The sequence below is a fragment of the Symphalangus syndactylus genome, chromosome 4 (genome assembly GCF_028878055.3).
Source record: "Symphalangus syndactylus isolate Jambi chromosome 4, NHGRI_mSymSyn1-v2.1_pri, whole genome shotgun sequence".
Lineage (NCBI taxonomy): Eukaryota > Metazoa > Chordata > Mammalia > Primates > Hylobatidae > Symphalangus > Symphalangus syndactylus.
In genome coordinates, this window is record NC_072426.2 from 48,578,390 (window position 1) to 48,722,568 (window position 144,179).

Below are 144,179 nucleotides of genomic sequence, written 5' to 3' on the forward strand. Positions count from 1 at the left end.
GCTCACAAAGCTGTGGGCAGTAACACATTCCCGTTCATTGGCCTGTGGGAGTGTAGAGTGGCAACCTTCGAGGGGTCCAGACCTTGGGATTTCCTAAGCCAGAGCTGTAACCCTATAGCCCTCTCATCCTCTGCTGGCATGGCATGGCTACCCCACATGATGGGATGTAGCAGCGAGCTGGATCAGCCTGGGAGACACAGGCCGGAACAAGGCAGTGGGACTGCACAAGCTGAGACTATGTCCCGCTCTGTCAGCCAAGCTGTGGGGGGTAGAAACAAGAAAGCTGTAGCACACGTCCCCCAGTTCCTTGAGGCTCCACGGTTGCTGGTGTCTTTAAGTTTTCGAGTGAGTGCCACGATATTCCCCTCGTCCAGATGCTGGTACCCGCAGCAGAAACTGCTTGTGGTGTGGTCTAGCCGCGGCCTCCTACAGAGCCAGTTCCTGAGCCAGCACCTGGAGTTGCCCTCCCCACCTGCAGCACCTGGTGCGCCTGGCTGATGCAATCTGACCTGATGCTGAAGGAGAAGAGGTGTAACAATAAATGCTATTTTGAGGGGTGAGTGGGAGTTAACTAAGGACAAACAGGGGAAAAAAGAAGGCTCAAACAGTGGACTCAACATGCCAGAGACCTTCTAGTGGTATGAGCCAAATGTGTAGGAAGAGAGGAAAGACCTGAGTGATAGTGAGCACAGAAAACCAGAAAGCTGAGAGATGGCTAGGGGCCAGAGCATGCAGAGCTCTGTAGGTCTTTATAAGAGGAGTGGTAGAAAGTCAGTGTGTTCTAAACAGTGGATATGAACATCAAATATGATTTTTGAAAAGGTCCACCATATAGTGTGTGAATGAATGATCTAAGAGGGACAGAATAGATTTGGAGAGATTCGTTAGGAGATTATTTCAATGTATCAAAGAAGAAATAGTGGTAGCTTCAACTAAGGACAGGGTAAGACAGATAGAGATAAAATTAAGTACATATAATAGATTTGTGTATAATTTTAGTATATTACCATTTGAATGAAACGTAATCATCAGTATTTCTGTATGAAGAATTATTAACTTAGCCGATAGCAAGTATATTGTTTTTAATTGTTAAAAGAGCTACTATAAAATGAAAACAGTTTTCCAGTTAGGCCTTTCTCTAGTGTGTTTATAATTACTTTCCTTCAAATATCACTAAGCCTGCTTGGCATAAGACCACCATAAGAACCCTGAGAGTTCCTGTCAAATTATTAATATTTCCTGTGTTTCCCCAGCAGGAGATTTAACAACCTAAAGAAGACTATGGCAGTCATGATCTCAGCTCATTTTGTTTTCCCTAAACTCGTTGTGCAGGTGATAATACATTCCATTCAAGACCCTAAAATAAAATGTAATTCTGCCAGGGTGTCTTAACAAATTGTTATTTACAGGTTGGATTTTTTAAAAGCACCATAGCAACATTTTCTCTTTAGAATGGAAATACAAGAAGACATCTGATTCATTGTGAAGACAAAAGCATACTCCATTCTAGCATATCTGGCAGATGTTCTCTTCATAGGCAGAGAAAATACATGGCAAGTTAATGTATCCAGCTGGTTCCTAAATCATTCTGAAATTATCTGTGTCTACTCCCAAAAGGTGTAAATTGGCCCATAAAGGGAACAGCAAATAACCTATTAAAAAAAGGATAGACAATAATTCATATTACAGGAAGAAGCTAATGACGATAGGAAAAAAAATATTATTATTTGAATAAATTAGGTAAATTAAGACCTCTCTATGAATTTACTATTATATTCAGAAGGTTTAAAATTCAGTCAGCCAGGAAGTAGTTATCTTTTGCTTCTTTTATTCTTGATCCTACACTGCATTATTTTCCATTTAGCCAGAGCCTAGTTTTGATTTGCCAAAGGTCCTGCAACAATGGAGTACAGTGAATAATTGCTGTGAGCAGTTACTTTTAAGTAACACCTGAAGTTATTTCTGGTCCAATATGTAAAAAACTTAAAAGTAGTCACTTCCATCTTCTGAACATGAAAAGATTGTACAAACTACAAAGTAAAAAACTCTTTTTAGATTCATTATAGAATTGCAAATGACTACCACTAAAACTGGAGAGACAGATGGTTGAATGTACAGAATTACAGCTTATTAGCAGAAAAAGCAGAGGAACAAAAGCCCACAGCTGAAATCAGGATTGATAGGATCATATTAAACTGTCATTGACAAGTTGCTAAAGGCTTAGTTAGTGTGCACTAGATTAAAGGGAAGCCAGACTTGGGAAGATCCTCAACACTTTAGTTTTATTTCCAGGAGGCCTACCAGGTTCTAACTATGAAGATCTGAGAAAAATCCCCTTTGCTTCCAGCAGGAAAGAGAAAAACTAACCATTTGAAATAAGACAAGAACACTCTGTTCTTCTTAATAAGGCATGCACTCAAGGAAACCTATATTATCAAAGCCTTACCAACTGGGGTTTTGCCAAAGCCTAATCAATCTGGGTAAGAGAGAACTGTAGCTTCCTCTAATCTTTAATATGAGGAAAGGGAAATGTCCAACTCAGGCTCAATAAAAGACCAAGAACTAATCATAAGTCTATAAGTGCTTCCCCTCTCCCCACAACTACTACTACATGCTAGGGCTTCTGTGTAATAACACAGGATTATAGATAAAATATTGTAATCCTCAGATGCTATTGCAGCAGTCTCTAGTAAAACTCAAAGACAGTAAAGGGGACAAAGATGGACACCAGAGAAAAATTTAGCCATTGACACCACAATTACAACAAACAGTAAACACAGCCTAACTTCTAGCCAGATAAACCTAAGACCTCACACTAAAGACCCATCAAACTCAGTTCCTTTTACCCTCAACAGAGTAGACATCAAAGGAAAATGCCTCAAAACAATACAAGCCATCTATGACGAACCCACAGCCAACATCATAATGAATGGGCAAAATGTTGAAAAATTCTCCTTGAGAACTGGAACAAGAAAAGGATGCCCATTCTCACCATCCCTATTTGGTATAGTTCTGGAAGTCCAAGACAGAGCAATCAGGCCAAAGAGAGAAATAAAAGCAATCCAAGTAGAATAAAAAGAAGTCAAACTATCTATCTTTGCTAATGATATGATTCTATACTTCAAAAACCCTAAAGATTCTGCAAAAAAACTACAAGAACTGATAAATGATTGTAGCAAGGTTACAGGATACAAAATCAGTGTACAAAAATATGTAACATTTCTATTTCAAGAGCATGCAGGCTGAGAGTAAAATCAAGAACACAATCCCATTTACAATAGCCACAAAGAAAATAAAATACTTAAGAATATATCTAACCATGGAGGTAAAAGATGTCTACAAAAAACACAAACCACTGCTGAAAGAAATCAGAGATGACACAAATAAATAAATAATTCATTCTCATGAATAGGAAGAATTAAAATCATTAAAATGGCCATACTGCCTAAAGCAGTTTACTGAGACAATGCTATTTCTATCAAATTACCAATGACAATTTTCATAGAATTAGAAAAAATAATTCTAAAATTCATATGGAACCAAATAAGAGCTTGAATAGCCAAAGGAATTCTAAGCAAAAAGACCAAAGCCAGACATATCACAATACCCAACTTCAAATTATACCATAAGGCTATAGTAACCAAAACAGCATGGTACTGGGCGGAAAAAAAAAGATCAATGGAACAGAATAGAAAACTCAGAAATAAAGCCACATACCTACAACCATCTGATCTTCAACAAGTCACACAAAAACAAACAATGGGGAAGGGACTTTGTATTCAATAAACAGTCATGAAATAACTAGCTAGCCATATGCAGAAGACTGAAACTGAACTCCTACTTTTCACCATATACAAAAATCAAATCAAGATAGATTAAAGGTTTAAATGTAAGACTTCAAGTTAAAAAATCCCAAAAGAAAATCTAGGAAAAACTCTTCTCAATATCAGCCCTGGAAAAGAATTTTTTGCTAGTTCCTCAAAAGCAATTGCAACAATAACAAAAATTGAAAAGTGGGACCTAGATAAACTAAAGAGCTTGGACATATATGAAGATCATGAATTGATGAATGACTTCAAATTAATTATTCACATTTACTATAAGGACAATAGAAATAGGGGGATATATAAAATTTTTAGGATTTATAGGATAAATTGTCACAAGTTACACATTACAAATAAGAGAAAGATGTGTAATAAATGTCAATGTTGACAACAGTCAACTCTACTATTTTATCAATTTTTTAAAAGCTCTTTCAGAAAAATCTAGAGAAAGTGGATCGCTTCAGTCAGTTTTGTTGAAATAGAAAAATCATCTGGACTTAATATCTAAATACATAAGTTTTATTTCCAGGGCTATTGTTTGCTCTTTATTTGTGATATGGTTTGGTTCTGTGTCCCCACCCAAAACTCATGCTGAATTGTAATCCTCAGTGTTGGGGAATGGGCCTGGTGGGAGGTGACTGGAACATGGGAGCAGATTATCTCTCTTGCTATTCTCGTGATAGTGAGTTCTCATGAGATCTGGTTGTTTAAAAATGGGTAGAACTTTCCCCTTCACTTTCTGTCTGTTGCTGCCATGGAAGACGTGCTTGCTTCCACATCACCTTCTGCCATGATTATATGTTTCCTGAGGCCTCCAACCATGCCTCCTGTAAAGCCTGTGGAACTGTGAGCCAATTAAACTTCTTTTCTCTATAAGTTATCCAGTCTCAGGTACATGGAGACTTGGAGAAGTTCAACAATTAGGACTGGCAACATAGATACAATGTGTCTGCATGACCAGTTCACCATAAATATTCTAACCAAAAGTTGTCTTAGGTGTCGGCACCAAGGTCTTTTGCTGATGGTTCAAGAGCAGATGGCAATATGCTTCCTGTTTTATCTGGCCCAGTGTGGGAGGACCAGCTGCACCTGAGATGTCAGGAAATATTTCAATGTATAACTTTCCTTTGTTTTGCTATTTTCTGCCCTTTGCCTGTAATAAAAAAGATCTAGGAGTAAAAACTGTTTGAGACTTGTGTGTTCTTTCAGCACTCCAACACTTATAATGATTAGTATGTCATTAATACAGACATGATAGATACCATGCTTAAAAGAAAAATTTGGTAACACAGTGTAATTTCCCCTATCTTCTTAAGTGCACATGGAGATTAAATATTAAGGAAGAAAACAAAACCAAAATATTTCTGCTAATCAGCAAGGGAAAATACAAATAACTAAATGAAAACAATGTATTTTGCAACAATTTTAAACAATATTCTGTAATCTATAATCTTGGTTGCAGTGTTTCCTGAAGTGATTAAGTAAATTTATAGCCTTTAGACATACAAAAAACACATAAAATTAGCTCATTATTCTTCAAACGATTATGGCTCTCTTTTAAAGTTCAAGACATTGGGCAAAGTTCTGAGATACCAACAGAACAGAACAACAGAAGAGTTCCTATTATTATGGATCCTACAGTTAAGCAAAAGTGACTGACATTAAATAAATAACTACACAATAAACATATAAAAAGAATTGCTATGAAGTAAAACAAATGAGTGTTCTGAGGGGAAATAATGGTAGAGGGTGGCATTAACTTTCTATGATCTGTTTCCAAAAGCTGTCTGAGAGGAAACAGGGTTTTAATGGTAACTTAAAGAATATGGAAAAATTAGCAAAGAAGCAAACTATTGCAAGGACAAAAAACCAAACACTACATGTTCTCACTCATAGGTGGGAATTGAACAATGAGAATACATGGACACAGGAAGGGGAACATCATACACTGGGGCCTGTTGTGGGGTGGAGGGAGTGGGGAGGGATAGCATTAGGAGATATACCTAATGCTAAATGATGAGTTAATGGGTGCAGCACACCAATATGGCACATGTATATATATGTAACAAACCTGCACGTTGTGCACATGTACCCTAGAACTTAAAGTATAATTTTTTTAAAAAAAAGGCCATACGCTTTGACACAGCGATTGGACTTGTGAGAATTCATTCTATGAAAAATAAATCCAAATGTTAACTGCAGTAAAATTACTGCAATGGTAAGAAATAAGGAACAACAATGTACATCAACATTAGAATGGTTAAATAAATTATGTCATGTCCAAACAGCAAAAGCAATATATCCATTAAAATGTTTTATATGTAAATGATGTTTACAGTATATCACGGAAAAATAAAGAAGTTTTTGGAATTCTGTATTCCAAACAAACAAACAAAAAGAGTAGGAAGAGCACATTCTAGGCAAGAAAAATAACATGTGCAAAAAGCATTTACAAAATTTATAAGCTGAAAAGAGTGTGGAGTGTCCTATGAGCTGATATAAGCCCATTGTGGTGGGTACTCGATGACCAAGTAGAATGAACTGGGGGTACTCGATTCAAAATAATTTTAAATGTAAAGAGATATAAAGAAACTAAAGAATTAGAATAGTGACAACATATGATTTATCATTTTCAATTTTTGTTTTTACTGTTATAAGGAAAATAAAGAGATGTGGATGTAGTCGTGTAAAAGGGAAAGGTGATGGTTAATATTGAGTGTCAACTTGATTGGATTGAAGGGTTCAAAGTGTTGTTCCTGGGTGTGTCTGTGAGAGTGTTGCCAAAGGAGACTAACATTTGAGTCAGGGAAAGGCAGACCTACCCTCAATCTTGGTGGGCACCATCTAATCAACTGCCAGCGCAGCTAGAAAAAAGCAGACAGAAGGTAGAAAGAGCAAACTTGCTGAGTCTTCCAAGCCTTCATCTTTCTCTTGTGCTGGATGCTTCCTGCCTTTGAACATTGAACTCCAAGTCCTTCAGCTTTTGCACTCTTGGACTTAAATATCAGTGGTTTGCCATGGGCTCTTGGGCTTTTGGCCATAGACTGAGGACTGTACTGTCAGCTTCCCTACTTTTGAGGTTTTGAGACTTGGACTGGTTTCCTTGCTCCTCAGCTTGCAGATGTCCTATTGTGGGACTTCGCCTTGTGATCCCGTGGGTCAATACTCCTTAGTAAACTCCCCTAATCTATACATCTATCCTATTAGTTCTGTCCCTCTAGAGAACCCTGACTAATACCAATTTTGGTACTAGGAGTGATTCTAGTGGTTACTTAAGGATGGATTTCTTTAGTTGGTTTTGGGGTTTATGGAGTTGGCTGCTTAATTTGATGAGGAGATTAACCATGTACTGCCTGAGACAACAGGGTTGACCTCCCCAGAGGCAGTTGCCAGGCCAATGCTGATCCTTCTCAAAACCCACACCCAATACCTCTGTTTTCATCTAGACCTATAACTAGACTCAAGTCATGACAGGCCCCTAAAGGTGAGATTCAGAGTGTGACGCATGAGGAAGTGCGCTACACTCCAAAAGAAATGCCAGGGTTTTCTCATTTATGTAAGTAGAAATCTGGAGAACAGGCATGGGAATGGATATAATGGGTGAGGGATAATGGTGGAAGGAGCATAAAGTTGGAGAAGGCTGAATTTATTAATATCGGCCCACTAAGCAGGGATTCTACATTTAATGTTGCAGTTTAGGGAGTAAAAAAAATATTTTGGCCAGATGCGGTGGCTCACACCTGTAATCCCAGCACGTGGGAGGCCAAGGCAGGTGGATCACCTGAGGTCAGGAGTTCGAGACCAGCCTGACCAACATGGAGAAACCCCATCTCTACTAAAAATACAAAAATTAGCCGGGCGTAGTAGCACATGCCTGTAATCCCAGCTACTCAGGAGGCTGAGGCAGGAGAATTGCTTGAACCTGGAAGGTGGAGGTTGTGGTGAGCTGAGATGGCGCCATTGCACTCCAGTTGGGCAACGAGAGTGAAACTCCATATCAAAAAACAAGGTTCTAATAATTTCTTTGCTTAGTTAGCTGAAACATGGATCAAAAGATGGCCCACTGTGAGTGAGGTGAAAATGCCTGATCTTCCTTGGTTTAATGTAGAGGAAGGGATCCAAAGCCTTAGGGAAACCGGAATGCTAGAATGGATGAGTCACTTTAGACCTACTCATCTCAGCTGGGAGGGCCCAGAAGACATATCCATCACCAATACCTTGCAAAACATATTTGTGAGGGGAACACCTACATCCTTGAAAAGCTCTGTAATTGCTCTTCTCTATAAGCCAGATCTTACAGTGGGAACTGCAGTCACACAATTGAAGAACTTAAATGCAATGGGACTAATTGGATCCCGAGGTGGTGGGGAACAAGTGGCAGCACTCAACCATCAAAGGGCCAGGTGGGTATAGTTATCCTAATGTACAGCAGAGGCAAAGCAGCAATCAGAATAGTTTGACTAATGTAGAGCTCTGTCATTGGCTAATTAATCACAGTATTCCTAGAAGTAAAATCAATAGGAAGACTACTGCATTCTCACTTAATCTGTATAAGTAGAAAATTTCCTGGGTAAAGTGGACAAAAAAACTAATTTGAATTATAGAGAATCACGGCCACTCAGTTTCTAGACTTGGACAAGTTCACAGACCCAGAACCCCTTAAATCAAGGGGACACTGGGTCCCCTTGAGGAAGGACCCCACTACAGTACCAGCAATTTATACTGTTACCTTTTCTCCCATCCTTCCCCAAGGAGACCTCCTGCCTTTTACCAGGATAACTGTGCACTGGGGAAAAAGGAATGATCAGAACTTTTGGGGACTACTGGACACTGTCCCTGAGCTGATGTTGATTCCAGGGGACCCAAAACATCATTGTGGTCCTCCAGTTAAAGAAGGGACTTATGGAAGTCAGGTTATTAATGGAGTTTTGGCTCAGGACTTACAGTGGGTCCGCTGGGTCTCCAGACGCATCCTGTAGTCATTTCCCCAGTACCAGAATGAATAATTGGCATAGACATACTTAGCAGCTGGCAGAACCCCCACATTGGCTCCCTGACTGGCGGGATAAGGGCTATTATGGTGGGAAAGGCCAAATAGAAGCCATTAGAACTGTCTCTACCTAGAAAAATAGTAAGTCAGAAACAATATTGCATCCCTGGAGGGATTGCAGAGATTAGTGCCACCATCAAGGACTTGAAAGATGCAGGGGTCATGATTCCCAGCACATTCCTGTTCAATTCTCCTATTTGGCCTGTGCAAAAGACAGATGGAATTTAGAGAATGATGGTGAATTATTGTAAGCTTAACCAAGTTGTGATTCCAATTGCAGCTGCTGTATCAGATGTGATTTCATTGCTTGAGCAAATTAACACATCTGCTGGTACCTGGCATGCAGCCATTGATTTGGCAAGTGCCTTTTTCTCCATTCATGTCCATATGGCCCACCAGAAGCAATTTGCCTTCACCTGGCAAGGCCAGCAATATCCCTTCACTGTCCTACCTCAGGGGTACATCAACTCTCTGGTTTTGTGTCATAATCTTGTTCACAGAGATCTTGCTCACTTTTCCCTTCCACAAGACATAACACTGGTTCATTACATTGATGACATTATGCTGATTGGATCCAGTGAGTGAGAAGTAACAAACACATTGGACTTATTGGTGAGATGTTTACATGCCAGGGATTCAAGGAACTTCTACCTCAGTAACATTTTTAGGGGTCCAGTGGTGTGGGTACTATTGAAATATTCCTTCTAAGGTGAAGGATAAGTTGCTGCATTTGGCCCCTCCTACAACCAAGAAAAAGGCACAACACTTAGCGGGCTATTTGGATTTTGGAGGCAACACAGTCCTTATTTGGATGTGTTACTCTGGCCCATTTATCAAGTGACTCAAAGGGCTGCCAATTTTGAGTGGGGTCCAGAACAAGGGAAGGCTCTGCAACAGGTCCAGGCTGCTGTGCAAGCTGCTCTGCCACTTGGGCCATATGACCCAGCAAATCCAATGGTGCTTGAGGTGTCAGTGGCAGATGAAGATGCTGGTTGAGGCCTTTGGCAGGCCCCCATAGGTGAATCACAGTGGAGGCCTCTAGGATTTTGGAGCAAGGCACTGATATCTTCTGCAGATAACTACTCTCCTTTTGAGAGAAAGCTCTTGGCCTTTTACTGGGCTTTGGTAGAAACAGAACGTTTGACTATGGATCATCAAGTCACCATGTGACCTGAACTGACTATCATGAACTGGGTGTTTTCTGGCCCATCTAGCCATAAATTGCGGTGTGCACAGCAGCATTCCATCACCAAATGGAAGTAATATATTCATGATTGTGCTCGAGCAGCTTCTAAACGCACAAGTAAGTTACAAAAAGAAGTCGCTCAAATGCTTATGGTCTCCACTCCTGCCACCCTGCCTTCTCTCACCCGGCCTGCACCGATCGCCTCATGGGGAGTTCCCTGTGGTCAACTGACAGAGGAAGAGAAGACTAGTGCCTGGTTTACAGATGGTTCTGCATGATATGCAGGCACCTTCCAAAAGTGGACAGCTACAGCACTAAAGCCCCTTTCTAGGACATCTCTGAAGGACAATGGCCAAGGGAAATCCTTCCAGTGGACAGAACTTTGAGCAGCACAATTGGTTGTACACTTTGCTTGGAAGACGAGAAGGCCAGATGTACAATTATATACTGATTTATGGGCTGTAGCCAATGATTTGGCTGTATGGTCAGGGACTTGGAAGAAGCATAACTGGAAAATTATTGACAAAGAAATTTGGGGAAGAGGTATGTGGATGGGCCTCTCTGAGTTGTCAAAAACTGTGAAGATATTTGTATCCTATGTGAGTGCTCACCAATGGGTGACCTCAGCAGAGGAGGGTTTTAATAATTAAGTGGATAGTATGACCTGTTCTGTGGATACCACGCGGGCTCATTCCCCAGCCACCCCTGTCATCGCCCAACGGGCCCATGAACAAACTGGCTATGATGGAAGAGATGGAAGTTGTGCATGGGCTCAGCAACATGGACTTCCACTCAAGAAGGCTGGCATGACTACAGCCACTGCTGAGTGCCCAATTTGCCAGCAGCAGGGACCAACAGTGAGCCCTAGATATGGCACCATTCTTCAGGGTGATCAGCCAGCTACTTGGTGGCAGGTGATTATATTGGACTTCTTACATCATGGAATGGGCAGCAGTTTGTCCTCACCAGAATTAGACATTTACTCCAGATATGGGTTTGCTTATCCTGCATGCAGTGCTTCTCCCAAGACCACCATCTGTGGACTCACAGAATGCCTTACCCATTGTCATGGTATTCTACACTGCATTGCCTCTGACCAACGCATTCACTTTACAGCTAAAGAAGCAGAGCATTGGACTCATGCTCATGGAATTCACTGACCTTACCATGTTCTCCATCATCCTGAAGCAGCTGGATTAATAGAATGCTGGAATGGCCTTTTGAATTCACAATTACAACACCAACTAGTTGACAATGCTTCTCAGGGCTGGGGCAAAGTTCTCCAGAAGGCCATGTATGCTCTGAATCACTGTCCAATATATAGTACTGTTTCTCCCATAGCCAAGATTTGCAGGTCCAGGAATTAAGGGGTGGAAGTGGAAGCGGAAGTGGTACCACTCACCATCACCCCTAGTGATCCAATAACAAAATTTTTGCCTCCTGTTCTCACAACATTACATTCAGCTGGCCTAGAAGTCTTTGTTCCAGAGGGAGGAACGCTGCCACCAGGAGACAATGATTTCATTACACTGGAGGTTAAGATTGCCACCTAGACACTTTGCACTCCTCCTCTTAAGTCAACAGGCTGAGAAGGGAGTCACAGTGTTGGCTGGGGTGGTTGACTCAGAGTATCATGATGAAATCTGCATAATACTTTACAATGGAGGTAAGTAAGACTATGCATGGAATACAGGAGATCCATTAAGGCATCTCTTCATATTATCATGCCCCTGTGATTAAAGTCAATGGGAAACTACAATAGCCCAATCCAGGCAGGACTTCAAATGGACCAGACCCTTCAGGAATGAAGGTTTGGGTCACTCCACCAGGGGAAAAAAAAAAAACAAAAAACAAAAAACAAACAAAAAAAAACACAACCTGCTGAGGTGCTTGCTGAAGGCAAAGGGAATACAAAATGGGTAGTAGAAGAAAGTAATCATCAATACCAGATACAACCATGTGACCAGTTGCAGAAACCAGGACTGTAACTGTTATGAGTATTTCTTCCTTATTTTATTAAGACATGTTTGTGCGTATATACACTTGTAATAAGAAAATATCCTCATTTTATTTCCTTTCTTTTTTCTATATCATGTGACATAAGATTTACTGACTTCATATGAGCATTTAAGTGTTGTTAACTTTACATAATATCATTTAGATTAAGGATTAGTTCACTTTTGGTTGTACAAAGGATAGCTGTATCACGTTAGGCATAATTGACCTCATTATTGTCTTTATTTGAAGGTTATATATGATTTCAGGAGATGTGTATGGGTTCAGGTTGACAAGAGGTAGACTTGTGATGGTTAATATTGAGTGTCAACTTGACTGGATTGAAGAATGCAAAGTACTGAACTTGGGTGTGTCTGTGAGGGTGTTGCTAAAGGAGATTCACATTTGAGTCAGTGGACTGAGAAAGGCAGACCCACCTTCAATCTTGGTGAGCACCACCTAATCAGCAGCCAGTGTGGCTAGAAAAAAGCAGTCTTCCAGCCTTCATCTTTTTCCCATGCTGGATGCTTCCTGCTTTTGAACATCTGTTTCCAAGTTTTTCACCTTTGGACTCTTGGGCTTACACCAGTGGTTTGTCAGGGCCTCTCAGGCCTTTGACGACAGACTGAAGGCTGCACTGTAGGCTTCCCTACTTTTGAGGTTTTGGGACTTGGACTGGCTTCCTTGCTCCTCAGCTTGCAGATGGCCTATTGTGGGACTTCACCTAGTTGTTGTGTGAGTCAACACACCTTAATAAACTCCCCTTCATATATACATCTATCCTAGAGAAACCTGACTAATACAGGAAAGCTAGAGGAAATTTGGAGGCTCTCTCAAATAGTCCAGGTGAGAAATGGTGACAGTTTGAATTTGAGTGGTATCAATGCAGATACAAATGTATGTAAGGATACAAGATGTATATTGGACTATTAAAAATTTACAATTAGTTTAAATGGGGAAGATAAAAAAATTTTAGTTGTGCCTGGATGTGCAAGGAAAACATTTAAAAATCAAGTTACACAAAACTTAAATCTGACATTCTTGTTCAATTTTCAAGTTAAGAGGTCAAGTGTTTAGTTCATATTACACAAATTTAAATCTCAAAGATGGATATTGGTAGGATGGAGATGGGTAAAATTCTATAGCCAAATACTGTAGGATGAGGAAAGGGTCTAAGATATTGCAAAGGCAAATTTTACAAATTTTCGACAATAAGAGAAGAATCTTTTAGGAAAAAGAGAGGGCTTAGTTGTGTTAGGTGCTGTTTTATGGAAAGCTCTTCATTGCCAGGTTAAAATTATTTGCAAAAGTTTAAATCACTCCCAGATCACACAACAGAAACCTATCATTTCACTTCTTACTAAAATAAAGAACAAGTAAGTTGTTCCCAAGTGAGCATCACCAGCCAGGTGAGAGTAGGGAGATGAAGTGGTAGAAGATTCAGTCTACATTTTTCATGGTACATTTAACTCTCCAAGATATCTCCACCACCATCTCCTGCCTGCCAGTAAAAGAAAGAATCAACAGTAAACTGAAGACAATTGGTCATTCTCCAGCTCCAAAGCCATTTCATACTTGTTTTCTTGTTCAACTCTTCTGCACTCGACTTTCTCATAGTTTCAACGTGATACTTTTTAGAAAAAAAATTCTGTGTTTATCAACCACTCTAACAATTGGAGCAATGAATGCTTATACTATAGGTTATGGCAAGAGCTGCACCATTCCTGTCTCCTCTACTTTGGTACAGGTTGCTGCCTGCTTCACACATTGCCTGCCTTCCGTTCCTCCAATCACTCCAACCTAGAGAGCAATATTGGACACCCACAGTGCTATGATACAGGTCAACCAAATGAAGGAGGATAAGAGGTTACTGCACAGTGAAACATATAATGCTTTCACTTATGTTTCCCACATGTGAAATATTCCCTTTAAAGACCTGACTTAATGCTCATGCTTGTATTATTTAAGTCATAACATTCTCTACTTTTTATTTTTTATTTTCTCAGTTTTTGAAACTAGCATAAGGATGTTATAATGCACCATATGCATATTATTACCCTCACTGTAGGTGTCTATTGATACTGTGCATTCTTCTATGATTCTAGAATGGAGCAGAAAATATTATGGTTCACATATATTCTACTTGTAACTGAAGAAAATATTGTAAAAATACTTTATACCATTCATCTGCAGATTAATGCTTCCTGTGTTTTAAAAGACATGGTACACAGCAGCAGATGGATGGTATAAAATATTTAATTAAAGTCAGTCATAGCCTGCTGGCAAGAAATGACCTTACCTTCAACTGAACTGTGGGACCAAAAGCATCTATTGTTTTCATTTTAAAGGAATTCGATGAAGAATATTATTTCTTGGTTCAATTCAGAAAACAGTTATTGAGTGCTTATTATATGTAAGGTTTGTTTTTTTGCTAGGCATTGTAGAGTCTCAAACATGAATTTTTAAGTATTATGTCTATAAGAAGCTCACAATCCGGTTGTCCAAACAAGCATATGATACAAGCTGGGATGCATGTCATATCAGGGTAAATGCTATGATAAAGACAAGGGAGTCGTGCTGAGAATGTGGTGGGAATATTTCAGGCATGCTTTCAATAATGTGCTATACTTCAGTTGGGATTTGAAGAAAGAATTGTATTTCAAATACTAGAAAATAGAGTACTGGCAGTCAAGCAAGTAATCTGCCCACTACATCATTTTAGTGCTGAGTGCATGACTGATTTTGATTACTTACCAAACCTCTTGTATATCCTGATGTCATGAATAACAGCACCATTGAGGAATGTTCTCATCACAAAATCGACAAGCCTCTTTGATTCTCATTTTTGAATTGTTTCCCCACAAAATTTTCTGTCACTTTCTTGTTGATTTTATCTTTAAATATTTCTCAAATTGTCCCTTCTTGTTTAATTTCACTGTCTGCCATTGCCTGGCTTCAGACAGTTCTAATTCCTTATCCATGTTACTTACGACAGCCTCTTCGACGGTCTTCTGTAATCTATCTGAAGCCACAAATCATCTTCTACATTATGCCACAATGAGCCCTAAATTGCAAACATAACTATGTCATAAGCTTGTCCCCAAATCCTGGAATTTGCCTTTATGACTCTATTTCAAACTCTACACTGCTAAGAAAGGTTCTTTGTGATTTGACCCCACTTCCTTTGTGTCTTTCACTCACTACTTTTTCCTATTTAGAGTCCAGTGCTCTTCAGTCTTCCAGTCAGGTTCTTTCAGTTTCTCTCTTTCTCTTGTGAAACACATACATAAACGCACACACCCTTGTATTAGTGATTCTTTACCAAGAGCACCATTCTTCTTGCCATTTTACTTAACAGACTCTTCTAACATTTTAAGACTTGCTTATTCTTCATGACAGTAATTTTCTGGCTGGTGTAAGCTATATTTGACCTCCAAAACTCATGTCTAAATTATACGTTCCTCCCAATGTCTCCACAGCACACTTTGTATGTCTCTGCCATAGCACATATCACAATGTATGATAATTATCCATTTGTTTTTCACTTGGCTGCCATTTTTGTGCCATGATTTCAAGATTATTGTTTTTAAAAGTTGTTCATGAATCATAATTAAAAGGAATTTAATTCTAGAAGTTAATCCTGGAAAATTTCCCAGAAATTCCAATTTGGAGGCCTGATACATAGCAAACACTTAATGAATATTACTAAATGGATAGAATTGAATATGCTAGAATAAACAAAAGAATAAAAGAATGAACACAATGAAATAATGTCTACCTATGTATATATGCTCCTAATGGATGGTAGTTTCAATAAAATATATATATATATACACAAAGTTTACTTTTCACATTTATTTTTTTTTTTTTTTTTTGAGACAGAGTCTTGCTCTGTCACCCAGGCTGGAGTGCAGTGGCGTGACCTTGGCTCACTGCAAGCTCTGCCTCCCAGGTTCACACCATTCTCCTGTCTCAGCCTCCCGAGTAGCTGGGACTACAGGCAGTCGCCACCATGCCCGGCTAATTTTTTTGTATTTTTGGTAGAGACGAGGTTTCACCGTGTTAGCCAGGATGGTCTCGATCTCCTGACCTTGTGATCCGCCCATCTCGGCCTCCCAAAGTGCTGGGATTACAGGCGTGAGCCACCGCGCCCGGCACTTTTCACATTTATTTTAGCTTTTAATTCAATAAGTAAGAAATGAAAGTTGTTTTTCCTTCTTTGATGTCTATTATTAGTTGAACCAGAGAGTCATCCAATATCACCAAGTGTTGAAATCACTAACCTTGTTTACATCCAGAGATATCATTGCAGCTTGTAGCCTGGAAGTATCAGCTGTGCAATGGGAAAAATTTTGTGAGGCAAGATCCAGCTCTATTAATTTTTTTCAGTAGCCATAATTGAGTTCATACATAAATTCTCCTTTATTTTTTCTTCTGAAATTATCTTGTGAACCATAAAAGCAAGAGAAAATATGAAAGCGTAAAGCCTTTTTTTAAGTTATAAAGATTCTGAACTGATTTGTATACCCTTTTGGTAAACTCTTTGTTCAGTATTCTTTTTAGTAGCACATCTGACACTGGATGTCTGACCTCTGCTACTCTAATAGTTGTTAATGGAAACTTCACCTCATGCAAAGATAAAATGGATTTTTGGCAGCTGTGAGAGATTATGAAGAGTAAAACCAATCTTAGTTGGAATAAGAAGAAAAGAAGTCATCTGTACCTTAAACTACTCAGCTGGTTTTCATTATACGTCAAGCCTACATTTATTACAAAAAGGGTAGCCAAGAGACAGACATTGATAGGTCTCTGTACTTAGAATCAGAAGGCCAGTACTTGATAAATTCTACTTTTCATCTTGACTTGAGTTCAAATGACTCTTAAATCTGTTTGAATTAAATGGTATATATCTGGAGACAAACTCAGGAAGACCTCTACTTTTGCCCTTATCAGATTGGTTGGCCCTTATTTCTATCTTGAGTCTAGTGAAATCTTAGTCCTTCCAACTCATCAAAAGAAACAAGTGGTTCTATAAATCCCTAAAGTTATATAAATAAAACTCATTTAAATTGGTTTTATGATATGCTTTATATATTTATATTTAATATGGCTTTTTGTGATGTCCTGAGAATTTACAATATGTCCAAACAAAGAAAGAGGCTATACACACAGTCCTAACGTAGAAGCAGCTTGGTAGGAGTCTGGTTTCCACAAGTGGGAAACAATCGCATCAGAATTTCTAGAATCATTTATTATGTTTTGTTTTGTATTGTTTATACATTTAAATGCTAGTGAGAGAAACAAAAGTTTGGCTCTTCTAATACAAGCACTTTTAAAAGTCGTTAATTTTAACTGCAGATCTAAAATAAATAATATTTTAGAGAATTGGAGGAGGACAGAATGCCTGTACTCATATATGTAAATCAAGGCAATTAAAATAATGACAGATAATAGCCCTAATACATATCTATACTTTAATAACTATCATAACTATCATACTGCTAAAATTATGTATCCATATACACTTTGCTTCAGAAATTTTACATAAAAATTTATTATATAACTATGTCAGCAAGTGTGGTATATTTAAGTTTAGAGCATAAAACAATAAAGGCAGATATATTCATATTGAATATTCAGGTTTGGAGAAAGAATGATAGTATCAGACCTGACATATTTGGAGACATTTTTGGTTTACTCTGAGAGAGTGCTAAGAGAAAATGAAGACACACAGCATTAAGAGAAGCCTGTTTTCGAAGACAACCAATTAGTTCAACTTAATTGAATAAAATGTAAATATATTTTTCTTCTGTCATCTTTTATTTTAGATTCATGGGGTACATGTGCAGGTTTGTTACGTGGGTAAATTGCGTGTCACTTGAGTTTGGTGATTTCATCACCCAGGTAGTGAGTATAGTACCTGATAGGTAGTTTTTAGACCCTCATGTTCCTCCCAGCCTCCCCTCTAAAGTAGGTCACAGTGTCTTACATATGCATTTCAAATATGCAAGACGTTTGTGCCAGGCATTTAAATGTATAAGATGTTTGTGCCATGCAATGCGTTAATAAGTATTCATATGGATAATAGCACATTATTCTTATCTTAAAGGAGATCATAAATTAATGAAAACATAGAAATGTACAAATGATTTTGCTCCACTGAGAATGAGGAAGATGAGAGTGGCCAAGCTTTTAGAATAAACAGTATATTTTTTCAAACTTATTGGCAGATATTAACATGACCCAAATATAAAAGATATAAGGAGGTGTATAGTTAAAAGTTTTATCTTTGTTACCCATAATTGGTAAAAACTATTACTAGTTTTTTGAGAATTGTATTTACATATGAAAGTCAATGCAGATACATACGGTTTTCCTCATTTTTATAAAAATTATAGCATACTATACACACTTTCTGCATTTTGGTTGTTTCATTTTATAAAAGATGCTGAATATATTTTCATACAAAATGATAAGAAGCTTCTGTGTTTTGTTTGTTTGGTGTTCTTTTCTGGCTACAAATCATTCCACTATGTGAATATTTCAGAGTGTATTTAATCACTACTGAGGTACATTAAAAAACAACGCTGCAATCCACATTCTTTTAAATATATGCTATTCTTACACTCTTGGTATATTTGTATGATGAATTTTTACATGAAATTGCTGAAACAAAGAATATATATTTATATAATTTTCTTTATTTTGGGGAATATTCTTAATGTTGACAATAATGGACTAATTTGTATGGCATTCTGTGAACCATTTTCAGGTATAAACTTACTCTTTTATTTTGAGAATGTTTTTCATAATTAAATAATGAGATATTTGTTGTTTAGCATTATTTTAATTTTCTTTTCGAATTTTTCAATTATGCATATGATGGAATATTTTTGTCTGCTTTTAATATGTATCTTTTCTCTCTGATTTGTAAACTTTACAAAAATTGTTTAATTGTATTTAGTTTTTTATTGTGTTTTCTATGTCCTTTGCTTTAATTTTTGCAGTATGTCTTTATCTTTGTGTTCCTTCTAATTTTATATTATCTCTGTGATTTTATTTATTTTATTGTATTGTTTAATTTATTTTGTTTCATGACCGAGTCTTGCACTCTGTCACCCAGGTTGGAGTGCAGTGGCACCATCTTTGGCTCACGGCAACCTCCACATCCTGGGTTCAAGGGAGTAGCTGGGATTACAGACGTGAGCCATCACACCCTCCTAATTTTTGTGTTTTTAGTAGAGACAGGGTTTCACCATGTTGGCCAGACTGGTCTCAAACTTCTGACCTCTAGTGATCCACCTGTCTCAGCCTTCCAAAGTTCTGGGATTACACGCATGAACCACTGCGCGCAGACTATTTCTGTGATTTTTAAAAACCTTTGTTAATTTTTCTAGGCTGTGTTTCATCACCTTTTCATATTTCCTTATGTCTTCCTTAATTTTTTCTATTTTGTTTTTGAGCTTTTCTTCCTTATACAGTTTTACTTAATTATTTTAATGCATTAATTTTTTCAGTGTTTATCTGTTTATTGGTCATATTTTTCTTAATATTAATTTTATAACAATTTTTGTAATCTTTTTTATAAATTGCATGCATTTCTAGACATTGTCTTCTTGTTAGATTTCCTATTAAAGCATATTTTGGTAACTTTGGACCAATTATTTTAAGATTTTTGTATTGTGAGGTATGGTCAGGATAATATTACAATATAATTGCTTTTCTTAGCTTAAAATAATTTTTTCTCTTAGCTGTCACAAAGCCAGGCTTCTTCCTGCAAACATTTCTGTGTAAATATTTTAAATATTTGTTTTCTTATTTTTTATATATTACTTTTCTTTCTTCCTTTTTTTTTATGTCTCTGGCCCTTTTTTTTTCTCTGAAATCAAAACAAAGGGTTTTCAAGCATTACCCAAATGTCTGTTTTCACCCGTTTGCATCTCAGAGTGTGACCCACAACTTCATAATCGTGTTTGAAGTTGGCAATGACTCCCATTAAACTCTTGCTTTACTCCACTCATGTTTCTTCAAGGATGGCGTTTGCGTGAACATACTGAGTTTCAACAGCCCTTAAAAATATTATAGACATAGCTTCTTGTTTTGTTAAAATTGAAGTTTGAATTTCTGTCTTCCATTCTTCTTCTATTTGAATTATATCTAGAAAGAGGAATGACTAATGCCTTCATTTACACAGCTCTGTTTATAGTAGGTGTCTCAAGTTGGCATTTAGTTAATAACCAATGCTTATATGGAAATGGAGAAATGACATTCCAGTTTTTATATTTTTTCTTTCCTTGCATAAACAAATATTGGATTTATTTTTTCGGAAACAATAGTAGAGAACTAATAAAATTGCCAGCATTTAAGAGCCAGAGACTTACAAGCCTTCTTTTTTGAGACGGAGTTTCGCCCTTTCACCCATGCTGGAGTGAAGTGGCGCAATCTCAGCTCACTGCAACCTCCGCCTCCTAGGTTCAAGCGATTCTCCTGCCTCAGCCTCGGATTAGCTGGCATTACAGGCACATGCTACCACGCCCGGCTAATTTTGTATTTTTAGTGGAGACGGGGTTTCGCCATGTCGGCCAGGCTGCCATCCACCTCTTGACCTCAGGTGACCCACCCACCTTGGCCTCCCAAAGTGCTGGGATTGCAGGTGTGAGACACCGCTCCCGGCCATGGCATACGGTTTTAGATTGTATTATGCAAATCAGCCTAAAAACACGAACCTAAATTACTAAACATGGGTGCTTCAGCATAAGTTAACAGTGAATTTGAAATTGTAATTTGATTAAGATATTAATGCGTTTATTTTAAAAATTATCTCTAAATATGTAAAATCAGACTAAATGGAGAGCTGGGCTGGACGCAGTGGCTCATGCCTGTAATGGGAGGCCGAGGCGGGTGGATCACGAGGTCAGGAGATTGAGACCATCCTTGCTAACACGGTGAAACCCCGTCTCTACTAAAAATACAAAAAAATTAGCCAAGCGTGGTGGTGGGCACCTGTAGTCCCAGTTACTCAGGAGGCTGAGGCAGGCGAATGGCGTGAACCTGAGAGGTGGAGGTTGCAGTGAGCCGAGATCACTGCCACTGCACTCCAGCCTGGGCAACAGAGCAAGACTCCGTCTCAAAAAAAAAAAAAAAAAATGGAGATTTGACAAATTGATTTGAACCTACTTTATGGCCACCTCATAGTCCCCTTTGGATAACCACATCCTGCAATTGGCAATTAAATTTATCAAATAGATATAAGCTACCAAATGAGCAAATAAATATCATGCACTTGTTAATTCATTTATTCACTCATTAGTCATTCAATAAATATTTATTCAACACACAATTATATATTGTGTAACTGCTGCATATTGCTGGTTAAGATACTTGTGACCTTGCCCTTGAATAGTTTAAAATCTATTGGAAAGAAAAATACTTAGAAAATAATTAAAAGTGTAAAGTTTTTAAAAAAGGAAAAATAAAGAGCTTTTTAAGAGTGTATAAAATTAAACCTTTCTTATGTTAAACTTTGTTCTTACATTTTGTAATGCAAAGGATAAAATAGTTTTTGTTAATGTCCTATCCAGTCGTCATACTGAAAAATTAACAATAAAATTAAAACCATATAATATTCAAATATAAATTAACCCAAACAAGCTGTAAACTGTATCAACAGAATTTGAACCAAGATTTTATATGAGATATTTTTCTACTATTTTTACATTTTTTTAATTATTCAATATTTTCTATTCTAAATATTTGTAAGTTCAATAACATGAATCATTTTTCTTCACATAATTTTAGAAAGCTATTTTATATGGAAGGGTAAAATTTATAGGCAAAATATTTAAACTCCTGCCAATTTAATATTATATTTAATAGTGTCTTATTTAGTTTTATTTTATTCTGCAAAATCCATTTTTTCCAATAGACAAATACTCATCAAAATATTAGAAGAGTGCTATTTAAAGTTAGGTTTCTTCAGCTGTTGCAAAATTATTTGTAGATTAACCTAATTAAATTAGTGGTATAATTTACAACAATAATAGTAATTACAATTTATTGGATATATACCCTGTGACAAACATTATGCTAAGCACTCAGCATGCATTTTTTTCATTTAAATTCCCTCTGAAGTGGAAAATGCTATTTTACGCATTTTTAAAAGAAAAAACTGGGAATTATTAAGGATGCTTCAGTTGTCTCACATAACATATTTTCGAAACCAGGTTTCAACCCCCGGTTGTCTGACTCCAGACCCTACACACTTATAATCAATCTCCTTAGCTGCCCACAAGAATTAGACAAATTGTGTACCCTAATAAAAAAATTAAACCTATTTATTGAACATTGTGAACAGAGGATAGGTTGTCATCAATTATCAATCCTCAGTTTTCCCACCTAGTTTTCCGTATCAGGATATATTCATGGCCGAAATATCCTCTTCCTTTGGTGTGACAGATGATAATATTAATGACTTCTTTACTAATGGCTTTTTTTTTTTTTTGAGCCATGGCTTGGCTGTGTGGTGGTTAGATTTTTTTTCTCCACAATGAGTTGCGAGTCTCAGAGTACAATTTAAACAGTATCTGAGTAGCTCAAGTTCAACCTGAGTAGCTCAAGTTCAAGTAAGATTCTGATTTCTTTCTAGTGCATAGTTATTTCAAGGTAAAATCAGTTAGAATAGGTTCAAATTCTCTTTGAAGATGGTTGTCTTCCAATATTATAACCTTAGAAACCAGACATAATTTTTCATTAGTGTATTAATTACCAATATTAAATAAGAGAGTTATGAGCTTAAAACATAAAATAAGTTCTTACTTTCCTTATGTGGAAAAAGACATAACCATTGCTAATCTTTTTTGTAAGATCCAGGCCACAAATGTCTTATTTATTTTTCAGTTTGAAACAAAGTATATTTAATATATAAATTATATTTAAAATGAGATTTATTTTCCATATACCAAAGATAGTAAATCTTAATAATATTCTGTAGGACTTCTGCTATAATGTATGACTACTTGTTTTGCTTTTTACTTACTTCACACCACTCCACACTCCAGCTCCAGAAAAAGATGAAGAAATTACAACAATAACTGCAAATAATCACCCAAATATGTACTGTACTTTATAAATTTGTGACCATTATCTTCTTTAATATTTACTCACCACCTACAAAATGCTAGATCTGTATTTCATAGCAGTGAAACAAAACAAAACAACAAAAACCTAACAGAGCCCTGCTTTCATGGAAATTGCATTCTGTCTGAAGACATCAACCAGCATATTAAAAATAATTTTTAAAATAAATGCTGATATATTCTGTAAAAGAGTAGTTACAATATGAAGAATTGAATATTGAAGAAAGGTCAGGGAAGATTTTCTGAGCAAGTGTTGATTGAACTGCGATTTGAAGGAGTAGGATGGGTGACAAGGAAAGTGGCTTTTAAGTACACAGGTCAACATGTGAAAGAGCCTACAGTATGAGTGTTATGGGGTAAAGGGACTGGAGGACATTTTGGAAGGCACGGGTATCAAGATCCAAGGAAAGAGTGCATAATAACAATGTTGCTGAATGCAGATATCAATATTCAGCAACATTAATGTTTGGTGCAAAATGTAGTTGGAGTGTGAGAGATTGGTCAAACCCTCCGGGATACTATAGACCACAGTGTTGGATTTTATTCTCAGAGAAATGAGAAGCCATGGAAAGAGTTGAAACAATGAATGTGTTGGAAGGTGGTCCTGTGGTCATAATTTGATTGATATTTTATAATTATCTCCCTTTCAGAAAAAGGAATTTGAGCAGAACAAGAGTAGACACACGTAGATCCCTTGCAGTAGTCCTGGTGAAAGATAAGACATTTTGATGCAGGATAGTTGACCGAGAAAATGAGAGAAGTAGATAGATTCAAGAAGATTTAGCAGTCACCTGACAGGACATGGTGCTGTATTATTGGTGAACGAAGAAGGGTTAAAGAATAAAAGAATAAAACCTGACCTGTAATCCTAGCACTTTGGGAGGCCGAGGCGGGCGGATCATGGAGTCAGGAGATCGAGACCATCCTGGCTAACACGGTGAAACCCGTCTCTACTAAAAAAAAAAAAAAAAAAAAAAAAAAAAATTAGCCGGGCGTGGTAGCTGGTGCCTGTAGTCCCAGCTGCTCGGCAGGCTGAGGCAGGAGAATAGCGTGAACCCGGGAGGCGGAGCTTGCGATGAGCCAAGGCCACTGCACTCCAGCCTGGGCGACAGCTCACCTTCTCAATAAATAAATAAATAGATAAATAAAAAATAAATAATAAAAAAAAAAGTAAAACCTGAGCTACTCTACTCAGAGGATATATTTTTTAATAGTGCAACAGGATAATATCCAAGAATACTTGTCTTTCGCCTTCAGTTGTGTAGGATCGAAAGAGAGCACGTTGCCTTAAGTTCAGCCCAGCTTTCCATGTTTGGACTTTGTTTTCTAAGGGATTATTAGCAAGCGGCTGTTTTTTTCAAAAGCTAGCCTCACGAAAGCAGGTAGTTTGTCCAAAAATGAAAAAAGTGTCTGAAAGAAAAGGGAAGAACTAGACAGTTATGTTTCCTGAGACCTAAGGGACAAAGAGAGAGTGAGGGGTGGATATTTGTGCTCTGCTCCAGGAATGGTCATAGGAACATGTTTGCTCCCCAAGATGGAGCGGTGCCTCAAAGTGGGAGACTATACTATGTAAAAAAATATTTGAGAGCTTTCAGGAAGATACTGGCAGAGAGGGAATATATAATATAGACAGCAAAATCTGCTTCTAATCAAAGATGTGTTTTGGAAAGTAAGCAATTCCAAGTCTACAATGGACTGGAGTCTTGAGGACTTTCCCCAAGATCCTTAGATTTCTTTGTATGAAAGAGAGGAAAAGGGGTTCTCTTCCCCACAATGACTCAGCATTGATTTTCTACAATCCTGGTATATGTAGGCTTCACCAGATTTAATGCGATATAGAGAAACAACTCCTGCAACTCAAGTGTCAGACAACAAATATTTATTCGTCACGGTAGAGTGACGTGAAACTTATCTGTTTCTACTTAGTAACAGATTCTTTTGTAACTGATCTTCTAAGAAATCAGTTCTTCTATTAACACGTTGCATATATATCCCCCAATCCTTTACACCATGAGCAGGGGTCTGAAGAAACTGACATATGGCAAAATGCGTAGCTTCAATTGGCATTTTCTGATAAACCAAAATAACAAACAAAAAAGTCTCTTTGAGCAGAATGTAAATCTCAACTTTTGGAGAGGCAAAGCATTTAACAAGCAGAAAGAGTTGCTGTTAACATGTAATGAATTCCTGAGACAAGATACACTGTAAAGCACATTGGAGAAAAATTCATTAGAAACAGTGTTATGTTAATGGGTGCAAAAATATAGTTAGAATGAATAAGATCTAGTATTTGATAGCACAATAGGGTAACTAAAGTCAACAGTAATTTATTGTACATTTAAAATTAATTAAAAGATGTGTAACTGGATTGTTTGCAACGCAAAGAAGGGATAAATATTGGAGGTGATGGATACCTCATTTACCCTGATGTGGTTATTACACATTGTATGCCTGTATCAAAATATCTCACGTACCCCATAAATATATATACCTCCTATGTACCCACAAGAATATAAAATAAAAAATATATACAAAAAATAAAAATAACAGCAAAAAATATGTTTAGGAAAACACTGTCATTTAAATTAAGGTTTGAGCAAATGCAGATTAAGAGCCTGTGAAATCACTCTTGGTAAAATGAAATGCCCATCACTTGGGTTTATCTGTTGTCAGTAATTTAAAGAAACTTGGCTTGAGGCCCTCACTTCACAGACTCAACTATTCTAACACTCATCCCCTCAATATCTGTAACATCTACCTTATTTTTCTGTGTCTCCCCTGTAGCTATGTGTGTTATTTAGAGATCAACTACATTCCCAACTGGAAGCCAAATTTCAGCTCCCCCTTAAGTCTACTTTCACCACATATGTCATGTATTTATAATTTCTATGAAAGCTAGCAGAGCAAGTCTCACTTAGAACTCATGCCTGTCAATCATTTTCAATGATTACACTTGAATTTCAAAATCCCACCTTGTGAGTTTTCCCGGTAAGATCAGCCAGGTAAGTGGAGTGCATTCTCTCCTGACTGTCATCATTGACAAAGGAAATGGAATCTGTTGGGCTGGATTAGTTTTTCATCTCCCACTGGAATTCCAATAAATAAAAATATCTTCATCTTGTATCAGTAATAACTGTATTGATGCAAGCAAGTATTAGGGTCAATAGACAAGTATGGGACGGCCAGCAGTTAGGCAATTAAAACATAAAGAAACAAGAAAAGAAAAGTTAAGGTCAATTCAGAAGAGACTTTTAGCTCTACTAGGCCATTAGTTTCAGTACCTAGTAGAGAAGAAGAACTAGAATTTCATATATCAAAATATGCTATATAAAATGGTTAAAGTTTATTGCTTCAATTACAGCTATCTCCTTAGCCTTTTAAATTTCTGTATGTTCTATATACTTCATAACATTATATAACAATATTTAGTGAAATAGAAGACATGCAAATTATTTTAATTTAAAAGAGCATTTTCTTGCCTATAAAAGTAAGCAACTTTTTGCAGAAAATTATTTGAAAGAAAAATAAATCACATAGAATCTTATAAAAATGAAGAAACATGGTTGTAAATTTCACATTATTTTATTATCTATTGACTTTTGTAAATATTTTTCTTCTTCCATATGTTAATTTGATAAAATATAATTTTCTAAAATTAAATTGTTATACTCCTGGGATGCATGATTCTCGTTTGTAGTGTTGAGTTAATACCCTTTTAGGTTTTAAGTAAAAAATTTAACATATTTCAATTTTCATTAATAAGTAAACAAAAACTTTATCTTCTTATACTACTGTTTCAAAGTTTTGTATCAGAAGTATAGTAACAGTAAAAGAATTAACAAGATTAAAACTGTGTTATAGAACTTTCCAGTGGCAAAATAATTGTGTTTTAATCCTTTGAAAGAACTTCCTTAGCATACTGTTTAGAAAGAAAAAATTTTAATAAAATTATTTTATATCACTTGTTCTTTTAAAATTTTGTCTAAATTGATACATCCATTTATTCAAGAAATGTCTGAGTGCAGTTTGGTAAGTCTTAACTTTTAAATAGTAAAGCTTCCATCTGGTGTTTTTCCATTTATTATCACATCACCTTTTTAATTTATTTACCTTAAAAATTCTTATACTAATTATCTCTTGAAAATAGTACATCCTGTTACGGTGCAACACATCTCTTAAACATAACACACATGATTTTTAGCAGTGTTCTAAGTCACCCTGTGCCATATTCTTGTGCTTCTTCCCATGGTTAAGAAGTGAGTAAGTAAGGATAATTTATCTTCTATTTATCAGCACCATACTTTTCTATTCATCCTTACCCCATTTTTTCTTTAATTCTTAAAATAATTTAATGACATTAGATAGCATCATTGCTAACTATTTGGGATGGAAAACAATGTGTGTGTGTGTGTTGGAGGGCATACTCCTTAACTCAGAGTTACATAGGTTTTTTTTTTTTTTTTAAATTTTGGAAAGATACAGGGAGTTAAATAAAATGTGAATGTCATCATATAAGTATAAAATTTCATGAAATAAAATTTGTTTTTTGCTGTTAAGTCTTCCCATGAATTTTTCAAAGCGGTTATAAAAGTAAGTCCAATTAGGTAAAAACAATAAAGCGTACTATACTGGGGAAAAAGGACTAGAGTTCTGGCTAAGGTGATGGTAAGTGTCTTACTTTTACTCCTACACCACTCTCTTCTCAAATTTTTTTCCTAAAATTTCTTTCTCTTTACATTCAGAGAAACTTACATAAATAATGGGTATACTAAGTATATACTATCAAGAATATCCTTATTTTCTTCTATGGTAGTTCAAAATTTCTGAAAAATTAATAGTGGAGATTGCTTTCTTTGAATTTAAAATTAACCACCTGCAAGCCCCTTGAGTTTCTTCACTTAGCTCTTGTAATCATTTTAATTTTAAATATGTCAGGGTGTTAATTAATATCAAAGCATATCATTTATTATCAGCCTCCTACTTATAAGCCTAAAAATAAATATAATTTTGAAAATGACATTTTAAATGCGGGAAATTCCTTCAAGAAGAAAAACTAAAAGTTCTAAACATTATTATTTGTTCCTTGAAATATGAATCCCTGATTTTCCCCTAAAATATTTTTCCTTGGATTGTAGTATTTGGCATCATGAAATAAGCTTTAAAAATTAATAGATTCTTCCAGATTTCACCTTAAATGGAGATAAGTTACTGAGAGAGGATGCGTGTAGGTTCTGGTGGTTAGTCAGATAGAGAGAGAGGGTCTTGGAAGACGGCAATGCCTGTGGGACTGCATCTGCACCACCCGAGTAGCCAGCAGGAGGAGATGTAGTTAAGAACTTCCTCTTATCCCAGGATTTTTGCTCAGAAGGGATTTTCCAGCCACTCATACAGGCACAGATAAATACTGGGGGCATCCCCAAATGACCCTGAACTCATTATAATGCCATTAGCATTGCAGTTTTAGTCCCACATGGGTTTTGCTTTAGGCACTCATGGTTAATAACCAACATGGAGTCACTGTGGCCAACCCCAGGCATGTGCAGATGCAACACCCACAGGGGGAACTTTACCCCACCCATTAAGGCAGAACCACAGAAGACTTCCTTTTTTCTGCCACATAAAAGATCCAGAACACAGCCCCATTTCTGGCTACCCTCTTTGGATCCCCTCTCACTGATGAGAGCTTTTCTGTTGCTTAATAAATTCTGTTCTGTCTTACTCACTCTCCAGTGTCCACGTGCCTTATTCTTCTTGGTTGTAAGACAAGAACTCAGACCTCGCTAAACTAAGGGAGTAAGGAGACTGCAACATTACCATCTTCTTATATCTCTGGGAATATTTAAAATTCAAGTAAAACATAAAAATAAATCAATAAGAACTTTTCTCCATACTAAAATTAATTTGCCTCAGAAGCAAAATAGGACTCTGTCATAATTACTTGGGATTGAGGGGTCAATGTTCTTATTTGTCAGGACATAAAACTTTTGCCTTTTTATACGGCTATTTTTCATACATATTTTTATTTTTTAACTTCATGTTGTGAACTTTTGGTAAAACTTAATTCTGTAAACTTATAAAACCACAATATGCAACCTGGTTTGTAGGCTTTTAAATAAACATTTCTTAAAAATTATTTAAAGAATTTCATGGCCAGGGGCAGTCATTCATGCCTGTAATCCCAGTACGTTGGGAGGCTGGGGTGTGTGGATCACTTGAGGTCAGGAGTTTGAGAACAGCCTGTCCAACATGGTGAAAACCCATCTCTGCTAAAGATACAAAAATTAGTCAGGCGTGGTGGTGCACACCTATAGTCCCCAGCTATTTGGGAGGCTGAGGCAGGAGGATTACCTGAGCCCAAAAGGCAGAAGTTGCAGTGAGCTGAGATTGCACCACTGCACTCCAGCCTGGGCAACAGAGAGAACAGTGAGACTCTGTCTCAAAAAAAAAAAAAAAAGATATTTTCAAGAATTTGCATTACATTACATTTAGATAAGTATAGAATTCAATAGCATTATCTTTTCTATATTACATTAACACTTATGTTGAGTTCACCTCTCAGGGATCTTTCTTAGATTTTTTTTTGATAGGGTAAAGAAAATAAACACGACAAATAACTGAACTCTATGTGTCTGATTGCAGATCCCCAGATCAAAAATGAGGATAAACATTTCAAATGCATTACTGTTCTTATGCCTTACCTCTCAAATGTTTTCTTACAGGGAGATGCAATTAATTTCATGCATACATACTATAATAATATCATAAGATAGCAGCTTATTGTGAGAAAATTGGTATAATTTGATGTAAACATTTGTAAAGGCATTTTAGTTGTGAAAACTACACTGACCTTGCTTACTTTAGATCAATTCTAGGGTGGTAGGAACATGTGGCTGTAAAGAGTTTTCCAGAAAAACACCAAGAACATGTTTTGCCATCAGGTGTCCTTGAGCAGTCAAGGCATTATTAATGGAGTGGAAGGATAAATTTCAACATGTACTTTAATGCTGAGGCATCTACGTTAGGAAAAATGAACATGATATATTTAAGCAACTAAGAAAATTTCATAAATGCAGTTTGTAAAATCTCTTTTTACTGCCATAACACCATGCCTAAAACAGTGTCTGGTATAACATAATTTTTAAAATATTTGCTGAATATTAAATTACCAAATGGAAAAATCAAAGAAGGCATGACAAATTGGGATCCTACTATATTGATTTGATGTTAAGATGTCATAGGTTCCAAGATGCACCTTTATTTTATGAAGAAAAAGTAAATTTAAAAACTGTGTCTATTTAATTAAGACATCATAGTCTCATCATACAGAACTTTGATGTTATACATGTACAAAAAGTTATTTTAGATTTACTTAAACATATGTTTCCAACTATCACTCGTGTTTACATACAAAGGAAATTATAGACACAATGTCTTGCTGAAAGTATAAAAGACTTCACACTCAGAAGTGCCTGTGGTGAATGACTTGCTCTGAATCACTGACATCTCTGTTTATCCACACATTTTCATCCTCCAGACAAGTAGTTCTCTAAAGAGTGCTCCAGGATTTGGCTATTTTCTTCAGGATCTCTGACAACCATTCTGCACTTTAAAAATAATTCGATCCTGCAACTGATTCCAACTGGTAGGTGTCAACTGAAATTTGAAGCAAATACTTGAATTTGTGTTTTTTTTTCTAATCAAGCGTTTCTTAAATTACTTTTTTAATTTAATTTTTATGGACTTAGGTGCACAAGTGCAGTTGTGTTACCTTGATATATTGCATAGTGGTGACATCTGGGATTCTAGTCTACCGACCATCTGAACAGTATATATTGTACCCAATAAGTAGTATTTTATTCCTCACTACCCCTCCAGCCCTCCTGCAATTTGGAGTTTCTAAAATCTATTATTTCATTCTGTTGTCTATATATACCCATTGTTTAGCTCCCACTCATCAGTGAGAACATGCAGTTTTTTACTTTCTGTTTCTGAGTGATTTCACTGAGAATAATGGTCTCCTCTTTCATCCATCTCCTCTTTTATATATATACAAATGTTTTACATATATATATAAATGATAAATGTTTTAGAGCTATACATACTATTTTAATCCAATCATACATTTATAGACACTTATGTTGATTTCATAACTTTGTTACTGAGAATAGTGCTGAGATAAACTTACAAATGTCAGGGTCTTTTGGATAAAACGATTTCTTTTCTGTTGCACAGATACCCAGTAGAGGGATTGCTAGATTGAAGGGTAGTTTTATTTTTAGTTATTTGAGAAATCTCCATACTGTTTTCCAAAGTGATTATATTAATTTACATTCCTACCAACAGCATATAAGCATTCCCTTTTCTCTGTATCCTCACCAACTGTTGTTTTTTGACTTAATAATAGGCATAATAAATGGTGTGAGATGGTTTCTTGTTGTGGTTTCAATTTACATTTCTCAGATGATGAATGATGATGAGCATTTTTTTCACATATTTGTTGGCTTCTTGTATATGTTCTTTTGAAAAATGTGTGTTCATGTCCTTTGCCCACTTTTTGAAGGTGTTAGTTGTTATTTTCTGGATGAATTGTTTGAGTTCCTTATAAATTATGGATATTAGCCCTTCATCAGATGCATTGTTTCCAAATATTTTCTCACATTATGTAGATTGCCTGTTTACTCTGTTATTATTTACTTTTCTGTTCAGAAGCTTTTTAGTTTAAGTCTCACTTGTTTATTTTTGGTTTTGTTGTGTTCCCTTTTGAGGACTTAGTCATAAATTCTTTGCATAGGTCAATGTCCAGAATAGTTTTTCCAAGTTTTTTGTTCAGGGTTATTAAAGTTTCAAGTCTTACATTTAAGTTTTTAATCTATCTTGAGTTAATTTTTGTATATCATGAGAAATAGGAATCCAATTTCAATCTTCCGCATATGGCCAGCCAATTTTTCCAGCACTATTTATGTTTCAGTGTACATTTTTGTTGACTTTGTCAAAAATCCGTTGGCTGTAGCTATGTGGCTTTATTTCTGGGCTCTATTCTTTTCCCTTGACTTATGTGTCTATTTTTATGGCAGTGCCATGTGGTTCTGGTTACTATATGCTCATAGTATAATTTGAAATCAGATAATGTGATATCTCAACCTTTATTCCTTTTGCTTATTATTGCTTTGGCTATTCAGGCTCTTTTAGGTTCCATTTGAATTTTATGATTTTTTTTACCTAAATCTGTAAAGAATGGCATTGGTAATTTGATAGGAATTGCATTGAATCTGTAGATTGCTTTGGACAGTATGATCATTTTAATAATATTGATTCTTCCAGTCCATGTTTTTCATTTGTTTGTGTCATCTATGATTTCTTTCATCATTGTTTTGCAGCTCTCTGTGTAGAGGTCTTTCAATTCTGTGGTTAAATGTATTCCTTTCTTTTTTTCTGGAGCTATTGTAAATGAGATTGAGTTCTTGAATTAGTTGTCAGCTTGATTATTATTAGTGTATAAAAATGTTACTTATTTTTCTACATTGATTTTGTATCCTGAAACTTTACCATCGTATCTAAGAGTCTTTTGGGTAAGTTAGGCTATTCTAGGTATAAGATCATATTATCAGTGAACAGAGCTAATTTGACTTCCTCTTTTCTAATTTGGATGTCTCTTATTTCTTTCTCTTGACCGATTACCAGGGCTAGGACTTCTAGTACTATGTGGAGTAGGAGTGATGAAAGTGGGCATTCTTGTCTTGCTTCAGATCTTAGGGGGAGTGCTTTCAACTTTTCTCCATTCAGCATGATGTTGGCTGAGTTTTTCATATATGGCTTTTATTATTTTGACATGTTTCTTCTATGCCTAGTTTTTTGAGGGCTTTTAACATAAAGGGATGTTTAATTTTATGAAAGACTTTTCTGTGTCTATTGAAATTATCACGTGGTTTTGTTTTTAGGTCTGTTTATGTGATGAATTGCATTTATTCGTTTGCATATGCTGAGCCAACATTGCATCCCTGGAATAAAGCCAATTTGATTGTTGTGTATTATCTTTTTGATAGCCTGCTATATTTGGTTTGCTAGTGTCTTATTGAGGATTTTTGCATTGACATTTATCAGGAATATTGGTTTGTAGTTTTCTTTTTTAGTTGTGCCTTTCCCTGACTTTGGTATCAGGGTGATACTGGCTTTATAGAATGAGTTAGGGAGAACTTCCTCCTCCTCAATTTTTTTAAACAGTTTCAGTATGATTGGTTTCAATTTTTCCATGTACATCTCATAGAATTTGGCTGTGAATCCATCAGGTCCTGGTCTCTTTTCTATTGGGAGATTTTTTATTACTGATTGAATTTCACTACTCGTTAAAGGTCTGTTCAGGATTTCTATTTCTTCCTGGTTCAATCTTGGGAGGTTGTATGTTTCCAGGATTTTATTATTTTCTCTAGGTTTTCCAGTTTGTGCACATAGAGGTTCTCACTGTAGTCTGATAATCTTTTATATTTCTGTTGTATAAGTTATAATGTCATCTTTATCATTCCTGATTGTGCATATTTGAGTTTTTTCTCTATTTTTCTTGGTTAATCTAGTTAGCAGTCTATTTATTTTGTTTATTTTTTCCAAGAACTGACTTTCATTTTATTGATCCTTTGTATTATTTTATTCTCAATTTCATTTAGTTCTGCTCTGATCTTTGCTATTTATTTTTTTCTGCTAGCTTTGGGTGTGGTTTGTTCTTGTTTTTCTAGTCCCTTCAGATACAAGTCAGGTTGTTAGTTTGTGATCTTTCCATCTTTTTCATGTAGGAATTTAACACTATAACTTCCATCTTAGCACTACTTTTGCTGTATCTCAGAGGTCTAAACATAGTTTGTTCTATCTAGTAATGCCTACATGGAAATGTCCAAGTCACTCTGTAAGGCTATTTTTTAACTGATAAAGTTCGTGAATCCCAAGGTAATGCCAATTACTAATGATTCTGCCTAGTTAACAGCAATTTTCAGATTCAGGCCAATTTTGGATAAAATATTAAACTGTGCATGTCTGAGATGCAGTGATAAATAGAAGTAATTTTTCAGCAATAGCACTTTCGTGTAGGAAGCAGTTGTAATCGTGGTAACCAGTAGCCAGTGACATTACCAGATATACAACCCATTGTTTGTAGCAGCAGTAGAAGAGAACTGCCCTTTATTAGCAGTTTTGAGACACTTCAGGGACCCACATGGAAAAAAGGAGTGTTCTGAAATGAACTGGGAGTCTGTGATTTGGTTGATGGATATAAATCAGAGATTTTTATGCTTATTTCTAATTGCAGCTACACTGTTGAGTCATTTGGGGTAGGGTAATGTGGAGGAACATTCTAACATTTTATTAAAGCTCAGCTAAATTTTATTACAGTTTCACATTTGTATATCATAGGAAGTGGGACATTTTAGTTGTGCTAAATTATACAACTTTTTAGAATAATTTGCAGTAAGATTTTCTACTACACTTAAATCCTTTGTCTCTTAGTTTACTGGGCCAGACAAAGCCCTGGATGTGTATTTTTAAATCATGTTATTTAACTATTTCACCTAGTCTTCTAAAAAATGTATTTGGGGACATGATTATCTCAATAGATGCAGAAAAGGCCTTTGACAAAATTCAATAGCCTTCATGCTAAAAACTCTTAATAAATTCGATATTGATGGGACATATCTCAAAATAATAAGAGCTATTTATGACAAACCCACAGCCAATATCATACTGAATGGGCAAAAACTGGAAGCATTCCCTTTGAAAACTGGCACAAGACAGGGATGCCCTCTTGCACATCTCCTATTCAACATAGTATTGGAAGTTCTGGCCAGGGCAATCAGGCAGGAGAAAGACATAAAGGGTATTCAATTAGGAAAAGAGGAAGTCAAATTGTCGCTGTCTGCAGATGACATGATTATATATTTAGAAAACCCCATTGTCTCAGCCCAAAATCTCCTTAAGCTGATAAGCAACTTCAGCAAAGTCTCAGGGTACAAAATCAATGTGCAAAAATTACAAGCATTCTTATACACCAATAATAGACAAACAGAGAGCCAAATCATGAGTGAACTGCCATTCACAGTTGCTTCAAAGAGAATAAAATACCTAGGAATATAACTTACAAGGGATGTGAAGGACCTCTTCATGGAGAACTATAAACCACTGCTCAATGAAATAAAAGAGGATACAAACAAATGGAAGAACATTTCATGCTCATGGGTAGGAAGAATCAATATCATGAAAATGGCCATACTGCCTAAGGTAATTTATAGATTCAATGCCATCCCCATCAAGCTACCAATGACTTTCTTCACAGAATTGGAAAAAACTACTTTAAAATTCATATGGAACCAAAAAAGAGCCCGCATCACCAAGACAATCCTAGCCAAAGGAACTAAGCTGGGGGCATCATGATACATGACTTCAAACTATACTACAAGGCTACAGTAACCAAAACAGCATGGTACTGGTAGCAAAACAGAAATATAGACCAATAGAACAGAACAGAGCCCCCAGAAATAATATCACACATCTACAACCATCTGATCTTTGACAAACCTGACAAAAACAAGAAATGGGGAAAGGATTCCCTATTTAATAAATGGTGCTGGGAAAATTGGCTAGCCATACGTAGAAAACTGAAACTGGATCCCTTCTTTACACCTTATACAAAAATTAATTCAAGATGGATTAAAGACTTACATGTTAGACCTAAAACCATAAAAACCCTAGAAGAAAACCTAGGCAATACCATTCAGGACACAGGCATGGGCAAGGACTTCATGTCGAAAACACCTAAAGCAAGGGCAACAAAAGTCAAAATTGACAAATGGGATCTAATTAAACTAAAGAGCTTCTGCACAGCAAAAGAAACTACCATCAGAGTGAACAGGCAACCTACAGAATGGGAGAAAATTGTTGCAATCTACTCATCTGACAAAGGTCTAATATCCAGAATCTACAAAGAACTCAAACAAATTTACAAGAAAAAAAAACAACACCATCAAAAAGTGGGCGAAGGATATGAAGAGACACTTTTCAAAAGAAGGCATTTATGCAGCCAACAGACACATGAAAAAATGCTCATCATCACTGGCCATCAGAGAAATGCAAATCAAAACCACAATGAGATACCATCTCACACCGGTTAGAATGGCGATCTTTAAAAAGTCAGTAAACAACAGGTGCTGGAGAGGATGTGGAGAAATAGGAACACTTTTATACTGTTGGTGGGACTGTAAACTAGTTCAACCATTGTGGAAGACAGTATGGCAATTCCTCAGGGATCCAGAACTAGAAATACCATTTGACCCAGCAATCCCATTACTGGGTATATACCCAAAGGATTATAAATCATGCTGCTATAAAGACACATGCACACATATGTTTATTGCGGCACTATTCACAATAGCAAAGACCTGGAACCAACCCAAATGTCCATCAATGATAGACTGGATTAAGAAAATGTGGCACATATACACCATGGAATACTATGCCTCCATAAAAAAGGATGAGTTCGTGTCCTTTGTAGGGACATGCATGAAGCTGGAAACCATCATTCTCAGCAAACTATCACAAGGACAGAAAACCAAACACCACATGTTCTCACTCATAGGTTGGAATTGAACAATGAGAACACATGGACACAGGAAGGGGAACATCACACACCGGGGCCTATCATGGGGTGGGGGGAGGGGGGAGGGATAGCATTAGGAGAGATACCTAATGTAAATGATGAGTTAATGGGTGCAGCACACCAACATGGCACATGTATACATATGTAACAAACCTGCACGTTGTGCACATGTACCCTAGAACTTAAAGTATAATAAAAAAAATGTATTTGGGAAATTTGTTTTGTTGAATCTTGAAACAATATAGCTCTTACTAGATTACACAGTACATTATTTAAAAAGTATGAGAAGGTAGAAATAGTCCTGTAAAGAAACATTTTATCATGCAATTATTTTCAAGGCAGGTGATAGGTGCCTAGTGAGTGCTGAGTATGAGACAGAAAATAAAAGTTGCTTAATGTGCTTTATAAAATACCTCCTTCCCATCACAAAAGATTAAGAATCAGTTTATCTAGAGGGCAAGCTTTCATATTTTTTTAAATCTAATTAAGAGGATCTGATTTATATTCTACCTCTTTTCCTGTGGTAAGATCTATGTTACTTTTTTCTTTTCTTCTCTCTTTTTGCTTTGTTTTGTCTAATGGTGGCACAAGAATCTTCTTAACCAATTGCCAGAGCCTACACATGAAACTAAACCACTAACTTTCTAAGTTGGGTGCATTGTAGTCATTCAGGGTGTTTTGGTCAAGTGATATCAACCCCAATTAAGTGAGTTTTAGCGTAAGAAGATAATATGTTGTGAGACTACTGATGGTTTCCCAGGCAGAGAAAAAAACTACTGGCTCTGGGACTTATAAGGAGAGAGAAAATGTGTTGCCAGACTCTTTCTTAGTCTCTCTCTGTCTTTCTTTCCTTCCCCCCTTCTCCTCCTTCTCTTATTCCTCCTTTTTCTTCTTTTTCTTCTCTCCCTCTTCTTCTTTCTTCAATCTCTTCTTTCTGTCTCCTCATCTGTTTGACTGTTTAGATTAATTCTTCCCTTATGTACTCAGGTTCTTTGCACATAGTAGAGGCTATCACTGAAGGGGTAGCTTCATATTCATATCCTAGCTCTACAACTTAAAAAGCAAGAATATTTTCTCTACTACAGTGTAGAAGAACAATTCTGGAAAACAATAGCAACCAGCCAAGATTATTTTACATAGCCTTCCTATGTAAAACTCTGGGCAGGGATACTATTCGGCCAGAACTGAATCATACATCCTCCTATGTATTCAGGAGTGTGTTATCTGTTCCTGGGGAGATGAATAAAAAAAGCATGCTAAGCAGCCCAAAACAGTAGACATCCCAGGACTTTAGGAAGGCATTTAAAAGATTTGTTAAGAATAAAGGTGTCCACAACCAAGAATATAATATGTATCATTTTGTTAGAGTTAACATAGTTATATAGCACTTATATATCTAAAACATAGTGAGATTCTGATAGCATGCTTCCGCTTCTTCCCCCTCTCTTTTCTGACCTTAACTGTATTCTTTCACTTCTTTTTCTGTTTTTTATTAATTGCTTTTCATTTTTAAATATTATGGGTACATAATAGTTGTATATATTTATGGGGTACAGATAATGTTTTGATACAGGCATACAAAGTGTGATGATCAAATCAGGGTCTTGGGGTATCCATCACCTCAAGCATTTATCGTTTTTTTGTGTTAGAAACTTCCCAATTCCACTCTTTTAGTTATTTTAAAGTATACAATGAGTTATTGTTAACTAGAGTCACCCTATCATGCTACCAAACACTAACTTTATTCATTCTATATACCTGTATGTTTGTACCTACTAACCATTCCCACTTGATCTCCTGCCTTCCTGCTACCCTTTCAACCTCTGGTAATCATCATTCTACTCTCTATCTCCATGAGTTTATTTTTATTTTTTAATTATTATCCTTTTAGCTCCCATGTGTGAATGAGAACATGTGGTAATTGTCTTTCTGTGACTGGCTTACATGAGGGTACAGATATTTTCTCAACATGTTAATTTCCTCTTTTTTTGGATATATACCAGTTTTTTTTAGGACTCCATACTATTGTCCACAGTGGCTCTACTAATTTACCAAGTACAAGGGTATACAAGGGTTTTCTCAAAAATCCAGTTAAAATGGGTTAAAGACTTGAATCTAAGACTTCAAACTATAAAACCACTAAAACAAAACATTAGAGAAGCACTTCCAAACACTGGTCTGGGCAAAGATTTATTGTGGACACCTTCATGCTTAACAAAAGCATAGGCAACAAAAGCAAAAATGAACAAATGGAAAGACATCAAGGTAAAAAGCTTCTCATGGCAAAAGAAACAAAGTGAAGAGACAACCCACAGAATGAAAGAATCTACAAACTATCCATTTGAAAAAGGATTAATAAACAGAATATGTAAGCAGCTCAAAAACCTTAATAGGAAAACATTAAATAATCCAATCTAAAAAATAGGCAAAAGATCTGAATAGACATTTCTCAGAAGGACACGTATAAAAGGCTAACAGTTATATTAAAAAATGCTCAGAGAATACAAATCAAAACTGCAATGAAATATCACGTCATCCGAGTTAAATGGTTTTTATCCAAAAGACAAGCAATTATGAACGCTGGCAAGGATGTTAATTCAGTAGCTTCTTTTTATAGCGCTCATGAGGATTCATTTCCTCTCCCTTGCTGATGAATTATTGTATTATTTTATTTGGCCCCATCAGCTCTGCTTTCTCTACATTGAGCACTATGTACCACCAAGACTCTATTGATTTTTCTTCCCTATACCCTTTACCATATTCCTATGAATGAAAAGTTTTATCCAATTCTCTCTCTCTCTTTTTTTTTTTTTTTTTTGTGAGACTCTAGTCTTGCTCTGTTGCCCAGGCTGGAGTGCAGTGCCATCTCGGCTCACTGCAACCTCCGCCTCCTGGGTTCACACCATTCTCCTGCCTCAGCTTCCCAAGTAGCTGGGACTACAGGCGCCCGTCACCACGCCAGGCTAATTTATATATATATATATATATTTTTTTTTTTTTCAGTAGAGACAGGGTTTCACCGTGTTAGCCAGGATGGTCTCGATCTCCTGACCTCGTGATCCGCCCGCCTCGGCCTCCCAAAGTGCTGGGATTAGAGGCCTGAGCCACCACGCCCGGTCCCAATTCTCTCTTTAGTGAGATACCTCACCTGGCATTCTAGCTTAAAGTCAAAGCTTATCACCATGAAAAATGTACATAGATATGGGTACAGTGAGACTGCTTGCATGTTGATATGAACAGGACCATTTTTCTTGCTTAGCATGATCTATACTTTCAGCAACACAAGTTAAATGCAAAATGTGCTTATTTATATAACTTAAAGCATCAGCTAGACATAGATTCAGTTTGAACACATCCTCTGTATTGAATAAATCATTACTCCATTTTATCTTTTAATATTATTTGTTTCCTAATTAATAAAACAAATTCAATCTTTCCTATATCTCCTTACCTCAAACTCCTTTCACCTACTTAAAATTATAATTTATTGTATTATATATTTATTTGTGTAATTTTTTAAGTCAGAGCTCAGGTCACATAGTTGCAGACATTTTTAGTGATTTGTTCATATTCTGTCTTTTCTAAATGCCTTGTTACTGTCATGCACAATTTTATATAATACAAAATGTATGCAAATATATTATATTAATGCAGAAGTGTATACATACACCCAAATTATAGAAATATTATTTAATAATATCTTATCAAATTAAGTAAATGCAACGTGTTAATCATGGTAGAAAAAAACAGAATATAAATAAGAAAAAAACAAATGCACAAAATTAAGGAAAAATATGATTTGTTTTCCAGAAAAAGAGAGATGATTGGCCTGATAGTGGTAAGAAGCTGCTTGTGCAGAGGTAAGAAACAGCGTTAAATACATGCAGCAGAGTAATACTAGAAATCATGGAGAAAATCTGAAGTATTTTGATAAAAGGAAATAGTTACCTGGAAGTCTTAAATACTAAATTTAAGTTCATTCAATGATTCTTGTGAGTCATTTAATTTTATTTAGAGAGCAGGATTTTTGTTTGTGTGTGTGTGTGTGTGTAGATATTGTCATTGTTTTGAGACAGAATCTCACTGTATCAGGAGTAGCTGGGATTACAGGCACACACCACCACACCCAGCTAATTTTGGAGAGCAGGTATTAATAGTTTCTTCTATTCAACACATTTTTTCAACACATTTGCCATAAGCCAGGAACAGTGTTGCCAGCTTAGAATATACAGATAAACAAGAAATATAACATCTACCCTAACAATGAATGTCTTCAATTATCAGAGAAGATATCTATTAATCAGACCAATAAAGATAAGCTTTCAATCGTGAGAATGGGCTTGGAGTTGCAGGAGGAGCAGATATGAGTTGAAAAATTAAAAAGTTATTGATGTCATTCAAGATACGAGGAATTATACAGCAAATGGTTTTTTCCATAATATACCTTATTCGAACATATTAATTTTTGAGATTGTGCCTTCTATTTCTGTCACTAATCAAGAATTGCTTTTCACTTATTTTTGTTAGATTTTTTGAACACCCTCATATATAGCAATATATAAGTATAGAATATTGTGACATTCAATATCTTAGCCTTCCTCTGTTACACTTATTTTATTTTATTCTTGTTATTTTGTATTTGCATCCTACTTTTGGTTTATTAAGTATTATATATCCCTGAAAGCCTCTTTCAATCACTTTACATCTTTTAAAACAAAGCAGGGTATGCAGAAACTTTTTTTTTTTTAAATTTTAAATCAAAAAGTGTGTGGTTACCTTACACAAACTTATATGTCTCTTTGCAGTTTTTCAGCACATTTCTACATGTTGTTTTTAGTAAAGCCTTAGAATAAATCAAGAGCAAATGAGCCAGAAAAACTGTTACAAAGACAGTCTGCTAGATAGATATCTTAGATTTCTTGCACATATTTCAATCTTAATTGCTGTACACTTCTGACTGGTGTTCCCTTGGTCACCTTTAAGGAATATATCTTGTTGCCTAACATTTGAAATGTCTCGTGCAATACTGATGGAGCTTCTCAAGATGCCAGATGTGCTATCTGTGTTAGTTCAGGTTGTGAAAATCAATTTATTTAATTTTTGATGTGATCACTGATTTGAAGATTTTTATGTGGGTTTTAATTTAGTGCCAGTTTGACATGAGTCTCTGTCTGCCAGTTTCTGAAAAAACATAATCACTTTTCTGTGTTTGTGTAGTTTATCACTTAGAATGGAATGCTTTTTACAAATCAAAATATTTTAGAACTTTTATCTCTGTACTACATCTTCTCATATATAGACTTATTTTAAATCCCCATACTTCTAGTAATTGACCAAAGTGTTTCATCTGCAATTTTTTAAATCTATGCTTCAAGATGTTAGTAACAATTAAATGAAAATTCACAGGTGAAACTCTTCTAGGGTCATTTGTTTCATAAGAATATGCTCAGACAAAAATACTGCCTCCATCTCTTTCTCTGTTTCTCTCTCTCTTTTTCTTTTCTTCCATAAACAGAAATTAGACCTTCCCCCTTTGAATTAGGCACAGAGAAAATTTAGTGGCATGGCTTAAAATTGCTCTCAATTTTCATGTGGAAAAAAAGATGAACAGATGTATTTCTATTCCATTACTTTTTAAAACTAAGCAAAAATGAAAAAAATAACATTTTCTACAAATCAAGCTAAAAAGTACAAAGGAGAGTTGTCTGATACATGAAAAGTACATCCAATGAAGGGATAACTCACAGAGAACAGATGTATCTCAGTACAACTTGGGTAGCACAAGGTGTTTTCCAAAAGTATGTCTCATGGCCCCAATGTTCTCAAATGAATGTGTTACTTGACACCATAACCTAAACATAAGTATCAGCTATAGCAGTGTCCCTGGTATAAAACCACAATGCACAGTAGCAGACGTGAAGAGAACACAAATGTAGAGGAAGCAAAATCAATGGAAACCAGAGATGTGTTTGGGTAATTGTAGACAGTAAGTAGCTTTTGAGCTACTGATCACACTAACAGAAGGGGAACAAAAATATAATTGCTAAGTCATTACACACACACACACACACACACACACACAGAGAGAGAGAAACCTGTGACTTGCTGACTTCGGTTCTGAGTTAATTCTCTGTTCACTTGAAAAGGATGGCAATTGTAGGGACTTAGTTCATTGGAAAGACAGTGTAGAAGAGATGATTAAAAGATGTGGTGGGATTCCACACAGGATTTTGAGATTCCTGTATTCCCCCTCATATGGTTTAGCTATGTCCCCACCCAAATCTCACCTTGAATTGTAGTAATCCTCACGTGTCAAGAGCAGGGCCAGGTGGAGATAATTGAATAATGAGGGTAGTTTTCCTTATACTGTTCTTGTGGTAGGGAATAAGTCTCACGAGAGCTGATAGTTTTACAAATGCGAGTTCTGTGCACATGCTCTCTTACCTGTCACCATGGAAGGCACAACTGCTTCTCCTTTGCCTCCCATCATGATTGTGAGGCCTCCCCAGCCATGTGGAACTGTGGGTCTATTAAGCCTCTTTCCTTTATAAATTACCCAGTCTTTGGTGTGTTTTTATTAGCAGCATGAGAATGGACTAATATGGTAAATTAGTACCAGGTAGTGGTGCTGCTTTAAAGATACCTGAAAACATAGAAACGACTTTGGAACTGGGTAACAGGCAGAGGTTGGAACTGTTTGAGAGGGCTCAGAAGAAGATAGGAGAATGTGGGAAAGTCTGGAACTTCTTAGAGACTTAGAGGGCTCAAAAGACAGGAAGATGCAGGAAAGTTTGGAACTTCCTAGATATTTATTGAATGGCTTTTATCAAAATGCTGATAGTGATATGAACTGTAAAGTCCAGGCTAAGGTGGTCTCAGATAAAGGTGAGGAACTTGTTGGGAAAGGGATTAAAGATCACTCTTGTTATGCAAAGAGAGTGGTGGCACTTAGGTCCTGTTATGCAAAGAGACTGGTGGCACTCAGCTCCTGCCCTAGAGATCTGTGGAACTTTGAACTCAGTGAGATTAGTTAGGGTATTTGGTGGAAGAAATTTCTTACCAGCAAAGCGTTCAATAGGAAGCAGAGCATAAAAGTTTAGAAAAAGTACAGCCTGACGATGCCGTAGAAAAGAAAAGCCCATTTCCTGAGGAGAAATTCAAGCTGCCTGCAGAAATTTACATAAATATTGAGGAGCCAAATGTTAATCACCAAGACAATGGGGAAAATGTCTCCAAGGCATGTTAGAGACATTCATGGAAGCCCCTCCCATCACAGGCCTGGAGGCCTAGGAGGAAAAAAATGGTAAGACAATGGGGAAAACGTCCCCAGGACATGTCGGAGACATTCCTGGCAGTCCCTCCCATCACAGGCCTGGAGGCCTAGGATGAAAAAAACGGTTTTGTGGGCTGAGTCCAGGGCCCTCCTGGTGCAGCCTAGGGACTTGGTGCCCTGCATCCCAGCCACTCCAGCCATGGCTAAAAGGGTCCAAGGTACAGCTCAGGCTGGGGCTTCAGAGGGTTCAAGTCCCAAGCCTTGGCAGCTTCCACATGGTGTTAAGCCTGTGGATGCATAGAAGTCAAGAACTGAGGTTTGGGAACCTGGGAACCTCCACCTAAATTTCCGAGGATGTATGGAAATGCCTGGATGTCCAGGCAGAGATGTGCTGCAGGGGTGGAACCCTCATGGAGAACCTCTGCTACAACAGTGTGGAAGGGAAATGTGGGATGCAGTCCGACATGTAGAGTCCCCACTGGGGCACTGCCTAGTGGAGCTGTGAGAAGAGGACCACCATCCTCCAGACCCCAGAATGATAGATCCACTTATAGTTTGCACTGTGCAAGAAAGTTGACTGGAGGACAGATTGTCATTTAAAAAAATAAGTGATAAATAATTATAACTACTGAATGGGGCTTTCATGAGTTCTTCATTAAATATTAGGTCAATAAAGGATTCACATTAAAGGGAGGTTAAAGATTTTCTGTACAAGCATTACGATCTAAAAAACAAAGATGACAAATTTGATCCAACTGATGTATTAAAACACTTTGTCCAGAAATGACAGAATTCACATGATTTTCAAATACACATGAAAACTTTGACAGGATTGATTATATGCTTTGGCTTGAGGTAACTCAATAAATTTCAAAGCATTGAAACTATTAAAGTATTTTTTTTCTGACTACTTTGTAACTAAGGTGGAAATTTAGAAATATTTATGTAAACAAAAGCAAAAGTGTAACTGCATTTTGCTTCAGTATTTAGACATTTGTAAATTTTAAATAAATGGTAGGAAGAGAGGTAAATTCAAAGGAAACAAGAAGGTATTGTAAAGTGGATGATGACAAATACAAGACATATAAAATTTTTGGTCTGAATTAAAGTTTTGCTTACAAGCATATATAGATCCTAAACTGCATATAAACTGTGATCTATTGTGTAAAATAAAGGAAAGAATAACAAATTAAAAACCTAAAGAAGTCATATGATAATAAAGATAAGTTTATAAAGCAAAAGCAATGATAAAGACAAAGGATAAGAAGAAAATTAGCTAAATCAAAAGTTGACAGTTTATGAAGACAAAATTGATAGACATCTTGCAAGATTGATTGACATATTGAGAGTGAGAAATACTAAAAATGCTATATTACTACAGATCTTATGAAGGGATTTTATGAATATTAACAACATTGAGCCATAAAATATTAAACGCTTTGATTAAAATGACAAATTCTTATGAATTCTCACCTTTAAAATCCAAATGTAACAGAAATAGAAAATGTGAATATTCTTATAATTTATTCAGAAATTGAATTAGTTGGCCTAAGGTTTTAATGGGAAGCATATGCTGAAACAAAGTTAAGTTTTTAAATGTTTATTGGAGACTAATAACTGGAAAACATAAGGAAGGAAGCATAAGTAAACTTATATTGTTTTACCAGTGAATTCGACCAAGTATTTAAGGGAAAGTGACAAGAACCTTACACAACACTTTCAGAAAATAGGAGAGAAGAAAATATTTCCTGAATCTTTTATAAGCAAATCTGTGATATAAAAATCTGACAAAACATTAAAAAAAAGACAACTACAGACCAGTATTCTTCATAGACACATGCGTGAAATTTCTTAATTAAATATTAATAGAGATAATGTGAAGAATAGCCAACACATCATGGCCAAGTAGGCTTAATTTCAGGATTATTAGGTTAGTTTACTATTCAGAAAACAATCTATGTAATTTTTCATATTAATTTAATAAAGAGAAAAGTAAAATAATTATTTCAATTGATAAGTCACTTTTCAAAATTAATTACCTATTTATGTTAACAATTCTCACAAGTAACAAAATGAAAGTTTCTCAGTATTATAAAAGACATTTATAAAAATTCTTAGACCTTCTACAAAAAAAAAAGGAAACCTTAATTCCTATTTTACACCATACTCCTCCAAAATAATTTGATTTGGATCATAGACCTAAATGTGTATGTGTGTGTGTGTGTGTGTGTGTCTGTGTGCATGTGTGTGTGTGTATACACACAGATACACACAGGTGTATTTTAGAGTCATTGCATGTTTGGTTCTGCACTACTGCAATAAAATAAATATTGCAATAATGCAAGTCTCACTGTTGTTTTTTCCTTTCCCAGTGTATACATAAGTTATGTCTACACCATACTCTGTCAATTCAGTGTGCAATAACATTACATTCTCCACTGAAGTCTTGAATCCTTCAAAGCCATCCATGAGAGTTGGAATCAATTTCTCCTACACTCTGGTTAGTGTTGCTATTTTAATCTCCTTCCATGAAACACAAATGTCCTTAATGACATCTAGATTAGTGATTCCTCTCCTAAAGGTTTTCAATTTACTTTGCCCAGATTCATCAGAAAAATTACTAGCTATAGCAGCTACAGTCTTACAAAATGAATTTCTTAAACAATAAGACTTCAATATTTAAATCACTCCTTGATCCATGAGCTGCAGAATACATGGGTTAGTAGGTAGGAAAACAAGATTAATCTCTTCAGTGCTCTAGAGTGACAAGGTGCATTGTTAGTGAGCAGTAATCTGTTGAAAGGAATCTTTTTATCCGAGCAGCAGGTCTCAATAGTGGGCATAAAATATTCAGTAAACCTTAAGGTAAACAAATGTGCTCTAGACCGGGCTTTGTTGTTTCATTAATAGACCACAGGGAGAGTATATTTAGCATAATTCTTAAGGGTCCTAAGAGGTTTGAAATGCCAAATGATCATTGGCTTTAACTTAAAGTCACCTGCATTAGCCCCTAAAAAGAAATTTAGCCTGTTGTTTGAAGCTTTGAAGCCAGGCATTGACTTTTCCTCTCTAGCTTTAAAAGTCCTAGATGGTATCTTCTTTCTAAACAAAGCTATTTTGTCTACACTAAAAGTCTGTTGTTCAGTATGGCCACCTTCATCTATTATCTTAGCTAGATCTTCTGGATAACCATGTTAGGACTTGCTGCTTCACATAGACTTTCATGTAATGGAGATGGCTTCTTTTTTAAACCTCATGAATCAACTTCTGTTAGGTTTCAATTTTTCTTTTGCAGTTACCTGACCTCTCTCAGGTTTCTAAGAATTGAAGAGAATTAGAGTCTTATCTGGACTGGACTTTGGTTTAAGCAAATGTTGTGACTGATTTGATCTTCTATCTAGGCTATTAAACATACTCCATATCAGCAGTTTTGCTTTCTAATCATTTGTGTGTTTACTGGGGTAGAATTTTTAATGTCTTTCAAAAAATTTTCCTTTGTATCCTCAACTTGGGTAACTATTTAGCTTATGTGACCTAACTTTCAATCTATCTTGGCTTTCAACATGCCTTTCTTACAAGCTTAATTATTTTTAGTGTTTGTTCTAAAGTGAGAGACATATGGCTCTTCATTTGAACACTTAGAGGCCATTTAGGGTTATGAATTGGCCTAATCCCAATATTATTGTGTCACAGGGAATAGGGAGGCACAAAGAGACAGAGAGAAAGAGAGAAAGAGAGTTAGGGGAATTGCCAGTCTGGGAGCAATCAGAATATATGCAACATTTATGGATTAAGTTTGCCATCGAATGTGGATGTGACTTGTGGTGCCCCAAAACAATTACAATAATAACATCAAAGATCACTGATCACACATCACCATAACAGATATAATAATAATGAAAAAGTTTGAAACATTGCACCACTTAATAAAATGTGACACAGACACAAAGTAAGCACATGCAATTGGGAAAATGGTCCTGATAGACTCATTTGACCAAGAATTGCCACAAACCTTCAATATATAAAAGGTGCAATATCTGCAAAGTACAATTAAGTGAAACACAATACAGTGATGTATGCCTATATGTATAATGAGATTTATTATAAGGAATTGGCTTACATGATTATGGAGACCATAAAGTCCAGCGATCTACCTTCTGCAAGTAGGAAACCCAGAAAACCTGGTGTAAATTCCAGCACAAGTCCAAAGGCCTGAGAAGCAGGAACACAGATGGTATAAATCCCAGTTCTAGACAGGAGAAGACTGATATCTTATCTCAAGCATTTACATAGAGAGATAGATTTACACTTTCCTTGTCTTTTAGTTCTATTCAGACCTTTGAAAAGTTGGATGATGCTCACTCACATTGAGGAAGGCATTCTGCTTTACTTAGCCCAGCAATTCAAATGCTAATCTCTTCTAGAAACACTGCCATAGAAGCATGCAAAAATAATGTTTAACCAAGTATCTGGGAACATTGTGACCTAGTCAAGTTGACATAAAATTAAGTATCACACTTGGCAGTAGGTCAAGGTTTCTAATACAATATATGTTAAGCAATTACCATAAAAAATGATAAGGTAGGTATCATCAAAAACAAGCAAATAAAATTAACCTCCTCATCAAAAACATTTTTCAAAATGAAATGAACAGGCAACACACTGGTGAAAATTCCCCAAATAATATGTGTTATCTAATAAGGAACTGTTATCTATGATATATAAGGAACTCTGATAATTTAACAATAAAAACACATACTGCCCAATAATAAAATGAGTAAAGATTTAAAAGGACATTTTACATAGACTAATACATACATGGAAATGTGTTTAATTTCTCATTAGTCATTAGAGAAATACAACTTGAAATCACAATGAAATATCACTGCACATTCCTCAGAATGACTCTAATTAGGACTGACAGTACCACATTTTGTCAACAATGTGGAGCAATGGAAATAAACATTTTTCATGGCAGTGTAAATTTATACAATTATTTTATAAAAAATTCTGTATACACCAACATATATCTATCCAATAATCCAATAATTCCAATCCTACTTATTTACCAAAGAAAAAATTGTGCTCATGAAATTAATTGTATAAGTATACATACAGAAAAGGTTTACTCATAATTAGCAAACTTAGAATCAGACCAGGTGTCTAGCAACAGCAAAATCCATAAATTTGGGTGTATTCATCCAATGAAATACTATTCATCAATGAAAAGTGAAATGCTCAATATTCCACCACACATGTTAATATCAAATAATATGGTAAGTGAAAGAAGACACACAAAAGAGTATACATTATTGATTTTATTTATATAAATATGTAGGAAAGGCAAAACTAACATATGGCGAGAAAAAGCAGAAGAGTGGTTTCTGGAGGGATGAGGGTGAAGGTGTTAATTGACAAAAAGGGGTGTGAGAAAGCTTTCTGGGATGTTGAGAATGGTTTATAAGTTAATAAGAATTTGTTTTATACAGGTACATGAAATTGCCAACATATATTTAATGGTGAACTTAGATGTACATGGAAATGCACAAGTAAATTTTACCTCAAATAAGTAAAATATTTAATTCTACTTTAATGATAGCACTGATGATATGTTTCGGGGAGAAATTTACTGATGCCTGCAACTTACTTTGAAATACAATAAAATAAGATGAATTGATGGGTGAATAAAGAGATTCAGATTTGGTTAATTGGTTACAAGCAAATATAATAAAACTTTAATGGTATAATTATAAATTTGAATGCTTGGCAGAAATGAATTATTTTCTAGAAAACACAAAATACAGTATTCTCTTATAATAAGATAAAAATTTAGATTTTTAAACAATCTCAGAACATTCTCAAATAGATTTTCACTTTATAAATTGGGAAAATTAATGGCAGGAACCATAGATTTTTTATTGTACCTTCTTGAACCCCTAACTATGTCCTTCATAGGTAGTTATCTTATTTAAAAATGTTTCTTCAGCAGTTATTATAAAGAAGACACTCTATGAAAACTAGGAACAAAGTAATGAACCAATTTTATATCATCCTTTGTTTTGTGAAGTTTATAGGATAACTGGTAAAGGGATAATAATTAAATTATCACCAAAATATCCACATGTAGGTACTTAGGAGGGAAGCATCAGAGTACTAGCTCTAGCTTTAGTGTGAAGAAACAGGGAAGACCCTTTATTGAAGATATGTGTCAGCATTAACAACGTGAGAAGGGAGGAGATAGATTTCCAAGGATGAAGCAATATATACAATTTCCTTCAGTTAAGAGGGTGGCAGGCAACATGGAAAGTGAAAAGGCCTTAGTGGCTAGAAGGTAGAGAGTGGGAGCAGGTGCAAGAATTCTATGAGATGAGATGGAACTGAGAGTCATGAAACGAAGTGCTTTATGGGCCACGTGAAGGGGGTCAGCCTTTCACCTAGGAGCTAAGGAAATTTTCTATTAGATGATTACACAGAAATAACATCAATAAGTAGTTTCACATTCTGAAATGATGACTGTGGCTGCAACAGGAATGCAATCGGAGAGAAACATGAAAGAATGCTAATAAACAAAATAAGAGGACATGGCAATTGTCTCTGTGATGGCTTTATCTTGTGTAGAGATATTTGGATAAGAAATAATTGTAGGAGAAAAGATGAATTGTACCTGATGATAGATTGGCTGTGAAACAGTGATTGAGAGAGTAGGTTAAAGATGTTTCCTAGGCTTCTAATTTCCCATTTGGACATTGACTAAGTAGTGAAAATGTTTCACATGGTACAGAAATTTGAAAAGAAACAGGTTTTAAGGGACAGTCAGTAGGGTGGTAAATGGTTACAATAACCTGCCTTTGAAATATCCAATTTAGAGATTTTTAATGAGCAGCAGGACAATATTAATTTAAATTTGGCATATCTGTAATATTTTAATTATTTCAATTAATATGAAGAATAGTTTGAAATGTGCAAGAATTTGTTATGGGGATATTATTGGTAATTGCTTAATAATTCTAAGTCAAATTAATATGCACATCTAATCAAAATTAAATAGTACGGATGAGACTGCAATGAAAAATACTGTCTCTGGCCTTCATCTGTCCTCATCTCCAGTAACATTCCCAGTGGGAATCACTTTTAGCTCTTAATGGTCTTTGTTCGTGTATATATAAAGAAGCAAGGAAATAAATACCATGTCTCCTCAAATGTCCATGAAGGTATCAATTTCATTATTTTAAAGATGTTTTTAAATATATTTCTCTTTTCTGAATTCTGTTTCCTTTGAAGTAATATTTTGGTCGCTGCTGCTTCACATGGTCTTTAAACTTTTCTCAAAATCTAGTAATCATTCTTTGGCCTTCATGTTTGTTAATAATACAACATAAAAACTTACTTTGAACTATTTCTGTTGGTTAGGTTTCTTGACTGGTAGGTTGTCTTCATTTTAGAGTAAGTGAAAAGGGAGCTGCAACTTGAATCTTTGGCTCAAAAATAGCCAATTTTTTAGCTAATTTGTAAATAAATATAGAGGTTTTGGTATAGCACATCAAGTACACTGTAGTGAAACCCTTAGTTATTTTCAGTAAATCTGTGACTTTTTTTTTTTTTTTTTATGTCTGAGAGTTGATAGGTGCTGCTGGTTAAGATTGAGGGTTAAGTTTGGGGTAAATAGTGGGCAGGGTCAACTGTTAATTGCAACCCTTCAACTAATTCCTAAGCTTTCAGACCCATTAGCTCACTTCAGCAATCCATCACATTTACCCTTTCAGTCAAAATTTATTCAGGGGGAAAAAACATTTAGAGCTTTTTCTAGACAGATTCTTTCCTTCCAAGTCATGGTCCCTTCTTCCCCTTCGTAATTGTGGTTTCTTCCACACTTTCCTTCAGTTACCACGCCTCCTCCTCTTTCTATACACCTCCAATCTTTTTCTGTATTAATGAAAAAGAAAAAAAATCTCACAGCAGATGACTCCTATTCAGTTCTCTTCCTAGTTGTGTATTTAATTTCTATAATTACCATTTTTATTCATTTTTGTCATTTTTTGTGTGTTTCATATGAGAGAAGGGATAGTGTGCTTGCTGTTTGAGATCAGAAACCTTAATACTATATTTACTGACATTGCTTTTTTAATTTTTTATTATTTAGAAATGACTTAATTATAATACAAGTACTACAGCTCAGAAGACAATGTAATTTCTTCATATACAACTTTTCAAAGTATGTAACACAGAATAGTCCATGCCGATGCAATCTTAGGTATCTGATATTCAAAATGTGTATAAAAATGGTATACAAAATGTGTAATCCCAATTTCTGGTTCTTTGCCTAACAGACAACAGGCATTCAGTAAATACCTACTGAATAAATAAAAATATGTGGTAGTATCATTTCAGAACATATATTTTTAAATTCTTTTATATCATAATGCTCTTTCTTCTTTTAATTAATTCTTATACAGTCTGAGAAGGTCTGGAGCTGTTTAGAGGCAATTCCAGTAATGTACCTAAATAATGTGCAAGCCTTAAGGTCGAAGTGTGCATTTTCATTTATTTTTAATTCCTCAATCAAATCCAAGTACAGAGAAACTCGAATAACTAGGTTTTACAGAAGATATTTCCAATAAAGAATAGCTGTGGGATTATGCAAACGAGATTTTTCCACTAAATGGAATCAGGAGAAGCTTAAAATTAAACTTTCCATTTAATAAGACCAATGTAACTGAAGACATGGTTTTAAAATCCATTAAGCCACTTTGGAAAACGTAGTAAACACAGCTTCTGGGGACTAGAGAACTCCATTTGGCAATCTATACCATTAATGATACCATTTCCATTAAATTGCATGCATTCATTCGCTGTTTTACATCCTTACTTATAAAACACAATTTACACAAGGTTGTTTTGCTTTACTGCTTGAAAGAATCTGTTATAATAAAAAAGAATACTCTTACCTATACCATTTTACACTGAAAGAAGTAGCCATCTATATCACCATCACTTCGAATGCAATTTCTTTTTCTATTCTTTCATTAAAGTTAGATTCATTACAACAATATTTGCATGTTTGAATCTTCAAATAATTAGAAATACACTGGTGAGGGAGAGGTTTCTCAACAAACACTGGAGTATTCTTAAATAGAAATGGTAATATTTGCTATTAATATAATATTCTTTCTTTTTATGGTGAGAAGAATTGTGATTCACATGTTCATATGTTAGCATGCTTTATGTGACATTTTAAATCGGGTCACCTGGATCATGGGCATTCTTTAACAGAACTGGAAGGCCTAGCAATAAATTCTTCCTATGAATTTTGTATAAATAATTTGTTAATTAAAATGACTATGTAATAACACTACCCATATTTGAAATCATCTTAATTTGATCATAATATATTGTAAGGTGGTAGGGAAATGTTTTAAAATTCTTGCCAACAATACTTGCCTGTCGTCTGAATGCAAGATCTTCCAACATGCCGTTTTATGTGTGTTGCTTAGTGTAACACTTACTTTACCATGCAGGAGTCCTAAAGCTTTATTTAAAGATTTTCTACAAGTGAAAATTTATTTTCTACAATTCCATTTGGCATTAAAATTCCAATGGCAGTCAGGTGTCATTTCTGTGTGATCGAAAAATTTGGCCACTATTGTTTACTTGGCAAAAGATTAGCATGCTCATGATTGAGACTTCATAATAGAGCTTTGCAATTTTATTAGGGCCAGCCTATGATGAATATTTTTATTCATGACCTTAGCAATGTACAGATATTAAATGTAAAAAGATTTAGTTACTTCATTTAGTTCCAGGTCATCCTTTTCCACCTCACCTCAAGAGGCCCATAGTGGCACATGTATACATATGTAACAAACCTGCACATTGTGCGCATGTACCCTAAAACTTAAAGTATAATAATAATAAAATTAAAAAAAGAAAACATAGTGTATTGTAGATGGTAAATGTTAGATCCTGCTTACAAATAAGAACTCAATGTAATATGAAACTATGTTTGATTGTGGTAAAACAAATGTATTTTAAAAATAATTGCCAGGGCATCCAACAGCTTAAAAAGAGCCTCTTACTTCTTCCAATTTTCATTACACATGTATTCCATAGTATTACTAAATGATGTACATTTAATTTAAAAAGAAAAAATGTCAATGTCTGGATTTCTGGTGCCTTTTGAAATAATGTAAACAAGTCATTTTGGTAATGTAACAATACTTAATTTTGTAAAGTAATGTTCCAATGAGTGAGAACTTCTGTGTTACAGGATATTAAACCCACATGGAAAATAAGTGTTTGTACATATTACAAAGTTAGTTTTTATTTGATGAAATGTAATGTTATCTATGCTCTTACATAATTTTTCTTAGTTGTCACTAAATCTACATTTTTTATTATTTTATTTGTAGCTCCTTTTATATTTTGCATTCACCCAAATTAAATATTAAGTACAAAGAATTGGCTCACTGATTAATAATGATTGATACTTTATTTCTCATTCTGTATTAATTAATTTAAATCAGACTATACGTATAAATTTAATAAATTAAAAAATAGAAATATTTAAAGTTTTAGCTTTCCATAAATGTCACTACACTAAGCAGGCAAAATATAGAAAAACTCATCATTATTTTATTTTATAGTCTAACTTTCTTGTGGGGAGTCAGTGATTTTATCATTTTAAATTTAGCCTTCATGGAGTTTAAGTTATTTGATTTTATCCAAGAAAAGCAACTAAATGCCAAAACCTTTTACATACTGGGCTAAAGATAAGAAGTGCACATATGTATGGTGTGTGTTCTATACATTATTAGATATCTGCCTTCATTTCTAATGCTAATACAATCACGTGAAGAGTTAAGCAAAAATGTCAGGTACTATATATTTAATATAAATACAAATTATTGTTAATAGAAGGGAAATCAGTGTGTGCAGAAGTAATCTAGGAATGTTTCTCAGAATAGACAAACCATGAAAAAGAATAAAAAGAACTAATATTTAGAAATACTAATCTTATTTTCTTAACAACTGTATGAATTGACACTATTGTCCCTACTGTTAAAACGAGCAAAATGAGACATAAAGTGGTTAAATAAGTTCTCCAAAAATCACAAATCTAGTAAGTGTTGGACTAAAATATTAAACCTAGATACTATAGTTCTAACCTACGTTGCCGCTCAAACAGGTAGGGTTTGAGTCGGAAAGGCTCCTAGCTCACCATTATCTCAATCCTGTACGGCATACTCCATGAGTATGGGAGGTATTCGTGGTTCTTATCAAAACTATTTTTCCTGATGAATGTCTAGGCCATCTCTGTGTGTGTGTGTGTGTCTACACTTAGTTAAAACTTATTATCCAGACTTCTGGATTGTTATTTTATATTTAAATTTTAATACAATATTTTGTTGATTTTTGCATTAGTTTATATAAAGTAGTTACATAGAATGTCTGTCATTATAGAAATAAATTATATGACTGCATTTATGATATTGTGAGTTTATTTATTATATTTTACTCAGTGAATGAATCTTTTTTGAAAATAATATATCTATGACAATAAAATTTGCAACAAAAATTATTTTGATACCGAAACATAGCTTTAATACAAACTGTACTTCTGATTCCTTCTAATACATAATTGTTTTTTAAAATTGCTCTTAAAAAAGCAGTACTCGGCCGGGCATGGTGGCTCATGCCTGTAATCCCAGCACTTTGGGATGCCGAGGCTGGTGGAACACGAGGTCAGGAGATCGAGACCATCCTCAATAACACGGTGAAAACCTGTCTCTACTAAAAATACAAAACATTAGCCAGGCGTGGTGGTGGGTGCCTGTAGTCCCAGCTACTCGGGAGGCTGAGGCAAGAGAATGGCGTGAACCCAGGAGGCAGAGCTTGCAGTGAGCAGAGATCGCGCCACTGCACTCCAGCCTGGGTGAAAGAGTGAGACTCCGTCTCAAAAAAACAAAAAAAAAGCAGTACTGTTGTTAGTACAAAACTTCAAACATATCTGTATCAACGACTATAATTTTTAATATATAATATCAAACTCTGTATTGGCAATATGGAAACATTTATTTACTGTTCAGGTAATAAATGTTTGTAGGCAAAATGAAATTTATTTCTCATTTATATTTATTATTCTTATTAATCCATTTATCAAAGTATCTTTATGGTTAACAAAAAAAACCCCAGAGAAAAGTAGAATAAATAAATGCATCTATATATAATTTAAATGTAAAAATGATGTATGTGATGGAATTGCATTTACTGCTCCTGATCATCTCTGGTTCTCTGCTTCGGTCTATGCTTAATTATTTTGGTCGTTAAAAGTCTTATTTTTTGCTAATTATTGTTCTTCTTCTGAATCCACCACCATAAGAAAACAAATAAATATCCTAATCTTTTATTTCACCCCTAAACCATTATACTCACCAGGCAATTGGTATTGTAGAATAAAGTAATGAATAATCAGATCTGGCAAGAAGTTACCTTTTGCTGAGTTACCCCACCTCTTCTCTCACAAGTAAGACAAATCACTTAAATTCTCAGAAGCACCTGTTTTCTCATATGTAAAATAGGGTAATAAAATCTGTGTTGCAATATTTTTGAGGCATTAGACATACTATTTGCAAAGTTAATATCAATAATTATCTTTTAACAGAATAATTTGTGAGAGCAATTAAAATGATTATGATTACAGTATAAGATTTATAGACAAATGTATGGATTAAAAATGAAAGAAGAGGGCTGGGACATTTCTCAGAGAAAAGAAGAAGACTAAATCTTATGTCTAAAATATAATCTAATTTATGGCACTATTTTCATTTAAAATTTATTGTGGCCACTGGTAACAATAGAAATAAATCAGCCTCCTCAACGTAACAGTCAGTATTCTCATTCAATCAACCTCACCTTACCACTACTGAATCATATTAGCATACATTTGTCCAGTAGTGTGAGGCCTGTCCTTCAATGAAAATATTTTCATAATCACATACAGGGCCTTAGAACACCATAATTTTGAGTTTATAACATCTTAGCTTCAGAGAAGCTAATGCAGAAATAGACACTAGTGTCTGAAAGAAGGCAGCAGCATTGTTTAAAACTTACTATGTGTCTGTAATGGTTAATTAACTTTAGAAAATTACCATTGCCACTGGAAAGCATGAATTTATAAACAAACAGTCCAAAAAGGACTTTCTAGAAGAAGTGTAAAATAGTTTATGGTCCTCACTTTTTTTTTTTTCAGTCTCAGGCCCTGTATAAAATTTCTCAAGGCTAGGCACTCTAGATGCTCAAAACTGGCTGACTAATGAGTGTGGTTGTTGTTAATCCAATAATTCTTGGATTATTCAGTGACATCATATCTTTTACTAGACTATAACTATTTAAGTGGCAGGGCCTACATATTTTTCTTTCTTCATATTTTATAGTATTTCTGTAGAACTAATTAACTTATTTTGACTGGAATGCCTACAGGCATAAACTATGAATATTTTCTGAGTACTTTTTAACCAGAATAGAAATTCAAAAACACGATATGAATTAATTGAGAAATTATCAACTAAATAAAAGGGCTAAAATTATTTAAAAATTTATCACTTCATAATTTAAGAGGAATGATTAAAAAGGAAGGATGATTTCATATACTATCTATTGTACTAATCATGAAATTTATTTCACCTTAAATTAAGAAAGACATCATGATAGAGAGCAGAGGGACTGAGTTCGTAAGTAAGGAAACTCACTAGTGATTCATCCCTGTCAATTAGCCTCTGTTCTGAAAATCATGGCTTATTATTCTTGGTCTACTTTACTATTTGGTATGGTGGCTTTAGAAACTTTTCTTTTTCCATTCTGTACAATCAGGAAATAAGACTTAACTCTAAATTATATTCTATACTTTGATTCCTAACTGACTTATAAAAAAAAATCCTTGGCTCAATATTTCATTAGTTTTCCTTACGCCAATGTAACTTGGTCTTAACCATCATATCTCATCTTCATTTATTTTCTTAGCAAAGAGCTTTGCGTATAATGATACTACCATAAAACATATTCTTATGTCACTCAGGCCACCTAAAATATCTTTAATAAAAATGGATAATGAACAAAACTTAAAATTGTTCCCAAAATAAAACTTGCTTTCGTGGTCACACATGCTTATGTGCAATAAATCACTGCTGAATCACAAGCCAGATGTATAGGGTTTAAAGGAAAATGGAAAACTAAATCATTGGATATAAATATCTATTTATAGTGTCATTTCCTTAATAAGGGAGAGAATGAATTTTTAAAGGACATTTTTGTTGTTAAAGGCGGGATGTGATGATTGGCCATGCATACTTTCTGATGACGTAGCAGACAGTGCCAGATGCCAGCCCATATCCATTTTTCCTCTTTTTAGAGATTTTTAAGTAGGATTGTTAGCTGAATATTATGTTTGCCAGAATAAAGATGTGATTTTTTGCAGCCTAGTTTGAACATATATGTGGCAATGGAATCATTTGCAGGCAAGCGCTTGTGAAGAAAAACGTGTGCAACTTGTGGGCTATACCTTTGGAGACAGAGAATTGCCATCTACTTCTCCTTTCTCTACAGTGTCATATATTCAAGGTTACCCTGGATATGACTCGTTTACATAATTTTCTATAGTAATTATTAACAGACCCATTTTCCATTCTCAGTTTGAACAAAAATTCTGTAATATCTCTACCTTTGTCCTTCTCATTTTGTAGAATGTTGAAAAGGAGGCAGATAATCTGAGGCCATATGGCGAGGGCAATCTCTTAGGCGTGCTGACACTACAGTATAGAAGAACCTCAGGCCTATGATGATTTTGTGAAGCAGAAGCCCCTTCCCACTTGGACGTTTATGTTAAAGAACAATAAACTTAAATCCTGCTTCATCCACTATTTATTTTTGGTCTCTGGTCCACACATCTGAACTTACAGCCTAGCTAATGCAAAAGTCAACATATTATTTGTAAACTCTTTATTGTTTTCTAATACATCTTAGCTACATTGAATTAAAGTCAGTATTAAGACTAAAATAAGAACTTAGATTTTATTTTTTTTTTTGAGATGGAGTCTTGCTCTGTCGCCCAGGCTGGAGTGCAGTGGCGCGATCGTGGCTCACTGCAAGCTCCACCTCCCACGTTCACGCCATTCTCCTGCCTCAGCCTCCCGAGTAGCTGGGACAACAGGCATCCGCCAACATGCCCGGCCAATTTTTTGTATTTTTAGTAGAGACAGGGTTTCACTGTGTTAGCCAGGATAGTCTCGATCTCCTGACCTCGTGATCTGCCCACCTCGGCCTCCCAAAGTTCTGGGACTACAAGCACGAACCACCACGCCTGGCCAGAACTTAGATTTTCAAATGAATTTCATAAGCCAAATTCTAACATCAAATATTCTTAAACTTCTGTCAAGCTAACTTTTAAAATACATGCTAATGATTTTTCTTTATTGAGGGAAAACAATATTAATCCACTAAAATGTTTATTTTTCTATTGTACGCAAATAAAAAAGGAATGCTAATCAAGTGATCACACTAAGTTTTTCTAGCAATTATTTTTGCTATGAATTTCAGATTTAGCTTTCTCTCTAAAAACATTTCAGCCAATACTAAGAAACCACTGTTGGTGATTGTATTAGACCGTTTTCACACTGCTATAAAGAACTGCTCGAGACTCAGTAATTTATAAAGAAAGAGGTTTAATTGACTCACAGTTCAGCATGGCTGGGAGGTCTCAGAAAATACAGTTACAATGGAAGGCAAAGGGGAAGCAATGCACCTTCTTCACAAGGTGGAAGGAAGCATTGCAGAGTGAAGGGGGAAGAGCCCTTTATAAAACCATCATATCTCATGAAAACTCACTCACTAACAGGAGAACAGCAGGGGGGTAAATGCCCCCCTAATCCAATTACCTCCACCTGGTCACTCCTTTGACACATGGGGATTCTGAGGATTATAATTCAAGATGAGATTTGGGTGGGGGCACAAAGCCTAACCATATCAGTGATCTTATAACAGAGAACCAGTGTGTGATTCAGCACTAATTGTTTTGTTATTTACTTGGAATTGGTACCCTAAGACCAAAAATGATTTCATAATTATTTTTACTGTCTATGAATAAGAGACTATCTGTGAATAATTGCTGAGAGCAGCTCAGTCAGGGAGACCCTAACCCAGCAGCGCTAGAGGAATTAAAGACACACACACAGAAATATAGAGGTGTGGAGTGGGAAATCAGGGGTCTCATAGCCTTCAGAGCTGAGAGCCTCGAACAGAGATTTACCCATATATTTACTGACAGCAAGCCAGTGCTAAGCATTGTTTCTATAGATCATAGATCAACTAAAAGTATTCCTTATGGGAAGTAAAGGGATGGGTTTTGCTAGTTATCTGCAGCAGGAGCATGTCCTTAAGGCACAGATCACTCATGCTATTGTTTGTGGTTTAAGAACGCCTTTATGTGGTTTTCCGCCTTGGGTGGGCCAGGTGTTCCTTGCCCTCATTCCGGTAAACCCACAACCTTCCAGCGTGGGCATCATGGCCATCATGAACATGTCACAGTGCTGCAGAGATTTTGTTTATGGCCAGTTTTGGGGCCAGTTTGTGGCTAGATTTTGGGGGGCCTGTTCCCAACAAATAATAATTATAGTTTTTGATATACATACTTGGATATAGTATTAGATATTATAGAAAACTGTTTCTAGTAACACAAGGGAAGTCTGTGGTCCCAGGTAAACACCCCTTTGTTCAGATTTTATCAATTATATAGAACTGTCTAGTTAAAGTCTCTGTCGTGTTTGAATTTTATTTCCATTGAATGCTTCCTTTTTGCTTAATCTCCAAGACTGACTTATTGTCAAAGTTCATGTGATGAAGTTCCTTCCCTGAACTACCCAAAAATGTGTGCATTACAACCAACAGGAAGTCAGTCACAGGCGCTGAGCCTCTGAACACTCTGACATATTCTGATTCCCCCGGATATTTTCATTTTTGCAGGATATTGACTCACTGTAATGAAACTAATCTTAAGTATCAAGGAATAGTAACAAAGGTTTTTCAAACAGAAATGATCAACTTAATCTATAAGACAGCAAAATGCATCATAGGCATTTGCGGGATAAACGGCCATGCTAGATGTCTACTGGTTGCAACAATTTACATATAAAGACCTGAACTCCCTCCCTTATCATTTTATAAACTCCCTGAAAATCACTCCAGAGTGCATAGAGTTTTACCCAATATTCTTTGGTGTGTTAATTCTTTCCCAGCCACTGAATATTTAATCGTACTTTGTAATCTCTCTGCCCACCTATTTGGCAGGATGTTTGAAACCTTCACACCCATTACTTATTTTCTACCCTCATAATGTGTTCTCCATAAAATAATTCAAACAAGTATTTCACCTATTACAAAATCATTGGGTGGGAAAACTAAATCACTTCCCATTTTTGTGGCATACTATCCTTATTCTGATTTCAATAATATCATTTAAGCTTTCCTCTATGTCAAAAAATAGTGTTCTTTTTTCCAGTTATCTAGGTCTTATTCATACTTTATAGTCTTGCTTCATTATACTATTTTTTATTTTATTCAACAAATGTAGAAGCCATTATTTGTGACATTCATTTATTTATTGTAGGTCTGAGCACTCTTTTGGTTCCCAGGGAGCAAAAATACAGGTTGTTTTTCCTTCATAGAACTTATCTTCTAGTAGGCAGACAAAAGTGCTTACTTAAAAGAGTTCATAATTATATTATATAAATTACCCACAAATATATAGATGTGTTCACAACTATGATAATAGAAGGCGGTAACTTTTATGTGACATACAGTTGCTTCAAATAAAGTTAAGGAATTCTAGTTAGACAAAGAAGATAACTCTTCTAGTTTCGAGGATCAGGGGACACTTCATATAGATAATAGAAAGGAAAACTAGGGCTAAGTAGACAACTGAGAAGATTCTCTTTTGAGAAGGCAGGATCTGGACAATAGCTCTAAATATGAATAACCAATGGCACTCTAGACAGGTAGTCAGGGGAAACAGTGCTTACCAAAGAGAAGTAGCTAAGATGCCGAGAGTGTTTGAAGAGCATGACAATAAAGACTGTCAGTTAGCAGGTTGATCTAAGAAAACAGATTGCCAACATATATGAGGTTAGGAGTTAGCAGAGCATGCACAGCAGCTCTGAAATTGCTTCAGTAAAATTGTGTTATAACCAAAGATCAAATCTTTAAGACCAGGAGTTGAAAATAAGACAACCAGAGCAATCTTACATGGTAATGCAGCTTATGTACTTTCTTGAATCTAAAGGGTATTATTTGTATCAGGACTATGTGACGGGACCTCCAAGCACGTCCCTAGACTGAGAAGAGTACAATATTAATATCTATAAACAGGAGACTTACCTCACAAAGGACTTCTAAAAATGACTTATTTCTATAAAGTCACTTATTCCGTATTTCAGACAACAGCTTTTATTTTGATATATTTTTTTGCTATAAAACACACTATCTCACTGTATGAAATGTGATAGTCCAGTAATATAATTTGAGGAAAAAAATCAAACTTATCAATTCATTCAACAAAATAGTTTCTAGTCAGAGAATTTCATAAATAATAGATTTGTCATGCCGTGTTTTAATAATCCCATAACAGTTAATATGGATGTTGTGACATTTGATGAGATATTCCGCTGCTTGATTTATAGCCAGGAGAAACTAGAGACAGAATAATCAGTTGGGCATGTACTAACTCTAAATTTGCTTTCAAAGATTAACCCAAATACCTCTGTTTTGACACAAAAGTAGGAAATTCATGAGAATAGAGAGTTTGATGTTGTAAAAACAGATGCAAAAAGTTATTCCTGAGAAGTGCAAGTTAATTCTGTAGGATGAGGGAGTAAAGATGCCTGAAGATGAGAATTTCTGGAAAAGGAAACTATATATTGGGAAGGAGTGAAATCCAGAGGAATAAAGAACTAGAGCCAAGAGACACAGTTTAGCAAACTGAGAATTGCATAAAGAAGGATACAGGGTCATTTGACTGAAAAAGAAATAATAACTGACAAAATGAATAAAATTATAAAGAAGCCAAAGTTATTTAACATATGTTAATGACACAAACTTACAGCTGTTTCTATATTGTGATTGTAAAGGAAGTTATTTTACAGACAATTGTGGAGCAGGAGAAAATGAAGAACATAATCAGAGGAGTTGCAAGTAAAACAAAGAAATGAATCTAAAACATCAGATTATCTAAATTCTTTAACATTTTCTTAGCTAATTCAAACTCTTCCCCTTTACTCTACCATTGCAACTTATTTCCATAGTCTAATCCTAGTCTTTGACATTGCCAAAGCCAAGAACCCCTGCGTTATGTTGATTTCATGCATACTACTCTGTTGTCATCTTTTTCTATTTTGCTAGCTTGCTCTTTAATAATTCACCTTGGAATTCTCTGACTCCTGAAGGCTCTACATCCTATTGAACCAATATTAACACTGAAAAGAACACTGAATAAAACTCCAGGAATATACAAACTCCGAGTGGACTGTACACTTGAATTTTAAAGTGAATTATAAACATTCTAGATATTAATGTAATAGAATATATTCATGATTTTATGATAAGAAAAAATTCTTAAAGAGGACACAGAAAAAAAAACAAGCTTAAGGAAAATGGTTGATAAAATTACTACATCAAAACATTGTTAAGAATAAGAAAAGAGAACCTTAATATGGGAGAAGATATTTGAAGAACTTGTTGTACAACATTTCACTGAAAGCATATCTAATCACTAAACATGAAAATTTACACAATACCATTACTAATCATGAAAAGGCTCATTGAAACACAATAACATGTTTACACTCCCACAGAAATAAAATAATTATGAAGACTAACAATACCAGTGGTGGTAGGAATATAGAGCAACAGGCATTTTTATACACTACTTGTGAGTGAATAAATTAGCATAATTACCTCCTGAAAAATGTTTGACATTTTCTATTAAGCTGAACATAGTCATTGCATAAAACAAGAAATTCCACCAAAAAAAAATGTGTTAAGAGAAATGCATATACATGTAAAAGCAAACACAGGCAGAAAAATATTCACAGTAGTATTATTTTAATAGCTGAAAACTGCCCAGATAATCACATTAGCTGAATGGGATATTAAATAAAGAAAAAATCATAAAATATTAATACCATACAGCAATGAAAATGAATTTATTATAGCTATATGTAACAGCATAGGGGAATACCATACTCATAATAAAGAGAAAAAAGCCAGACATAAGAGAATACATACTGAATGATTCCAATTATATTAATTCCAAAAAGTAGCAAATTGTCATGCTAGAAGTCAAGATCGCAATTAACTTTGAGGACTAATGAGGGTATTGACTGGGAGGTGGCACAGATGAAACTAATAGAATGTGGTCAGTATTCTTCTTCTTGACCTGGTTTTGGTTGTAGAGTTATTTGCTTTGTGATAATTTATTGAGCTGTACTTTTATAATGTGTGTAATTTTATCTATATGATTAACACTACACAAAAACGGTAAAAGAAAAAACAACATGCAAATAGAATCATATTGGCTGACTTCACTCTGAAATCATTAATTTGATCTTTGAGTAGGACATAAATTCTGCCAGGCAGTTGTATTTGTTTCCCTTCTGATTAAGAGGTTTCTCTTTTTTTTTTCGAGATGGAGTTTTGCTCTGTTGTCCAGGCTGGAGTGCAGTGGCATGATCTCGGCTCACAGCAAACTCTGCCTCCCGGGTTCACGCCATTCTCCTGCCTCAGCCTCTTGAGTAGCTCGGACTATAGGCACCCGCCACCACGGCCGGCTAATTTTTTGTATTTTTAGTAGAGATGGGGTTTCACTGTGTTAGCCAGGATGGTCTCGATCTCCTGACCTCATGATGCACCCACCTCGGTCTCCCAAAGTGCTGGGATTACAGGCGTGAGCAACTGGAGGTTTCCCCTTTGATTAAGTGGCTTTCTTTCTTGGTTTTGCATCTTGAATTATCTTAATTCAGTAGAAAACAATATGTTCTGTTGGAAATATAGAATTTGTTGTGAAACATAGACTTGGAAGAAAAGATTAAGTATCCATGATGTGGGGTTTGCAATAGGATTTTACTTATAGACAAATTGAATTAATGTGAACTCATATTATAATGCCATTGCTTTAGTTTAACACAGCTCCCAGCTTCATCTCTAAGTGTTCTGGGGTATAATTCTGACAACATAGCCAAACTAATCTTCTTAACAGAAAAAGTATATTTCCCTATTATTTTTTTCCTCGTCATTCTGTTCATCTCAGGGTAAGTACAAGATTGTTCTTTCATCTTCAGGTAAATTTCCAGGAACCCAATAGTGTATTACATTTCTGGAGCTCTCCAAGCAATCCCTTGGGGCTGACCAATTTGTATGTGTCGTCTTTGATTTGACTGAAGCATATTCGTTTTTTAATGTTAAACGTAGTTTTTTCATTTAACGGAGGTCAGCTTTTTTGCTATAATTTTTTTAAAGGTCTGTGACTGGAGTTGTCGCACTAAGAAGACTTTCTTGGCTGTATAACAAGCACCCTACCCTCTGAGAGGACATCTGTAGCTTTACTTTTAGAGGCCACAAACAAAAGAAAACACAATATAATGTCAGCTTTTCTAAAAAAGAGAAATATGGGCTAAATTTAATGCAGTATCTTCTGTTGGATCCCGAACAGAAAGAGGACATTAGTGGAAGAAAATACGGATGTTGACTAAACAGGTAGTTCAGTTAATTGTACGGCACCAGTGTTAATGGTGCCGTACAATTAGACACATGTAGCATGGTTTGGTAAGAGGCTAATATTACAGAAAGTTAGAAAAAAGGATGTATGGGATAGATACTCCATATTATCTTTGGAACTGTTATATAAATCTAAATTAATTCTAAAATAGTGAATTTTAAAATGCTAGAAATGAACCTTATAATGACAGTTTTTGCGAAGGATTTTTAAAAATAAAAATAAGATTGGAAAGAAATATATATTACCAGATGAAGTAGAATAATTTTTGTGTGTTTACTTTTTTTCCATATTTTCCTCATGTTCTTCAATGTCTATGCAACATTTGTTAAATGAAAACACAAACATTAACATGTGCAAACATACAGACATCCAAAAATCCACACAGATTTCTAGATTTTTCTCTGAATTAATATTTCTGAGTTGAGGTATTTTTAAAGAGAGATAGTTGGCAAAATGTTCTTCAACTTAATCCTGGCACATGTCACTAAATCAGTTTACTTCCTGAAGACTCTTACTCAATCTTTCCCTATTGTTTTTATGAATGCTAAATATTCAGTTTTAACGATTTTCAAACACCTGAAATGTTAATAACAGTGGCACACACATAGGAAGGATAGGATCATTTTTATTAGAACCAGCCTTGATTCTTCAGTTTAAAATATAGCCATAAACTTTATGTAGTGAATCTCTTATTAACGTGTTAACACCAGCTGTCCTCTAGATTCTTTCTTGAAATTAGAATGTTAGTTACATGTTACATTCGTTATCAGAAATTTAAGTGCCCCAAAGTACCCACAGCATCAGGAATGAAAACCTTGTCTTGCTCATCAGTGTAGTCAAGGGAGGAAACATATTATTATTTAAATTTAAATCATTAAATATTTAGTTGTTGATGACGATGATGGTGATTATAGATACTCTAGAAAAATATTTAGCTATTGGTGATTAGTTATTACTAAGGCTGTGCAAAAATTTGTCCACAGTTACAAATAAGTATGTATCTTTGATGAATAGATTTTTTAAGCTAACTTTTCAATGATAAGTCAGAAATTCTACTGAGGAAAGTGTGCATTTATCATTCTTCAGGAAAATATTATTATAAAAAAGCTAAGAAAACTGTTCTTATGTCTCTGACTCTGAAGTCTGATAACAAGAACTGTGGCAAAGTTTTTTTTAATATCTTTTTTAGTGGAAAATAATCTAAGGAAATCAAATACTTTTCTGTTAAAAGAAATCATTTTTTTTCCTGAAGAAAATGTTCTCTGGCCCAGGCCACTTACTTGGACAAAGCAGCTTAAACGTTAATTCACTTTACACTTTCTAAATAGTTTGTTTTTCTTTCTAAAGGATGACATTGAGGATTCAGTTATATTTACTTTCTGTTTCCAGACATATTAGCAGTATGTTCATCACTCAAAGACATTTTACAGAAAACAGTCATCAGAGTGGCACTCATTTTTTTTTCACTTTATTTTGTTTCATATCCACCAGATCTACAGGATTTTGTTTCAGACATTTCTAGCTCTAGTTCTCTAAAGGTAAGTTTATGTTAAGCCATGGAAATGAAGAAATTCAAACTTTGTTTTGGAAATTAGATAAAGAAGAAACAACTAGAACTGAATTTACTATCTGTTATAATAACTAGCATATAACATGAGTATATATTCCTTCGAAGTAGATTGTATAGAGTGACATTAAATATTTTATCATGAAAACAGTGTAACCACATATTGACCTCATTCTTTGGCTGTGCTTATAGCTATGTCTACATAACTCCAAAATGCTTCATTTGATTTGTTTCACTGATTAATTGTCTTAAACAACTCCATTGTTTCAGAGCAGTGTACTTAACCTATGCTGCAGTAACTATAAACATTCTTTGTCAAAGACTAAATTGTTGCATATGGTTGTAGGTGGTAATGTCTGATGAAAGAATTGATCTTTCTAGCAAAACTTTTGATCAAATCTTTTATTCGGAATGATCTATTACATTCTACTAAAAGAAAGGTTTTGTTCAAATACCCTTTTTTCCAATGTATATAGAGGGCTAAGAAGGTCAATCTAGTACCTGGCATTTAAATCTAGAGTTTTCTATATAGGGTTCATCAAATTCTTCATATATATGTATGCATGTCCCTAATTTTAACACAAAATATTCATGGATTACATAAAATAATAAGTGTAAGAACACATTGTTAAACAGAAGATTTCTATTGATAGTAATATGCCATTATTTTAAATCATTGTTTTTTAATCAAGTATGAGCAAATTAAACCAGAAACCTACTGGCATGATCAAGTTGGCCTTAGAGGAGATTGGTGTAAATCCCAAGTATATGGCTTGCAAACACACATGTAACACTGAAAATTTGTAAAGTATCTGTTGGTATCAGAAAGTCATGGCAGTTAAGTTTCCCTAAATCCATGTAATTGTTTCCTTTACTGTTTTTAAATTCCAAAATATTGAAGGCTCTACAAGCCAGGTTAATTTCCTAATATAAGAAGCTATTGTACTGATAAAATCCCTTCTATATTCAACTAAACAGAATACTAACCCACTCACCCAAATAGGATATCTTGAAATACTTTTCTGAAAATGTCACCGAGATTTCTAAAATATTTCTGAGATTTTTGTATTACTACTAAGATATTATTAGTTAGAATTCTGCTTCTTCACAATAGAAAGTGAAAATGTCTTTAAATCATTCCTCTTGAGCAGAAGATGACTAAAATATGTCAATTAAAGTTACCAACTATGATTCTACTTCTAAAGACAGTTCCCAATACTACAAATTTTCATTCCACGAAACTCATATATATGTAAGAATAAGAAAAAGATTTCTAGCAGACCATTTTCATATACTCAGACATTTCTTGATAGGGTTGCTACATATAAATGAGTGAGTATTATCCTGGGAAGACTTAACTACTATAGCATTACCAAATACCAAATGGGGCATTTATTTAAACCTTTTGAAATAGATAATTTAAGGAATAAATTGAAGGTTAGTATGTACTTTCACAATTAGTAAAGCATCGAACTACGTCGAGATGCAGAAGACAGGTACACCTATACAAGAAGTTGTAGTTCTTATCAAATGTCATACTTGGTTTAATGTTAATCATAAAGAATATAAAATATAGGGCCAATTTATGTGATAAAGAATTGTTTTGTAAAGAGTCTAGTAGTCAATATAGTCCATAAACTTATTTCTTCTTAATTATTGAGCTGCGTCAAAGATAGTTAAAAGGATCTAATCGAAAGCACAGGCTCTTACTTTAGCTGCTAGTGGAACAATCAGATACTACTATGTACAAAACGTAATCAACTGGAGCCAATATTTTTGCATGCCTCCAAATTTTTCAAATTTTATATTTGTAATGGCCTATATTATTAAAAATGTATTGGGTGCATTTTGTTATGATATTTTCTTAAAGAATTTTATGTTCTCACACTCATAAAACCGCTGAATTTCTTACAAATAGAAAATTATTTCTATGTCTAGTTTCAAGTCTGGTCATAATAATCTGGAGTGCCTATGGGAGAATTTAAAAATAATAAAAATGCAATTATTTAGCACAAAAAGTCATAGACTCACAAAAGTATTTCTTTTTTTTTTTGAGACGGAGTCTCGCTGTCGCCCAGGCTGGAGTGCAGTGGCGTGATCTCGGCTCACTGCAGGCTCCGCCCCCCGGGGTTCACACCATTCTCCTGCCTCAGCCTCCCGAGTAGCTGGGACTACAGGCACCCACCACCTCACGCGGCTAATTTTTTGTATTTTTAGTAGAGACGGGGTTTCACCGTGTTAGCCAGGATGGTCTCGATCTCCTCACCTCGTGATCCGCCCGCCTTGGCCTCCCAAAGTGCTGGGATTACAGGCGTGAGCCACCATGCCCGGCCTATTTCATTTTTTAGAATGGAGTGAAAATAAAACATTTGACTACAAAAAAATGCCAGATTTCAAATTGAACAGTAGCTAAAATGAAAAGAATAGCAAGCAAAAACCTTCGTAATCTATTAACTGACTAAGTAATTGGTGGTATTTTAATTTGTTTCCAAAAACTTCCAAATAATGTCCACTTATAGTCAAAGAGGAGAGCTGTAATAATATTTGCTAAAATTCCAAAATGTACAGCATATTTACATAAAACATCATAAACAGATCCTAAACAGAAAAATTAAAAGTCCTAAACAGTTAACGAATGTATTTTAAGAGGGCATATAACATGTGTCGGGCATGGTGGCTCATGCTTGAAATCCCAGCAATTTGGGAGGCCGAGGTAGGCGGATCACCTGAGGTCCTGATTTGGAGACTAGCCTGATCCACATGGTGAAACTCCGCCTCTACTAAAAATACAAAATTAGCCAGGTGTAGTGGCGGGCGCCTATAATCCCAGCTACTTGCGAGGCTGAGACAGGAGAATTGCTTGAACCCAGGAGGCGGAGGTTGCAGTGAGCCAAGATTGAGCTATTGTACTCCAGCCTAAACAAAACAAAAACAAAAATAAACAACAACAACAAAAATGCAATTTTAATTGGGCTTGCAGTCGTCGCTAATACCAGCGCTGCCTCTAGTTCACCAAGCTCCAGCCAAAGGAGACCATGGCTCCTACAAAGTAGACTGCTCACAAAGCGAAAGGTGGTTAAGGCACCCAGGAAGCAAGGAGCTACAAAAGCTGCTCACAACAGTTCGCCCTCTACTGGAGGAATGAAAAAACCTCATCATTTCAGGCCTGGTATTCTCCTTGAAATTAATCTTTATCCAAGTCCACTGAACTTCTGATTCGCGGACTTCCCTTCCAGTGTGTGGTGTGTATTAGTCCATTTTCATGCTGCTGATAAAGACATATCCAAGACTGGGCAATTTACAAAAAAAAGAGGTTTACTGGACTCACAGCTGCACATGGCTGGAGAGGTCTCACAATCATGGTGGAAGGTGAAAGGCACATCTCACATGGCAGAAGACAAGAGAAGGGAATCAGAGTCAAGTGAAAGGGGTTTCCCCAAATAAAACTATCAGATCTCCTAAAACTCATTCACTATAGGAGAACAGTATGGTGGAAACCGCCCCGAGGATTCCATTATGTCCCACTGGGTCCCTCCCACAACATGAGGGAATTATGGGAGCTACAATTCAAGATGAGGTTTGGGTGGGGACACAGCTAAACCATATAGTGCTGGAAGAAATAGCTCAGGAGCTCAGGACTTTAAAACAGATCTACGCTTCCAGAGCCCAGCTATTGGTGTTTTGCAGGAGGCAATTAAAGTTTATCTGGTTGGCCTTTTTGAAGCTACCAAACTGTGTGCTATTTATCCATGCCACATGTGTAACAATTAGGCCAAAAGACAATCAACTAGCACACCACACAGTTGGAGAACGGCTTAAGAAACTACTATGAAGGGAGACATTGCATTCTCAAAAAAAAAAAAAAAAGTATCTTCTTCCTCTTTTTGGTAGTTCTGAATGCTAGATATTTTTTCCCATGGGGTCAAAAGGTATCCAAGTATATGATTGTGAGTGGGAAAATAGGGGATAGAAATCACATACTGGCAATTTTTCCATTTTCATTTGTGTGTGAATTTTAATATAAACACAGAGACGTGAAACAGTCAAAATGTTTTAGTGAACAAGTTTCAGTGTTTCAACTTTATAATAATTATAAATAAACCTGTTAAATTTTTCTGAACAATCCAGGATTTGAATTTTTTTTAAAAAACAAGTAAATTTCTTTTTTTTTTTTTTTGAAGTACTGAAATGTGGCAAAAGTTTATTTTACTGCAGTTATTCTCTTTCGGTTTTTTTTTTTTTTTTTTTTATACTTTAGGGTTTTAGGGTACATGTGCACAATGTGCAGGTTTGTTACATATGTATCCATGTGCCATGTTGATTTCCTGCACCCATTAACTCGTCATTTAGCATTAGGTGTATCTCCTAATGCTGTCCCTCCCCCCCCCACCCCACAACAGTCCCCGGAGCGTGATGTTCCCCTTCCTGTGTCCATGAGTTCAAAAAACAAGTAAATTTCTTATTGGCAGCAACAAAATGGTGTTTGTAGCATTTTTTTAATATAGTGAATTCCATCTATTCACTATACTTTTCTAACTGAGGTGTCCTAAATGCAAGTACATCTTTTTAATATTGTCTGTCTTCTGTGCTGTTCTTGTAAGTTTGCTATTAAAATACATCAAACTATAAGAAAACAGAATTTTAATATTTTCCAAGAACTTCTTGAAACAAAAAATAGCTTATACCAACATTTTAAAAATTTCAATAGTGTTAGGGATACAATTGGCTTTTAGTAACATGGATGAATTGTATAGTGGTGAAGTTTGGGTTTTTAGTGTACCTGTCATATTTTAGCATCATTAATTAAATTAGATGTAGAGAGTTTATTTTATTTTTTCAACTACTCATTTAATTTATCTTTTTATTCTTTATTTGAAATTGTAGGAGTGATGACAATTGTTTATTCTCATCAGAAGCAGCAGTGATTTTAAAATTCAGTTTTTCTCAGATAATGTCAATTAATTTTTCCAAATATGTGTGTATTTTAAATTATCTTTATAAACAATTTTAGTAAAGTTGCACTTGCAGTACATATGAGTGAAATCCTATCAGACCTAACTTCTGGTAGATAAGAACAAGAAGCTGGACCAACTACAAAAACAAAACAAAGCAAAATAGTTAAATGGAGACACACAAAGTTTTTTTAGAGGCATCAACATTGCGGCTATCTTTTATTGCTTTTATTCAAACATTTTTTATGGGTACCTAGCATGACAGCTTTAATGCCAACAGGACACCAGGTGGATTTCAGGCCCAAAGAACAACAGGACAGAGTTCAGGCTGCCAATTTGATTGATTATAATATATCTTACAGCAGAGTGAAATGAAACAGCTGCAATCATATTAGGTGATTCATGACTCTAAAATACAAGTGAATTCAAAAACAAGTTATAAAGATACATGTAATAATTATTATAACATTTCTTACTTTTTTTTAGCTATGTTAATGTATAGTGGATTACTAAGATAGAAAAAAAAAACTAGGGTTACTCTGACCGTGTCTAGTATTTACAGGGCTTTGGGCCATGTTTTTATACTAGATATATGTGATACTCGAAAGATCTCAGCAAGCGAGCAAATGTTATTTTCAGATGGGAAAAGCCCAAGGAGGTTAATTAATCAGCTAGTAATTAGCAGAGTTAATATTTAAATCTAAGCCTATATGAATCTATTTTCTGATCTGTGGTTTTAAGGTATTTGCTCCAGAGGAAGATTGACTTTTCTGGATCAATCTTGACAAGGTCAAACCAAAGATATTTTAGATATGTAATTACCACCTAAACTCTGGGCCTTAGTTCCAGAAATATATCAACATATGTTTTCTGGGTCATGTCTATGCCTTCAACATAAGATGTGTGTACTCTTAGTTTATAGACAAAGTACTACTAAAAATTCTCTTTTAAATTGTAAATCTTGTGACTAATATTATTTTAGAAGACCTGTCTGTGATAATGTTTGACAACATATCAAACACATAATTTACAATACATCCAGCTAATTCTGTCAACTATAAAAATTGCTCACCAAAGCAAATAAAAGTTTAGCAAATGTATTTCTATAACATTGAATGTATTACAATTAAGATTTTTAAAAGTTAATTTACTACCATGAACTAAGTTTTGACTACATGCATTGTACTAATCACCAAGTCCTTCTTAAGCCAAATTCGTACCCTGTTTGTTGGACTGAGTATAATAGCATTATTACGGAAATAAAAAAGGCAAAAAATCTGTTTTTTTGTTTTTTAATAGACTTTATTTTTAGAGCAGTTTTAAGTTAACAGCAAAATTGAGTGGAAGGTACAGAGATTTCCTGTACATCCCTGGCCCCTACAAATGCATAAACTCTCCATTATCAACATCCTCCACCAGAGCGTTATCTTTATTATCATTGACGAACCTACATTGACGAAGCATGCTCACCCAAAGTTCATAGTTTACATTAGGATTCACTCTTATTGTTAAACATTCTATGGGTTTAGACGAATTTATAATGACATGGATTCACCATCATGGTATATGGAGTAAGTTATGTGTCCTAAAAATCCTCTGTGTTCTACCTGTTCATTGACTTACTTTTATGTCAGGGTTTAACAAGGCTTCGTGCTTAGATAGGGTTAATTAAGTTAATCTTCTGTATATGTATCATTTCCCTCTTGAATTTGAACTTTACGAACTTCTGAGAAATAAAATTTGAATTTTAGCTAGTTCCATATGTCTTCACCAAAAATATAGTTTGCTGTTTAGATATGTTAAATAGATACACATACAAGTCAAAAAACTTATCTTTCCCAAGAAAACGATTAATTGATTAATGAAATATCTTGGTGTTATGTGAGAAAAGATATATTTACTCAAGTTATCAATGTCAATATCCTCACTTTGGGATTTTTCTAAATTACTTTTCTGATATGTCTATGTGCTTAGATTTTTATAAATGTAATAAAACAATTGGAACTCATGTAATGAACAACTTTTAATACCAGAAACATATTCTACAGTGTAAGATGTAATTTAACCTGGTAAATTTACATAGCATGATTTCCAATTAAAAATGGTTCTGTTGCTTATTCTGTGTTATAATGAGGCCCAGTTTGATGGTTAAGAGAAGATTTCAGTCGCATGATCTATTTTATCATTCTCTGTTTAATATTGTAAAGAATAACCTTCAGAACAAGTACTTTATAGTACTTGTAGAAAATATCTATTCTTGAATTCCAACCCACACCTACTAAACCAGCATGTAAAAAATTTAAACCTCAGAAGCTGAATTTTAGAAAAGTATCCTTGGGGACACTTATACACACTCAGTTTACTTCAATTAGCAGAATAAATGCCATCTCAGTCTCAAGTTAAGGCTATCATGCCGAAGATGAGTAAGTCATGGAGAGATACTAGAATTAACTGGCATTCTAACTGATGCAGCCGGCATATATGCATATATGTACATACAGGTACAGTTTCCTATGGGAATACATACACATATTGGGAGGTATGCAGCCAAACTTAAAATAGGGAAGGTCATGAGAATCTTCCTAGAGAGGTGGACACTGAACTGAATTTTGGAGGATGAGTAGGAATTAGTTTTAAAAAGGTTAAAAAAATGGGCATTTTAATTTAGAAAAACTGTGGTATAAAATAGCATAATGTATTTTGGAAACTACAACCTGTAAAATGTTCAGGCAAAAGTGGCTGAAAATTAGGTGAAATATTGGAAAGTCTATAAACCACGGAATAGAACTTTATCTGACAATTTTAATGCAGCATTGAATATTTGAATAGGAAATCAGACAACCTTAACAACAACATTTAGGGTGTAAGATTTATGCAAATTCAGGGCAATATTGAAGAGAATATAAATTTGAATCCATTACTCATATATATATATATAATATATATATATATACTCATATATATATGAGTAATTCTTGCACATATAAAATAGAAGACATATATAAATATGTTCTATAGACTTCCATAAAGAGAAAAAAATTATTGTTCTAGGTGGGCCTATATTATTTTTTACTACTTTACCACATGAAAGTAGATTTCATTTTCTGCTTATCTCATTCTCATTTGAGGATAAAAAAGAATATATGTAACGTACCTATCATGGGCTCTAACATAGAAGGGGTGCTTAGAAAATGAACTATTGAATCATTAGTCATGTGTATAGCAGAAAACAACACAAAGGAAAAAGTACCATGCTTTGCTTTCTATTTCAGGAGGTTCGTTTATGTATTTGTTTTTCCTGAAGGATGAAAATATTTTAAATACAATGAAAAACTTGCACAAAGGTCAGAAATGGTAAATAGTGAAAACATAAGACTTAGGCTAGGAACCTTTTCTGTAAATGGTCAAATAGTAAAAAGTTCAGGCTTTGCATTCCGTATAGTCTCTATCACCACTATTCTATTCTGCTTTGTAGAGGGACAGCAGCTGTAAATGATACATAAATGAATGAATGTTTACTGTGCTCACGAAAACCTTTATTTATAAGTATAGGAAGTGGAAAGCAGTATTTCCTCAGTGTGCAGTATTTTCTCCACACCTGATATAAGATAAGGATAGCATGTGATCTTATATTTCATGTAGATTTACAAAGACACTTGGAATCAGGCAAATGGCTAGAGCTTTAGTACATGGTGTTATTTAAAAATTGTTGTAGACATCACATAGCATCCTGGTCTGATGAACTGAGAATACGATAAATATTTTTTAAACCCTACCATATCACTGTTCAAAAGTACAGGTGTTTGCATTATAGTATCTAGTTTAAAAATAGGAGAACATAAGTATTTGAATGTTAATAATGGAAGGTAATATATAAGATCTCTTGTCAAAGATAGAGGCCAACATTCTGTCTACTTTCTCTATATTCATTCCAAAGGGAATGAAAACCATGAGGTTTTAACATTCGTAAGCCATTAATCTGATAGTTATTCTAAACCTAGCTTTTTATTACTTAGGGTTGTGCCATCTGAGGTTTATTTTAGTGAGAGTATCACGCAAGACTCTTTGAACTAATGTTTCGTCTGAATTCCTATTACGCATCCCAGAATTGTCAAGAATTTTGGGTGGAAATCACCGTCAGTGATTTGCTTCAGGGAAATACTAAATCGCATCTATAACATTAACATAATATACTGTGTTAAATGCTTTGCCTCACTGATAATTTTTAAAGCATGTATAGAAAAATTAGTTATTAGAAGTCATATTTATCTAAAGCCTATATGAAATACCTATACTTGCAAAGCTTCAGTAGGTAACCAGAAACAGAGTGAGCCTATTCTGCTGAACTAAAATGAAAATGAACACCACAACAGCAGTTTTCAGTTGTGCTATTGGCCTCAGAATCCTTTCAGCAGCTGGAACTTTCAATAATGTTCAGCATTTGGAACATTTAATTTGCTCATTTCTTCTCTTTATCTCTTTCTTTGTTTCCCTATTTTCTTTCCTCCCTTCCTTCCTTTCTTCTTTCCTTCTTTCTATTTCCTTTTCCCTTTCTTTTCTACATGCAGAGGCTGCACAATCCATCACAGATTGACAGACATACATATGGCCTTCTGTGCAAGTCTTTGATTTGGATTGCTAATTTGAAGACCTTGAGTAAATTCCTTGGCAACCTGTACTTCAGTTGCTCATCTCCATGTAAGACTAGTAATTTATGTCCAGTCTTCACTAAAGACTGCTTAGAGGAAACAATAAGAATAATATAGGGAAAATATTGTACATTGTAAAAAAGAAAAGTTTCAAAGACTATCACCATTACATCACTATTTCCAGGTTCCTCATGACTTTTTCTATAAGATAATCTCCTAATGGAATGCCACTCTCTGATCCCTGCTCTCTATCTTTTCACAGTGTTCATTTGCACACAATATCATTATATCAAAGCAGATAAAAGTATATACTATGAAGCAAGACATCATAATTGACTTCATCAGATGATATCATTAGCTGTGGAACGCCAGTATTTGGTTTGTTTGCTAAGAAGACTCTGTAACTGAGGAATTGTCTGTCTCTTGCTCTGGGAAGCTGTGTGTCTCTAATAAACCATGTTCTTTGCTTGTATTAAAGAAATTTATATTGTCTGTCTGTGTCTGCTGGTATCATTCCTAAAATTCTCATTACAATAGTTGATAGAAATGTGGTGTTATAAATACCTCTCAGAAATCCCATTCATTATATATTATCAAGCATTAGCTTTCATACCATTTTTTGGATCATGTGCTTATCATCCATTTTAGAAATAATAGAATATGGCTTTTTGATCATGGGAGAGTATGCAGCCAAGTTGTGATAGAAAAAGAGAGTCACTAAATTTAGATTGTAGGAAAATTTCTGGAGGGAACAAAAGGTGTTTGAGGACAGGTGTGGTGGCTCACATGTGTAATCCCAATACTTTGAGAGGCCAAAGCAGGAATAGTAAGCCCAGGAATTTGAGACCAGCCTAAGCAACATAGTGAGACTCCATCTCCACAAAAAATTAAAAACTAGCCGGGCATGGTGGCACGTTCTGCAGTTCCAGCTGCTTTGGAGGTTGACAGGGGAGGATTGCTTGAGCTGAGGATGTCCAGGCTGCAGCGAGCCACCATGACCATGCCACTGCACTCCAGCCTGGGCAACAGAGTGCGACCCTATCTCTCAAAAAAAAAAAACAACAAGTATTTCCACACCAACAAGTAAAGAGTTTGAAGTCCCCACCTGCATTCTCACAAAAAGAGAATAAGTTAAATAAACTAAGAAACAAAATTACTCTCAGAATCATCATGAAATTGAAGTCATCGTGCAAACTGCTTCCCAGAAAACTGAAGAAAGAGGCAGAGATGCAGGGAATCATAGCTTACTGAGAGCAAAAGCAGCTCCTGAAGCCAGGGCCAGTAGGAACACCAAACTGATTAATTGCTGGCGGTTCAGACTTAGTTTGAGAGCTAAAATCTACAGGGGAGAGGCAAATCTTAGGTGCCTCCCCAATCCCATGCTTTCAAGAGTTTTACCTCTAGGAGCCCCACCAGGTCTTTACTGTGAAAGTCTAAGGTAAATTTACTTATATTTCTGACAGTAAGAAGTGAAAAGCAACCCTTTTAAAATAAGCCCCAAGCTCTCTATTCTATGTTCTCCATTCCATTCTTCTGTTCTCTGTAAAGGTCAGCCCTCAAGAGGAACTGTTTACCAAAGTCTTATACGAGATGGGAAAGGGCAAATAGCCAGCTGTAGCCCCTCTACACTTAACACAAGGAGGTAAAAAAGAGATGGCCAGGAACGCTTTTGAAGGTCATGGCTCAAAGACCCTGGTCCTCCAAAATAACAAGCAAACGGGAAAACAAATAGAGCTTTAATCATAACAGCACTTTCTGTACTTATCTTGCTACCACAAGATGTCTCCAGGATTACAACAGCGTATTACAACTGAGAGTGCTGTGTAACACAGACTCCATTTAAGAAAAGATTCCCAGGGAAACCCAGAGACTACAGCGGTGAGAAATACAAGGAACCAGGGAAACTGAAGTCTCTAACACCTACAGATACAGGAAATATTTAATAGAGCCTAACCCCTAGCTGCCAGTTCTGGACTGAATTGTGTCACTCCCAATGTGACTGTGTTTGGTGAAAGGGCCTATGTAGGTTGTTAACATTAAATGAGGACACAAAGCTGGACCCCATTCCAGTATGACTGGTGCCCTTATACGAAGAGGAGGAGACTCCCGGGATGTGCACTCAGAGAGGAAGGGCCACATAAGGACTCAGTGAGAAGGTAGCTATCAGCAAGACAAAAAGGGAGGTCTCTGAAGAAACCAAACTTGCCAACACCTTGATCTTGGATGTCTGGCCTCTACTAGTTTGAGAAAAATAGTTGTTTTCTGTTGCTTAAGCCACTCGTTCTATGGCATGTTGTTATGGGGTCCTTAGCAGATTAATATAAAAGATAAACATAAAAATTGCAGACCAAATGCCTATTTATGTCAGTTTGTACTACCCGATACATCATGTTCAGCTTTGGACAAAGCATAACTAGTCATGGTTAAAAAAAAAAAAGGAAAAAAGAAATAATTTAAAGAGACAAAGAAAGCATTATAAACATACTCAAATATGCTAGATAATTTGGCATTATCATACAGGGTATTTAAGATAACAATAATTAATATGCTCACGGATCTTATGGGGAAATAGTGCATAAACACCACGAACAGATGGGTAATCCATGAACAGAGATTGAAACTCTAAGATAGAATCAAAAAGAATTGCTAAAATGAAAAACACTTGTAACAGAAGTGAAGAATGCCTTTGATGACCTCACCAGTGAACTGGACTTAGTCTAGAAAATAATAAGTGAGCTTAAATGTATGTTAATAAAAACCTTCCAAGCCAAAATTCAAAGAGAAAAAAATATAAAAAAGCAAAGAGTCAAAACCTGTGGAGTGATTACAAAAGGTGCATCATACACATAATGAGAGTGTCAGATAAAAAAAGAAAAAAAATGCAGAAAAAATACTGAAGTAATAATGACTGAGCATTTTCCAAAATTAATGACAGCCAGATCAAGGAAACCCAGAAAGAAACAAGCATGATAAATTCCAAAAATCAACTCCTAGGCATATCATATCCCAACTGCAAAATAAATAAATAAATAACACAGAAAAAGGTAAAATATTACCTATAGAGAAAGAAGATAAGAATCACATGAGATTTCTGCTTACAAACTCTGCAAATGAAAAGGAGGTAGAATGAAATATTTAAAGTATTAAAAGAAAAAAGTCAACCCAAAAGTCTGTATCCAGAAAATTTATCCTTCAGAATTCAAGAAACACAGAATTGAAGACTTTCTCAGACAGAAACTGAAGGAATATGTTGCTAGTAGACTTGACTTGTAAGAAATGTTAAAATAAGTTTTTCAGAGAGAAGATTATATAGTTTGGATATTTGTCCCTACCCAAATTTCACGTTGGATTATAAAGCTGAATGCTTGAGGTGGGGAATATAATGACCCAAACACCTCCCTGGTGTATGAAGAGGAAGAGATCCTGGTTGGAGGTGTTTGGGTGTTAGTGGCAGATCCCTCAGGGCTTGGTGCTGTCTTCATGATAGTAAGTTTTTGTGAAATCTGGTCATGTACAAGGTGTGGCACCTCTGCCTCCTCTCTCTCTCATTCTTGCTTCTGTTCTTGCTATGTGATACGCCTGCTCCCACTTTGCCTTCCACCATGATTGGAAGCTTCCTGAGGCCTCCCCAGAAGCAAATGGCGTTACGCTTCCTGTAGAGCCTGCAGGGCTATAAGCCAATTAAACCTCTTTTCTTATACATTACCCAGTCTCAGGTATTTTTTTATAACAATGCAAGAATGGACTAATACAGGAGGAAAATAATAGAGGTCAGAAACTTGGTTCTACATAAAGAAAGAAACAGCATTTGAAAGTAAATAAAGGTGAAATAAAACCTTTTATTTTTCTTATTTTTTATTAAGTTAATAGATCACAGTCCAAAATAATAATAGTTACAGTGTATTTAGTAAAATGAGTAAGTAAAATGAATACCAACAATATTATAAGGTATAAGAGAGAAGAAATGAGACTACCTTGCTATATGGTTCCTGCAGTATTTGTGAAGTTGTATAGTATTGTTTGAAATTAGTTTTAAAAGTATACTGCAAATCCTAGAGCAAACACTTAAAATTTTTAAAAGTATAATTGATGCAAAAAGAGGAGATACAATGTAATGATATAAAGCCAGAGAAGATAGATAAAGAGGGGAAGACTGTTTTTTAAGAATGAAAGCAATAAAGTGAAAACAATAAAAAATACGTTAGGTATCAATCCACCTATATCAATAAATACTTTAAATGTCATTATCCATTTAAAGTGATTATTTATATACACCAGTAAAAATGCCAATCTAAACATACCAGCAAAATACAGAGACCGACAGGATAATTATTTTTAAAAACAACCATAGGATGTCTATAAGAAATCCACTTTAAATATAAAGACACAGATTTAAAATAAATGAATGGAAAAATATTTGATATGCTATTACAAATCAAAAGAAAGCTAGAGAAACTATATTAATTTCAGACAAAGGTGACTTCAGAGCAAGAATATTTACAAGGGTTTAGAAGGGCATTACATAATGATAAGTGGGATAGTTCTCAAAAAACCCATTAAAATTCTTAATGTGTATGCACGTAACAACAGAGCATCAAAATATGAGGCAAAAATGATCTAACTACTAAGAGAATGAGAGAAATCCATTATTACAGTTGGATACTTCAACATAACTCCATCAGTAATTGACAATAATCAGTAAGGACATAGTTTAACTGAACAACATTATATATCGACTGGATCTGATTAACATCTACAGAGTACTTCTTTGAACAGCAGCTAAGTACACATTGTTCTCATGTGGAATATTCACTAAGATAGAACACATTCTGGGCTAACAAATTTAAAAGAACAGAAATCATGCAAAGTATGTCCTCAGACCACAATAAAATCAAACTGGAAATAGATAACAGGCAGACTGCTGGAAAACTTCAAAATACTCAGTAATTAAATACCACATTTCTAAATAATATGTGGGTCAAGAATGAAGTCTCAAAATAAATTAAAAATATTTTAACTGAATGAACGAACACAAAATGTAACTTATAATAACTTTTGAGATGCAGCAATTGCAATGCTAGTTAGAAACTTAAATAACTAACTACATATATTGGAAAAGAAGAAAGATCTAACATCAATAGTCTAAATGCTCCTTTTAGGAAACTAAGGAAATAAAAGCAATGTTAATTTAAGCAGAATAAAATAAATAAAAATTACAGCAGACGTTAATGAAAATAGGAAACTAATAGAGAAAATCAATAAAACCAAGAGTTTGTTGTTTGAGATGATCAATGAGATTAGTAAATTTCTAGTAAGGTTAACCAGGATAAAAAGATAAATAACTAATATCAGGAATAGAGAAAGAACTTCATTACTGATCTCATAAACATTAGAAGAATAATAAAGAAACAAAGTAACATATGTCCACAAATTATTTAACTTACATAAAAATGGCCAATTTTTTACAAGAATGATCTTTTAAAATTTAAACAAGGAGAAATAGATTCTCTGAATATTACAAAATCTATTTTTTTAAAAAGTCAAATAATAATCTTCCAAAGCAGAAAGCATCAGAGCCAGATGGTTTCACTGGCAAATTCTGACAAACATTTAAGAAAGAAATTATACAAATTCTATACACTCAGTTCCAGAAAATAGAAACAAAGAGACTACTTCCTAACTCATTTTATGACACTAGCATTAAATTAATACACAAATTATAAAAAGACATTACAAGAAAGAAACACTACAAGTAAATATCTCTTATGAACATACATGCGTAAATCTTTGACAAAATATTAACAAATTGATTGAATTATAAGCATAGTCAAGTGTGATTTATCCCAGAAATTTTCAAAAAATCCTGGTTCAACATTTGAAAATCAGTTAGTGTAATCTATCATGTCAACAGGATAAAGAATCAATCATACAATATCAATACATGCAGAAAAATCATTTGACAAATCCAACACCCATTTATGCTCAAAGCTCCCAGCAACTTTGGGAGGCCAAGGCAGGCAGATCACGAGGTCAGGAGATTGAGACCCTCCTGGTCAACATGGTGAAACACCGTCTCTAATAAAAATGCGAAAATTAGCCTGGTGTGGTGGCGCACGCCTGCAGTCCCAGCTACTCAGGAGGGTGAGGCAGGAGAATCGCTTGAATCTGGGAGGTGGAGGCTACAGCAGTGAGCTGAGATGGCACCACTGCACCCCAGCCTGGGCAACAGAGCGAGACTCGGTCTCAAAAAAAAAAAAAAAAAAAACTCTCAGCAAACAAGGAATGGAATAGAACTTGCTCCAACTGATAGAGATCATCTACAAAAACCCTACAACTAGCATTATAGCTAATGGTGAGGAAAAAAAGATGCTTTCCCTCTAAGACTGAGAACAAGACAAAGGCATTTACTCTCATAGTTTTATTGAACATTGTACTGGAGGTCCTAGTTAAAGCAGTAAGACTTCAAAAGGAATACAAATACACACACATTGGAAAAGAAGAACTAAACTATCTTTATTCACAAGTGACATGATTGTTTATACAAAAATTTCCAAATAATTGACCATAAAACTCCTGTAACTAGTCAATCGTTATAACAAAGTGCCAGGATACAAGATGAATATACATGGATGTTTATTGCCTTCTTATATACTACCAAATAAACAATTGATATTTGAGGTTAAAAACACAATGCAGTTAATATTAACATCCAAAACAATAAAAATAGATATCAATTTAATAAAGATGTACAAGATCTATGTGAGAAAAAATACAAAAGTCTGTTGAAAGAAATCAAAGAGTCTAAATAAATGGAGAGATATTCCATGTTCATGGACAGGAAGACTCATTTTTAAGATATTACTTCCTCCAACTTAATCTATAGAGTCAACACTATCCCAATAAAATTTAAGCAGGTAATTTTGTGGATATGGAAAAATGGATTCTAAAGTTTGTGTTAAAAAATCAAAACACCCAGAAGAGCCAATATAATCCTGAAGAACAAAGCTCAATGTTTAATTAGTCTACAAATGTCATTTAATGAATTATAATTATTACTCCTAACAGTCACAGGAGAAGAGCAGCAGGGTATGGAATGGAAAGGATGTTACTGAATGCCCTGTGCTGCATGATATGGCTCCTCAAATAAATTTCTGGACCTTCCATTAAATAAAATACAATAAATTGTGATGGGTGAATAAATAGACAAAGAAAAAAACACAAAAATGTAAAATATAAGACAAAATCTAAGTGATCTTGGAACTGGCAATGAGTTTTAGGTATATAACACCAAAAGCATGATATGTGAGAGAAAATAATAAATTGGATTTTATTAAAATTTAAAACATCTGGTCTTAAAAGACTCCATTAAGAAAATGAAAAGACAAGGCTCAAGCTGGGAGGAAAACTTTGCAAAACATATATTTAATAGAGGACTTACATCCAAATATATAAATAATTCATAAGACTTAATAAGAAAACAAGCAACCTAATTTTAAAATGGTCAAAAGATCTGAACAGAAATCTCACCAGAGAAGATACAGAGACATAAAATAATCATATGAAAAAGTGTTCGATATTAGGGAACTGAAAAATTCAAACAACAATGTGATACCACTAGACACATTTTGAAGTGAAAAAAACCCATTGCAACTCTAACTTATTTCTGGTGGAAATAAAATTGCTATAGTAACCTTGTGAAGCATTTGGCAAGTTTTTACAAGGCTAAAATCTAGTTTTGCCATATGATCCAACATTCTTGTTTTGGGTATTCACCCAAATGAGTTGAAAACTTATGTCCACTCAAAACTCTGCATATTCGTATTTATAGAAACTTTATTCATAATTGCCAAAAACTGGAATCTACCAAGTGTCCTTAAATAGTCAAATGGAAAAACAAACTCTGATACACACATACAAGAAAATATTTTTCAGTGCTAAAAAGAAATAAGCTACCAATCCACAAAAAGACATGGACAAAACTTAAGTGTATTTATTAGTGAAAGAAGTCAGTAATGAGTGTGCACTCTATTACTCCAACTAGATGATGTTCTGGGAAAAGAAAAACTATAGAGAAAATAAAAAGATGAGCAGTTTCCAGCGTTCAAGGGGAGTGAAGAAAAGGATGAACACTTCAAACTATTGTGTCTGATACTATATGGTAGATACATGACATTATGCATTGGTCAAAATTCATAGAACTGTACCACACTAAGAGAGAACCTTGATGTATACTATGAACTCTAGCTAATGATAATTTACCAATATTAGTTCATCAATTGCAACACATATACTACACTAATGGAAAGTGTTAATAATAGGGAAAACTGTCAGGGAGTGAGGGGAGAGTGAAAAGTGGGAAAGTATATACAAATTTTCTGTACTATCTGTTCTGTAAACCTAAAATTGCACTAACTAAATTTATTAAATTTAAAACAAAGAAAGCATTGAAGGCATGAGGGCTAAAAGGACCTAGTGCATCCAAAGTTTAGAGTGAAGAATCAGGTTCCCAGAAGAGCAGGACCAAAGACAGGGAAGAGGGAAGTAAGAATTCAGAGATCCTCAAAGACAAATTTACCTTCCTCAAGAGAAGAGTGATTACAAATAAATACAACGTCTACATTTCATATATATCAGCTCATTTAATTCTCCCAACAATCCTCTGACATAGTATATTTCTGATTTCTTACTTGATTAATCTAAGGTTAATATCACTTCACTTAATCAACTGAAAAATAGTAGTGAAAGCTACGTCCTGGGACCTAGCAACTGTATACAAATGAAGATAATAGTCTAAGTAGATGAAAATGGTTAATTTTCTACTAAGAAGTATATGCATATGTTTATGTATGTGTCTGTATATGTGCATGTATATGTACATGTGTAGGTGAATCTGTATGTGTGGATATATCGCACATCATTTTTTTTCTAGAGGAGGACAAGCAATAATCCTGGCTCTTTCTGGAAGCAGATTCCTTGATTGGCTCTTATTTATTTATTTATTTTCATATTTCTGAAGAGAATGATGTCCCTGAGTGGGCCTGGAGGTTCCTAAATAAAAAGAGTTTGGATAAAGTTAAAATAGTTTGTGTGAAAAAGTGTCAGGAATGTTGTCTTTTAAGTCAGGAATCCTGGGGGTAAATGCAAAGCAGAATTGAGTAAGGCAGGTACATGTGAATGAAAGATTCTGGGTGTGGTCCAGAGTAGAGTAAATTGACAGTGAGTAGATCAGGATCAATAATTCAGCAGTTTCAGAGACCTTTATCAAGTGTGACCCCTTCCCCTACAACACACACTAGAATGCCAGTAGAATTTAGAGACAGACTGGGGACACAGAGCAAACTGCAGAACATGGTGTGGAAGCTGAGGATACTTTATTCTGACATTAAAGTAATGATTATTCACCAAAGATAAAGGAACTAAGAATCATACATGTGGCGTATTCCTGACTTCCAAATTTACTGAAAGCATTTTAGTTTTATCTGCTTTAAGAGATCAACAGAAATATTTCCTTCAGTGATCTTTAAATAAACCCAATGGTTTCATTCACCTTTTACAAACAGCATTTAATAAACATCCCTGAGAAAACTCATACACAGAGAGTGAGTTTAAAGGTTTCAGTCGTGTCCATATAGAACCACGACAATATGTTTATCTGTCTTTTCTGTACTTTGCATAATACATTGAGAATGTAAATCTAATAGGGAAACCAATTGTTGTTTTTTCACTGCTTTATTCACAATATCTAGAAGAGTATGTGGTACAGAGATGATGTTAAATAAATATCCATTAAATGATGCTATGTTTTATGTTGCTTCTCTGCTCTTGAGTACATATTCCAAACAAACACAATCTATTAGCAAGGTTGCTTTTTCCCTCATTGAAGCCCTAATTTCTCATGCAGGGACTAGAAATCCAAACCATATCTTGTTAGCTCTTATAAATTGAAAAGGTCCAAATCAAAATGGAGTTGACATATTTGCTAACAAATCACAAGGCAGGGTGGAATTAATCACAATTCCTCCAAAGATGTATTGTTTCACACTTTAGCACATGTTCAAACATACTTTTGCTGAAAAAAGTCAAAAGAGAAATTACTTAAAAAATCAGAGATCAGGATTTTATAACCCAACATGCAATGAAACACATGTGCTGGCTAAAAGTTTCCATTTTGTCTCTTCACTTTGACTGCTATGATCACATTGAACATGATAGAGTAAATTAGATACATCAGTATTTTTCTTGGTGATTAACTAATGGTGACTCTGATTTTGATAACATCACTTTGAGAGGAAAATGTTTGCAAACACAAAGTGCCAAGTGTGAAAGTCACTTTCTTTTGCCTATTTTTGAAATTGTTGTTAGGTCACAATTCAGTTGAAGATTGGCGAGGTAATACCAGATGGTGGAGAAGCCAGAGGAGCTTCATAATGAGATTAGACTTCACCAACAATTATTCCCTAAGTACTAAAAATACTTTTTACATGTGCCATTTCTAGGCACATAAAGGACATTTCTAGTTTCCAATGTCCTTTAGCATTTGATCCTTGTAACTCAGTAAGTGCAGCAGAGCACATTTTACCAACCAATATTACAAATGCAGAAATGTAGACTCAATGAAGTTAACTGATGGGCCCAATATCACAGTGAAAAGTGGCAAAGCCAGAGTTAGAACCCACCTCTTTAACTTCCATGAATAAGAATATTTATAGCTGAATTTTATTTATCTGGAATTCTATATTATTGTTATGTAAAATATTCTTATTTTACATCTCAAGCAGGATGCACTGACACAGCTATGAACATTTGGAATGATAATAAAACCAACGGTAAAAATAAGATTAACATTTATTAATGCTAAGCACAACACTAGGCATTTTATGTGATTATGTTATGTAATTTTCTCAACATTGTCATCAGGCAGATGCTATTTAATAGACAAAGACACTTAGGTCCAAAGACCATAAATGTCTTTAAGGAAGGTCATAAAGCGTCTTTCAAGTCGACCTTGGACTTGAATTTAGACCAGAGCCTAGGTCTTAGCCACCAGGTAATTCTATCTCCTCAATCTGACTTTTAACTACATCACTCCTCTTTGTGATAATTTCATATCTATGAGTATGATTATAAACCCCACTTGCTGAGAAGAATATTAAGTTTTGAATAAGAAAATGAATATAAAATTTATTTACAAACTACAAATACAGAATAATCAGTGATTATTAGTTAAAATTCATTTCTTGTGATCTTTTCCATTAATGCTTTTTTTCTTTTCTCTTTTTCTCCCTCCTTTTTAGTTTCTAGTTGGTTTCTTTACCATACTAGTAACTGTAAAGTGATGTAATTGGGTTCCACGAATTCCCGTGCATTTTCCTCTTCCATGACCACAGTTTCCATCAGGCATCTTGTGTGTGGCTGATCACTGAGGAATAAGTGAGTTGTGAATTTATGAATGTAAATCCATCATCACCAATTGAAAGAAATTTAGTGGTGTATGCTGTATTGACAGTGGGCTGTTAACATAATATTTATGTATGAAGGATAGATATTATTCAATGTTTTATATTTTTTCTATTAAGTTTTTCTTTAATAATTCTGAAACTTTAGTACTTGGGCATTGTACTCTGTGAAATATGAAAATCTCCATCAGTGTTTTTTTCCCACAAATTTGTTAAAATAACCTACACATTCAAGTTAAATGTGGTTAGCTGTCATCAGCTTCTAATTGTGGAACTGGAGTCTTCAGTAAAATTGGACAGTGGAACAAATCACATAAGGCATTTTACTCTTTTTTTCCATTTTGGCTCTGAATCTATGTTGACAGGGTGACTTACACTAGTTTTATGCTCTCAGAAAAATGTAGCCCTATTTGCATTTGTTGCTATTTTCTTTTTTTCTTGCTAAAATGCAAAAGCTTACCTAGCAATAAAATGAAGACATATCATAAAATGGCTCTTTTTCATAAAAATGTTAACAACTGTCATTGAGGGCTAAATCAAGTGACCTGGCAAAACCCAATCAACATATAACTAAATGTCATATCTTTTTATCATCATGCATTAATTTATTTCCTTTTCTCTTTTTTTTCCTGCAAGTTTAATATTTGTTACCTTGTGGCAACACACATGTTGGTGATCAGCTAATTTACGCCTCATGTTGCATATAGAATTTAGTGGCTGCCAATAATTATTATGGTAGCCAAACTAGAGATTTTTCACTTCTCTTCTAAAAACTAATCATGTGTTCTTTAAAGCAATCTGGTTTTGTTTTATGAATTTTCTGCAAGAAAAATAAAAAAGAAACTCAGGACTGTGATATTTGCCATTATTCATGAAAAATTATATGATGGAAAGAAAGTAAGATTTCTAAAAATTTGGCTTTAGCATTAGAAAATGTACATGGAGAAGAGGATGATGGAGACTAAAGGTCTCATCTTTATGTTACATTTTAAATAGGCAATGGTTCAATAGTTGGCCAATGGGAATCTTATTGCCTGAAACTCCTCTGGATTTCTTATTCAAACTATTTACTTACAGGTGAAATTAACAATTTCAAGTTTATTTAAAATTTGAAAAACTATGAAAAGCTCATGGAAGCTTGCCAGTTTAATTGAACACATCACTATTTCAAACATGCAGTAAAAAATAAAACAGTATTCAGATAATTAAATAGACATTTTCAAAGTAATACACATTTATTTCTGAAAATCAGTTTGACTTTTGCCTGCTTTCATGCATATTCAGCGTACGTTTCTTCAATAGCTATAAATTTGCTCATTTGTTGAAGTACAGTGGGTTTTTTTTCCCCTCTGGATTATACGGAAGTAATTTTCTGCTTATATTGCGGAAAAGATGATAAAGGATCTTAGGTGTATATGAAAGACTTTTTATTAAAATAAGTTTTATTTGAACTATTTCTGGTCACATAACAATTTTATATTATATTCTCTAATTGCTGAAATTTCAAAATTATATATCCTTTAGCTCTTTGTTTCTTTCTAATTAGTTTCTTTATTTCCCCCTTATTTTAATTTTTCTTTCCTTTTCATTTCTGGCTTTCTTTTACATACTTGCAATGTAGACAAAGCTTTAGCATTATGCAAATAGGGAGTTCAGCAACTTTCAAGATATTTGTATTATTTTATGCCATGTACACTAAATATTTGTAAAGTTTTTTTTGTTTTGTTTTGTTTTGTTTTTTTGAGACAGTCTTGCTCTGTTACCCAGGCTAGAGTGCAGTGGCACGATCTTGGCTCCTTACAACCTCCGCCTCCCAGATTCAAGTGATTCTCCTGCCTCAGTCTCTAGAGTAGCTGGGATTATAGGCGTGCACCACCACACCCAGCTAATTTTTGTATTTTTAAATAGAGATGGGGTTTTGCTATGTTGGCCAGGCTAGTCTTGAACTCCTGGCCTCAAGTGGTCCTCCTGAATCAGCCGCCCAAAGTGCTGGGATTACAGGCGTGAGCCACCATGCCTGGCCAATATTTGTAAAGATTTTTGTCCACTATGAATAACATTTGAATACTCTATTAGGTTGAAAATAAGCTGCTGTAACAAAAAGATTCCAGAATACTGTGCTCACATATAAGAGAAAGATATTTCACTCTAATATAGTAGTCTAAACTGAGCAGGCCCTTCTGAGAGAACAATTGTGCCATCTTCACTACCAGATTTCCAGTGTTGCTTTGGGCCTTGCCATTCCTCAAGCAGTGGGAAGGGAAAAGAGCAATCCAGTGAGAACAGCTTTGTTTTTAAACTGATAACACATTGAAGTTGCTCACAACATTTCTTCCTGACATTATCAGCCTAAACATACACACAAAGGCCACATCTGCCTACAAGTCAGATTAGAAAATATAGCCCCTCGTTGGATCAACATATGCCCAGCAAAAATTCAAGAGTTTCACTACAAAGAGGAAAATGAAGAGAATGGGTAAAAAGAAATAGTTAGCAGTCTTCACCCACTGATAACTGTTAGGTTTCTTCAGAGTTTAATAAAGTGACCACTCATTTGTTTATAACACTCCATTACTCAAAGTACTATCATCTAATGTGTATAAAGAATATTTGTAAATCAAAGACATGATTCTTTAAAATTGTTTTCATAGTGAGAAAGAGGAATAAAAGCTCATTTTTGTTTCTTTCTTTCTCTGTCTTTTATTTCTGTTATGCTTTACACTCTTAAAATATAAGCAGTCTGGTATTCTCAAAAGTGCTAATGGTATTGCCACATAAATTTTAATCTATTTCCCATTGAACCAGCATTAAATTCACAGGCAGCCTGGAAAGAATTAAGGCCTACTAGTTTTGAGTTTATTTCTGAACACAGATCTACTAGAGAAGTTATAAGAACTGTTATCAAAATGTCATTTGGAGAAATGTAGTATTTTATATGGTTTTATTAATATTATAAAATTATATTACATTATTTATAATCATGTTTGAGCAGAGATAAATGACAAATTTAAAACTGATCTATAGGCAAAACTAAAATTGTCACAGACAAACTATAACTACTGGCTAATTTTTCAACAAAAGAAGATAAAATTCATATTTACAAAACCATAAAAAACTTCACATCTTTTTAGAGTATAATCATCTCTCTTCAATGTTTGTTCATAATTATATTCCAATTACATGCTGTAAGTTTTCCTAATGTACTCATGTTTCAAATGTGAATATTTGTAATATTTTATGATATATATCCATTACTATACTCACTTGCCATTTTTGTTCACCTCGTTTATTTTATTTATTTATTTTTTTATTTGGGGGTGGGGGACGGAGTTTTGCTCTCGTTGCCCAGGCTGGAGTGCAATGGCGTGGTCTTGGCTCACTGCTGCCTCCACCTCCTGGGTTCAAGTGATTCTCCTGTCTCAGCCTCCCAAGTAGCTGGGATTACAGGCACCCCCTCCACGCCTGGCTAATTTTTGTATTTTCAGTAGAGACAGGTTTTCACCATGTTGGCCAGACTGGTTTCGAAAGCCTGACTTCAGATGAGCAACCACCTCAGCCTCCCAAAGTGCTGGGATTACAGGCATGAGCCACTGCGCCCGGCCCACTTCATTGTTTTTTAAACTATAACTCATGCTAGAATTCACCAAAGAAAGCAGCTGCATAAAATTGTTAATAATATTTATACTCATTCACTCAAAGCAATGTTTAGCAGTTGCAAAATTTATACTTTTTTCTATTATTGATAACTAGCGAAGTAAGACACTTCATTAATATTTTTTCCAAACTGCTGTGTCTGAAATTCTGATATATCAGGTATGTCCTAGATTTACATACAATTATCAAGAAAAGGAAATAGAATCGAGATTTTCTGTGACTATCTTTTTTCAAAAATGAGAGTTGTCTTTCATGTATAAGTTACTTAAAATAATAAATTAATAAATCACCTATTTTATTACTCAAAATAATAAACCCCTGAACAGGGGACGATTTTATTCACACTTGCACCCACAAAGCACAATTCTTGGCACGTAGTAGGCAATTAATGACTATTTGTTAAATCAGTATTACTCAAAATAATAAAATAATATTATTCAAAATAATATACCCCTATATAATTGAGGGGTTTATCATTTTTAAAAAATTATAACTATAATTATAGGAGTTTATAATTAATAACAATTTTATCTAAATGTTGATTATTATTATTTTTTTTTTTAGATGGAGTCTCGCTCTGTCAACCAGGCTGGAGTGCAGTGGTGCAATCTCAGCTCACTGCAACCTCTACCTCCTGGGTTCAAGTGATCCTCCTGCCTCAGCCTCCCAAGTAGCTGGAATTATAAGCAAACACCACCATGCCTGGCTAATTTTTGTATTTTTAGTAGAGACAAGGTTTCACCATGTTGGTCAGGATGGTCTTGATCTCCTGACCTCACGATCTGCCTGCCTCGGCCCCCCAAAGTGCTGGGATTACAGGCATAAGCTACTGCACCTGGCCCAAATGTTGATTTTTTTATAAGGAAACCTGGCTAATTTTTGTGTTTTTAGTAGAGACAAGATTTCACCGTGTTGGTCAGGATGGTCTTGATCTCCTGACCTCATGATCTGCCTGCCTCGGCCCCCCAGAGTACTGGGATTACAGGTGTGAGCTACTGTGCCTGGCCCAAATGTTGATTTTTTATAAGGAAAACACTTGAAAATAAATATTAAAATGTATGATATTTCCTATTGAACTCACGTCAATAGTAGAATAAAAAATAAAGCATTTTTTCCAATTATTATTTTTTTGGAAACGACAAATGAAAAGAAAATATAGATAGTCTGGCCGGGCGCGGTGGCTCACGCTTGTAATCCCAGCACTTTGGGAGGCCGAGGCGGGCGGATCACGAGGTCAGATCGAGACCACGGTGAAACTCCGTCTCTACTAAAAATACAAAAAAATTAGCCGGGCGTGGTGGCGGGCGCCTGTAGTCCCAGCTACTCGGAGAGGCTGAGGCAGGAGAATGGCGTGAACCCGGGAGGCGGAGCTTGCAGTGAGCCGAGATCACGCCACTGCACTCCAACCTGGGTGACAGAGCGAGACTCCGTCTCAAAAAAAAAAAAAAAAAAAAAGAAAATATAGATAGTCTTGCTGTTGGAGTCTTGAAGGGTTTTTTTTTTTTTTTAAATACAAACATGGCATCTCTTGCAGAGAACAGAGAAGGAATTCCCCATAATTTCTCAAGATTATCATCATGCCTCCATTGAGTCTGATGCTCCAGTGATATCAAACATCTTGCAAGTACTAGGGCATGATTCATCCCTAGTGACATGTACTAACGCATCCTGAATTTAACATGTCCAGGAGAAACCTAGTTTTTCAGTAGCAATCCTGTCATCCGAGTAAATGGGAATATCATATTTCCATTGCTCAGGCCCTAAAATTTGGAATCAGTTTTGAATTCTGTCTTTCTTTCTTCCTCTAGGTTAATTACCTAATCCTGTTGATATTAACTTTCAAAATGCATTCAGAATCTGATGGACTCTCACTTTTAAATGCTACTACCCCGGTTCTATGCATCAGTATCTGTCATGTAGATCACTGTGAAAACTCCATGTCTTGTTTCCCTGTTTCCATTCCTGCCTTCTACAATCATATCATACATCATCTAGATTTCTTTAAAACTTAAAAGTTTATCTTTATTCAAAATCCTCTAGTCAGCATAAAATCTAAAGTTCTTACCATGCCCTGAAAGGCCACATGTTGTTTTTTCCACCTCCCTTTATTCTGATTTCGGGCTTAACTCTCTCCCTCTAAATCACCACATATCAGCCATACTGGCCTCTTTGCTGTCTCTCAAACGAATTAGTTCCTGCCTCAGAGTGTTTGCCCTTGCTATTTCTTCTACTTGAAATGTTATTTCACCCTACTTGGTTTCTCACTTCTCCCAGCTCTTTACTCAAATGTTATTAATGGACTGGCTTTCTAAAAAGGTTCTGCTTCCCCAGGCCCTCTCTATCCTCACATTCCACTTTGTTTTTTTAAACAGAATTAATCACTATCTGAGATATTATATTTACTAGTTTATTTATTTTCTTTTTGTAACATATAAATTTTACGAAAACAGATACGTTTTCTGTTTTGTTCAGTACAACATCTGCAAGTTCTGGCATTCAAAAACCATTTGCTGAATGAACGAATAAAGGAATGCATCATGCCCAGAGGCTGTTTCAGATCTTTGTGTATCTCTGCCAGCTTTTCCTGCTGCCTGGAAGTCTTGTACTCTCCTGGGTGCTGGCTATCTAGTGAACAAATCTTCAATTACCTTACTGGAGAGTTCAGAATATTGTCCTCTTTTCTTGAGCTTTTCTGTCACACTCCTCAGATCAAACTACCCACCCTTTCCTCTGCTCTTCTACTGTAACCTCTGCATGCTTCTTTCATATCTCTTGGGACACTTAGGTGTCTACAGTACTTTCCATGTCCAAAAGCATCTTGTGGACTGGGGACAATTTTATTCGCACAGTTCTTAGCACACAGTAGGCACTTAATGACTATTTTTTAAATCAATGCATAAACAGAAATAAGCAACATATGTCTAATAGTCTCCTCTTGATACATGAATGAAAACCTAAAGCTGAAGATTTCTACGAGTTAACTTCATTTTTATGACTCTAATAACTTATTTAATAATAATAATGCCAATGACCTATTGCACATTTATTTTTTGCTGGCATTATTGTAATTTTAGTAAGTAGTAGTAACTCATTTATTCAATCTGCTGAATTTATGAACTATTATCATTTGAATTTTAGACAGGAGTGACCAAGGCACTAAGATGTTAAGCAGCTTGTCTTGCTCACTAATAAGAACAGACTCAGGGCATCTGCCTCCAGAGCCTCTGCTCTGTGTCGCTAGTTACAGTCTTCCTCACTATAAGACTAATTTCTTTTTCTCCCCCTACATATATTAGGAGAAAAGTTTTTGACAGGGGTCGGTGTTGATTGATTACCAAAGCAAATCTCAGAGAAACTTCAGTGATCTTCATATGACATAAACCTATTTCTGAGGCTACAGTTTTTCATGAAATTATTGGTCTTTATTGGTTTCAGTATGTGTTTGTATCTTATCAAGGCACATTCTGTATAGGTGGTTTTTGAACTCATTTTAAATACATTATTTTGTGTAATTGTATATATATAAATTATACACGTATATAAAATTTCAGTTAATTTTTACCTATATCCTAAAACAAGAATTAACAGATGTGATTGACATTGACAGTGCCTCTCACGAGGAAGACGTAGATTTTATTTTCCATGAAATATTTAAGGAGCACGTTTACTAACCTAAAGGAAAACTCAACATATTCATGAATAAGCATAACCTGGCTTATCATATTAAATTGCGCTAAATTGGATAAAACTGGGGAGTGGCTATCAAAATAATTTTCTTAAATTTAGAAATAGGAATTCCAAATCTTTATTTTGAACAAAGATAAACTTTTAAGTTTTAAAGAAATCTAGATGATGTATGATATGATTGTAGAAGGCAGGAATGGAAACAGGGAAACAAGACATGGAGTTTTCACAGTGATCTACATGACAGATATTGATGCATAGAACCGGGATAGTAGCATTTAAAAGTGAGAGTCCATCAGATTCTGAATGCATTTCGAAAGGCTGCTTAAGAAATGCAGCCTATAGGCCGTAAAATTAAATTTAGAAATGTAATTAAATTCCTATTAAATTTAATAGGAAATATTAAATCTCTTATTATTACCATCTTAAGCAAGCATTTAATGATAATCTTAATGATTAGCACCACTATTTTAGAGGACAGTTGCAAACAGAGATCATGACAGGTGTTATTAAAGGAAAACCTAAAATGAATTTATAGACAAATTATTAGATTTAGAGGTAAGTTTAGTAAGCTGGTTATATATACACACACACATATAAAAACATATATACATATATAAATACATGTAGTTAATCTGAAAATGATTAATTATGCCTTTATACTGAGAAATAAATATTTAGTAAATATAATTTCTGGGACTGCTATCTTTTCAATTGCTTTATATGGAAAATTTTAAACATACAAATGTAGAAACTATGATAATAAAAAAACCCATGTACAATCTGTCCTTATCAACTTATGACTAATTTGCCTACAGCTCTTGCTAATTCCTGCTACTTCTGTTTTGTTTTGAAAATTATTTTATTTTTAATATTTCAGTGTGTCTCTCTAAATAATTAGCATTCATCTTGAAACATAAACCTATTTCTATGATAATATTTAACTTAAGAATAATGCTTAATATTATGATGTAATCAATTAGTGTTCAAATTCCCTGAAGGTCTCAAATATTTTTATAGAATGTTTACTAGAACCAAGAGATCCATATGTTACAGTTGGTTAAAATGAAACTTCTCCTATAATTTCTAAACCTCCCTCCTCTAAATGTTTTTTTCTTAATGTTTATTTGCTGAGGAACCAGGCCATTTGTCCTATATAATTTCCCAGAATATGAAATTTTCTAACTGCATCCCTTTGGTAACACTTAACTTGTATTCTGTTTTCTATATTTCTTATAAATTGGTAGTTAGATCTGGAGGCTTGATCGTATTCTGGTTTGGAATTTGGCAATAATAATTTATAGGTGGAATTGTATACTTCCATTCTATACATAATATGGTGAGTTTCAGAAAGTAGAATGACTCCTTTACTTATGTTTTCTTGCTTTCTAGATATTCTGAGATTGCATTAAATCCATTGATTGTTGCCTTAGTTCAAATATGAAATTTGTATCTTGTTTTCTTGAAAATTGATTGACATATGGTAAATTATGTAAATTTACTAGAATATTATCAAATATAAATAAGAGGACTTTTTTCCTTAATTCACCTATTATATTTGATTTTTAATTGACTTTTTCTTATTTCATTAGTAGCCAACAAATCTTTACAACAGCAGAAACATATTAAAAATGGTTTTGATTATTAATTCAATGCCTTAAATTACCATAAGAAAACTGTTGACACACCTGAGACCTAGAGAATACACTGACTGTGACTGTTTACCATTTAGTTTTCTTTACAGTTTCTGTTCAAAGTAATCATTAATATTGAGATGCATGTGTCTCGAGTTTTCAAAATGTTCAGGACGTAGTTCGTCTCTATTCCTGAACTTGGATTTACTCTCCTTTCAGACTAATCATGAAAGGCTTAATTTATTATGAAATTCAAAGAAAAATACTTTATATACTCTTGTGAATAATTCTACTCTGATAAATCCAAAACCATATATGATAACCAAACTGTATTAAAGAATTATGTATCGTCACTTTAGAGTTTTTCGTAAGTGCTATTAATTGCCATTTCAAAATGGACTTTGGTGATTTTTGTGGTTTATTCAGGGTGGCACTTGGAATCAAGCTAAATACTCTTTTTGTCTTTTAGTTCATATTTACAAATATGAAATTCTATTTAGAAAACACTCTCTCTAACAGTGCAAAGTGCTACATCAGACATTGGGCAAAGATAAACAGAACTGCTATTTGAAAGCCTAAAAATCGAAGACAGGAACAGAGAGACGGACAACATATACTAGGATAGAATGTAGAGATACCTACACAGGATTAAAAGATAGGGACAGCAAAACATCCCATTTACATGTGAACAGAGCTTAAGAAATGCAGCCTATAGGCCATAAAATTAAAGAGTGGTTTGAAGCACAGAAATACATTAATATAAAAAAATAAGAAACTGAGAAGAAATTGGAAGAAAATGAAAATTAAGTCAATCTGCTTTATAGATGGCCTGACACAATCAGTCCTTCCCTGGATTGTTTAGCTTGCTGGCTTGCGTATCTTCAGACCTTTGTTTTCTCAAACCCGAAATGTGCTCCCAAGAACAGATTTAGTCTCTGAAGTCTCTGGCACCCACCTTGATCTTGTATATTAAGTAAAGGAGCTCTAATTTTTCAGGAAAAATAAAACTTATCTGACTCTAATTTTTTGACCCAGTTCTGCAAAGAGATTTCTACCATATTCCTAGTCCTTGTATTTTCCCCAAGGTGTGGTAGGCACTCTCTATTTCTTTGTCTGATGTCAATTATTTTATATATCTGGGGCACCAGGGCTTTGCCTGCCCCTGTGATTGACACCTGGTAATCAGCAAATCTAATATAAGAATGCTGTCTGTTTCTTCTCTCCTTCTTCTCTTCTCTGTATTATTTTAATATCACATAGTCCTAAATCTCTAGTCAACACTGTGAAAATCCCTTGTTCATGCCTTTGATGCCACATTCTGTTGTCAGTTGTTTTAAATGCTCTATCATGACTGCCAGATCAATTTCTACCTGCAGTTACAACTGTCTTCAAAGACTTGCTCCATTCGAGTATTCGTCTGCGTCCAGTCTGAGAATGTCATTCTTTCTGAAGATGTACAATTGTATGCCACTTAGAGAGTATGCATACCCGAGGTCATTTTCCCATTGCCCCCCAAGGAGCAGCCATGTTCCGCTGTCATCACTGTGATTATGAATTGGAAATACTGCAGCTAAAGAAGCTGCCCTCCCACAACACCACAGGAAGAAGCTCTGTGTAGTCACTGTGGAGAGCTACAGCTCCTGCCCCTCTTCCACAGCTTTCCCAATCCACTCTGTCTCCCAAGACACTGCCGTCACAGATAACCCTCCATCAGGTTGCTTCTCCTACATTATTATCTGCAGGCCTCTGCAGGGACTGAGGAGCTGGAAATCTCTATACCTTATATCTTCTTCCACTGATGTCTAGAAAGGGATTGGAGCTATAGATGAAAGGATGTATAGAGGATACAAGTGTCTGAAGGTAACTACGACCTGAATCAGAATCTTAAACATGTTTCCATAGAAGCAATGTTGTAAGCACATTTGTTAATTTATCTACCCATTCAATGTATATTTCTTGTGTACCAAACATGAGCCAGGCACCATAATGAAATAAATGATGATTTGTTTCTTAATTAAAATCATTATTATTTTTCTACTTAGGTTAAATTATAGATTATTGATTTATTGGCCTTGGTGAATATGAATTCTGATCACCATTATAGTATAGTTTTTAAGGGAAAATTCATTTCAAGTTCCAACAATCAAGCCATAGACTTGCTAGAAAGCATTTGCAAGAACACTCGAACTCACAACTGTGAATTGTGGTAGAGTTATGACCTGCAGTTACCTTCTCGTGCCCATTTGTTGATACCACCAACTGTCATGAGCAGTTTTACATTCAAGAAATCATGTTAAAGAAACATACAATGCAGTTTTGAAGAGAAAAACATAACCCTGCCTAGTGGGGCTACACATATGTCTGTGTAGCTTGTGCACTCCAAGATTCTGAGGGCACTATTCAGAGAGGTTGCAATGCAAATTTGTTACTTGGGGTTTTGAAGGGCACCACCTGTACAACCGTCTTGCTGCCTACCTGACTCTTATCTTTACTTGAATGACGAAAGTAATGGGTCTAGAGTGTAGATAGTGATAAAAGTCCCAGGGTTTGTTGTTTGTTATTTGTTTGCTTTATTAGCACATCGGCTAATAAAGCTTTTCTACATAGGTTCCTCTTTTTTATTTTTATTTATTTATTTTGAGACAGAGTCTCGTTCTGTCATCCAGGCTGGAGTGCAGTGGTGCAATCTCTGCTCACTGCAACCTCCGCCTCTGGGTTCAAACAATTCTCCTACCTCAGCCTCCTGAGTAGCTGGGACTACGGGTGCACACCACCGCACCTGGCTAATTTTTTTGTATTTTTAGTAGAGACGGGGTTTCACCATTTTGGCCAGGCTGGCCTCGAACTCCTGACCTCAGATGATCCACCCACCTTGGGCTTCTCCCAAAGTGCTAGGATTACAGACATTAGCCACCTTGCCTGGCCCATAGGTTCCTTTTCTGAGTAAACTGATTTCAGATATAAGGCAGAAAAATACAGACACCAGGTCAGTTAGGTAGAACTTAAAGATTACTGTTTTTGCTAGTGTAAACTCAGCTTTAAAACATGATGAGGCAACATTTCCAGCATTTAGGAGATTTCGTGATTTAGCCTTAAAGGGGGGACCTGGGAAGGAAACCATCATATTCCCTGCAGAATTAAAACTGACCAAGACAAAGGGAACAAATACAGTGCGGGCAATCAAAAAAGGGAGCACATCTCAAATGTGTGGTCATGGGCTTCAGATTCTTATTTACACTGGTGCTGGAAAGACAGGGACAGAGACAGAGAGAGAGGTATGACTAGATGTCAACGTGGGTTGAATGCACAAATCTCAGAAAAGGGAGTGATCAACATAAAGTCAGGATGTTCGATAACCGCAGATAGTTTTCCAAATATCTGAACATAATTTTATCTGTGGATCAGAATAAGCAGCTAAAATTAGGAAAGTATGCCAAAATGAGATTATTTAGTGACTTTTTTAGGATATCTCTGATGATAAGATATTCAATGTCATTAAGTAAAAAAATTAGAATTTAAAAATAGAGGCAGAAAGAAATTCCTCAGGCCTCAGATCTACTTCAGGATGTACAGTTAAGTGGACAACACAATTTGATGATGAGAGTAGGCCACTGTCTGAGTGGTCTCAGAGAGGGAGGCTGGGATGAACTACAGCACTGAATACTCCTCAGCTCATAGTACTTGGTGGAGTCAGCAGCCAGGCTCGAGACAGTGGTATCATCACCCATCTCCAAAGAGAGCAACTGAGTTCTTCATCTTCCCTCTAACAAATTTCCCCTGAGATAATTCTTCCTAAACAAGCCTCAACAAAGGTGGTAACATCTGACGTTAGTATGACCAACAATACCATGCAGACCAAACAAAAGAGCAGTAAGAGATCCACGACTTCCAAAGAAAGCATTCCTTTTTTTTTTATTTCCTAGAGATGAATGTACAAAGGTTTAACCTCTTGGGTTGAGTAACCTCCAGCAATATTTAGAGTTTTCCCTAAATTGCCAGGTAAAATTGCCAGAGTTTTTCCTAAATTGCTAATTGCTAGGAGGCAAAATTGCCAGGTAAAAAAGAAAGATATTTATATTATGAGAACAATATGAATGAAGTAACCTCATTGAAGATTAAAAGGAATATGACTTAATTCTTTACCTCATGCTAGTAAATTGGTTTTATATGAAGATTTTAGCTTTCATGTCTCTGCTTGGATACAATTCTTTTTTTTTTTCACTGCAGGGAGCTGAAACAACAGAGAGGGGGAAGCTATCTGGAGAGGGAGAAAGAAGTCTAGTTGAGGATCCAATGTAAGTTCTTGGCTAAGGGCTGGACTATACGTGTATGAAAAGAAACTATATAGTGATTATCTTGAGAGAAGCTGCTGTGGGTTTAAGAACAGATCTAAGACACTGGAGGTAGAACCACACTGGGAGACTTTGGAATTCCAGTCCACACACTTCTAAATACCATAAGCATCCATAAGCACACTCCAGAAAAGTCATGTCTTTGGATTTAGGACTCTGCCCTAGAGTAAAATCCACTCAAAATGCAACCTTGTAAAGCCTAAAACCAAGCCTCAATGATATCTTTAGATGAAAGTCAGGGTTTGGAGATTGAATTCCAACGAACAAAGGACTCTTGGAAAAGTCTTTCCACAGAGGCATGTTAACAAAGTGAAAACAAAAACTCTAAGGTTATCAGTTAGTAATTGCACTCCCTACTAGAATTAAAAGAAAAACTCTTCAGAAGTATGTACTAGAATCAGGAGTGTATATAACATAATATCCACAAAGTTCAGTGTTAAACCTAAATTTACTAGACATTTTTAAAAGAGGAAATATGACCCACAGTTAAGAAAAAAAAATACAATGAATAGAAACTGACCTCAAGATGGCCCAGATATTGGATTTAGCAGATCAAGACTTTTTAAAGCTAATATAAATATTTTCATGGATTTGAAGGAAAATGGGGTTTATCTAAAGATATAGAGAAGCTTGGTAGAGAAATGAAAACTGTGGGGAAAAAAGAAGCAGAACCATATGGAAATTCTGAAACTAAAAATTACAATGTCTAAAATGAAAAAAATTCTGATGGGATTAATAGCAGATTGAGGATGATAGGAAAAAAGGGGTCAGCAAACTAAATAATAGAAATTATTCAATATGAAAAAAGAGAAAAAAATAAGATAAATTATGTGAGCCTCAGAGAACTGACAGTCACTGTCAAGCAATCTTACGTGTGTAATTAGGATCCCAGAAAAAGAATACAATGAGAATATGACCAGTAAACATTTGAAGATATAATGGCAATAATTTTTCCAGATTTAATAATAAATATTCACTATCCACTGATAGATTCAAGAGAACTCAGCTTCAGGCTAAAAATGATCAAGAGAAAATAAAGACATTAGCTCAAGAAAAAAATAGATGTAGTACTTACACAGAAAACATGATATAGATTATGGCTAATTTCTCATCTGAAACCATGGAGGCCTAGAACTATAGAAAGATTTATTTAAAATGCTTACAAACCAATCTTCCTAGAATTCTATTTCCAGTGAAAATATTTTTTAAAAACAAGAATGAAATGAAAACATTTTCAGATAAGTAGTAACTGAAAATATTGCAAGTAGACTTGTGCTAAAAGAAATGCTAAAGAATGTTCATTACACTGACAGGAAATGACATCAGATGGAAACTTGGCTCTATTATTAGGAACGAAGATACTAGAAATGGTTAAAAACAAGGGGCAGGAGAGGGGACAGTAAGCATAAAAGGGTTTTGTTAAATGTCCCGATTTCCCTTAAAAAAATAAAACAGACTGTTTAAAACAAATAAAAAAATTGTTAAGTGTAGTTATATAGTTATAATAAAACTTAAAATACTACAACAGTAGCACAAAAGATGAAAAATAGTGTTTCAGTTAGCTCAAGCTGCCATAACAAAACACCATAGATTGGTATAACAGAAATTCATTTTCTCCCAGTTCTGGAGGCTGAGAAGTTTAAGTCAAGGCACCAAATGCTGGCCCATTTTGGTTCTGATGTGGGCTCTCTTCCCGGCTTTCAGACAGATGTCTTCCCTCTGTGTCCTCACATGGCAGAGAGAGAGAATAAAAAGAGACAAGAGTAAGGGCAAGAGAGCCCACATTCTCTGTTCTCTCTTCTTACAAGGACACTAATCTATGGGATCAGGGCCCTATCCTTATTACCTTATTTAATCTTAACTACCTTTGTGTAGGCCCAATCTCTAAATAGTCACATTTAGGGTAGGGCTTCAGTATATGAATATTTGGGTGGATGAAATTTAGTCCATAGTAGATGGTGAGGGTGTCAGTGAAATTGTATTGTTTTAAGGCTTTTACAGTTGTGAAATGTGAAGTGTCAGATACCAAGTTGCAAGTTTACAGTGGAAAATGGTATAATATTGACTCTACATAATAAAGAAAATATTTTTTAAAAATTGATAATACAAATATGATACTTTGTCACAATATTAAGGACTACACAAAATCTCTTCATTATGCTGATAATCAAAATAGTATGAACAACCAAGAGAAAAGAAATTCATTATGGAGCAAAGAATATATTGGTACCCTAATCATTTTTTCTATTCCTAATATTAATGAATTTCTGAATATTATAGTTGTTACTTTATGTTCTGCAAGATTACCTTTTTATATATACACAATTTAAAACTAAAATAGAATGGGCTTAAGTTATCTTTTTCCAGCTAAAGTCAGTATTTGATGAAATTTTAACTAGAGCAGTAAAGCAGCGTAGTCATTATTCAAATCTATACAGACCCACCTTTACAAAACAGCGTCCAGTTTAACGCTAAGCATTCTTTAAAAAGCCTATTTGTTGTTAGACAGAAGGAAGGCTAAAATTCATGTATGACAGGATTGTAAATATTTCTACTCAGAAAATGAAATAAAGATTCAACTCTCTATTTGAGTAAAACATGCCAACTTTAAGAAAAGTTGAAATTTTGCACGGCCTACTTATTGCTGGTTTCCTAAATGACCTAGAGTAAATAGAAACAGCCTTTTCATGTGGCTGCTGATTAAAGCAAGGTCTGTAAGTTGGCAATATATCATCTGAAATTTCAAAGTATAAGTGGAAGCCGGGGTTTCTTTTCCTTTCAAAAAATCCCCCTACTCTTTATACGTGGTCTGAGTAGCTGGCATAGAGATATAAAATCGCTGGGCAGTAATCAGGAGTGTACTGGTCCTTATGGCAGGCATCAAGTGGGTTACTGCCAGGTCTTTGAACTACAAAAATAAATAGAGAATAGAAGTGCATTGTATTGGCCAAGCCTGGGGCTCAGTCATCTGCCTTGGAGCATGCTCTGGGGAGAGTGTTTAACTTGGATTCTTTCCATCACATGTGGTAGCTGCAAGAGTGAAAAGAGAGAGGAAAAGAACAATGTTAGGTGGTATATTTAATAGTGTGTTGGCTTAACAATTCTCAGGAAACTGTTACTTCTATTTTTCTCTTAGCAGCCAGAGTTTATTCTCTTTGTTGAGGTTCTGAATGAGTGCATGTGTATTTTAGAAAATGTGATTCTACCATCTCCACCACTTTCTATTGTTTTACAAAAGGCTTAAATAGCAAGCATAGAGATTCCCCCCAAATGCTATCTATTAAAGGAAACTCAAAGGACAGTATATTTTTGTATTTAATTTCACCAGCAGCCTTGATATCCCTGAGTTAACTGGTCTCCTTTACCCTGAACCTGAGAAGCTGGAATTTGTGGTAACTGGATGTTTGTTGTTTTTGGCTAAATTATCCTCTTTTCTTTCTTTTCAAGGACAGTATAACATAAACTAAAACAATTTTAGGCTCCATCTGCTTTTTCATTTTTCTAATTTTTCTTCTGTAAGAAAAGAGAACCTTCACTAAACCACATTGTACCCATAATAGAAACTTGATTTAAAAAAAATACCTGTGACTAGAGAAGGAATGGATTCTTTGTAAAGACAGTAATGCACTCACCTGTTGTATATTAGAAGAAATTTTGCTTGTTTTCACAGCTGAATTATTTTGCTTTCTATATTATCAGGAAGAGTACTAGAAAATCACATGAGATTTTTAAGAGATTTTAAAGAAAAAGGCAGAACTTTTCACAGTTAAGTTTTTAGTTGCTAGCATATTTTTTTCTAGCTCATGCAGCACACAGTTATAGTTCTGGAAAACATCAGTAATAATAAACTAATGAAAATCTGAATTATTTATGAAAATACAACTAAAGAAAATTAAGTTATAAAATTTTGTTATATTACTTTGGACTACACATTTTTTCATGATTTCTACAATTTTTAAATTTAAGATCTTGTTCAGAAACTAAATATGTCAACATAATAGTCCATTTAAAAAATTATTGAAGTATATATCTGGTAATATGAGCTTTATTCAATCTAATGCTTCATAGGAACAATATAATGTATGAGGGGCTACATTTCTGTAAAATCTAAATGGCTTCTTCTGTTAAATAATGAAAAGATTAAAATAAATCTTGAAGATTAATAAATATTCCTTATGAAAATTATTCAATAACTTATGAGGTTGATATTTTGAAACTATGCTCAACATCGATCATCTTTTTTCTTGGTTAACAGTTAGCCTTATTTGAACTGCAAATTTAATTAACTTTTTAAAATATAAAAAGTCAAAGACTGCACATGAAAAAACTCAGTACAATTTAACATTAAGAGGTTATCAAACAAAGGAAAAACATATATAGCTACAGTTCTTATGCTTTTTGAAACATTTTCATATACTATTTTCAAATCATATAACAGACTGTATCATTTGCTATCACATTGCATAATTTTAGTAATATTTTCATAATGAATTAATTTCTATCACATATTCAAAAATTTCAGATTTTCTTCTATAATCTACATTTGAAACCCATTTTTTTATTTCCCCCAACTAGATTTGCAGACATTCTTTTCCCTTATTGTCACAAGAGCAGTGATAGAAACACAGAATGAAAATTAGTGTAATAATAGCAACAATACCTCTATGTCTTATAAAAAGGAAATTATTAGATGCTCCTGAGGCAAAACCCTAATGTAAAAACACTTCCAAAAGCATTGCTCTTAAGGGCTTAACAGACTTATTAAATTCTTCAGGGACACTCGAGATCAACTGACTTAGAAATCGCATATTTTCTGCTTTTTCAATGTGTTTAAACAGCCAGATTTAATGCTTCCATGTACCCATTGAAAATGTGTGAATACTTTAAATGTTCTTGACCTCAAACAGGCATTTAAACAAACTGTAGGTTGAACCTATTCTAGATGGTAGAAACTTCAGAAGGTTTTGTTGTCCAGGTAAATAAAGCTTCCCACTCAGACATTTTCTTTTTTATTTTCTCTGCCATAGAAGTTGAGCAACTGGCTCATGGACTTACTTTAAAAAATATAATAAGACTAACTCAGGCCAAATAGATTCTGCAAGTGAGTGATGTAGAAGGTAGAGAGGAGAAATTATTTGAGAGTGTCTTAATAATCAAGGCATACTGGTGTGAATAAAAGATGTCTCAAACTTCCAACTAAGCCAAAGAGATGAATTACTAGGCCTTTTTCCAGTGCAGCCATGGGCTTGCCCCTTTGATTGACATTTGATTGACTGGGCTATTCTATAGATCTGTAGGGGCGGAGCCCAACTTGCATATTCTTCTTCTGACAGGTTTGCAATAGTTTCTGTCCTGTGGAAAAGATAATCTCAAAAATTATGGTTTATTGCCCTGTTGGACATTAACTGATTTTGTATTTAACCCAACAATCTTGCCTAGACACTCTTTTATGTTGCTTAAAAATACTTGCACTAGTATTCTTCTTTGAACTAGTTTTATTTTACTTATCAATTAATGACTTAAGTAAAGATCATTGAAAGATATTCACTTTATGTTTACCTAAGTCATGACTTAACCTTTTGGAAAAGTATAATAAAACATTGGTAAGAGGATAAAAAAAAGATTCAGATGTTACAAACTTTAAAGAGCTCAGTGAGGAAAACAGTACTTTTAATCTATTGTGTTAGTTGTGAATTCCCCCAAGATTTATGACAATAAAAATTAATTTCATTGTTGAAATATGCAAAGTATTAAATTTAAAATTCCATTTTATTTAGCTAATAAAAATAATCCAACTGTCAAATACTTATTGAACATTTTCTGTCTTGTGATGTTCCTCCTTTAATGACCTGTGCATTGTAGAGACAACACACTTTCATACGAGAGTGTACTATTCTCTAGACCAAACCTTTGACTTTTTTGTTTTTGTATTCCCGGTGTTTTCCATAATGCTTGACTTAGCTGGTGTCTGGTAAATGATACATTTTAGAATTTTAATGTGTATGAGGTATGTCTTTCAGTCTTTGTTAAATAAAATCAAGTCTCTCAAAAGTATTCCATTCATGAGATTTCCCTGGGACCCAAATATGCCAATTTTTTTTCAAGTTTGGTGTATTTAAAATGTAAAAATTTTATTCAGTGTACCTATATACATCTTATTTGTAATAATTATTGTGTTTATTTTTTCAAAAATTAAAAAAAGCAAAATGGCATTAGACTACATTAGGAATTAGAGGTGCTACTTGCATGCTGTGTGAAAAGTTCACTTCTCTTTGTCTGTTTATTGTACTTTAAAATGAGGCATGGGAGAGAAAGTATCCTAAAGCATCTTCACTGCCTAACAGTCTAATATCATATGTCAACGTCTGTAGCAATTTGATCCTACCTAGTGACAGTACCACTGTGGTTGTCAACTCTGCAATATTACAGATAAAGTTTAGGAAGAACTTTAAGAACATTAAGTTGGCCAAGTCAAAGATCTGCTGAGTGTATGTGATTAACAGGATGTCTTTTGAAATAAAAAGATACTTCAAAAAATCATTTTACTTGCAGCGTGCTTCATATAATTGAGAAATTGATGTGGAGGGTAGATGGAGCACAGTTTCATAATCTTTTAGCCTACAGATACTAAAGACCACCTTTGGTGTTCTTGGAGAAACCACGGGGAAATAGAGCAAGGCAGGCGCCTAGTTTTTTGTTTTGCTTTGTTTTATGGCTGTGTGTGTGTGTATGTGTGTGTGCATGTGTGTGAACATGCTCCCCCTGCCAATGATTTTATGAGGCTTCATTCAATGTGAAAAGTCTGTGACATGAAGGAAAAATTGTCAAACCTAATATGAAACCTGAGTTGTAAGCCACCTAAATCGTAACCAGTGCTAACTCATAAATAGGTGTATCAAAAATATTTCACAGACTGACAAAGTGTAAATATAAGCCTTCGGTTGCTGGCATATATGAGCCATGTAGCTATAAGTCCTACAAAACAACTATTCTATGGAGAGGTTAGGATTCAATATAGCAATATTCTAAGACTTATTTAGCTCTTAGTATGTAAGTTATGCTACCAGAACTTTTTTTCTAGCTTTATAATGCTGAAAAAATAAATATACATTATTTTATCCAGTAACAGTAATATGTAGTAATATAAGGTGTGTTATTTACTTATGTTTTTCTTTTTAACTTTTTTTCTCCCCTCTGATGGGCTTATTTTTACTGAATTCCTTGGAAATTCTCTTGATTTAATTTTCAACAAATTTTTTAGCATGAACTTTTAAAACTAATTCTATTTAATTATTTCACAAAGAATGGGGGCTCATTCACCTCTCTTTATTTTCCTTCCAAACTTAATCCAGTAGTCCTATAAGAAACGCCATACTCACTCTTCCCTATCAGGGCTTTATTCCTCTAGGTAAAGATTATCTGCCTTTTGTTGTTCTTGAACAATTAAATATAACCGATTTGCCTAAAGGGACGATATACCTCTCCTTCTGTACAGTGAATAAGAGAATTGTTTATGTAAATGGTATACATATGGACAAGCCATACATACACTTCACACCCCAAAGCTATCTAAAATTCAGAAATTTGGGTTCAACAAATCTGTAAGCTGAAGGGGAACACCTAACCAAGCTCAAACAACTAGGCTTTCATTGTTTTAGCTCCAATATATACATGGAATTTGTTTTCCCCAAATGTGGCCCAAGTTTTCTATAAACTTATTGAAGAAATTCTTGTTGAACCAGTATATAGAGAGCTACGTGAGCTCCCTAACTCCCAACATGTAATTTGATTCTCATTTATAAATCCCTAGGTATGTATTACGTAGGGAACAATAAGAGATGAGCCTTTTCATATCACCCCTCCCATAAATATTCCCTTTAATCATTTTTATACCTCATACACATTTCTCCTGCATAATAAATTTTAATTGATTTTCACAGTCTTAGAACACATTTATATTTTGCATCTAGAGAACAATAAAAAGATAAATTATTAACAATATCCATGGAGTTGTTCAGATAATTATTTTAAACTTGAGACCACATTGCTGTTATTCTCAGACACCTGGGAAAAATGCATTTCTACTAGCCAATTTGCTTAATCCAGAACAAGATAAAACATTGCTTTGACGCTAATTCTAATAACTTTCCTTTAAAAATAAACTTAGTTATGGAATTTGTAGAATTTTTATAGTATAGTTTGGTCATTTTCTTAAATGAGCCTTGATATCTGTGATAGTTAATATTAGCTATGAACGTGACTGGATTTGAGGAATGCCTAAAGGGCTGGTGAACCATTTTTTCTGGACGTGGCTGTGAGGGTGTTGCTAGAGGAGTCAGTGGACTGGGAGAGGAAGACCTACCCTCAATGTGGGCGGTCTCCATCCAACGATTGCCAGTAGGACTAGAACAAAGCCGGCAAAAGAAGGGAGATAAACGGTTGGCTCAGTTTTCTAATTCTCTCTTCCTGTGCCAGACGCCTGCTTCCTCTGCTCCTGCCCTTGGACATCAGACTCTAGGTTCTTTGGACTTTGGACTCCGGGGCTTGTACCGGCAACCGCCTGGAGGAGGCTCTCAGGCCTTTGGGCTCAGACTGAGGGCTGCACTGTTGGCTTCCCTGGTTTTGAGGCTTTTGGACTTGGACTGAACTACATACACTACAGGCTATCCCCAGCTTGCCGACAGCCTATCAGGAGATTTCACCTAGTAATCATGTGAGTCAATTAGCCCTAATAAAATCTGTTGTATATATGCATATATCCTATTGGTTCTGCCCCTCTGGAGAACCCTAATACAGATTTTGGTACCAGGAGTGATTTTAAGCGAACGGAATTTTAAGGATGAATTTCTTTAGTTGGTTTTGGGTTTCTAAAGTCGCTTCTCTAACGTGATTAGTTTTAAAAATGCTAAGAACTCTACTTCTAATAGTAGGGAGAGCACCGACAGTAAAAATAAATGCATTTGATACTGCTGACTGACTGCTCCTGAGAGACAAGGAGTTTAGTGATTCTATAAAGGATACCTTTGAACATTTGTGGAAAACCAAAGAATATAATGAAGTTGGTTGATTAGGAAAGAATAAAACCCTGTAAGTTAGAATCGGAACATGTGGGAGGACTCTAATGAAGTGGGGGACACTGGGTTCCTAAATTCTGATGAGTCTGTTTTGCCAGAGGAAGTGGTCTCCCCATCTCCCCTCCTTGGTAGCAACATCTCCTCCCCCACCCACAGTAGTATGAGCCTTTCAGCCTTTGTCTGAGGAGATTAACCCTGCATTGCGTGAGGAAACAGTGATGGCCTCCCTTAAGGCAGTTGCCAGGCTAAACAACACTGATTCTCCTCAGGACCCATCCCCAGGACCCCACTGTGCTTCCAGAACTGTAACTAGATTCAAGTCCTGGCATGCCCCTAGAGGTGAGGTACAGAGTGTGACCCACTAGAAGGTGTAACTACACTCCCAAAGAACTATTTAAGTTTTCTAATGTATATAAGCAGAAATCCAGGAGACAGGTATGGGAAAGAATAGTAAGGGTGTGGGATAATGGAGGTAGGAACATAAAGTTGGATCAGGCTGAATTTATTGATAAAGGACCACTAAAAAAAGATTCTGCATTTTAATGTTGCAACATGAGGAATTGAAAAAGACCTAATAGTTCATTTACTTGGTTAATTGAAGCAGTGATCAAAATATAGCCCACTGTGAGCAAGCTGGAAAAGACTGATCTCCCTTGGTTTAATAAAGGAAGGGCTCCAAAGGCTTAGAGAGATTGGAATGCTAGAATGGATTTGTCACTTAAAAGACCTACTCACCTCAACTGGGAGGATTCAGAATACATACTGTTCACCAATACTTTGTGAAATACATTTGTGAGGGGAGCACCAGTATCCTTGAAGAGTTGTGTGCTCTCCTGTATGCCTGATTTTAGAGTGGGAACTGCAGTCACTCAATTGGAAAACCTAAATGCAATGAGAATAATTGGATCCTAAGGTGACAGAGGCCAAGTGGAGGCACTCAAACATCAAAGGCGAGGTGGGCACAATTACTGTAATGGACAGCCAAGGCAAAGCAACAATCAGAATACTCTTGTAAAAAGTAAAGTAGAGGTTCCTCTTCAAAGACTTTCCTCTCCATTTAATTAGTAATAAGTAGTAACTTCTCTGAGGAGCAAAATTTTTTCAAAGACCTGTGCTAACATTTTTAAATATCTGCTAGCCGTGATAAAGAAATCAATGTACTTTCATTCTTAGCTCCTGCAATTTAGCCTGAATATTTGCTCTGGCATGCTTATACTGGTCCAAGCAAGCATTAGGCCATAGCCTGTTCCTCTTCCTTATTTAAAGGTGTTTTTACCTTTCGCAGCATTCCACAAGTTACTTCCTCCTTCCTTTTTTCTCCTCCGCCTTTGCCTCTTTTAAAAAGTTCTAAGTTGCTAGCCAATCAGGACAAATACAGAATGTGAGGTCCCGTTCCAGCCAATGGAAGCCAGACACAGCAGTAGGGTGGATGCATCAGATTATAAATGACCCTGTCCCCTTTGTTTGGTGTACTCTCATGGCAAAACTGCCGGTGAGTGTACTTTTTCTGCAGGAAGTAAAAAGGGCCTTGCTGAGAAAATTAAATTTATGTTCAAGTGCTATTTCTTTACAGCACTGGGAAACAAGCATTTCAAACACTCTGACTCATGTAGAGCTCTGGAATGGCTAATTCATCATGATGTTCCTAGAAGTGAAGTAGGCAGGAAGCCTACTACATTCTTATTTGATCCCTATAAGCAGAAAACTTCCAGTAAGTGAACAGAAGTCTAACTGGAATTACAAAAACAGGGAATCATGACCCCTCAATCAATTTCCAGACTTGAGGTAGTTTACAGACCCAGAATCCCTTGAATGAAGGGGAGGCTGAGTCCCCTTGAGGAAGGGCCTCACTATACTACCAAAAGTTTTTGCTGTTAATCTTTCTTCAGTCCTTCCTCAAGGGACCTCCACCCTTTTACTAGTGTAACTGTGCATTGGTGAAAGGGAAATAATTAGACCTTTCAGGGACTACTGGACACTGTCTCTGAACTGACATTGATTCCACGGGACCTAAAATGTCATTGTGGTGGTTAGAGTAGAGGGCTTATGGAGGTCAGGTAATTAATGGATTTTAGCTCAGGTCTGACTTAACAGTGGGTCCATTAGGTTCCTGAACCCATCCGCCATTTCTCCTGTGCCAGAATGCATAACTGGAATAGATGTACTTAGCAGCTGGGAGAATCCCCACATTAGTTCCCCGACCTATGGGGTGAGGGCTATTATAATGGGATATGCCAAATTGAAGCTGTTATAACTTCCTCTACCTAGGAAAATAGTAAATAAAAAACAATATTGCATCCCTGAAGGGGTTGCAAAGATTGGTGCCACCATCAAGGACTTGAAAGATGCAGGGGTGGTGATCCTCACCACATCCCTGTTCAACTCTCCTATTTGGCCTATTCAGAAGACAGATGGCTCTTAAAAAATGACAGTGTTAATCAAATGGTGACACCAGTTGTAGCCACTGTACCAGATGTGGTTTCATTACTTGAGCAGATGAACACATCTCCTGGTACCTGGTATGCATCTATTGATCTGGCAAATGGCTTTTTCTCCATTCCTGTCCATAAGGCCCACCAGAAGCAATTTGCCTTCAGCTAGCAAGCCCAGCAATATACCTTCACTGTCTTATCTCAGACATATATCAACTCTTTTGTTATAATCTTGTTCACAGAGATCTTTATCACTTTTCCTTTTCATAATATATCACACTGTTCCATTACATTGCTAGCATTATGCTGATTGGATCTAGAAAGAGAGAAGTAGCAACCACTCTTGATTTACTGGTGCAAGATTTCAATGTCAGGGGTGGGAAATAAATGGGAACTAAATTCAGAGGCCTTCTACCTCAGTGAAATTTCTAGGTGTCCAGTGGTACGGGGCCTGTCTAGATATTTCTTCTAAGATGAAGTTCTTGCATCTGGCACTCCTACAACCAAGAAAGAGTAATAAAGGCAACACATCCTCATTTGAATGTATCATACCAGACCATTTATCCAGTGATCCATAAAGCTGCTAGTTTTGAATGGGGCCCAAAACAAGAAAAGGCTCTGCAACAGGTCTAGGCTGCTGTACAAGCTGCCCTGCCACTTGGTTCATATGATCCAGCAGATCCAATGGTGTTTAAGGTGTCAGTGCCAGATGGGAATGCTGATTTGAGCCTTTGCCAGGCCCCCATAGGCCAATCACAGTGAAGGCCTTTAGGATTTTGAATCAAGGCCTAACAATCTTCTGCAGGTAGCTACTCTTCTTTTGAGAGATAGCTCTTGGCCTACTATTAGGCGCTGGTGAAAACTGAATGTTTGGCTATGGGTCACCAAGTTACCATGTGACCTGAGTTGCCTATCAAAACTGGGTGTTTTCTGACCCATCTAGCCATAAAGTTGGTCATGCACAGCAGCCTTTCATCATCAAATAAAAGTGGTATATACCTTATCAGTCTTGAGCATGTCCTAAAGGCAAGAGTTAAGTTACATGAGGAAGTGGCCCAAATACCCACAGTCCCAAATCCTTCTGCCCTGCCTTCTCTCTTCTAACCTGCACCTCTGGCCTCTTGGGGAGTTCCTTATCATCATTTGACAGGAAAAGAGAAGACTAGGACCTGGTTTACAGATGGTTCTGCACGATAGGCAGGCACCTCCCCAAAGTGGACAGCTGCAGCATTACAGACCATTTCTGGGACATCCCTAAAGGACAGTAGTAAAGGGAAATCTTTCCAGTGTGCAGAACTGCAAGCAGTGTACCTGGTTGTGCACTTTGCTTGGAAGGAGATATAGCCAGATGTGCAATATATACTGACTCATGGGTGGTAGCCAATGGTTGGCTGGATGGTCAGGGACTTGGAAGGGGCATGATTGGAAAATCAGTGACAAATTTAGGGAAGAGCTATGTGGATAAAACTGTCTAAGTGTTTTAAAAATGTAAATATATTTGTGTCCCTTGTGAATGTTCACCAAAGGTGACCTCAGTAGTGGAGATTTTTAATAATCAAGTGGAGAGGATGACCTATTCCGTGGACACCACTCAGCCCCTTTCTCCAGCCACCCCTGTCATCACTCAATAGACTCATGAAAAAAGTGGCCATGGTGTCAGGGATGGAGCTTATGCATGGGCTCAGTAAAGTGGACTTCCACTCACCAAGGCTGACTTGGCTACAGCCATTGCTGAGTTTCCAATCTGTCAGCAGCAAACAACACTGAGCCTCAATATGGCACCATTCCTCATGGTGATCAGCCAACTACCTGGTGGAAGATTTATTACTTTGGGCCTCTTCCATCATGGAAAGGGCACTGGTTTGTCATTACTGGAATAGACATTTACTCCAGATTTGCCCTTCATGACCACATTACATTTTCCAAGACTGCCATCTGTGAACTTACAGAATGCCTTATCTACTGTCATGGTATCCCACACAGTATTGCTTCTGACCAAAGAACTCACTTCACAACCAAGGAAGTGTGGCAGTGGGCTCATGCCCATGGCATTCACTTGTCTTACATGTCCCCTGTCAACCTGAAGCAGCTGGTTTGATAAAACAATTGAATGGCCCTTCGAAGTCACAATTACAACACCAACTAGGTGATAACAGTTTTCAGGTCTGGGGCCAAGTTCTCCAGATGACTGTATATGCTCCAAATCAGCACCCAATATATGGTACTATTTTCTCTCATTGCCAGGATTCACAGATCCGGGAATCAAGGGGTGGAAGTGGAAGTGGTATCGCTTATCACTTACCATCACCTCTAGTGATCCAATAGCAAAATTTTTGCTCCTGTTCCCACAACATTATGTTCTGCAGGCCTAGAGGTCTGAGTTCCAGAAGGAAGAAGGCAGCCACCAGGAGACACAACAGTGACTCTATTGAACTGGAAGTTATGATTGCCATGTGGCCACTTTGGACTCATGTCTCTAAGTTAACAGGCTAAGAATGGAGTTACAGAGTTGGCTGGACTGATTGACCTGATTTCAAAATGAAATCAGACTACTGCTCCACAATGGAGGTAAGGAATCGTATGTTTGGAATTCAGGAGATCCCTTATGGCTTCCCTTAATATTACGCGGCCCTGTAATTAAAGTCAATGGGAAACTACAACAACCCAATTCAGGCTCAGAATACAAATGGCCCAGACCCTTCAGGAATTGAGGGTTGGGTCATTCCGTCAGGTAAAACAAACCAAAACAAAAACAAAAATAACAAAACGACCAATTAAGATGCTTGCTGAAGGCAAATGAGTAGTAGAAGAAGGTAGTTATCATTGTCAGCTATGACCACATGACCAGTTACTGACATGAGGACTGTGCTTGTCATGAGTATTTCCTCCTTATTTTGTTAAGAATATATTTGTGCATATATACCACTGTATTAAGCAAAGTCTTTGTTTTATTTTATTTCTTATTTCTTTATCACGTAACCCAATATTTATTGACTGTATCAGCACTTAAGTGTTCTTAATTTTATATAATAATATTTAGGTTAAGGATTACTGCATTTTCAGTTGTACAAAGGATAGTTGTATTATGTTAGATGGAATTATGACTTTGTTATTGTCTTTACTTGGAGATTAAGTATGACTTGAGGGCATGTGTATGGGTGCCCAGTTGACAAGAGGTCAACTTATCATAGTTAATATTAGGTATCAACTGGACTGGATTAAAGGATGCCCAGATTTCTGGGGAAATTCTGTTTCTGGGTGTGTCTGTAAGGGTGTTGCCAGAGGAGATTGATATTTGAGTCAGTGGACTTGGACAGGAAGACCCAACCTTGATGTAGGTGGGCACCATCCAATGACTGCCAGCATAGCTAGAACAAAGCAGGCAGAAGAAGGGGGATAAGAAGCTTGCTCAGTCTTCTGGTTCTCTCTCTTCCTGTATGAGATGCTTGCTCCCTCTGCTCCTGATCTTGGACATCAGACTTCAGGTTCTTTGGCCTTTGGACTCTGAGACTTGCACCAGTAGCCTCCCGGAGGCTCTCAGACCTTTGGCCTCAGACTGAGGGCTGCACTGTTGGCTTCTCTGGTTTGAGGCTTTTGGACTTGGACTGAGCCACTATCAGTTTCTCTCTTCCCCCCAGCTTACAGATGGCCTATCACGGGACTTCACCTTGTAATTATGTAAGCCAATAAACTCCCTTTTATATAAACATATATCCTATTGGTTGTGTTCCTCTGAAGAACCCTAATATACTAGCATATATATTATAATTATATGCTTTCAATTAATTATGTATGTGTAAATAGGATAAATTTTTTATAAATTGTTTTGTCTTGCATTGCAGATACAGCAAAAGCAAAAGCAGAATTTATATATTTATTGTTGTTTAGAATGAGCAGGATCCCCTTTTGATTTATGATTTTATTTGTTATTTTTTCCTTTTTTGTGGATTAATCAACTTAAATGTGCTATTTCATACAGTAGACATTTTAGAGTATTACAAAGGCAGTGTTCACGTAACCATAAGTATCCAGAGAGGAATGACCTTGAGAGGGTCATTGAGTGCTTGAGTGCTGTTCTTCATCTCCCCTACTGCAAATTCACTCAACCAAACTAGACAACCCTCAGAATTATGTTCATTTGAGTTCATCCCACAAACATTCAGGGCTGGGCATTACAACAGCTCTGGTGCTCTTGCAGTAATGGACTGAACATAAAATCCTGGGCTCTTTCCAGTCCCACCCCAGTAGGCTGTGGCACTCTGCTACAGCAGCCCTAACTGGAGTCTTCCTTCTCCCCTATCACAAAAAACGTGGGCAGTATTCCATCTAGAATTGTGTTTTGTTGTTGTTGTTTTATTAAATCAGGTTCAGAGCTAGCTCAGTTTGCCAAGGCCTTACATGCTTTGGTTGCTAATCTTAACCTACACACTAGCCCTGAAGGTTCAGTCAGTGGCTCTTCAATTTTAGGGTATGTAAAATCTGCTGGGCTAATAATGCAGATCCTATACTCATCACCAGGATCAGAGGTAAGGCCCAAGAATATGTGTTTTATCCAAATCTCAGGTGATTCCGATACAGATGGGCTTTTAGGAGGCCACACTTTGAAAAAAACTTTCATAAATGTTATCCATCCCATTTCACAGATTAGAGAGCTACAGAGCAAATATTTTTTTCTAGACCAATGAAGAACACAGATTACCTGGCTTTGAAGTTTATACCTTAAAAAATATGTAAAAGGCATTCCTAAATTTCTAGACTTTTTTTCCCCATGCTTTTCTCTTCTATTTTCAAATATGCTTCATTCATAAGGGACCAGCAATCTGATTATTCACATATAACTACTTTAATCAAATAAATTGCTTAGGCTTTTGACTGAATAAAAAATGTGATTGACTGAATTGGTCAATTGTTGAATATAAAAGTTTGTTGAAATAGTTGTGAAGCTGGCAATAGGGAAGGTGTGACTGAGGTTTTTGACTGAACTCAGTACAACAATTTTAATCCATTTGATTTAAACAGAACATATATATACAAACATAAACGCACAAGCACACACAGAGGGAAACAAAGCACAATGTTGCCACAGGTAAAGCAATGTCAACAATAACAATGTAGGTTAGGAAAGTTTAACAAACCTCATATTTTCTATCCCCCAAGTTTTACTTAACAGTAGACATTTTTGCCACTCTGGGATTATGAAATTTAGAGTTTATGTTCTGGGAATATCATTTCAAACAATTTCTATCCCTCCAGTTCTTTGAGAGGATAATATCAAGAGTCCTTTAGCCACAAACCAAAAAGAGGAATAGTTTTGGTAAAAGCTTGTCTTAGAATATAAAAGCAATCATGATCTTTTAAATAAAAAATGCATTTATTCAGGTCCAGGCTTGTCTTCATGCTCTAGGTTTCTTGGGTAAACATATTGATTGAATCAGGCCTCCATGCCTGGTTATGGATTGCAGTGCCTGAGCTTTATGAAGCGCCTAAGTATTTGATAATGTCTCCTAAGCTAAAATAAGTTCCTTTATTTGGTTATAGTCAGTTACATATAGTATACCATTGTATTTTTTAAATATCTGAACTTAAGATAAATCCCATTTTATAATAGAATTCTATTTGAACAAAAGAAGTTATAGAAACGTTAAAATGCTATTCCCTACACCTTAAAACACACACACACACACACACACACACACCCCTAAACATGCAAAAATGAATCACTGTTCTACTTTATAAAGCAAGTCGTTTGGCAGTTTGGGTTTAATTATTATTTTTGGACTAATAAACTAAGCACCTTTAAAAAACTATTTCCATTTTATTAATAAAATTTTCCTTGGGAAACACAATAGTTCATTTTGGAAAATAATTTTATTTATAGTCAATCACCCATGTTGACTATTAACATTCATAATATTTACTTCTATCAATTTGACACAAATTTAGTCTGAGTCTAACTTAATTCTTGTTCCTTTTAACCCTGGGCTGTACATGATCTGAGATCATGAGTTGAGTTTAACAAGAATGTTTTGGAGAAATTTTAAATGCATACTCTTTTTCCCTTACTTGCTTGTGCTGCCAAAATATGTCATTGCTTCACCAACAGTCTGCAAGATGGATGTACTCATTTGTGATGTCATTCTTTAGGCCACTGTAATACACTTTTTATCTGATGCTTTCTGCAGGAAAGTTCCAAAATGAATATATTAATTTATTTATCATTTAGTACTCTTGTAATAAATTGAATAGTATTAATTTCAAGTTATAACTTCTTAAAACATTATATTTAATTCATCTTGATAATTTTTAGGTTTGTTCTGTTTATTCTTTTTGTTCATTCTTTGGGTTTTGGTTTCCTGGGCAATTTCCCCCCCCCGCCCCTTTTTTTTTTCCTCTGGCTCTTCCATTTTAATCTAAAACATTTGATCATTGGCCCTGGTCTCAGAGTGTGTACACTGCCTTTCAGATGAAAGGTTAAAAGTTAAAGTGGTTTTATGTATGGTGTGATTGTACCAGTGTTTATAATCATACATTTTATTGTACTGTAAATGTTCTTTTAGCATTTTGTAATTTTCTTTAACATTAGACATTTTCTGCATAAAATTGGATTAGATTTAAGTGTAAACCGTATTCTATCAGATCAAAGAAAAGAATGGAATACATGATAAGTATTCCATCTGGTGAGCATTGAGAGAGAATTACAAGTAATTTGCAAACAGTCTCAGTGGAATTAAGGAACAAACAAGACTGAAGACATGCACTTGTATAGGTCATATAGAAACTACCACTCAGCTACTCCCAGTTACTTTTGCTGTCAGTATGGTTGTTCTCTACATGATTTACACATGCAAGAATATTGTTTCTTCTCTTAAGACAGTATTATACTTTATTCTCCCATTTCATACAATCTCTTTTTTAAATTATGATTTTTTTGTCCAAATTATATTTAATTTTCTCAAACTCATATGTCACTTAAAGTGTCAAGTCTTTCTTTAGGACAAATGTTAGTCTCAGTCCCTCTTCAAAAATAGTCTTATCATTCACTGCTTCCCAGAGGCAATTACTTTTAGTTATGTAACTTGTTGCATTTGTTATTTATCTCTATATCTTAGGAATTTAACTTCCTTTCTCACGACATCCAAAAAATACACTTCCTTTCTATCCATTACTAAATGTACTTCCAGTTCTGGTTAGGTCAATAGTCTACATTTACATTATCCTGACCAGATATTATTCACATCTGAGCCTTATAGAATATTGTTATTTTTTTCTTGAACAACTTCTTATTTCCCTTGGAGTTGCTAATTGTCTTTTTTCTTTGCTTAGTTTTTTTAAATATATGAATCACTAGTTTTTCTCTAAGTTTTTCTCCAGAAATAAAGTATTTCTCTAAATATTAGTATATTCATATGCATAAAATGTCCAACAAATGTCATCTTCTTAGGGAAACATCTCCCCATGATTTCTCACTTGTTCTGATCTGGATTGTTTGCTTTCTAGATCTTCGGAGATCTGAAACTCCTCTAGCTTTAATTAGTTAATTACATAATTTTCTTTTAAGCCTATCCACAATATCTTTTTGAGAATGACTGCATAAAGGTAAATAGTTTTTCAACACTTTGCACGTCAAAGCATCTATAATCACATTTAGTTGATAGTTCTTTTAGGAATAGAATATTAGGTTCAAACAGATTTTCTTGATATTTTAAGGCTCCATTATCTTCTAGTTCCAAATGTAATTTGTGATTCTTTGCTTAAAGAAAAATTCTTTTATTTTTTTCTCCCTGAAAATCATGCTGTTCTTGATAACAATATGTAGAAATTTTAGTATAATATGTACATGTAGCTCTATCTTCACCAATTGTTCTAGGCATTTCATGAATCTATTCACTGGAGAAACTAATTTCCTTATTCCAGGAATAATTTACTGATTTTTTTTTTTAATTTTCTCACCCCTTTTTCCTCTGTTCTGTCTTGCAGGAACTCCTTTTATTCAGATGTTGAGACTCCAGACCTGATCCTCTGATTTTCTGATCTTTTCTCCCATGTTTCCATAAATTTGTATTTTTCTTGATTTGGGGGAAGAATTATTTAAATTTCTAATTAATATATCAAATTTTCATTTCTGCTATATAGTTTACATTTCAAGTTATTTTTTGTTTCCTGAATTTCTCTTTTTCATTACATTGGTCTCCTAACAGAGAGATATTTCTTTCTTTTGTCTCTCTGAGAATATTAATGATAGTTATTATTTCTTCCTGTCTAACGTCTTTTCTTCAAGTTTCTTTTTTTTTCTTGCTTATTTGTCATGATCAGTTTATTTCATATTGGAGGGCTCCCTAGATATATCTTTATTATGGCTATCTTCTTATCTTTAAAATTAGGTCATGTAAATCTGATTTGAAACTTTGTCTACATAAGAAATGTGAGCTGTGGCCCTCTCTGTTTGATAAGTTTTGGTTACATTTTTACAGTACTCTGGCTTGACTGGCTTGATTGTTATCATGTCAGCTTCTGTAAGTCTCTTCAATTGGCTGGCTGAACGAACGTTCCATAGATTTTTTTCAATCTCCTGATTACAGTGTAATATTGGATACCTTCATTTTGGGAACTGGTATGGAAGAGGTTGTGGGGAGGGGGGTGATTTGAGTATCAACAGGGTAAACTTTCACTTAATCCCACATTTTCTGTATTGCACTCTCAATTTGCCTGTTATACTCAAGTCCAGAGACACCTTGTTCTGTTTTTTCCCTGGTGTAAATCTCCAACTTCTGCTGAGATATGAGAGGTTCAGTCCAAGCTTTAGGGGATAGGAGAAAAACATGAGTAGATCTAAATATTTCTAAATTTAAATTTCAAATTTTTCTCTTTTTAGCCACATAGTCACCATAACCTTAGAACTCTGTGGGTCAACTCTAAACTAAAGTAGTAGTTGGTTCCATTTCTATATGTTTCTTCCCTATTAGATGTATATACTGTAAAACCAATATATGCACAAGTTTTCATGCTTAAAAATGTTAATGTATATTATCAACATTACATTTTTAAGAGTTACATTGAAACATGAACCTCTGTTTTGTTTTATGAAGTTTTACAATTTTTATTTTGAAATTATTTAGTTTATAGAATACTGAAAAGATTTAGGTTTGGTATTCAATAGTACAGCTATTGAACTTATACTGATTTAAATTAAAAGAAAATTTTTAAAGCATGGGTTAATAAATGATTATACAAGGGAATGAGTAGTATTCTTTATATATAAAGCTTTTCTCTTAGTCGGTAGTATATATTATGTTAAGTTTTTATGCCTGTCTTTTCCCGAGTAGCTTATATTTTATATAAAATAAGAAAATCTAAAAAAAGCATTACCAAATTTTAAGCTGCTTTAGTAAGAAATAATAAGGCACAAAAGAAGGATTGGTGAAGTCTTCACAGAAAGGGATCAAAGCTTCTTTATACATGAAGGATTTGGTCTGAATCTCGAAAAATAACTATTAAGTATTCAAAAAAGCAATTTTTCTACAAATACTAGTTGTTAAACAGTGTGCAGTATTAGCAGTTTTCAAGACCCCACTGAATAAATGTCTACAGAGTTGTACATGACTAATAAGACTTTTACACAAACTACAAGTATTACATTTCTACCTGTTCACCAAAGCTCTTTGATATAAAATTTAAAATATATATTTTATTGTATTAGAGAAGTATTCAATCTACAATACAAACATACTTGCTGTAATACAAATAAAGGTGAAAAGTGTTATTACCGATCTGGATAATGCAATGGAACATGTATCTAGAAAGCTTTTCATTTCTTTTTGATATTTTCACTTGTGGGGCTGGTTGCTTTGATCAAAATATAAAATATGTATATGTAATATATATGTATTTTTAGCAATTTATTGCATCACTTTAACTTATTCTGCAAACATAAACTGTATTCACAGCCTTTGCTGAATACTTCATAAATATTTGTTATTTATCAAAATGAGACTAGACCAAGAATGTGTGATGTGTTATTCTTATCCTTTTCCATCCTGTGTAGCCTACATTGTTTTGGTTTTAATTACTTCTTTAGAATATCATTTGGATACCTTCCAATTTAAACCACCAAAAAATGGATTTTGGCTACATTAATGATCTATTATAACCAAAGATGTTATTCAAAATATTGAACAACTAATATGACCTGGGAACAGATAATGCAGAGTGAGAAATCATCCAATTAGGAATGAAACAATTTCTACAACCACTGTGGCCTTTCCAGTATGAACTTGGTGACAATCTGCCCTGATTTTAATAACCTCATGAGATTATATGTTATAAAGAGACATAAAAAGGGACATTACACTGAGAAGAAAACAGAAAAAAACTGACAATCTTTTGTTTTATTTTTAGATACAAGATTTTAGAAATAAGGTGGCTAAAAAACAACCAACTCAATTTTTATGGTTAATAGATACCCTATTTCTATTGGAATTCCTGTTTTAATTATATATTTATTTACTTTTTACAAAGTGGATCATTATCATAAAAATACCATCTACTAGAATGCAATTAAAAGTACATTTAAAGCTTCATTAAAATCTTTCTGATATGAATTAAGCAGTTAACAATAGGCAACCTACAGAAACAAGAGCTATTAATGCTGTCATGAAAACAAAGTTCCAACAACTATCCACTAGAGAGTATGAGCCTGGACTGTAGATTGTTTATTGTCAAAGACTTGACTGGCTAATAAATGTTGGCAATGTCTTGAGTGTGCTGGAATGCAGTGCAGCTGCTGCATTAGTCAGACTTTCCCTTTTCTGAATGCTATAATCCCTCCAATATTGCATTAAATATGTTTTCAATATTTATCTGGATAAAAATGTGCTGAATGTTGCAACAGTTTAATTCCGATGTTACACAGGAAATCTGGAAAAAAGAGAAGGTAACTTTATCTCTATTGTTAAAACCTAATGCTATTTATTCTCTTATAATACATGAAAGTACTCAATAAGACTTGTGATCACTCTAAGGCAGGCAAACACTAGCAGCACTGCAAGCATATATGAGGGCTTAGTACTTGGCTGTAGGGACTTAACTGACCTCTTGCCATCCATGAAGATCTAAGTTCAGGCAGGCCTCCATGACTGAATGTCATGTAGTAGGTAATAAACGGCTTTAAGACTTGTTATACTCTACAATCCAAATCTTGACAAGCCAGAAATAGAAATCATGTATTAGCATGTCACATATTTTTATTAGATTTCTTGTATGATTATCTAAACTATTGTTAGCCAATCTATTGGGTGGTAACTAAAGAAATTAAATTTCCTCAATAGATTCTGAGCCACTTGAGGTCTATGATTATCCTTTTAAAAAATGTAACATCTCTATTGAGATATGATTCACATATTCATGTACCATACATTTCACACATTTAAAGTGTAAAATTCAATGCTTCTGTTATATCCCCAGAGTTGTACAACCATCACTGCAATCAATTTTAGAATTTAGTCATTACCCCCTAGAAATCCTTATAGCCATTAACATTCATTTTTATTTCTCTCCCAACACTCCCAGTCCTAGGCAAACACTAATCTACTCTCTATCTTTTTAGATTTGCATACTCTGGTCATTTTAAATAAATGAAATCATACAGTGTATGACCTCTTGTGAGTGGCTTCTTTCAGCACAATTTTTTCAAGGTTCATTCATGTTGTAGTATGTATCAATACCATATTTCTTTCTATTGTCAAAATACACTCCATTTTATGGATATACATCATTTTATTTTTCTGTTTATCAGTTGATGGACATTTTGGCCATTTCCACTTTTGGACTATTATAAGTAATGCTGCTGTGAACTTTTTTTGTACAAGGCTTTTTGTAGAGATGTGGTTTTAATTATTTTTATTCTATACGTAGGAGTGGAATTGTTGAGTCATAATGTAACTATAAATTTAAACCTTTGAGGAATGGCTAGACCATGTCCAAAGTGGCTATACCAAATTACATTCCCAACATTCACGTGTAAGGGCTCCAAACATTCCACATCTCCCTAACATGTCGGTCATTTTAATAACAATCATACTGGTGGGTGTAAGTGGTATCACATTATGGTTCAGATTTAGATTTCTCTGATGGCTAACAATATTGAGCATTTTTATGTGCCTAAAGTCTATTTGTATACCTTCTTTTAAGAAATGCCTATTCAAGATTTTGCCTATTATTGAGTTATATTTTTGAGTTTTAAAAGTTTTCCTATATTCTAGAGAGAAGTCCCATATCAAGATATATATTTTATAAATCTTTTCTCTCATTCTGTGAGTTTTCTTTTCATTGTCTTGATGGTAACCTTTGTAGCACAAAAGCTTTTAATTTTGAAGCTCAAATTATCCTTTCTTTTTCATTGATTTATTTGTTTGCTTTATTTTGTCTCTTGTGTTGTTAGTGTCACATCTAAGAGGGCTTTGTCTAACCCAAAGCCATAAAATTTGTTCTTATATTTTATTCTAAGAGTTTTATAGCTTTAGCTCTCACATTTAGGTGATTTGATTTATTTTGAGTTCATTTTGTATAATGAATAAAAAACAAGTTCATATTTACTCTTTTGCCTGTGTTTATGCAGTTGTCCAAGCTATTGTAATCAACACAGTGGGGTACTGGCCTAGAGAAAGACATACAGATCAATGGAATAAAATTAAAAGTTCAAAAATAAGCCCTCTCATTAAAGTCAATTAGTTTTCAACAAGAGTGCTAAGGTAATTCAATGGAGGAAAGATTGAATAGTGTTTTCAACAACTGGGGCTAGGATGACTGGATGGTCACATTTAAACTTTTGGTTTTGCTAATATTATCTATCATCTATTCCCCATTTTCTTAATTTCACTTTATATAGTTATCCTTTTTTCCTTTCTGCTTGTTAATAATTATCCTTTTTTCTTTTCTGCTTGTTTCAGGTTTAATTTGCTCTTTTCTCTAACGTCTTAAGTGGAAAGTTATATTGTTATTTAAGAGATATATATATATATATATATATATATATATATATATATATATATATAATATAGGCAGTAACAGCCATGAAATCCTCCATGGACTGCTTTAACAGCATCCATAAGCTTGAGTATACTGTGTGTTTATTTTCATTAATCTAAAAATTTCTAATTTCTTGTGATTTCTCCTTCACTAATTGGTTATTAGTAGGTTATTTAATTTAAACCCATCTGGAAATACCCTAAATTTGTTTCTGTTATTTTCATTTCAATGAGGTCAGAGAACATATTTTGTACTATTTCAATCCATTTAAATTTATTGAAACTTGTTTTATGGTCTAGCATAAAATCTATCCTGGAGAATGCTCCATGTTCTAATTTACATTCCCACCAACAGTGTATGAGGGTTCCCCTTCCTTCACAACCTCACCAGCATTTATTATTGCCTGTTTTTAAGTAAAGGACGTTTTTAACTGGAGTGAGCTCATATCTTGTAGTTTGGATTTGCATTTCTCTGATGATTAGTGATGCTGAGAATTTTTTACATACTTGTTGGGCATTTGTATGTCTTCTTTTGAGAAATGTATATTCAGATCTTTTGCCCATTTTTAATCAGATTATTTGTTTTTTGTTTTTTCTATTCAGTTGTTTAAGCTTTTTATATATTCAGATTATTAATCACTTGTCAGAGTGATAGTTTTTCTCCCATTCTGTGTATTGTCTCTTCACTTGTTTGATTGCTGTGCAGAAGAAGTTTTACCTTTATGTAATCCCATTTGTCCATTTTTGCTTTGATTGTCTGTGCTTTTGAGGTCTTACTTGAGAAATCTGTGTCCAAACAAATGTCCTGGAACGTTTCCTCAATGTTTTCTTCTAGTAATTTTATAGTTTCAGATCTTATATGTAAGTTTTCAATCTATTATGATTTTTTATTTTTTGTATATGGTGAGAGATAGGTGCCTAGTTTCATTCATCTGCATATGGATATATAGTTTTCCCGGTCAACTCATTTTCAACAAAGTTGCCAAGAATGTATACTGGGAAAGGACAGTCTCTTCGATAAATGGTCTTCATTATTTTTGATGCAATATCAGTTACTTTTATTGTAATTTTCTTTTCTGTTATGAGTAACTTTCTTTTGGTACTTTAAAAATTTTCTCTTCTTTCTTTCTTTCACTGTTTTTAAAAAGATGTGTCTGGGTTTGAGTCTTTCTTGCCTGAATACTAGTTGGAGTTCCTTGAGTTTCTTGGATGTGTAGGTTAGTGTTTTTCATCAAATATGGCATGTTTTCAGGCATTATTTCTTCAAATATATTTCTGTCCTTTTCTCACTCTTCCCTCCACTTCTGGTACTCTAAGGTGCCTGTTGATGTTCCACATTTATCTGAAGCTTTGTATATTTTTCCTAATGATTTTTCTCTTGTTATTTGTGTTGCATAATCACTATGAACTTACTTTCAAGTTTACTAGCTTTCTTCTGCCTGTTCAAGTCTACTGTTGTGCTCCTGTAGTGAAAGTTTTATTTCAGTTATTGTACCTTTCAATTTCAGAATTTCCTTCTAGTTCTTTTATTAAATTAAATTTATTTATTTATTATTATTTCAAAGTAGTTTTGGGGAGCGGGTGGCGTTTGGTTACATGGATAAGTTCTTTACTGGTGATTTCTGAGACTTTGGTGCACCCATCACCTGAGCAGTGTACACTGTACCCAGTGTGTACTCTTTTATCCCTCACCCACCTCCCACCCAATCCCCCAAGTCCCCAGAGTCCATTATATCATTTTTATGAATTTGCATCCTACTACCTTAGCTCCCACTTATAAGTGAGAACATATGATGTTTGGTTTTCCATCCCTGAGTTACTTCGCTTAGAAAAATGCTCTTCAACTCCATCCAGGTTGCTGCAAATGCCATTATTCCATTCCTCTCATGGCTGATCAGTATTCCGTGGTGTGTATATATATATATATATATATATATGTATGTGTGTATATATATACACACATACATATATACATATATATACACACATATATACACATACATACATATATACACATATACACATATATACATATATAATATATACACATATACACATATATACATATATATACATATATACACATATATACATATATACATATATACATATATACATACATATACATATATACATATATATACATATATACATACATATATTTTTTTCTTTATCCACTCATTGGTTGATGGGTATTTAGGCTGGTTCCATATTTTTGCAATTGTGCTGCTGTAAACGTGTGTGCAAGTATCTTATTCATATAATGACTTTATTCTACATGGTGCTGTTATAAAAATAGGCACATAGACCAATGGAACAGAATAGAGAACCCAGAAATAAAGCCAAATACTTACAGCCAGCTGATTTTCAACAAAGCAAATAAAACATAAAGTGGGACAAGGACACCCTATTCAACAAATGGTGCTAGGATAATTGACTAACCACATGTAGGAGAATGAAACTGGAACTTCATCTCTCACCTTAAACAAAAATTAACTCAAGATAGATTAAAGACTTAAATTTAAGACCTGAAACCATACAAATTCTAGAAGGTAACATCGGAAAAACTATTCTAGATATTGCCTTAAGCAAGAGTTCATCACCAAGAATGCAAATGCAAATGCAACCAAAACAAAGATAAATAGATGGGACTTAATTAAACTAAAAAGCTTCTGAACAGCAAAAGAAATAATCAGCAGAGTAAACAGACAACCCATAGAATAGGAGAAAATATTCACAAACTATTCATCTGACAAAGGACTAATATCCAGAATCTACAAGGAATACAAACAAATCAGCACGATAAAAACAAATAATCCCACCAAAAAGTGGGAAAGACATGAATACACAAGTCTCAGAAGAAGATACACAAATGCCAAACAAACATGAAAAACGCTCAATACCATCTAGTTCTTCTTTGTCATTTCTATTCATTTATAAATATTATTTATTTTATGAGACATTGTCATGATATCATTCTTTACTTCTTTCAGCATGGTCTCCTTTATTTCTTTGAACATATTTGTAAAGTTTGTTTTAAGTTTTTGTCTGTTAATTTCAACATCTGAGCCCTCCCATAGGAAGTTTCTGTTGACTGATTTTTTTTTTTTCTGTGTATGGGTCACACCTTCCTGTTTCTTTTCATGCATTATAAACTTTTGTTGAAAATTGGACTTTCGACAATATGTTTTAGCAAGTTTAGATATTAATTAAGTTTAGATATTAATTAAGCTTCTCCAGGGGTTACTATCATTGTTATTTTGTTTGTTTGCTTGCATGCTTATTTGTTTAGAGACTTTGCTGGACTGTGTTAATAATCTTTCCCCTGTACTGTGAGACCTCTGATGTCAACCATCAGAGGGCATATCCAGGCTTGGGCATGTTTACAGGTATCCTGAGATGGCAGTGATGTTAGCAGGGCTATCTTTAACTGTCTCACTCATCTTTCTGTTAGGCTGTCTGCCTATGTTTGTATCACACAGAGCACTTAAGCTCCACTAGTTGCCAGTTGATTGTGCTGTTATTTTTTACTGCACTATGGGATGTAAATTGATTCCTCGTCTGATCCAACTAAATCTTGGGCCCTTTGCAGGGGTAGTTTTTTAGATCAGTCTTCAAGACTTGCTCTGACCACAGGAAGGCTCTTCTCTTCTTAGCTGTCTTTTTCCCTGGTTCTCTCTGATAGACTGGTTGGGCAGTGATTTAGTTTCTTGCTATTTTGGTTTTATGCACCTCTATTTAATTGCTTACCAGGCAAATCTCCATGCATTTTCCAGATTAACCTTAGGCTTTAGTTTTTCTACAAACTGTTCTAAATATAGTCATTTTCTTTTGGGGAGCTTTGGAGCTTTTTATTCTTATAATCTGTCTTTATGCCCCAAAGGGAATTCCTCTGGGAGGAATCTCTGAGTCACTGTTCCTGAGCAGGGACAGCAGCCCACTTCTCATGGAGACAACCCTGCTTTGTGAGCAAGGTGCTTTGTGAGCAAGGTGGTTTGTGAGCCAGTTACTGCTGGTCTTCTCAATTTGCCTTTCTCTGCAGAAAATCTCTGCCCAACAAACCGCCTTGGGCAAGGATGGTCAGGGCCCAGTACTGTGTTTTCTTCTCCTCGAATAAGACCACCACTGGTGGAACTGGTAGTTTTATCTTTTCTATATGTATTGCAGAAGCCAGAACTCAGATGCATGCCCCACCTAAATATAAGGTGGTCTGGAAAATGTATTTAAATGTAGACTACATTTAGTTAACTAAATATGTGTGTGTATATATATGTGTGTGTGCACATATATGCATGTATATATATGCACATACTACATTTCCATTTTACATATATATATATACACACACACACACTTTCTCTACAGAGAGAGAGATAAAGAGATTTATTTAAATTAAAAGAAACTTTGATATTCTTATATTTTGATGTTTCCCGATGCTTAGTTATTCCCAATTTTTTAGAATAATTTTTGAGTTAAATATTCTCCCAATGCCTATTAAGTTATCACAACCTCATTTACTTAAAAATCCATACCTTCCTCTGTATACAGGGAGAAGGAATTAAAAGAGAGAGAGAGATTTATTAGGAGAGATTGGCTCATGTGATTATTGAGGCTGAGAAGTCTCATGATCTGTTGTCTGCAAGCTGGAGGCCCAGGAGTGCTCGTGGGGTAGTTCCAGTCTAAGTCTGAAGGCCTGAGAACCAATTAAGCCAAAGGTGTAAGTCCCAGTCTGAGTCTGAAAGGCCTAAGAACTAGGAGCACTGCTGTCCACAGCAGGAGAAGATGAATGTCCTAGCTCAAGGAGAGGGAGCAAATTCACCCTTCCTCCATCTTTTTGCTCTATTCAGGTTCTCAGGGGCTGGATGATACCCACTTAAAATGATGAAGACATGTTCTTTACTCAGTGTACCAATTCAGGCAGTAAACTTTTCTGGAAACACCCTCACAGACACACCCAGAAATAATGTCCTACCAGCTACCTGGGCATCTCTTAATCTAGTCCAGTTGGCATATGAAGTTAATCATCACAGTATTCAACTAACAGTCTCCGCTTTTCTGATTACCACATATCCATTTCACTCTTTCCCCAAATGCATTACTTTGTTAAGGCTACTAGGACAAAGTATCACGAACTTGGTGGCTTAAAAAACTGAAATATATTCTCTCAGCTCTGAGAATCTGAGATCGAGCATTAACACAATTGCTGCCTTCTGATGCTGAGAGGAAGAATCCGTTCTGTGCCTTCCTCCTAGATTCTGGTAGTTTTCTAACAATCTTTGTTTTTTCTTGGCTTGTAGCAGTATCACCCCAATGCCTGCCTTTGTATTCACATCACCTCTGTGTATATAGTGGAAAGTCTGGATTTTTAAACAAATGATGTTGTAATAACAGGATATCTCACTCAAAAATTATTCTAAAAAATTGGGAATAATTAAGTATGGGGAAAATCAAGCTATAAGAATATAAAAGTTCCTTTAAATTTAAATATTTCTATATTAGAGCTAGGAAGGTCTTAGACCATGTTATAAAAACCCCTAGAACTCCCATTCAAGGAAAGACTGATACTATTTTATGGTAAAAAAAATTGCAAAGGTTAGATATGCCATAAGCAAAATCAAAATATAAACCAAGACACAGGAGCATAGCTGCAAGTCATACCATGCTGTCTAATATAGCAAGAACTACTATTAATTTAGAGGAAAAAAAGAACTAAGAAACAAATAGAAAATGGGCTAAACGAATGAACAGAAAGTTCACAGTAAAATAAATTAAACATCTTTTAAATATATGGAAAAATGTACTCCATGTTACCATTAATAAGATTAATACAAATTAAATCTACATGAAATTGTAATTTCTCCACTATCAGATTGGCAAAAAGTTCAAAAGCTTTCTAATATGTTCTTTTAAAGAGTTGTTGGAAAATAGACTTCTAAATACATTGCAGATGTTAAAGCAAAATTACACAACCTCTATGGAGACAGTTTAACATTATCTAACAAAATTATAAATATATGTATACTTATCCCATATAATACTGTCACTGTAATTTATTCTATAGATATGTAATTGTTTGAAATGATGTTTGCAATGCTAATTATTATGCAACTCTTTATAATAGTAAAAGATTACAAATAGCCCACATTCCCCTCCATGGTGAACTGGTTAAATAAAATATGCTGTATCTACATGATAAAATACAATACAGAAAATATACTGTAAAAAAAGAATAAAGAAGTGTCTAAGTTCTAACATGAAAAGACATGCAGGATAGATTGTTAAATGAAAAAGAGTAAGGTGAATAACTGTGTATTTATAAATGTAGTTTTTATAACAAATGAGATAGAATTATATAAAAATTTTCTAGGATAAACTTAAAAATTACTGGGAAGGCAAACAAAAACTCAGTTGATCTATAAGAAACAAAAATATAGGTCATGAATAAAAGCAAAACTTCTTAGTAAATACGTTATATTTTATTAATATATTAATGTTTTGATAATTAATTATATAAATTTAGTATCTATTTACAAACCTGTAATGGCATTTTATTTTTTGATCAAAAATTCTGAAACAATAATAAAATTATTAAAACTTTTGAAAAAATAGAGGTTGTTATACACTGTTGCGATATGATAAATTAAAACCTCTATTGAAGACAATTGCATACCGTATCAAAAGTATATACACCCTTGGACCCAACAGTTTTACTTCTAGGAGTTTACCCTGCTTATGTTCTTGCACATGTGAAAAAACTATAGGTATACAAGGATGTTTTTATTGCAGCTGTGATTACAATATTGAAATATAGAAAACAATGTAAATATTGTTTAATTGAAGCCAGTATAATTGGTACATTCATAAATAGAATTCCATGTAGTCATTAAAATAAAAGATTGTTCTCTGTGTGATTTCCAAGATACATATTTAGGAAAAAACAAGCAGAGTACTATGTGTAGTTTATTGAAATTTTTGAAAACGTACAGTTAGAATAGATGTATACGTGCGTAAACATCATCTCTAGAAGAATACGTAAGAAACTAGCTGTGGTTATCTATGCAAAGGGAATTCTATGGTTCAAGAACACTGGTTTTGATTAAGAAGTAATTTTATGCATATCCTGTTTTTTCCTTTAGGAATACTTATACTACGCATATATACATTTCCAAAGTAATAAATAAAATGTACTTGTTAAAATCAGATAATAATGGACAGTGTAAATGCCTTATAGGAGAGCCAATAATGTAAAGACAGATAACTGACCATTAGCTTTTGCTATTAAAAGTCATCAGAGACACAGCATGGTGGCTCACACTTGTAACCCCAGCACTTTGTGAGGCTGAGGCAGGAAGATCATTTGAGCCCAGGAGTTCAAGACCAGCTTGAGCAACACAGTGACACCCTGTCTCTATGATAAATAAATAAATAAATAAACTGTTTTTTTTTTAAATAGAAGTCACTGGAGACATTGAGAAGAGGAACTTTAATTGAAGGTGGGATAAACTCTTGTTTCAAAGAGATACAAGAAAAATGTGAGGGAAGAAAGTAAAGAAAGACGTGTAAATAACTCATCTAAGGCAATTTGCCTTTTATACCTCAAAACTAATAGCAGAGACATAGAGTAGTAACTGGAAAGGGTAATAAGAGTCTACAGAGAGTGTTTATTTCTTTGTTTGCTGTAAGATGGGACATTTTTCAGAATGTGTGACATCAACAAAAATAATTCAGTACATAAGGATTATTTGCCTAGGAGAGAAAGGATATAATTGCAGGAGCATCATTCTCTGTGAGTGGGGGATTTGGAATCTAGTGCACAGTACGGGTTTAGCCTCCGGAGCACCACTCATCAGTTTTATAAGGAGGGAAGTCATAGTGTGTGGAATATTATTCCATCAAACTGAAGTCATTCAAAAAAATATAGTTTTTATTCTTAATGTTAAAAAAGCACAACTATTTTAAGCTTCACAGTGATTAGACAGGCATGCAAATAATAAACAAATGTGCTAAAGTAGCTATAGACCATAAGCAGATGAATAAAATGATGTTTGTTTGAAAATGTTTTACATTGCATTTAGTTATTATATACATCATTTGAAAATATCATATTACCGAACATGTATATATTCAAATTTATTTGCATATATTTTGAGTAACAAAATAATCACTGCTTTGTGACATACCTAAATAAAAGGAGCTCAGCCTAAGAATCTATGAGTAGAAAATGTATAATTGTATCTGTGTTGTATAAATAATTTCAATGTTGTTTATTACATCTAAAATTTTCTGAACAACTTACATTTTAGTTTATATAGCAGAATTTGACTATTCAAATAGAAACCCAGCACAATCATAAACTGATTTACTTATAACAGGAAAATTGTGTGTGTAAATTTAACTTTTGGTCACTCTTGCTGTGCCACAAATTACCCTCATAACTTGGCATTTTAAAACAATAAAAATGACTCAGAATATATTGCATCTGTCACAGAGTAACCACATAAAGAATTATATTTTTTCTTCTAAATGTATCTGAAAAGAAGGAAAGGTATTTTTTCTTGATTCCCCAAAAGAGAACAAGGAAGTCATTTTGATTGTTTGTTTCTGAAGGTCTTAGATACCCTGCACTGAGGGTCACATTTTCAAAGAAAAGCTCTAGCTTTTCAAATTCCAGAGTATTTTAAAGAGTTGGGAGTAGCCATACATTAAGAAAGAATAGGATAGTTCTATACTGAATGTATTAGTCAGGGTTCCATAGAACTAGTGGAATAGCTAGATCTATATAAAGGGGAGTTTATTAAGTATTAACTCACATGATCACAATGTCCCACAATAGGCCGTCTGCAGGCAGAGGAGCAAGGAGAGCCAGTTTGAGTTCCAAAACTAAAGAACTTGGAGCGTGATGTTCCAGAGCAAGAAGCATCCAGCACGGGAGAAAGATGTAGGCTGGGAGGCTAGGCCAGTCTCTCTTTTCACATTTTCTGCCTGCTTATATTCTAGTCATGCTGGCAGCTGATTTGATTGTGACCACCCAGATTAAGTGTGGGTCTGCCTTTCCCAGCCCACTGACTCAAATGTTAATCTCCTTTGGCAACACCCTCAAAGACACACCCAGGATCAATACTTTGTATCCTTCAATCCAGTCAAGTTGACACTCAGTATTAACCATCACACTGAAAAACTCAAGTGCAACAAATATGGTGAGTAACTTTGCAGTATAGGATTAACTCAGGATGCATGGGTTGTCCATACTTTGCACATTTTTAATAAAAGGTTTGTCCCTTGAAGGGCTCCTGGAAGGTAACCTCTAAGCCTTTAGACTGTGCTGCCTGATAAGAGTGTCTTTGTTTTACTGAGGTCTTTGGCTGCATTTTATCAGTTTGTCCTTTTTAGGTTCTGGAGGCTGAGTGACTAAGGTCAGCCAAGCAGATATTCAGCCGTGCCTACCTAACAACCCCCAGTAAAATCCCTGGACACTGGCCAGGCACAGTGGCTCACACCTGTAATCCCAGCACTTTGGGAGGTGGTTCTCCTGAGGTCAGGAGTTCAAGACCAGCCTGACCACCATGGAGAAACCCCTTCTCTACCAAAAATACAAAAAATTAGCCAAGCATGGTGGTGCATGCCTGTAATTCCAGCTACTTGGGAGACTGAGGTAGGAGAATCTCTTGAACCATGGGGATTAGGTTGCGGTGAACTGAGATCAAGACATCGCACTCTAGCCTGGTCAACAAGAGAGAAGCTCCATCTCAAAAAAAAAAAAAAAAAAATACCTGGACACCAAGGTTCAGGTGAGCTTCCCGGAACGACAATACTTTGTAATCATTACTACGCATCACTTTTGGTAGAATTAAGCACTGTCTTTACGATTCTACCAGGAGAAGACACGTGGAAACCTGTGCCTGGTCCCACTAGGGACTCTGCCCTTAGCCCACTTACTTCTGCTGATTTTAATTTGCATCCTTTTCTGCTGTAATAAATTATGACTGTAAGTATAATGGTTTTCTGATTCCTGTGAGTCCTTCTAGTGAATCATTAAATCTAAGAGCGGTCTTGAGGATCCTTGATACAGTTATGTAGTTAAATCCAACATTTCAGAAGATGGCGAGGCTCGACTTAATTCAACAGCTAGTTGAATTTAGCAAATCTGAGTCAAGTTGATGTAGATAATGAGCAATTCAGTGGAGACCATAATAAAGATCAGAGATACTTACCATGAATTACTGGACTGTATAAAGTTATATAAAGCTAGAGAGAGGAAATGTCCTTAAAATAAAACTAAACTGAATTTTTCATCAGCCAAGTAAATAGGAACTCAAAGCTATTATGAAAAAAAAAAACACATATGGCTTACTGAAAACATAAAACAAATTCAAATTGATTGACTGGCTACTCAATATTACTATTTGACCTATTGTTCATGTAAATATTCAAGACCTGATCAAGCATATCATTAACATTTTGCTAAATATGCAAGGCTAAATTTAAGACAATTTAGCTGTATATCTCAAGTCATATGGTTCAACATAGTAATTTTATTTTCAGGAATGACTTCAAAGATAATAATTTAAAATTGGGAAAATCCAGATATAAAAACATATTATCACAGCATTGTAGAAAATATTCAAAATTAAAGTACATTAAATGTTAGATTGGTTGTGATTAAGTATATAATAACATATTTTTTCATTTAATATTATTCAGCCATGTTTGTATATAAACATGTTAATTTAAAAAGCAGAATATGCAATTATATGTCTATTTCATAATTTTTAATATTTTAAATTTTTAGAATACTTTAAAATGTTGAAGCTATGCAAGAAATAGACTTGATAGAATTGTTTGCAGCAATTAAATTATTTAAATTAATTTGAGATAGGATGATAACAGGGGAAGCAAAAAGCACATATTTCTTAGACATCTATCTAAGCCTTGCAGTTCCTTGTAAATAGTAGTATTACACACACACACACATTCAAAACACTAAAAAAAACCACTCAACAACAGAGTATCACAGATATTCCTGCAAGAGAGGGAGAAAGTCACTTGTCAGTGAGAAAGATGATTCACTCCCACTTAGTGCAGTAGGAGAACGGGTAGCACTGGAGCCCAGGAGCAAAGAGCATTGCCATTTTTTCCTTCCTTGGCATGACTCTATCTTAATGTGTTCTGTATGTAGTGATTGAATAACAATAGTCGCTTTTCTCAAACTATCCTGTCTTAATCATTAAATAGCATTCAGACTTAATGAAAACATTTGTCCAGAAGACAGAGTAACATAAACAATTTATCATCATTCCCACTGGTCAAACATAAACGTTTTCTGAATTAGATATGGAGTTCTGCCGTGGCTTAGTGAAAAGCACTATATGGCAAAGGCTCTGTAGTTTTAAGGCTGAATAATTTGTTTTGTGGCACAGTAGAAATATTTACTTTGGATGGAGAGTAGTGTTCAGGAAAAGAAAAAAATGCTGACCAAGGGGAATAAGTGCTGGTTTCAGAAACTGGATGTTAGCAGCATTTTCTAGCCCTATATCTTTATTAGGAAGTATTATCTTACACTGTTTTCTTTGTTTTAGGGTTTTATTTATTCTTTTGGGAAAATAACTCTGAAAATATGGAAGCATAAATACAAAAAGCATGAAATCAAACCCTCCTAATGTCCACTTTCCAACCATCTGTCTTAGTTTGGTGATTATTCTTCCAGGTGTATTTCTTACTGATGTGCAGAAATATATTTAGCTATTATTATTTATAGAAAAATAGAACAATCTTGTAAAAATTATTCATCTTTTTTGCCTTACAAATTACATATATAATGCACATCTTTCTTTAGCATTGAATATATTTCTCCTCTTTCTTTTTCATGGCTGCACTGTATTCACTTTTATGGGTCTATCATTTTATAGCTGTTCTTTTATTGATAGAAAAGTAAGTTATGTTCATTGCTGTACTCTTACTAGCAGTGCTGCTGCAAACATCTGTATCATCACATAATTTCTGTAAAACAGCTTCCTGTGCATAATTCAAACTTAATGTACACTGACAAATTTTTCCCAGGAAAGATTGTTAGCAAATATTACACTCACCAAAAGGATGCGAGTGCCCTGTTCCCTTCATCTCTGCACAGTATGTTAAAAAATTTTAAATCGCTTGCCATTCTGATGGATGAAAATAACATCAATGTAACATATTAACTGGAAATTCTGTATTGCTGGAACAGAAGTGTGTCAAAGATGCAGTGGTATCTAGATGATATTTAATTTTAACCACTTGGATGTATAATAGATAGATATTGTCTATATCTGTATCAATACTTACATTTTACCAACAAATGTGTGTGAAATTAGCTGTGTTTTAAAATATGATAACACAAAATATTGGTATGTAGATTGTGTCAGTCTGATGATATGAAGTTATAATAAGCTGATATAACAAAGAAAAATGTTTTTAATTTGAACTGCTTCAATTTAAACAATAATTTGAACTATTTAGCAGATTAACTTGGTCATAGTGCTTATCTATGACTGAAGATGGTTTAAGGGACAGACATAAGGCTAAAATACTGCAATTCAGCTTAGCATCATTACATCATTTAGTCCAGACATGCAAAAATACAACAGGGCTTAAGTAGCAATGGCACTTAAGTGGAGTCTGCAATAACTTGTTTTTCAACTAAGTTCAGTTATTGTTTTCCTAAATCTTGAATTGTTTGGCTTCAACTTAACCAACAACCCATCTTTCAAGCCAATATTACGTTCTGGCAGATATCAAAATCTGTGAATGGAATGGTAAACAAACTTTAAATATGTATTTATTTATGAAGCATTTTATTTTTTTGCCGTAATCCATATTTTATTCCAAACCAGAATAATAACGTGAGCAATATTTCAAAATTCCCATCTGCAGAAGTTTCTAACAAAAATCAAAGCTTTTGTTCAAATTTATTTGTACTTGGAAAATAGGCCTGTGTTTAAGGAAAAAAATGCAGTTAAAATGATTATTGAAATTGTGGGAAATGATTTTGCATAACAAATAGAGACTAAAAAAGCAGGATTTTAACGATTTAAGTGCAAAATAATCAGAAACAGATGCATTATATATTCCATTAAACTCTTTATTTTGTTTTTTAAAATCAACAGAGCACTATCCAGCAAAATATATTTTAGATTCTAGTGAATGTTAAAAAATATAGGGCCCTTTTTAAAATTTATCTTAAAGAAACTTACAAGCAGAAGTAATCTTCATGAAGTTTTATTTTTCTTGATCCGTCCTTCCGTCCTTCTTTCTTTCCTTCCTTCCTTCCCTCCCTCCCTCCCTTCATTCCTTCTTTCCTTCCTTCCTTCTTTTCTTCCTTCCTTCCCTCCTTCCTTCCTTGCTTCCTCCCTTCCTTTCTTCCTTTTTTACTCCCTCCCTTTCTTCACAGATATTACTACCTACCCTATTATTTGGTGAACTGGAGCTTCCCCACACACACATTTACAAAATAATTTTGGAGTGTACACTTTCTGGGAAACTAGCCCAAAGCAGTTTTATTTAAGACATGTATCAGTAATGATAAGCGTAAATAGCCTGGATCATCAAAAATAAGTAATATGAAAATATTATTTTTTTATAAATGTCTTAAAACTACAGTTTCTAGTTTATATTTCCTGTCCTGCTAAAAACATAGTTTTAACCCATATTACTATTATTTTTAAATATTCACCAAGACTTTCTTTTTTCTGAACTCTTGTTCTGTTCATTTTATTCTTTGAGGTTTTGCTTTGATTGTGAAAAACTCCATATTAATCTTCTCATTTTTAAATAAGGTTTTTCATAGCTCTGGTTTTACTGAAGCAGTAGAAAAAGGACATATTAGGGAGCTATACATAAGTTGTTCCTTTGCTTATATCCTCACTCCTCAAACTATTTAAGAGAAAAGTAAGTCTAGGGTATTCATTAAGCTATAAATATTACAGGTTGCTGATAGGAAATGAAGCCACCTAAAAGCAAATCTTTCAAACTATGCTTTATTTTATTAAGCATTTTCTCTGAAAATAATATAAAAATTGCATATAGGGAACTAGAAGTATGAGATCATTTATATATGTATATTTTTTTTGCTTTTTTTAAATTATACTTTAAGTTTTAGGGTACATGTGCACAAAGTGTAGGTTAGTTACATATGTATACATGTGCCATGTTGGTGTGCTGCACCCATTAACTCATCATGTAACATTAGGTATATCTCCTAGTGCTATCCCTCCCCCCTCCCCCACCCCACAACAGGCTCCGGTGTGTGATGTTCCCCTTCCTGAGTCCAAGTGTTCTCATCGTTCAATTCCCACCTATGAGTGAGAACATACAGTGTTTGGTTTTTTGTCCTTGCAATAGTTTGCTGAGAATGATGGTTTCCAGTTTCATCCATGTCCCTACAAAGGACACGAACTCATCCTATTTTTATGGCTGCATAGTATTCCGTGGTGTATATGTGCCACATTTTCTTAATCCACTCTATCATTGTTGGACATTTGGGTTGGTTCCAAGTCTTTGCTATTGTGAATAGTGCCACAATAAACATACGTGCGCATGTGTCTTTATAGCAGCATGATTTATAATCTTTTGGGTATATACCCAGTAATGGAATCACTGGGTCAAATGGTATTTCTAGTTCTAGATCCCTGAGGAATCACCACACTGACTTCCACAATGGTTGAACTAGTTTACAGTCCCACTAACAGCGTAAAAGTGTTCCTATTTCTCCAAATCCTCTCCAGCACCTGCTGTTTCCTGACTTTTTTTTTTTTTTATACTCTCAGTTTTAGGGTACATGTGCACAATGTGCAGGTTTGTTACATATGTATCCATGTACCATGTTGGTGTGCTGCACCCATTAACTCGTCATTTTGCATTAGGCATATCTCCTAATGCTATGCCTCCCCCCTCCCCCACCACACAACAGTCCCCAGAGTGTGATGTTCCCCTTCCTGTGTCCATGTGTTCTCATTGTTCAGTTCCCACCTACGAGTGAGAACATGCGATGTTTGGTTTTTTGTTCTTGTGATAGTTTACTGAGAATGATGATTTCCAGTTTCATTCATGTCCCTACAAAGGACATGAACTCATCATTTTTTATGGCTGCATAGTATTCCATGGTGTATATGTGCCACATTTTCTTAATCCAGTCTATCGCTGTTGGACATTTGGGTTGGTTCCAAGTCTTTGCTACTGTGAATAGTGCCACAATAAACATACGTGTGCATGTGTCTTTATAGCAGCATGATTTATAGTCCTTTGGGTATATACCCAGTAATGGGATGCCTGGGTCAAATGATATTTCTAGTTCTAGATCCTTGAGGAATTGCCACACTGACTTCCACAATGGTTGAACTAGTTTACAGTCCCACCAACAGTGTCAAAGTGTTCCTATTTCTCCACATCCTCTCCAGCACCTGTTGTTTCTTGATTTTTTAATGATCACCATTCTAACTGGTGTGAGATGGTATCTCGTTGTGATTTTGATTTGCATTTCCCTGATGGCCAGTGATGATGAGCATTTTTTCATGTCTCTTTTGGCTGCATAAATGTCTTCTTTTGAGAAGTGTCTGTTCATATCCTTCACCCACTTGTTGATGGGGTTGTTTGTTTTTTTCTTGTAAATTTGTTGGACTTCATTGTAGATTCTGGATATTAGCCCTTTGTCAGATGAGTAGATTGCAAAACTTTTCTCCCATTCTGTAGGTTGCCTGTTCACTCTGATGGTAGTTTCTTTTGCTGTGCAGAAGCTCTTTAGTTTAATTACATCCTATTTGTCAATTTTGGCTTCTGTTGCCATTGCTTTTGGTGTTTTAGACATGAAGTCCTTGCCCATGCCTATGTCCTGAATAGTATTGCCTAGGTTTTCCTCTAGGGTTTTTATGGTTTCAGGTCTAACATGTAAGTCTTTAATCCATCTTGAATTAATTTTTGTATAAGGTGTAAGGAAGGGATCCAGTTTCAGCTTTCTACATATGGCTAGCCAGTTTTCCCAGCACCATTTATTAAATAGGGAATCCTTTCCCCATTGCTTGTTTTTGTCAGGTTTGTCAAAGATCAGATGGTTGTAGGTATGCGGCATTATTTCTGAGGGCTCTGTTCTGTTCCATTGGTCTGTATCTCTGTTTTGCTACCAGTACCATGCTGTTTTGGTTACTGTAGCCCTGTAGTATAGTTTGAAGTCAGGTAGCGTGATGCCTCCAGCTTTGTCCTTTTGGCTTAGGATTGACTTGGCGATGCAGGTTCTTTTTTGGTTCCATATGAACTTTAAAGTAGTTCTTTCCAATTCTGTGAAGAAAGTCATTGGTAGCTTGATGGGGATGGCATTGAGTCTATAAATTACCTTGGGCAGTATGGCCATTTTCACGATATTGATTCTTCCTACCCATGAGCATGGAATGTTCTTCCATTTGTTTGTATCCTCTTTTACTTCATTGAGCAGTGGTTTGTAGTTCTCCTTGAAGAGGTCGTTCACATCCCTTGTAAGTTGGATTCCTAGGTATTTTATTCTCTTTGAAGAAATTGTGAATGGTAGTTCACTCATGATTTGGCTCTCTGTCTGTTATTGGTGTATAAGAATGCTTGTGATTTTTGTACATTGATTTTGTATCCTGAGACTTTGCTGAAATTGCCTATCAGCTTAAGGAGATTTTGGGCTGAGATGATCAGGTTTTCTAGATATACAATCATGTCATCTGCAAACAGGGACAATATGACTTCCTCTTTTCCTAATTGAATACTCTTTATTTCCTTCTCCTGCCTAATTGCCCTGGCCAGAACTTCCAACACTATGTTGAATACGAGTGGTGAGAGAGGGCATCCCTCTCATGCCAGTTTTCAAAGGGAACGCTTCCAGTTTTTGCCCATTCACTATGATATTGGCTGTGGGTTTCTCATAGATAGCTCTTATTATTTTGACATACGTCCCATCAATACCTAATTTATTGAGAGTTTTTAGCATGAAGGTTGTTGAATTTTGTCAAAGGCCTTTTCTGCATCTGTTGAGATAATCATTTGGTTTTTGTCTTCAGTTCTGTTTATATGCTGGATTACGTTTATTGATTTGAGTATGTTGAACCAGCCTTGCATCCCAGTGATGAAGCCCACTTGATCGTTGTGGATAAGCTTTTGGATGTGCTGCTGGATTCGGTTTGCCAGTATTTTATTGAGGATTTTTGCATCAATGTTCATCAGGGATATTGGTCTAAAATTCTCTTTTTTGGTTGTGTCTCTGCCAGGCTTTGGTATCAGGATGACACTGGTCTCATAAAATGAGTTAGGGAGGAGTCCCTCTTTTTCTATTGATTGGAATAGTTTCAGAAGGAATAGTACCAGCTTCTCCTTGTATCTCTGGTAGAATTCAGCTGTGAATCCATCTGGTCCTGGGCTCTTTTTGGTTGGTAAGCTATTAATTACTGCCTCAATTTCAGAGCCTGTTATTGTTCTATTCAGAGATTCAGCTTCTTCCTGGTTTAGTCTTGGGAGGGTGTAATTGTCGAGAAATTTATCCATTTCTTCTTGATTTTCTAGTTTATTTGCATAGAGGTGTTTATAGTATTCTCTGATGATAGTTTGTATTTCTGTGGGATCGGTGGTGATATCCCCTTTATCATTTTTTATTGCGTCTATTTGATTCTTCTCTCTTTTCTTCTTTATTAGTCTTGCTAGCAGTCTATCAATTTTGTTGGTCTTTTCAAAAAATCAGCTCCTGGATTCATTGATTTTTCGAAGGGTTTTTTGTGTCTCTATTTCCTTCAGTTCTGCTCTGATCTTAGTTTC